Below are 144,179 nucleotides of genomic sequence, written 5' to 3'. Positions count from 1 at the left end.
TCACAAGCAACTGTGTTCTTTTCACCGACGATGTAAAACTATTCAACACCACGGACAACACATCTACTCTCCAAAAAGACCTCGACTTTGTCTCTGATTGGTCCAACACCTGGCAACTTCAAATATCAACCAACAAATGCTCTGCCCTCCACATGGCAAAAAGAATCCAAACCTCATATATAAACTGAATAAACAAAATCTCACAGCTAACTCCCACTCGGTAAAAGACCTTGGAATACTAATAGCAAATGACCTAAGTGCTAAAGCCCACTGCAACAATATCACCAAAAAGGCTTCTAGAGTTGTTAATCTGATCCTACGCAGCTTCTGCTCCGGCAATCTCACACTACTCACCAGAGCCTACAAAACCTTTGCCAGACCAATATACAGTTCATCTGTCTGGAACCCATACCACATCTCGGACATCAACACCCTAGTAAATGTCCAAAGATACTTCACCAGAAGAGCCCTTCACTCCTCCACTCGAAACAGAATGCCCTACGAAAGCAGACTATCAATCCTAGGTCTAGAAAGCTTAGAACTACGACACCTAAAGCACGATCTAAGTATTGCCCACAAAATCATATGCTGCAATGTCCTGCCTGCCAATGACTATGTCAGCTTCAACCGCAACAACACAAGAGCACGCAACAAATTCAAACTTAATATTAATCGCTCCAAGCTTGACTGTAAAAAATATGACTTTAGCAATCGAGTTGTCGAAGCGTGGAACTCATTACCAGACTCCGTAGTGTCAACCCCTAACTCCCAACATTCCTCCCTTAGACTATGCAAGATTGACCTCTCCAGGTTCCTAAGAGGTCAGTAAGGAGCGTACATAAGTGCACTAGCCTGCCTTTTGTCCCCTGTCCAATTGTCTCTCCTTATCTCATATATCATATACCTTTTCTTCCTTTCATATATCTTCTCCTCTACTTTTATATCTTTTCTTTATATATAATACTTCATGTCTGTCCTCTTCAATATGTATTGTGTATTGGAGAAAATAAATAAATAAATCATAAGATTTCAGAGCTAAGTGGTGGCTTAGTGGTGAAGACATGAGGTTGGAAATCCAGCAGCCCAGGTTCAAGACCAGAGGGCCACACGTCCTACCTCCTGCTCATCTAGCAGTGCAAATGTGAGTTGATGAAAGAGGTACCACTTCGGTGGGAAGGTAATAGCACTCCATGGAGTCATGCTGGCTACATGACTATGGAAACGTATTTGGAAAATTGCTAGTTCAGTTGCCTTGAAATGGAAATTCTCAGATTTCAGATGATAAATAATTTCCATGTTTTAAAACCAGTGTAATGAGTGTAATGGTACTCTAAATTGAACAACCAACTTACCAGCGCAACTGAGAAGTATGTTATGGTATTGGAGAATAATTTTCAAGGAAATTTGGATATTAGCTGATGCCTGTTCTGTCGAGCTCTCTGGTAGAATCCTCCTGAAAATTCACAGATACAAATTTCACACACACACGTTTGAAAATTTAAAACAATGTTCTTTATACCGAAAATTCAAATAAACTAAGCACTCGTCTCCAAACAAACTGGTAATTTGTACAAGTCCCTTATCAGTTCTGTGATACTTAGATTGCAGCTGTGAGGCAATTCACAGTCCTTCTTCTTTCACAAAGTGAAACACACTTTGCTCTGGTTTACTTTCAAAGCGGGGAAAAATCAGCACACAAAGATCAAAGTCAGCAAAGCAGTCATGAAACACAACGATCAGATAATCCTCCACAATGGCCAAACCCACAGACTGCTATTTATAGCAGCCTCATTAATTACCACAGCCGCACCCAACCACAGGTGGCCTCATTTTTTTTGATAATAATCTCTCAGTTGTTGCTGCCTATACATCGCTCTCCACATGCGTGGCTGTATCATTAACTCTTGTTCCGAATCCAAGGAGGAGCTAGATAATTGATCTCCTTCTGAGCTGTCTGCCACACTGTCCTCTTCCCTGTCACTCATGTCTTCTTGGTCAGAGGAGCTTTCATCAGCAGATTCCACCAGAAGCAAAACAGGCCTGCGGCATGTGGATGTCTCCCTCATATCCACAGTCCTTGGGGCAGGAGCTGGGCCAGAGCTAACCACAACAATGCCACATACTCTATACAAATGTTATTGAAGAATTGAGAGGCTTTGGAAATGGTGAAATTATCTTATCTTTTGGGAATGCCCCAATATAGCAATAGCACTTAGATTTATATACTGCTTCACAGTGCTTTACAGCCCAATCTAAGCGGTTTACAGAGTCAGCATACTACTCCCAAAAATCTGGGTCCACATCTTAGGAATCTCAGAAGAAGAAGAGCAGGCTGAGTCAATCTTGAGACAGTCAGAATCAAACTTCTGGCAGCGAGCAATGAATTAGCCTGCCATACTTCCTTCTGACTACTGCACCACCATCATTCCATGCATCACCAGCAATTATATTAAAATGGAAACATTATCACAGATTTAATTTACATTACTAGAATCGGTGTCTGTAGACCTCAAATTTTAATTTCTAATGAAAGAAACTATTGTTTTTTTATCTGCTGATCTAGATACCTTAGAACTTCTTTTGACGATATTTTTCAATTTGCTTAATTCCGTGGCATTGTGTAAAATGCCCACAGGTGCATTCACAGTTACAAACATATCCATTTCTTTGTAACCGTCTTGTTGCTCATGGTTCCCGGTATAAAAATATGTCAGAGAACTTTATTATTTATTATATTTATCTATCACATTTTCAGATTGCACATCTCTCTTAAGTGACTCCTTTTTTTCATGGGAATTAAGCCTTTCATGGGATTTCATTAAATTATGGCACATCTGGGAACAGATAAACTGCTGAATGGAGGATGATATGGTAAAAGAAAGGACATTCACACATAAGGTTTGGCCATTTCATTAATAATACAAGAGTTCCATACCTTACCCATGAGTGCTTCATTAAAATATTATTCTCCTTTAGAAGATAACAAACAAAAATCAAAATTAATGGTCAAAATGCAGAATAAATTCAATTTGCCACTGGAAATAACAAGTAATGAACAACTGTCAATGCTTTTTTGTTAAACATCCAGAGCATTGTTTGAGAATTATGCATTTGAAAGGAATGGCAAGAGCTATATAAATGGAGGGAACAAAATCTCCCTTTTGGGAAATTATTGGTTAGTGTTGCAAACTAGATGTGATGCAATTCATGCCATTATGAGCTGTATGTATAGCTTTTTAAAAGTAAGCTGTAGTCATTGAGGGAGAAAAAATATCTGTGGATTGGAGAAATGTGGTCCCCAAACATTATTATATTATATTTATTGGATTTGTATGCCGCCCCTCTCCGCAGACTAGAAAATAAAAGAAAACTTTTATTTATGTACATCTTGCCTCTACATTCTAGGGAATGTGCAAGGTGGCCAACTAAAAAATGTAAAAATTTAAATTACAGTGGTACCTCGACATACGAGTCTAATTCGTTCGAGACCCGAGCTCGTATGTCAATCAACTCGCATCTCGAACGAATGCCGTTAGACTTTGTTTTTCGCGCCGAGATAACAGGAAGCATGGAATTCTTGCGCCACCTAGTGGAAGCTCGGCTTGTATCCCGAATTTGAGCTTGGGTGTCGAACAGAAATTTTGCTCGTGTCTCGACTCATAACTTGGAATACTCGCATGTGGAGCAGCTTGTATCTAGAGGTACTACTGTACTAAGATCCAAGATTGAAATCAACATTAAAATAATAAAAGGTAAAGGTTTCCCCTTCTAGTTATGTCTGACTTTAAGGGGCAGTGCTATTCTCTGTTTTTTAGTTGAGAGAGCCAGCATTGTCTGAAGATGCTTCTGTAGACATGTGGCCAACTTGACCATATATATGGAATGCTGTTATTTTCCCATTAAAGTGATACCTATTTATCCACTTGCATTTGCATGCTTTCGAACTGCTATATTGGCAGAAGCAGGGGCAAGGATTGGAGCTTACCCTGTCATGTGGTACCTGGGACCCAAACTGCTAATCTTCCAGTTGACAAACCCAAGGGGCATGCTGGGGTTAATATTTCTCTCTTACTAGTATCATGTATATAAACATTGTTATATCTGATAGTCTTTTTTTGTTATATCTTTGTATACTACCAATACGTATTTGACAAAAACATTTTTTTAAAGTCTTAATCATTAGGCTATGGTACCAACGGTGTGATTCAGCTGGTTCAGACCGCTTCAGGTGAACTGGATGTTAATTTTTACATCTGGTTTGCTAATTGCCACTCCGCTTGTCCCACCTCATCCCTCCAAGGCATCTCCATGCGGCCCGATTTGGATGAGAGGTAAGTGCAGGGCCTGCGCAGAGGCTCTGGGAGGGCAAAGAATGGGCCTACTGGAAGTCCAGAAACTGACATTTCTAGCCTCTCTCAGGCCTCTGGAGCCTGGGGCAGGGCAAAAAGTTGGTTTACCGGAAATCTGGAAATGAGCCCATTTTCGGCCTCCAGAGGGCCCCTGGAGCCCAGGAGAAGCTATTTTCAGTCTCCAGGAGGCTTGAGGAAAGCCTCCGGAGCCTGGGGAGGGCAAAAATGCCTCCTGCCATGATGCAGGAGGCCGAGTAGGCCATGCCCCATGGCCATGTCCACCCAGCAACCAGACAAATGGTTGCTATAAGAATTTCAATCCCACCCCTGCATGGTACCCCTATTAATGTGCCTTCAAAGTCAGTGCTAACTCTTAGAAGTTATATGGACAGACCTTTTCCAGGATTTTTTCTTCCCAATAAGGTCTTAAAGTTTCCCAGTAGCATATTCATTGCAGCTTTCCTTTTGAAACAGCCAAATCTTTGCACAATTTGTCCAAAATATGATAAGGTCCCACAGAGTTGGCCTTCTCCGGGTCCTGTTGACTAAACAATGTTGTTTGGCATGCCCCAGGGGAAGAGCCTTCTTTGTGGTGGCCCCGGCCCTCTGGAATCAACTCCCCCCGGAGATTAGAAGTGCCCCACCCTCGTCTTTTGTAAACTACTCAAGACCCACCTATACGACCAGGCATGGGGGAGTTGAGACACCTTTCCCCCAGGCTCTTTATATTTTATGTTTGGTATGTATGTGCTCTTTGGTTTTTAAATATGATAGGGTTTTATATGCTTCTTTTTTAATATTAGATTTGTTTTGCTATAATATTGTTTTTTATTATTGTTTTGAACCGCCCCGAGTCTTCGGAGAGGGGCGGCATACAAATCTAATAAATTATTATTATATTATTATTAATTTCTGCCTGACTATTTGTGCCTCAAATGAGACTTCTCAGCTGATATGTTCTGTGATCCATCCATTTGTTTCTGTTCTTGGCTATTTCCAACACCAAAGTTTAAATTCATTAGTACCTTTCCTGTCCATCCTCTTCAAGGTCCAACTTTCACTCTCATAGAGAGTTACAGAGGAAACCAGATGTAAAAGTTATAAGTTTAAACTTATAGCAATGTTATAATTAAATTTATGTTGTTGTTGTTCATTCCTGATATGCACAAGGAAAGTATGGCAACGTGTTCTAACTTAGATACAAATTTGAATTAAAAAGAGTTAGGGAATGAAACTTGTTCTTGACCCAGGAATTGTATATATTCATTCTGTTTTATTGTTGAGGCCTAATGAACTACCAATTTGTATATGTTTAAAAAGAACAATCTATTTTATTTGAATTATAATATTTTGGCCTCCATGTATTTGACAACGACCTTATGATGTAGGCTAGACTGGATCACCTGTCTTGCTTGTGGAAATACAATACTATTCATAAATAGAGATTTACATTTCTGTTTAATCCTTATATTTGTATTCTCTTTGTAAATATGATGATTAAACAGAAACAGGGTATTCTGAGCTCATATTCGCTCTGTAGTAGCCCTTTACAGCTGTGGTTTGAAAATAAATTCAGCAGATTCCCTGAGCAGCAAAAGAAAGAAAAACAAATGTTACAGAATTACTGACATTACCAGTATTGCTTGTGCAAGGATTGGCCTCATAAAAGACAAAAGTAGCATTAAAACCCTGTTCGGAAAAGAAAGTACAGTGGTACCTCTACTTAAGAACTTAATTCGTTCTGTGACCAGGTTCTTAAGTAGAAATGTTTGTAAGTAGAAGCAATTTTTCCCATAGGAACCAATGTAAAAGCAAATAATGTGTGCAAACCCATTAGGAAAGAAATAAAAGTGTCATAAAGCAAGCACTGATTATACTTTTTTTTTTTTTTAGTGGTCACTCAGCAAATTCCAAGGCTGTAAAGTCAACCTTTTGTTCGCTATGGGACATTTTTGCTGAAAAACTGTTGTAAGTTATAGTCATGTGACTGTGAAACATTGTACACAGCCATAAATGCAGGTCAATTGCTGATCACCAAAATGTGGTCATGTGACCATGTGGAGTGGACAGCCATTGAATCTTCGGAACCAGCTTATAAGTTATTTATTTATTTACTTATTTATTTATTAGATTTGTATGCTGCCCTTCTCCGAGGATTTGGGGGGCAGGTTCTGTGTCTTTTGAGAAAACTGTTCAGTTTTCTCAAAAGACACCTTGCAAAATAATACTATAGAGGGATATAGCATTGCTTCCAGCTGTACGGATTCAGCTCCAGTGATCTTAGAAGCCGATGTCTTAGAAGAACTTGAACGATTAAAGATAAATAAGTCAATGGGTCCAGGTGGCATCCACCCCAGAGTTCTTAAAGAACTCAGATCTGTCATTGCTACCCCCCCCTGACTGATTTGTTTAACCAATCCCTGTTAACAGGAGATGTTCCTGAGGATTGGAGAATGGCCAGTGTTGTGCCTATCCACAAGAAGGGCAGTAGAGAAGAAGCTGGTAACTACAGGCCAGTTAGCTTGACATCAGTTGTAGTTAAAATGATGGAAACTCTACTGAAAAAGAGGATAAATCAGCACCTAAAAAACAATAACTTATTGGACCCAAATCAGCATGGCTTTACTGAAGGCAAATCATGTCAGACTAATCTCATTGATTTCTTTGACTATGTCACAAAGGTGTTGGATGAAGGTGGTGCCGTGGATATTGCCTATCTGGACTTCAGCAAAGCCTTTGATACAGTTCCACATAAAGAGCTGATAGATAAATTAGTGAAGATTGGACTTAATCCCTGGATAGTTCAGTGGATTTCAAGCTGGCTGAAGCGTAGACATCAGAGTTATTGTTAATGGCGAGTATTCTGAGCAGAGACAGGTTACAAGCGGTGTGCCACAAGGGTCTGTTCTGGGTCCTATTCTTTTTAATATGTTTGTGAGTGACATAGGGGAAGGTTTGGTAGGGAAGGTTTGCCTATTTGCTGATGACTCTAAAGTGTGCAATAGGGTTGATATTCCTGGAGGGGTCTGTAATATGGTAAATGATTTAACTTTACTAGATAAATGGTCAAAGCAATGGAAACTGCACTTTAATGTTTCCAAATGTAAAATAATGCACTTGGGGAAAAGGAATCCTCAATCTGAGTATTGCATTGGCAGTTCTGTGTTAGTAAAAACTTCAGAAGAGAAGGATTTAGGGGTAGTGATTTCTGACAGTCTCAAAATGGATAAGCAGTGTGGTCGGGCAGTAGGAAAAGCAAGTAGGATGCTTGGCTGCATAGCTAGAGGTATAACAAGCAGGAAGAGGGAGATTGTGATCCCCTTATATAGAGCGCTGGTGAGACCACATTTGGAATACTGTGTTCAGTTCTGGAGACCTCACCTACAAAAAGATATTGACAAAATTGAACGAGTCCAAAGACGGGCTATAAGAATAGTGGAAGGTCTTAAGCATAAAACGTATCAGGAAAGACTTAATGAACTCAATCTGTATAGTCTGGAGGACAGAAGGAAAAGGGGGGACATGATTGAAACATTTAAATATGTTAAAGGGTTAAATAAGGTTCAGGAGGGAAGTGTTTTTAATAGGAAAGTGAACACAAGAACAAGGGGACACAATCTGAAGTTAGTTGGGGGAAAGATCAAAAGCAACGTGAGAAAATATTATTTTACTGAAAGAGTAGTAGATCCTTGGAACAAACTTCCAGCAGACATGGTTGGTAAATCCACAGTAACTGAATTTAAACATGCCTGGAATAAACATATATCCATTGTAAGATAAAATACAGGAAATAGTATAAGGGCAGACTAGATGGACCATGAGGTCTTTTTCTGCCGTCAGTCTTCTATGTTTCTATGTAACTTGGAATGGTGACTAAGTGACCAGTCATAAGTCAAAAACTATCTCTACAATTCTCTCTCCACCTTCACAACTCTTTCAATAGTTGCTCCGTCCCCCCAAAATGGACAAAATGGGGGGAAATCAATTCAAAACTTAAATGGTGGAAGAAACATCCCTCCTAACTACTAGAGGTCTCTATTAAAACAGCGTATTATACCTTGTCCATTTTACAGGAGCAGTGAGTAAAAATCTATTTCTTTTTCCCCACGCGAGTATAAATCCACTTAAAGCCAAGGAATTTACCGAGAAGTAAGCAAGATATAGTACGGTGAATGGTTTAAAGTGACAACTTAAAGGACTGGTAGTTAGACAGCAGCTCTGGTGCTAATTCTCAAACTGTCAACACTTTTTAAAACTCTTATTTTAAAAAGAAAGATTATTTTTTTCCCCATGTGAACCATTAAATTTCATAATCAAGAGAAAGCTGCCATGGCGGCTACACATCCATCCGTGGTGACTGAGTACCTGCCGCTTCTCACCAGTGGGAATAATTAGAGTGAAATGAAACTGCAAACATCAATAACAAGGGAGGGAGAGAGAAATGTGAGGAATTTCAGTAAGACATCCTGAGATTTGTTCTTGCTTCTTATGTGGAATATAGATTTTTAATGCTCTGAAGATTTTAAACCACAGACTCCATTCCGAAGTTCTAAAGTACAAAGGCTTTCAATCACAAGAAAGGAGAAAAAAAATCTAGAATATGCAATGACTCTATTACGCCTTTTATTATTTGGCAAGAATTATGGACAGAGGAAGGGCAACCCCAGAGAATGACAAAGGCTAGAACCTTTCTCTCTCTCTCCCCCCTCCCACCTTCTTCATCCTCATTGTGTTTTGCTTTTTTAACTGAAGCCTATACCCAGCTGAGGTCAAGGACACACTCGGATTCTCCTATCTCCGGAGGCCACTTTGTGTCTTTCGGATCGTTCTTGGAAAGCCAGCTCTGGGGTTTATGTATGTATGTTGAAAGGGACCCTGTAGGTCATCTAGTCCAACCCCTTGCTTAAGCAGCAATCCTACACAACCCCAGTCAGATGACAGCCCAAGTTCCTCTTGAATATGTCGAGTGTTGGGGCACTTAGTTGATCACCCTCAACCTCGGGAAGTTCCTCTTTATTTCCAGGTTGAATCTCTCCTTGGTCAGTTTCCATCCATTGCTCCTGGTCTGGCCCACTGGTCCCTGGAAAATAGTGTGACTCCTTCCTCTCTGTGGCAACCCCTCAAATACCTATAGAGTGGTACCTCATGATACGAACTTAATTGGTTCCAGGAGGAAGTTCGTAAGGTGAAAAGTTTGTAAGATGAAACAATGTTTCCCATAGGAATCAATGTAAAAGCAAATAATGCGTGCAAATCCTTCAGGAAAATCCCAAACTTTAGAAGGGAGGTGAACAGAGGGCAGGTGGAAGAAGCAAGGCTTGGCTAAAGGGTGAGTGGGAAGGAAGAAAGGCAAGGGGGGGCGCCCCTCCCTTTTCTTTCTTCAAAAGACACCCTTTCAGTGCCTGTGCAAGCACGCTGTTCTACTTTTTAAAATGCAAACTCTTTCCCCCTCCAACCCGCCCCTCCCTCTTCTTTCTTCAAAAAAGGGAAAAAAAGGAAACCCCTTCATCCCAGCAGCAGCGGCTTGGGTTCATAAGGTGAAAATAGTTCGGAAGAAGAGGCAAAAAAATCTTAAACACCGGATTTGTATCTCAAAAGGTTCGTTAGAAGAGGCATTCGTAAAATGAGGTACCACTGTATATTGCTATCATGTCCCCCCTGGACCACCTTTTCGCTAGGCCAGTGTTTCCCAACCTTGGCAACTTGAAGATATCTGGACTTCAACTCCCAGAATTCCCCAGTCAGTGAATGCTGGTTGGGGGATTCTGGGAGTTGAAGTCCAGATATCTTCAAGTTGTCAAGGTTGGGAAACACTGTGCTAGACTATCCATGCCCAGTTCCAGTAACCTCTCTTCGTATGTCTTGGTTTCTAGTCCCTTTATCATTTTGATTGCTTTATAATAATGATTAGTACAACATATTACTATGTATAATCCACATTGGTGATTTGCCCCACGCATATAAGCCAGTATCCTATAATAATAGTTACTAAGACATTCCAGTTCAACCAGCACACCTACCTATCTGCCTCATATTCTGGGTCGTTCCATGCACGACACGTCTGGGGACGTGACTAGTTATTCATTGCTAATTATTCATAATTACTCATGAATATCCTGTTCCAAAGTTTCTATGTCCCTTTTGTAGTGAATTGACCAGAGTTGGGTAGCAGGAGTTTGGAACTCCAGGACAAAAAGGGTCATGCTTTTGTAGGATAGAAGTATGAGACAATATTTTTATGCAACAGAATCTGGAAAACTGATAGCACGATCCCCTCCAATATGAAACTGATGCATCGTTGAAAGAAAGGATTAATTAGATTCATTCTCTGTGCTCATGTACCATAGGAATTCAAATTAAAGCATCTCTCAGACAGTTTTCTCAGCTTCTGTCTGAACATAGCTAGGAAAGGAAGCCCACCATTTCTCTAGGTAACTGGAGTGATATAGAATTGTTTGTATTATTAGCAAGGTTTCCCTGGAGGTCAGTTGGATCTGCCACCTAGTAATTTAAAACCATTATTATCGTCCAATACTTTGTGATAATGCAAAATGAGTCAATGACTTTTTATAGCACTCCTTCAATAGTTTAACAGCGCTATCCTACCCAATGTTTGCTTCTTATAGAGTTTTTTGTGTTTATTTATTTATTTATTCATTCATTCATTCATTTATTTATTGGATTTGTATGCCGCCCCTCTCCAGAGACTCGGGGTGGCTAACAGCGACAATAAAACAGTGTACAATAGTAATCTGATGTTAAAAACAATTAAAAGCCCATTAATATAAAAACCAAACATACATACATACATACCATGCATAGAATTGATGGCAGAGGTGGGTTTTAAGTAGCTTATGAAAGGCAAGGAGGGTGGTGGCAATTCTAATCTCTGGGGGGAGTTGGTTCCAGAGGGCCGGGGCCGCCACAGAGAAGGCTTTTCCCCTGGGTCCCACCAAGCGACATTGTTTAGTTGACGGGACCCGGAGAAGCTCCACTCTGTGGGACCTAACTGGTCGCTGGGATTCGTGCAGCAGAAGGCGGTCCCTGAGATAATCTGGTCCAGTGCCATGAAGGGCTTTTTAGGTCATAACCAACACTTTGAATTTAGTTCTCTAAGCGTCATTGTTTGTTTGCAGATGTTTCATTACATCACTAGATAACATCATGTTACCTCATCATTGAGTAATGAAACACCTGTAAATAAATAATCAAACTCAAAAGAACCCCAAGGACTCAACAATTCAACCTTCAGCTACTTATAATCTCTTCTATTAATTCTGCTCTCGTGCTACACTTACCCACTTTTCTCTTATGACTTCCTTTCCAATGCCCTAATCATCCTTGTTGTCTTTTTCTTATTAATGAAAAGCACATTCAGCATTTTTCCCACTGTTTATTATTTTTATATTAAAAAATAAAGAATCTCAGGAGTCAAACTTGACTCCTAGTGAGTACATGAGCCCAACCATGCAGGGATTATTTCTGAAATAATCTTACAGTATGAAATGTATTTCAGACTTCCTTATCTACCCTATACATCTGGGGTTCCTAATGATTCTCTATCCAAATACAGTGATACCTCTACTTACGAAATGAATTCGTTCCATGGCCAGGTTGTTAAGTACAAAAGTTTGTAAAAGAAGCAATTTTTCCCCATAGGAATCAATGTAAAAGTAAATAATGCGTGCGACTGGGAAAACCACAGGGAGGGTAGAGGAAGATTCCTAGAGAGGCCCCACAGAGACTTCTCCCCACCGTTTCCGGCCCTGTTTTCTCCCAGGAGATTCCTAGAGAGGCCCCACGGAGGCTTCCCCCTGCCTTTTCCAGTTACAGTTTCAGAGGCTCAGGTTTGTAAGTAAAAAATAGTTCTTGAGAAGAGGCAAAAAAATCTTGGAATCTTATCTAGAAAAGTTTCTTAAGTAGAGGCGTTCTTAAGTAGAGGTACCACTGGATAACTAAATCCGAGCTTCTGAGTCCAAACAAAATTCACCATCTGGTACTAGAATAGTGAATTGGGAGATCTTTATCTTGGAATTAAGAGCAATGGTTAGAACTAGGTATTGCAGGCTAATTCTGCCAACTGCCAGTAGTTTGATCCTGACCAGCTCAACATTGACTCAGCCTTCCAGCCTTCCAAGCTCCATAAAATTTTTAAATGTACAATTGTTATTTTAGATTCTAATTATTAGATTTGTCATTATATATTGTTTTTATCACTGTTGTGAGCCGCCCCGAGTCTGCGGAGAGGGGCGGCATACAAATCTAATAAATAATAATAATAAAATAAAGATCCAGATTGTTGGGGACAATATGCTGACTATGTAAACCACTTAGAGAGGGCTGTAAGGCACTATGAAACTGTATGTAAGTCTAAATGCTATTTCTATTTTACTTATTCTAAACTAAAAGAGAAAAAACAAGTGGAACAGCTTCTTAATACCTTCTTATTTACTGTACATTCAGAGGAATTTGGGGGAACTTCCTAACTATTGAGATAACTGGGGATTTAATAAAAGAAGGTGTTTAATTTCAAGGTGGGATCAGCAGCTTTAAAGGGGATAATAATGAACTCTTGATTGCTGTTCCCTTTCTTTGAAACAGTTCTCCTGAAAAATTAAGTTGCCCCAATATTATGGAAATTTAAGAAAGCAACAAAAATCTGCATATTACAAGGGTCACCCAGAAAGTAATGCAACACATTTTTTTCTTCAACAATTACTTAATGAACACAATGAAAAGAATGATGTTTCTTCTACACTTCCTATTTTCCACATCATCTCTGTCCCGTTCTATGGCCTTCCTCCAGCGAGACACAAGTATGAATGCCCTGTCGGTACCATTTCTTGTGGTTACGAAGCCATTTCTGCACTGTGCCAATCACCTCTAATGGCCTCTCCAGCAACTAACCGTACTTCTGCTTACTGCAGATTCTCCATAAACTGTACACAAACGTTTGTGAATGTTCCCAATAGTTTCTTTCTCCGCAGTGAGAAATTCAATGACGACACACTGCTTGTAATGTACATCACTTACAGATTCTATTTCAAAACACTGCTGCAGCTACGTTATCTGTCTGAAGAAACGCAAAATTTACACACGCACTCCTGACAATTTAAATAATGTATATCACATTCATATCATTACTGTAGGCTGAGGGAAAAAAATGTGGTGCATTACTTTCTGGGCAATACTCTGGGTTATACTTTCCTTGTATAACAGATTTCTGTCGAGGAGATAAATTGAGAGACAATCTTTCTTTGTATATGAATTTGTTGTATAATCCTGAACCTGAAACTTGTGGGTGGCATATTTATTATTTATTTGATTTTATTTCTTAGTTGTTTAAAACTTGTTTATGCACGGTTGACTTGTAAGCCTCTCAGAGTTGGTTAAGAACTGGAGGACTTCAAGGAAGAAATTGTGATCTGAAGATAGCTCCATGAAAAATGGGGTCAACTCCTTTTCCTTGGCCTTCTTGGCACCCCAAGTAAGACAAGGATTCCAACAACCAATCTAAGTTTGACTGGTGTATGTCTGCTTGGCCGTACTTCTAAAGAGACCGACCACCCTGAAATAATTTCTAGTGGGAAAAGTTATAACTTCATTTGCTGATTGCAGACTTGAAGTCCATTAAGAATTTTATGGCACACTCCTTTAAATTTTTTGCCTACATTTCTTCTGTGCCTTTATAAAATTTAAATAAAACTTTATTTTTTAAAATTTATTCTTTGTCCAATATACAATACATATGGAAGAGAATAGGCATTAAGTAATATATATAATGATAGAAAGTAAAAAGAAGAGTAGATGATAGGGAGAGAATATATATGATATAAGAGATAAAGAGAGAATATATATGATATATGAGTTAAGGAAAGACAATTGGACAGGGGACGATAGGCACATCAGTGCACTTATATACGCCCCTTACTGGCCTCTTAGGAACCTGGAGAGGTCAATCGTGGAGAGTCTAAGGGAGAAGTGTTGGGGATTGGGAGTTGACACTATTGAGTCTGGTAATGAATTCCACGCTTCAACAACTCGATTGTTAAAGTCATATTTTTTACAGTCAAGTTTGGAGCGGTTAATATTAAGTTTGAATCTGTTGTGTGCTCTTGTGTTGTTGCGGTTGAAGTTGAAGTAGTCGTTGACCGGAAGGATGTTGCAGCATATGATCTTGTGGGCAATACTTAAATCGTGTTTTAGGCGCCGCAGTTCTAAGCTTGTTATTGTTTTAAAAAAAAAATAAATTAAAATGGGGTTGACAACCATGGTGGAATGAAGCTATGCTGACTGGAGAATTCTGGGAGTTGAAATCCACAAGTCTTAAAGTTGCCAAGCTTGAAGACCTCTGCATTAGTGAAAGAAGTTTTAACTGCAAATTTAAGGACTGAAAAATATTGTTGAATAAATAGCAAAAGGATGATAAAAACTTTGATTTTAGAAAATTATTAGTGGACTAAGAGTCCAGATAAATTTGAAATAAGATTTTGGAATTAATTATAATAATCCTTCCTCTGGGAAAATGCTTTTATTTTTTTAAATTCTTTTTTTTCTTGCTTTAAAATAGTAAGCCAAGACCTGACTCTATTATCAATCCTGGGACACCTGGTAAACTGGAATCATGTTTAAATGGCTTTATTGTTCAGCTGGCTATTTTTATTCCCTCTTTGCCTAAGGTTTATATCTCCATTCTATAATATTTGCTATTAATGTGATTTTTATATTTTTTGTACCTGTGATTTTTTTAAATATGTGATTTTGTTTGCTGTGTGCCACTCAGAGCCACTTTTGGTAAGATTGGGCAGCTATATAAATGTGATTACTAAATAAATATATAAGAAGTTAAGAATTACTGTATCAACTGATATTATTTATATTAAATACACTATAGGCCTCTATTGTTTTCTTGAAGATAAATTATATATAGTCATATCCTTACTAGAAAGGATATAGTAGAAATATAGCACTTCTGTTAAAGTACTTTTACCAGAAGTGCTATATTTCTAGTTAATTATAAATGTGATAAAATTGCTATTTCTAGCATCTTTTTTAAAAAGAGCAATGAAGGAATACTGGCAGTGGTAGGGCAATATTTTTCTTAATAAAGTAAATTAATATCAAGGGATCTTAATTGAGCTAGACCATTGTTTACCATCAAACTCCCTTTTTTAGGCTAACGATGAGAAGCTACAGGAATCACCAATTTCTTAATTTATTATAAATTAGCTAGTAGATATATTCACAATACGAAAGGAACAAAGAATTCTATGGAGGTTGGCTTTTACTATTTGGCTATTCCAGAGACTGTTCACTGCCTGGTATTTGAGTTTATTTGTTTATTTAACATCTGGAATAATTGCTGCAATCTTACCTCTGCTTCTTTGAGAGAAAGTTAATTGCACACAGTGGAACATATTTTTGAATGAAGTCACATAGAAAAGCAGCACTAAGAAAAATGACAATAAAATGCTATTGTATTTAACTAAAGTCTAAATCATTTAAAATTGCTGGAAAAGCAACACTGACCTCCAGAACCAAGAACTGTCCATGTTTGCAATCCTTCAAAGGATAATGAAATAATGAGAGAGTAAATGCAAGAGTAACACAATTATCCAAGTTATATAACTTTTGCAGAATAATAATAATGCTGCTCTAGTGATATTTAAAGGAGAAAGAAGAAAAGGGTCAGAAGATTTAAAGAAGGGACAAAGAAAGCACTGAGAAAAGTTGGCTAAGTAGATAACTCAGCTGATCTATCTGGAGTACTTGAAGGAAAGTCTTTTTCAGTCTGATCCTTTTGGTACCTTGATCCTGGTACCTTGCTCCATACAATCACTTACGGTAAATATGAGTCAGCATATACTACAGCTGCCAAAAAAGCCAATAAAATTCTAGGCTGCATAAACAGAAGGATAAAATCAAGATCACATCAAGTGTTAATACCACTTTGATAAGGCCACACTTGAAATACTGTACTGCATCCAATCTTGGTCGCCATGATGTAAAAAATATGTTGAGACTCTAGAAAGAGTGCAGAGAAGAGCAACAAAGATGATTAACGGACTGGAAGCTAAAACATATGAAGAACAGTTGCAGGAACTAGGCATGTCTAGTTTAATGAAAAGAAGGAGGTTGCAGGAACTAGGTATATCTAATTTAATGAAAAGAAGAAAATTTGATTATAGAATACTGAGAGACTTCAGTATTTAGTATAGAAAACGTTTAATAAGCATACTAATAATGTAATAAACCAATAAATTAAAGATGGAAATTAAAGTGGTCTTTGATGTTTTACAAAACTCTCCCAGAGTATGTTCTGTCACCACTGGGATGCCTTTGAATAATGTCATATTAGTGTATCACCTAATTAAATACTGTTCTAAAGCTAGAGTCTTTTTTTCTCTACAATTATTCATAAAAATATTGCTCCAAATGGGACCAAACATTCTTTCTTTCTTTCCTTTCTTTCTCTCTCTTTTCTTCCTTCCATCCATCCATCTATTATCTATGTATCTCTGTCTGTATCTATCTATGCATGTATCTATGTATCTATCTATGTATCTATCTATGTATCTATCTATCTATGTATCTATCTATCTATCTATCTATCTATCTATCTATCTATCTATCTATCTATCTATCTATCTATCATCTTGGCTTCTTGAAACTAGACACATTTTGAGATTAATAAAGAAAGTTATGAAGATTTTTTTGTCAGAAAAATACTTGGTACTATTAAAAAAAAAACTTGTTACAGGATTGCAAATAAGAACTGTCTTTCCCCCCTAAGCAATGGCTTCTTTTCAGTGCTAATTTAAACCTTCAAGCATTTACTTTCTGATATTCAAAATTGGAATGGACCAAAACATTTTATTTCTAGGGATTGTAATAATCTTTCTTTTTCCTGTGAAAAGAGTTACAGCACCATCACCTGGACAGATTGGGAAATTGTTGTCAGTAGGCGCTTATCTTTGTCTCCAGCTCTTCTGTTAGCAATCTATCTGGTCTTCAGATTCAAAGGTGAAGGGTAAAGTGTCTGAGCTAGGCAAGGGCCAAGCCTAAGAACACCTTGCAGATTAAGAAAAGAGCGAAGAAAGACAGAAAGAGTGACTCAGGCATTTAGGTCAATAAAAGATACGTCTTTGTGACTGGCTTTCTACAAAGTAACATTTGCCTTTCCTACTCTTGTCTCTGCCTGTCTGCTGCTGTTTGATTACTTGAGGATTAGGGTTAGGTCAGAAAAAAAGGGCAAGCATAAATGGTTCTTTACTGTTGTTGGATAAAATAATAACATTTTGAAAGCTTACCAGAATGACCTCCTGCAGAAGAGAAGAGATGAGAACTGAAGAGAAGAGAATTCTTTATTGGCCAAGTGTAATTGGACGCACAAGAAATTTGTTTCTGGTGCTGATTCTATCATTGTGCATACAAACAACAAAGTAATATAATCATAATAATGTTACCAATAAGAGAAGGTGGGAGAAAAAGATGAAAAGGATAATAATAATAATACTGCATGGGTAGATATTGATAGACATAAGACAGTACCGTGATGGCATTCTTTTGAATTTATTTGTCATATCTTCTTCATCAGGACTGGATTGTTGTTGACTTTTTTATGTCTTCCATCCTTCACTAAACTTAGCTCTAAAATGAAAGGACTGTACTGCTAGTTCAGAATGCCATTCCGAGAGAAATCTGCTATTGTCTGTCTGTCTGTCTGTCTGTCTGTCTCTCTCTATCTATCTATCTCTTATTATTTATCACATTTTAAAATATCACCCTCACAAGGTGACTCTGTTACTGGAAATTGGGCACGGTTGACCTTTGGATTGATTTTTATTTGATTGTGTCTGGTGAAAAGATTGCATTTCTTTCAATTCCATAGAAAAATGAACACCTGCACAATATTTGCAGATATAGGCCAGGGGTGAAATCCAACAAGTTCTGACAGGTTTTGGGGAACCGGTAATTGAAATTTTGAGTAGTTCAGAGAACTGGCCAATACCTCCTTTGGCTGGCCCCAGAGTGGGATGGGAATGGAGATTTTGCAATAGCCATTCTCTGCCACACCTACCAAGTCACACCGTGCCCACCAAGCCATGCCCACAGAACTAGTAGTAAGAAATTTGGATTCCACCACTGGTATAAGTACATCTTGGCATCTTAATATAGAATAGAATAATAGAGTTGGAAGGGACCTTGGAGGTCTTCTAGTCCAACACCTCTGAGGTCTTAATTCCTACTGTAGCAAATTCTAGAGTGATGGTTCTTTACTGTTGATAATTGATCTTTAATGGCAGAAACTGTTATGCCAGGCCCTTCACTAAGAGCCCCCCTAATGAGTTAGGGATATAAATTCAAAAGATGTACTTAACTGTGAAATATCCAAAAAGCCTGTGTAAGTCCTGGAACAGTTCAAACCAAAACAATGGTCTTTCTCCAAATGGATAAGCACCTACATGCGCACTCCGCAACGCCCGTAATTTATTAGCAACCCCACTAACCTAATTGCCTCAGCCACAGGTGTTCCTCCTTATCTTCTATAATACCTGCGCAGTTGGTCCCTTTTAGCTATGAGCCTGCGCATACGGGCGTCTATCAACCGATCCTCCTCTGAGTCTGACAGGGGGGGGGGTCAAATTACCCATTGCAGGAGCTGGCCCGGAGCCAACCACAACAGAAACTATCCATTACTACAATACCTTTTAAATCTAAAGATTTATGTACTTATGTAATTAGTTTGTTTTTTTAATACTTAATCTTATTTTATACTTATCTCCATAACTTTAATTACTTGAGCTTGCAGATCATTTCCAGCTATCAGACAAGTATCGTCAGCACACTGAAAGTTACTAATGCTTCTTTCTCCAGTTTTACATTCATTGTCTTTCTAATCCAGCTTTCCTAGATCTATATCCAGTTTTTAGATTTGTGGGAGGGGTTTTTTTGTTTTGTCAATCAAGCTAACCCTAGACTCAGTGAAGCCCTGTTAAGTACCTAGCACAATAAGGTGTTTTTTTCTTGTTATACATGTTATACACACTGTTATACACAATGTGTGTTATAAAGAACTACAAAGGAGCAACAAAATTACAGACAAAATTACAAACAATAATTAGATTTGTGTAGAAAGTAAGGAAAATGACCTTGATGGAAATACATACTGTTGCCAAGGCAACAAGGACGGAAACATTTTTAAAGTTCAGAACATCAAGATAATGTTCAGAAGTGACTCAACCAGACTCCTTTGAACTACAGTGGAACCCCGACATAAGAGCTGCTCGACTTAAGAGCTACTCGAGATAAGAGCTGGGAGAGGAGAGACATTTTTTTATTTTATTTTATTTATTACTTGGATTTGTATGCCGCCCCTCTCCGCGATACGAGCCGAGAAGAGCCGGGCTGGCTTACTTTCCTTCCTTCCCGCGCTGATGCAGAGCCACTCGAACAAAGCGTCGCGCCCCTCTGATGCTTTCGGCGGCTTCCGAAGCGACGCTGGGCTCTTTTGCTGCCAAAAGCGTCAGGGGGGCGTGACGCTTTGTTCGAGTGGCTCTGCATCAGCGCGGGAAGGAAGGAAAGTAAGCCAGCCCGGCTCTTCTCGGCTCGTATCCCGGCACTTGGTGAGTGGAGAGGCGGTCGCCTCCCCTGCCGCCCCACTCTGGGGGTCCTTGGCTTCTGCTGGGGGTGGGGGGATCCGAACGCTGTTTTGAATTTCACATTCCGAGTGGCCCAAACGCCAAAGGCGAACTTCCGCACCTCAGGAGTTAGCTCGCAAACGGCGCGGCTGTTTTAAAACATCGCTGCCGGCCTGGGGGGGGAGAGGGAAAGGGGGGAGAGGGGGGAGAGAAAGAGGGAGGGATAGAAAGAGAGAGAGAGAGAGAGATGCTCAGTGAGCCTTTCTTTGAAGTTGCCTTTCTTTCTTTCTTTCTCTCTCTCTTTCTTTTTCTCTCTTGCTCTCTTGCTCTTTCATTCTTTTTTCTTTTTCTTTCTTTCTTTCTCTTTCTTTCTTTCTTTCTCTTTCTTTCTTTCTTTCTCTTGCTTTCTCTCCTTCCTTCCCTCCTTCCATTTCTTTCATTCTCCCTCTCTATTTTTATTTCTCTTTCATTTTCTTTCTTTCTCTCTTGCTTGCTTTCTTTCTTGCTCTTTTTCTTTCTCTCTTTTACCTTCCCTTCCTCTATTTCTTGCTTTCCTTTTCCTTCATCCCTTCTTTCCTCCCTCTACAGGATTGGGTGGCAGTGAAGTTACTCTCCCCTTTCATAAGTTTCCTTGCTTCCTTCCTCTGTTCCTGTCCCTTCACCCTTTCTTTCTTCCTTCCTTTCTTTCTTTCCTTCCTTCCTTTCCTCCCTCCATTTCTTGCTTTCCTTTTCCTTCCTCCCTTCTTTCCTCCCTCTACAGGATTGGGTGGCAGTGAAGTTGAATAAATAACTACAGTTTAATGAATAAAAATAAAAGTTTGCCATGTTGATTGTTTTCGGTAAAAAGAGGAAGGGAAGGAAAGCTCTCAGCTTATCATCTTATTAATAAGTAAAGTTACATTTATTCTTGCAATGTCTTTTTGCATAATTTAGACTAACTTTGTGAGTTTTTTGAGGGCTGGAACCAATTAAAATTATTTACATTAATTCCTATGGGGAAAAGTCGTTCGAGATAAGAGCTGCTCAACTTAAGAGCGCAGGTCCAGAACGAATTAAACTCGTATCTCGAGGTACCACTGTATAAGGAAAATGTACAGCACAATTAGACTGTAACTTTCTGTTGTTTCAGCTAATCTCAGAGAAGTTGTTTTAGCCTTCTTAGATTGATTTGTCTGGTCTACCTAATGGGGTAACAGTTTGTATCTCTATCTAACCCAGAGCCTTCTCTGTGGTGGCCCTGGCCCTCTGGAACCAACTCCCCCCAGAGATTAGAATTGCCGCCACCCTCCTTGCCTTTCGTAAGCTACTTAAAACCCACCTCAGCTGCCAGGCATGGGGGAATTGAGATACCCTTTCCCCCTAGGCCTTTACAATTTTATGCATGGTATGTCTGTATGTATGTTTGGTTTTTATATTAATGGGTTTTTAATTGTTTTTATTATTAGATTATTATTGTACGCTGTCTTATTATTGCTGTTAGCCGCCCCGAGTCTCCGGAGAGGGGCGGCATACAAATCCAATCAATCAATCAATCAATCAATAAATAAAATGTTCTATATTTTTATATTGTATATGATATATTTACTTTATTTATTTTGTCAAGTATATATAAAATTACAGAAAAATATAAACATTATTGTTAATACATAAAATGTATAAACATGGTTATGAATACATGGGGACATTAGGACAGGGATGGTAGGCAGACTGGTGTGCTAATGCACACCCCTTATAGACCTCTCAGAAATGGGGTGAGGTCAATGGTAGACAATCCAAGGTTAAAATTAGAATTAGATCATTATAATTGTTTGTGGTTTGACTAGGAAATACCGGCCATGAGTTGTTGCTGTTTACAAGGACTGAACCAAATAATGTGTTAAAGAGGTTGGCTTTAACAGTTTCATCATTACAGTCTTTATTGTTAGGTCCTTTTAGGGGTGGGATGGATCTTGAGTCTTTAAGTTTGTTGTTTAAAAAACTGTAGAAGGCAAAGGTGGATTTTGTGTGCAAGTGGGGGTTTTTTTGGTTTGATATGATAGTTGGTGCATTTGGTGTTTATCTAGTACATAAGATTTGTAGTGGCTTTTAAAGTTGGCTATATAGCCAGTTTTGTTTTTTCATCAGAGATTTTGGGGAGGGGATTGTAGCTTCCTTATTGTTATGGGTAATTTGTTTTTCCTGGTTTGGGGGGGTTATTAATAATACCTACCGTATATAGTTTAATGAGTCTTTTGACTTCAAACAAAAAAATGTTATAATGGCCTTTGGCAGCATTACAGCCAGTGAATAGAATTTGCCAATCAAGAGATGAGAAGTCGGTGTCTATGAAGTCATAGTTGGCTTTTTAAAGTTATAACTTGGGAGTCCATCATTATGATGATTTTTGTAAAGACCTATGTAGAGACAAAAGTAAATCATACTGTGGTCACTGTTGGAAAAGGGTTCTTTTATTTGCAGTCCATAAATTGTGTTTGAACTGTTGCAGAATAATCTATGCTACAATAATAATCCTATGCTACAGTCTTAATCTATTCTACACTGCTCAAAAAAATTTAAAGGGAACACTTAAACAACGCAATATAACTCCAAGTAAATCAAACTTCTGAGAAATCAAATTGTCCTCTTAGGAAGCAACACTGACTGACAATCAATTTCACATGCTGTTGTGCGCATTCAACTTTGTACAGAACAAAGTATTTAATGAGAATATTTCATCATTCAGATCTAGGATGTGTTATTTGAATGTTCCCTTTATTTTTTTTGAGCAGTATATTACTTAGCTCTATATTATGTCACTTTATACTATGCTACTAATATCCTATTGCTGATTTACAGTACTTCCTTTCTACCTTTGGTCTCCCCCCACTCCCTTTCCCATGGAATCTGCTTCATCATATTAGTGGTCTTGCCTGGTTGAATTTTATTAAATTCACTATCATCTCAATAGAGACCAGTAGATGGCGCACCTGGGTCTATTTTAGAATCCTCAGCCTTCTTCTGGTTCCTCAAACAGGAATGTCCTTGAATCATCCTGCTTACTTTTGTTTTTGGAAAAGATTTACCTTTGAGAGGAAAGGATGATGGGAGAAACAACTCAACACACACTTCCCCAGGCTTCTTGCAGAAAGTCCCCAGGAGTTGTCACTTAGCAGAGATTTCAATTTGTTCAGCTTCCTTTGGCTTCTTATTCTGAATTTCCTTAGGAGAAGTCAGCTTTATTTTTGGTAGGTTCTGTTCCTTCGATTCCCGCATTCAGCTGAAAACATTAATACACATAAATCATCCTTCTCCACCTTCCCCCACAGCCAGTCTGTAAAAAAGAAGCTGGGAAAAGATTTAAAGGAAAACGGGGAAAGTAGCATGTGAGTTTGCCAATGCTCAGACACCTTTCTGCAAGGATGGATGGACGGGTGAATGAATGAATGAATGAATGAATGAATGAATGAATGAATGAATGAATGAATAATACAAAGCCCTGTCTTGTTCATTTGCCAATCTGGGGCCAGTCTATTTTGTCATGTTTAGTCCAGGTTGTGACTTACTTACTTACATACTTACTTACCTACCTACCTACCTACCGTATTTTTCGGAGTATAAGACATACCTTAGTTTTTGAGGAGGAAAATAGGGAAAAGAATCTGCTTACCAGATATTCATCTGGCTAGTGTCCTTAGTCTGATCAGCTTCGGCACATTATTTTCTCTCCTGATTAAGGGCTTTAAAAAACCTATTCTGAGACAGTAACAATGAAAGAGCTTCCAAACCAATAAGAGTTGGGAACACGGTTAGCACCTGGTTAGAGCTGGAGCAAGTAAAGCAATGAAAAAAAAAAACCTATCAAGACAGGGTTTGGAAAACATTTTTCTTCTCAGAGGATCAATGAAAGAGCTTGCAAGCTGGTAAAAGCTGGGAACATTATTAGTACCTAGTTAGGGCTAAAAAGAAACTTCTTTGGAGCAAGTTAGAGTAATGGAAAAAACCCTGCAAAGGCTTAGGGCTTGGAAAACATTCTTCACAGAGAGAAACAATGAAAGAGCATGCAAAGTAAGAGCTGGGAAGATTGTTAGCAGCTAGTTAGGGCTGGGAAAAAACTACATTCAGAGTATAAGACGCACCCTAATTATCAGCCTCTTTTAGGGAAGAAAAAGGTGCCTCTTATACACAAAAAATACGGTACTTAATTATGCATTTATTTATTTATTTAGTCAAGTGAATATATGATTACAAAGTATAAACATGCTTGTGAATATATAAGACCTGTAACCATGGTTATGAGTACATGAAATGGTTACGAATACATGGGGAAATTAGAACAGGTATGATAGACACGCTTGTGCGCCTAGACATGCCCCTTACAGACCTCTTCTGAAAAGGGGTGAGTTCAAAGGTAGACAGTCTAAGGTTAAAGTTTTAGGGGGTTGTGGAAGAAACTACAGAGTCAGGTAATGTATTCCAGGCGTTGACTACTCTGTTGCTGAAGTCGAATTTTTTGCAATCAAGTTTGGTGCGATTTATGTTAAATTTGTATCAGAGGTGGGCTGCTTCCGGAACGCCTTATTGCGCGCAGCCCAGCAACTCTGGAACAGTGAGTGCGGGATCAAGCGCAATTATGCTTCCTGCTCCTATACAGGTAGCAAAATCACGCACATGGACGCGTATGCGGGCGCGTTTTGGTGAGGTGGCATTCCAGAGCTGTGGGGCTGCGCACAATTAAGCGTTATGGCAGCAGCCCAGCACTGGTTTGTCTCTATTGTAAGCTCATGTATTGCTGAAGTTGAAGCTGAAGTAGTCATTGACAAGTAGGACACTGTAGCAGATAATTTTGTGTGCTACACTGGCGTCAGATCAAAGGTGGCATAGTTCTAAATTTTCTAGGCCTAAAATTTCAAGTCTGGTGGCATAAGATATTCTGTTGCAAACAGAGGAGTGGAGGACTCTTCTTGTGAAATACCTCTGGACATTCTCAATTGTATTAATATCAGATATGTAGTGTGGGTTCCAGACAAATGAGCTGTATTCAAAAATTAAAAATGTTTTATATGCTCTAGTTAAAAATACAATATTACCAGAGAAGAAGCTATTCAAGATTAGGTTAATCACTCTTAATGCTTTTTTGGGAATGCTGTTGCCATGGCCTCTGGCATTTAGATCATTAGAGATGAGTACTCCAAGGTTCGTCAACAAGGTCATGATCATCTAGTTTGTATTTTGTGTTCTGAATATTTTTGTCAATGTCTAAGACTGAGCATTTGTAGATTAATCTGCCTATAAGTTTCAAATTAGCACATTGAGTTGTTCTTGGATGCTCATTTTTCTAAGCATATCCCACAATTCAACTTTACCAAAGGCCTTTCTGTGGTTAAATTCTTTGGCCTTCTTAATTATCTATTGACCATGAGAAAAGTTTCTTGTTACTCAGCCATTTCTAAAACCAGTTTCTATCTCTCTCTCTCTCTCTCTCTCTCTCTCTCTCTCTCTCTCTCTCTCTCTCTCTCTCTCTCTCCCTATCTATCTATCTATCATCTATCTATCTATCTATCTATCTATCTATCTATCTATCTATCTATCTATCTATCTATCTATCTATCTATCTATCTATCTATCTAGCTACTATATATATATATAGTATTTTTTTTCCATCCAAGGTTCTAATTCTGTGTGTGATAGTTCTAAGTATTATTTCCCTAGCAGGTGAAATGAAGGTTATTGTGCAAGTTTCTACAAGTTATTGAGTCTCTTTTCTTTGGTTTTAATACAGAGACTGAGCTCTTCAATCTGAAGGCTACTGTATCCTTTTGCTTCCCCTTTACCATTAACGAGAGCATAGAGTGGAGTTAACATTATATTGAATTGCTCACTTTGGAATCAAATTGATATTCTATCATTTCTGGATAGTATTTAATTATTCTGACATCCTTTTGTTAATAAGGAGAGCTATCCCATTTTTGCCATTAGTTTCTTGTTCTCAGATCTGATGCTTCTTTGATATTAGGTGATCTGCCCTAGTCATGATTCCCATGATTTCCTCAATATTTAATATTTTTTTTGTTCACACAGCAACACGCCTTGATTCTGATACTCCATGTATCATGGTGCATTTGGCAGCAACTTTCCTTCTGATTCTGGGTACATTAGCAGCTGGACCTCCTTTTGGCTTTAACCTAGCCATCTAATAAGCATCAATGCTATTACGATTTGCACTTGGCTCTTTTCCAGTAGCTCATTCTGACCTGGAGGAAGCTCAACTTCCAGCAACATATTTTGAATGTCTATTTAGCTTTCTTGGAAGAATAAGGGAGCGAGTCACTATTTTGTTCCTCCAGTGTGTTGTATTTAGTATTTAGTGTAATCCAGTGGTTCTCATTTTTTCTAATACAGTTCCTCATGTTGTGGTGACCCCCCAACCATACGTCTAGTGCCAATTCTGCCAACAGAGCTTTAAGCTGATTGGCAGGACGGTCAAAGGGACACCCCCACTGTAAGCGCCTGATTGGTTGGATTGTAAAAATATGTTCCAAGGCGCCAGAATAGAAGCTTTAGTTCCTAACACCATGGGAAATTTGTCTTTTCCCATGGTTAGGCAATCCCTGTGAAATGGCCGTTTAACCCCCAAAAGGGTCCTAACCCCCAGGCTGAGAACCACTGGTCTAATCCCCTTTCTTCGTCCTGCCTGTCATGGGTGCCCCTTTTGGAACTGTACATTCTCAACATGGTATCTTATAATATACAATTCATTTATCACCTCAAGGTAATGAGCTATGGTGACACAGTGGTTAGAATGCAGTATTGCAGGCTAATTATGCTGACAGCCAATTGCAGCAGTTCGATCCTGAGCAGCTGAAGGTTGACTAAGCCTTCCATCCTTTTCAAATGAGGGCCCAGATTGTTGGGGCCAATATGTGACTCTGTAAACCACTTAGAGAGGGCTCTAAAGCGCTGTGAAGTACTATATAAGTCTAAATGCTATTGCTAATGGTTTGCAATATCAGAAGGATAAATCCATACAGTGTGAAACAGTGGACTGTTTTAAGTATTTTTGTCAATATTTAAATGAATTCTTCCTTATTTCTTTAGGAAATGCTTGAAAAAAGTCTTTTTTGAACAATATGGTAAAAGTTTTTTGAATTCCTATTCTTATGATTCTTTTCCAAACTCCTACTGTTTTTCCCCCAAAAAGAATCACACTGTATATGGTTTTTACATGATTAAAAACTTCTCCATTTTTAATAATTAATCAGTATTATATGGTTGTTGTTTCTGCTGGTGGTTGTATAAATTTATTACATTAATGCATATACCACCTAATGAAGATTTGGGGTGGTTTACAATAATAAAAAATATAATAAAATACCAAACATAAAACCATCAGGTAATATCATCCTTTTATAATATACATTAAAAACACTTCTCTCCAAACCCATCCATCCTATAAACCCATAAATCAAAATGAAAACACATAACAGCAGCCCAACATTATTATTAACATTCAAAACCCGATCTAACAACATTGTTTTAATAGCTTTGTGGAGGTTGGTAGCTTGATGTGCAGAAAAACAGAATATAAGGTATTCAAGAAAACATATTCAATAAAAGACGAACATTTCAGTTAAGCAAATTAATCTCCCCTTGAATTGTAGATTACCTATTATTATTAAAGAATATTTTATAGGATGTGCAAGTGATAATGGAGTTACAACTACAAGGAGCTACAGGTTTGCATTTGAAGCAAACGTTACATGATTGGATTTCAGTGTTCCTGTCCAACAGACAACAAGTGGTCAAAATAGGTAATGCCATATCTAATCCTGCTCCAGTTAACAGTGGCATACCACAAGGCAGTGTTTTAGGATCTACTCTTTTTATATTCTACATAAACGATCTCTGTGACAACATCACAAGCAATTGTGTTCCCTTTGCTGATGATGTTAAACTATTTAATACCTCTGACAATACTTCTACCCTTCAAAAGGATCTTGACCATGTAGCTGAATGGTCTAACTGGCAACTTCAAATCTCTACCAACAAATGCTCCATCCTACACATTGGTAAAAAGAATCCGAATACTAAATACATACTTGGTAAAACTGAACTCAGAGGACCCTCACTCAGTCAAAGACCTTGGAGTATTCATTTCCAATTACCTAAGTGTTAGAGCCCACTGTAACAGCATTGCCAAAAAAGCATTAAGAATTGTAAACCTAATCTTACCTAGCTTTTTCTCTAGAAACACTGATTTATTAACCAGAGCATACAAAACATTTAACAGACCTATTCTAGAATACAGCTCCCCTGCATGGAATCCACACTGCATATCAGACATTAATACAATTGAAGGAGTCAAGAAATACTTCACAAGAAGAGTCCTTCACTCCTCCTCAGGTAACAAATTACCCTACTCCTCCAGACTTCAAATAGTAAATCTAGAAAATTTACAACTATGTCGTCTCCGAACTGATTTAACTGTTGTTCATAAAATCATACATCATAATGTACTCCCTGTCAGTGACTACTTCACCTTTAACAGCAACAACACAAGAGCATGTAATAGATACGAAATGAATGTAAATCGCTCCAAACTTGACTACAGAAAAAACGATTTCAGCAAGAGTGGTCACTGCCTGGAACTCATTACCCGACTCTGTTGTTGCTTCACCCAACCCCAAAATCTTCAACCTTACATTATCTACAATCGACCTCTCCCCTTTTCTAAGAGGTCTGTAAGGGGCATGCATAAGTGCACTTTTGTGCCTAATGTCCCTGTCCTACTGTCTTATTATCCTTTCTATTACTATGTTCTACTTATGTTATATTAATATGTACTATAATACTATACTTGTTTGACAAACCAACCAACCAACCAACCAACCAACCAACCAATAAATAAATGGTCATTTTGAAAAATCCTTTCTTAATGAGCATCTAGAAGCCAAGAGGAAGATATGTGGCAATTTTCAAGTTTGTAGGCTTTACAGTTCTGGAGATTTCATGATTAGTGTTTTTTTTGCTTTTATATATATAGATTATATACTGTATAATGAACATCCAGGTTCCAGTACTGAAACCTTTGAGATGGCACAGAATAAACATAGAAGTTTTTGCATTCCAAGTAAACTTCCTCAAAATATTGTTTTACGTAATTTTTTATGTAGGAAAAATAATGAAATACTGATGGTTATTCTACTGTATATGACTATACTGAAGAAAGTTGCATGACATACTCAAATGCAGATTCATGTATATTTGTACAGCCCGTTACAGAAGGCATGAAGAACCTGCGTTCCTCCTAGTATCAGTAGATGGTTATAGCTTAAACGAATGACAAATGAAGTTACACAAAAACTAGAAAGCCCAGTTTAGATGAAGCAATTTTAAAGGAAGGCACTTCTTGACAGACACTTCTTTCTCTAGCTTTAAATGAATTGACATCTCAGAGTATAGCCAGAGGGTGACAACACTCTTGAAGTTGTCTAGATGAGAGATTTACAGGAAACTTCCTACAAAAGAAAAATACTGCATACAATTATACTTACTCCTAAATAAATAAACATAAACTGTAATATCACCTTGTCCGAGCACGAATCATCAAGCCCTATGATGCCACTCATGACTTTGGTGGACTGCTGGAATATACCGTAAGCTCCTGCATTTCAATGCTCTTAATTCACACTGAAGAGCTGAGTCACCAATGTACTTCTAAATTCCAGAAAGGGCAACAATGAACTATATTGGAGTTGAATTGTAAACTTCCTCATTATGCTTCAAAGAGCTTTTCAAATGGCTGAAGTCAGTGGTAATGGAGTTATGATAATCATTCACTGCCATTATTAATAAATAAGGAAGACATTATTTTTGACTGTATTATACCTCTGGTTATTATCAAAACACTCACATGCAGAATAAAATCCAAACAATTTCAAAACAATCACAATATTTCTTGGGCTAGGTTATTTTGAACAGCAACCACTGTTACATAGTTGCCAACTTGTTGTTTGACATTTCTCTATAGCCTCCAATGAAATTGTAGCTGACACATGCAATTGTTTATAGCATCTTAATGCAACATATTCAAGTTTGCCAAAAATAAACCTTTCCAAGGGCTTGTCAGTTGCCATAAAAAATAACTCTAGTCGCAATCATACCCAAGTCTACAGCTATGCACCAACTTTTGAGATGTTTCCTGGATAGGATAATAGTCTGTATGAGCTGCCTAGGAAAGTTTGATTATGTTAAAAGTCATAAAGAACAATTGGAAAAATGGAAACTATGTTAAAGTGACTATAACTCGTAGTTTTCCCACTAAAAATGTGTATGTATGATGGTGTTAGATTCAACATGTTCAAATATCAGTAATCAGAAAAAGATTATGCTATGACTTTTGCACAGCAAAGGATGCTACCTTAAAGGGTATCCTAGCCAGCTATTCTGTTAGAATTGGAAGGAAGCTTATAGGTCTTCTAGTTTTTGGAATGTGGATGGGTGGGCGATGAATGATTCCAGCTGGTGCTGCAGCCTGAGAACATTTTCCTCCCCATTCCAAAAATGGGGCATGAGGAGGCAAAAAAAGAGAATCATGTTTCAGGTGGTAGGTAGTTCTGCAGCCAGAAAACACTTTCCTCCTCAATTCCAAAAATGGGGCATGCAACCTGCGCTGCCTGCCATCCAAATTGCGATGCTCTTTTTTGATCTCTGCATGCTCCGATTTTGGAATGGGGAGGAAAGTGATTCATCTGAGCGCACAGAGCCTGAAATAGTAATCAAGGTATTGAAATAACTTGGATCTTCCGGCCTAAATTGCTCTGAAATTCAGCACACCATCAAAATCAATAAGTAAAAATCTCCAAATTAAGGTCTCAAGAAACCCGATTTGAGGAGTCAGGTGGGAGAATCGTGAATCTCTGTGGTTCTTGTGTCACTTGGGAGTTGGTCTCTGCAAAGGTGAAGGGAGTTTGCCCAGAAGCCTGGCAGTCTGTTTATGAGATGGCAGCGCTCAGGACTGGAATGCTGCCTCTCTATCAGGCCTTGCTGCAGGAAAGCCAGGCTTTCAATGGCTAGGACTTTAAGAAGGAATATGGTGGTGGGGGTGGGGGCGTCTCGGGAGTGGAGCCTAGTGCCAAATCCTGCTTCTGCCCCCATGACAATCATTTCCAACCCCACCCATTCCAATTAAATGCCCAGAATTGGGTTTTTTCTTGTTTTGCTCTCCCAAAATTAAGGTGTGTCCTATATTCCGGTGTGTCTTATAGATTAGATTTAGATTAGATTTATTGGATTTATATGCCGCCCCTCTCCGCAGACTCGGGGTGGCTCACAACAATGGCAAAAACAGTACATAGTGACAAATCTAATATTTACTTATACTGTACTCCAAAAAATATAGTACACATGTGAATAAAACAACCCTTTTATTTTGACTTGAACAGGAAGGTTCAAACCGGCATAACTTACTTGGTAAGTACTTATATTAATACAGTATTCTTACATTCAGATAAGAAACTTTATAAATCTTAATCACAGGATGGAAAAGAGAGTCACTATGAATTGGGAATGTTTTTACAAGTTGACATACAAGTCTTTGAATGTTAAAGATTTCTCTTGTGGTTTTGACACAATGAAAAGAAACTCTCTTTTCAATTGCAGTCTATCTTTACCCAACCTGGGTTACCTAATAATTCCTTTCCCTGCTGAGGTATCCTGTGGTAATATCCAGTGGGTCCATATCCTCTGACCCATTACATTTTATTTAACTTTATTTATATGTATAAACTTTATTTCCCACCTTTATTATTTTTACAAATAATTCAAGGCAGCAACCTTCCTTGTGAAAGAAAAAAGAGAGACAGAGAGAGAGAGAGATACAGGCAGGGTGTGTGAGAGAAAGAGAAAGATAGAGAGAGAGGAGCAGGAAGAGAGGTAGAGAGACAAAGAGAGAAAGAGAAAGATACAGTCAGTGAGACAGAAAGAGAGTGGGGAGAAAGGAGAGGGAAAGATGAAAGAAAGAGACAAAAAGGGAGACAGAAAGAGATACAGACAGAAAGAGAGAGAGAGAGGTTGCGGAGACAGATATTGAGAGACGGAGATGAGAGAAAGGAGAGAGAGAGAGAGAGAGAAAGAAAGAAAGAGATAGATACAGGCAGAGAGAGAGAGAGAAAGAGAGAGAGAGAGGAGAGAGAATTGGGAAGGGGAGATATGAGAGATTCCGGTGTTTTATGTTGTGTGGGAAATAAGTCCAAATGGCTCTTTGCGTGATTAAGGTTGCAGAAACAGGGAGTCAAGCTAAGTGCCTGAAGGACCCCATCCTGTCACTGGAAGTCCAGGCACTTCAGCGAGCGGCATGCTGGATTCATATTAGTGGTCCACGGGATTTAAAATTATGAATTTAATGGCCCCTGAGGTCCAAAAGGGTGGTGACTCTGTGCTAGAGAATCTGGATATCTGCTTACTTACTAAATTGTCAAAAAGACTTTCTAGACATACTGAATACATTTTTTCTTCAGCTGAGGCTGCTATTATCTTGCTCATATTCAACAATCATTCCTCCCAAATAGGGAGGCTGAGAGGTTTGAACAATTTAAACCATGTCCTCTTTGAAAAGATCTTTGTTAGTCCTATTTAATATTTTATTAATGGCTTGGTCAGAGCCAAACACTGTGCCAAATTGGAAGATACATTAGATGGATGGATAAGCCAAACATTTCCACAAAGAATCACTGTTTCATAAATATGACTGGTATGCATTTAATGCATTTTAGATGATACATGCTCTTTTTAAAAACTTTAAAAGTAACTTTAAATTGTTTGTCTTCTTTTAAGATTTTTGGAACAAATTCATGGGTCTAAGTCCAATGCAAATAATAGCTAGGAAAACCAGTGATTTAAAGCAATCACAAAACTGATTCTTTACTTTGAGAAATGATTGCTTTATGAAGCAGCCCTACTCTCAAGTTCATTTTTCTAATTTTTTGACTAGGAATACTAATCATCAGACAGAAAAAAAAGATTTGGACCACTGTATCTGTCCAATGTGTTGGGATTATGACTTCCTGAACTGTTAACTAGCCGCCCCAAGTATACGGAGAGGGGCGGCATACAAATCTAATAAATAAATAAATAAATAGATAGATAGATAGATAAATAAATAGATTCATTAGCTCTAACTTTAGTATCAACAGATTTTAGGAGCAACAAGTTGGAGAAAGCTGGTGGTTGATTTTAATACTAGTATAATAAATTATTAATTTGAATAAATTAAATATAGCATTGAGCTTCACGTTAAAGTACATTGATTTTAATATTTTCTCAGCTTGTAATGAAGATGGCAATGAAGATATTTATTTTTTGGAAAAAGTAATCAAAATATTTGCTGGTATTAGCAAAGCTTCTGGAGCCACGCACATGAATCTTTTAGAACCCTTTTGTCTTCTAACAAGAAATCAAATTAGATCTTTCAGATACATAAAGGCCATTATACATTTTTAAAAACAGGAGAATGATTAACATAGCAAACTTTGTTTGGCTACACTTAAATGGAAAAGCAGAAATGCTAATACTGAAAATACAGTAATATTTGTTAATAATTGAAATTGCTGGAAATTATTTTATATTAAGTTAGGATTTCCCCCCTTGTGCTTTGCACTAAAATAGCACTCAGTTCAATTCACTTGTTTCCTTTGTAAGTTATAGCAATATAACACAGAAGCTATGAAAAATAAAACATTCACAAGCGCACATATAATAAAGACACTCCAATATGCAAGGGATTCTGTGGGGTAGGGTGTTGGGGAAGTGATCTGCAAGCTCTCCGAGGACTCCCATGGCATAGCATAGCATACATATATTGTCACTTTGAATGTATACAAATTGGCATACATTAAAATGAAATTTTGTTGCAGACAGCCCTTAACTTAAAGGATCAGCCTCTCCAATATACACTATATAAACATGATTATATAAATTAATACAAAATTATAGATATACCCACATATATGATACATAGAAATATTACTCTCATCATGGGCAGAGTACTCAGTGAGGTAGTAACCTCTAAAAAGTATTTGAATTTAGATCTCCCCACCACCACTACCACTACATTTATTAAACAATATTTAATAAACATTTATTGCATGTTAACTGGACACCCTCCCTAACCAACATTTCTTGGAAAATGGTCATTTTGAAGTGGGCTTCTAAAGGAAAACTCATGTAGATGGCAGTAACTAAATAACCTTGATTAAATTTGGAAAATTAAAAAGGATTGATTGGTTAGTATTGGATGAAAGACTATTAGGAAACACCATAGCTAGTACATATTGTTTATGACAACAGTAAATCACTTCCGTATCATTAAAAATATGAGATTGTGATTATGAAACTGATTTTTCCCCAGGATTGGTGGGAAACAGCTATGTTTATATAGTATTACAATTGTATTTTATACAATATTATATGTTATAGTATTTGAATAAACCTTATGTGGAGTTCATTTCTTTTAACTATTTTGTAAAATCACCCAATTATTTTTAATTTATATTTAGTATGCCAACTGTAATTACTGTCCAGTTTTGATATATAGATTGCAATATTTCATTATTTAGATAGATAGATTTTTTATTGGCCAAGTGTGATTGGACACACAAGGAATTTGTCTTGGTGCATATGCTCTCAGCATACATAAAATAAAATATATATTTGTCAAGAATCATGTGGTACAACACTTAATGATTGTCATAGGGGTCAAATAAGCAATGAAGAAGCAATATTAATAAAAATCTTAGGATATAAGGAACAAGTTACAGTCATACAGTCAACATGGGAGGAAATGGGTGATAGGAATGATGAGAAAAACTAGAATAGAAGTGCAGATTTAGTAGAAAGTCTGACAGTGTTGAGGAAATTATTTGTTTAGTAGAGTGATGGCATTCGGAAAAAAACTGTTCTTGTGTCTAGTTGTCTTGTGCAGTTGTGTCTAGTGTGCAGTGCTCTGTAGCGACGTTTTGAGGGTAGGAGTTGAAACAATTTGTGTCCAGGATGTGAGGGGTCAGTAAATCTTTTCTCCGCCCTCTTTTTGACTCGTGCAGTATACAGGTCCTCAATGGAAGGCAGGTTGGCAGCGATTGTTTTTTCCGCAGTTCTGATTATCCTCTGAAGTCTGTGTCGGTCTTGTTGGGTTGCAGCACCAAACCAGACGGTTATAGAGGTGCAGGTAACAGACTCAATGATTCCTCTGTAGAACTGTATCAGCAGCTCCTTGGGCAGTTTGAGCTTCCTGAGCTGGCGCAGAAAGAACATTCTTTGTTGTGCTTTTTTGATGATGTTTTTGATGTTAGGTGACCATTTTAGGTCTTGAGATATGATAGAACCTAGAAATTTGAAGGTCTCTACTGTTGATACTGTGTTGTCTAGTATTGTGAGGGGTGGAAGGGTTTCTCTTAAAGTCTACCACCATTTCTATGGTTTTGAGTGTGTTCAGTTCTAGATTGTTCTGGTCACACCACAAGGATAGTTGTTCAACTTCCCGTCTGTATGCGGATTCATCATTGTCTCGAATGAGTCCGATCACTGTTGTATCATCTGCAAACTTCAGTAGTTTAACAGATGGATCGTTTGAGATGCAGTCATTAGTGTATAGAGAGAAGTGGTGAGAGTACACAGCCTTGGGGGGCACCTGTGCTAATTGTACATGTATCTGATGTGATTTTTCCTAGCTTCACCTGCTGTTTCCTTTCTGTTTAAATTGATCATAAGAAGAGAAGCCCAAATACTGACAGTCTTTTTCTTTTCGAGAAAACTTCTTCCAATATATTAAAAAACAAATCAAGAAAACAATTAGTCCATTGCTGGAAGAAAGTGGCAAGAAGGTGACAAGCAACAGGGTGGAAACAGAACTACTTAACTTGTTTTTTGCATCTGTCTTTACACAAAAGGGAAAAAAAATAGTCCAACCTATCAAAAACAGCACCACAAAAAACAGATTAGGAATACAAGTTACAAAGATCCTGGAGCACTGGGGAACTGCCAGACCAATAGCAATATCGGTTTACAGAGAGTAAGCATATTGCCCCCAACAATCTGGGTCTTCATTTTTACCGACCTTGGAAGGATGGAAGGCTGAATCAACCTTGAGCCTACTGAGATTCGATCTGCCAAACTGTTGGCAGCTGGTGATCAGCAGAAGTAGCTTGCCGTATTGCATTGTAACCACTGCCCCACTGAGGACTGGAAAAGAGCTGAGGTAGTTTCCATCTTCAAAAAAGATCCAAAAAACTACAGACCCATCAGCGTGACCTCAATACTGTTCTGTCTGGGTTTTCCCAGACCTCCACACCCACTGAAAAAACAGCCAGACACTCTGGTAAAATCCAAAAGTATTTTATAGCAGGAAAAAATAAGCACAAAGGAAAACCTGTCTTCACAGCAGACAGGTTACAATACGTTACAACAGGGTCCTGATGTCCAGTCAATTTCACAAGCTTCTTGCTGGCACACCCCCCCAAGGTTTCAATAGTCCAAGGCACAAACCAGGATTGTAGCCACCAAAGTTCACAGACAGGTCTCACGAATCTCCAAGATAAAACTCCACAAGCCAGGAAGGGTGGGGCCGCCTTTTATCCTTTCCCAAGCACCACACCCAAACCCAGCTGTGACCTCTAATGCTGGAAATACCTAGCCAATTGAGTTCGTCTCTGATTAGCTCTCCTTTGTCGCATATCTATGATGTCATGAGCATCTTCCCCCAGGGAATCCAGGCTGCTTGCTGGGGAGAGCTCCCCCTGGTGGAACTCTGGCTGTCCTTCTTCTTCAGCCTGGGATTCCGCTTCCTCGTCAGTCTGCACCTCCTGGTCCTCAGCCTCTCCCTCTGAGCTGGAAGTCGACAGCAAATCAGCCATTCCCGGAGGGGTCCCAGGCTGAACCACAACAAATACCAGAAAAGATTTTGGAAAAGATAATCAAGCAACAAATCAGCGAACAACTAGAAGCAAGCAAAGTAATAATCAAATCCAACATGGGTTTGTCAAAATCAGATCATGCCAGACTCATTTTACTGCATTCTTTAACAAAGTGACAAAATTAGTGGACCAGAGGAATGCTGTTGGTATAATATATTTGGACTTCAGTAAGGCATATGATGAAGTAAACCATAACTGACTACTTGATAAAATAGAAAAATGTGGGTTAGACAGCATCACCACTAGAATAGAATTCTTTATTGGCCAAGTGTGATTGGAATTTGTCTTTGGTGCATATACTCTCAGTGTCAGCATTCCAAAAAACATCTGAGAAATAAATCAGAGTCCAATTCTTCAAAGTTCCAATTTATTAACAGAGCCATGTCAGCACAACTGGAGAAACCTGAATCTAAAGTTACAGGTTATCTCCACCTGGATTAGAGTTCATTTTCTTGCATCTCCTCCCACAAAGTCACCACTTGAATCATTCATTTTCTGCTGGTGTAATCTTGCAACACCCAGCAGTTTCCACTCTCTTTTCCAGCAGGACTATAGCATGATTGACTTTTGTCTCAATATACATTCTTTAAAAAATGATCAGAATAAAAATATAACCAATATCAATTTAAAAAAGTTAACTATGATATCATAGATGCTGATCTCTTATCTCTTGATTGGCAAACATTATTCTCTGACTGCAATACTGCTGAAGACTACTACAATATTTGCTCGAAATACAGAGAGTCATTAAATTATATGTACCACTAATTATCACCAAAACCAAGAAAAATTTCCTATAAAAATAAGAAGTTCTAATCCCAAAAAAGATCCCTTTGGCGGAAAACAAAATTGGCTGCATTGCTAACTTTAAAAGCCATTACAAAAATCTATGCCACCAATTAAAGACCAAATGATATATCACATCAATCAAGAAGAAAACCTTCTACGTGTGCCTTCTACAACTTTGTAAACAACAAACTCAAATACTCAAGATCCATATCACCCCTCAAAGGACCAAATGATAAAGAATATATTGATGAAGCTCTTAAAGCCAACCTCTTTAACACATTCTTCGGCTCCATCTTTGAGATAGAGTGGCTCATGCCCAGTATTTCCTACTCGTACCCCAAACAATTGCAACGATCTAACACAAATCAAATTTACAGAAGATAATGTTGGAAAAGCATTACGCAAGCTAAAACCAGCTCTGTCCATTGGACCTGACAGTCTATGTGCATATTTCTTTAAAAAGCTCTCCACAACCATAGCAGAATCTCTAAGCATAATTTTTGAAAAATTCTTCAGGACTAGCCTTTTACCCAACTTATGGTCACTAGCCACAATCATCCCTCTCTTCAAAAAAAGGAGATCTAAGTAACATTGAAATAACAGACCAATCTCTTTATGTTGCATCAACTACAAAGTCATGGAATCAACCATAAACCAATCTATCACTTTTCACCTAGAAATTAACAACCTACTCTCTAACAATTTGGTTTCAGAAAAGAAGTATCCACTAACATGCAACTCCTACACTGCAAAAACATATGGACTTCATAACTTGATTAAGGTAAATTAATAGATGCAATTTACGTAGACTTTTGTAAAGCCTTTGATTCAGTAGTACAAACTACTAACCAGAGCATACAAACATTTGCCGACCAATCTTCAAATACCGCTCAATCGTCTAGAACCCACACTATATATCGGACATTAATACAATTTAGAGTCCATAAATATCTTCTGCTTGCAACAGAATACCTTATTCCACCAGACTTGAAATTTTGGTTTTAGAAAACCTAGTTACGTTGCCTTCGATCTGATCTAAATGTAGTTCATAAAATCATCTATCACAATGTCCTACCGGTCAATGAGTACTTGAACTTCAACTGCAACACACACACACGCACACACTAGATTCAAATTCAATGTAAACTGCTTGAAACTAGACTGCAGAAAATACAACTTCAGCAAGAGTGATCAATGTATGGAATGTACTACCTGACTCTGTAGTTTCTTCTCCAAATCCCAAAAACTTTAACCTCAGAGTGTCTACAGTCGACCTTACCCCATTCCTAAGAGATCTGTAAGGGGCTTGCATAGGCAAACCATCATGCCTACCATCACTGTCCTACTGTCCAAATTTACCTATACCTACTTGCTTTTGTTTATGTTTACAGTAGTCCCTCGATTATCGCGAGGGTTCCGTTCCAGGACCCCTTGCGATAATCGAAATTTCGCGATATAGCGGTGCGGAAGTAAAAACACCATCTGCGCATGCGTGCCACTTTTCCATGGTGTTTTTACTTCCGCACCGCCAGCCCGCTGCCCGCCACTTGTCCGCTGCCCGCCCGCTCACCTCGCCAGCAAGAGGGGAAGACCCATGAAAGATTCCTTGGGCCGCCTAGCAGCTGATCTGCTCGGCAGCGCAGCAGCAGCCTGCGCTGCCGAGCAGATCAGCTGCTAGGCGGCCCAAGGAACCTTCCATGGGTCTTCCCCCTCTTGCTTGTGAGGGCGCTTCAACGTTTCCGGACGGCAAGCTCGGACTCTTTCTTTTTCCCTCAGAGGACGCTTATGACAGGCGGCTGAGGCTTCGAGTGTGTCCCCTTCCACCGCCAAGGTCTCCCAGGAGTCCACACCCCCTTTTAAGGCGCCCGCAGATCAAGCGCTCTAGCCAGGCCCGGGCGCACGCCCCCTCTTCCCGCTTCGGTGGGCCTGCCCGGCGCGGGGGTCTCTTCCCCCTCATGGACACTCTTCGTGCCTGGCTTCCTTCTCTCTCCTCCCTTCCCCCCGCTTTCCTCGGGGCGTGTTGGAGAAGAGGGTCTTCTTCCGCTCTTATTGTCTTGGGTGGGCGGGAGGCAGGAGCTGCAGAAAGGGAAACTTTTTTGTTTTCCTTCGCTCCGCCACCCAAGAGAGCGGAGAGGCAGCGGGGGCGCAAGGAAGAAGAAGCGGTGGTGGCGGCGGCTTCCTTCGGGGGCAACGCCAGCAAGAGGGAAGATGACGCGCAGGCGGCACAGGGGGGGGGAGGCAAAGCTCTGCGGCTCCAGCCACTTTCAGCCAAGCCTCCCCGGCCACGGAGCCAGGGAAGCCGAGCCGGGCGTGGAACATCGGCGCAGGAGGCAGGACACGATCGGGCGACCGGAGCAGCAGCGCCGCCGCCGTCACGCCCGGCTCGGCTTCCCTGGCTGCGTGGCCGGGGAGGCTTGGCTGAAAGTGGCTGGAGCCGCAGAGCTTTGCCTCCCCCCCCCCCTGTGCCGCCCGCGCGTCATCTTCCCTCTTGCTGGCGTTGCCCCCGAAGGAAGCCGCCGCCACCACCGCTTCTTCTTCCTTGCGCCCCCGCTGCCTCTCCGCTCTCTTGGGTGGCGGAGCGAAGGAAAACAAAAAGTTTCCCTTTCTGCAGCTCCTGCCTCCCGCCCACCCAAGACAATAAGAGCGGAAGAAGACCCTCTTCTCCAACACGCCCGGAGGAAAGCGGGGGGAAGGGAGGAGAGGTCTTCCCCCTCTTGCTGGCGTGCGTGGGCGGTGGGGAAGACCCATGGGAGATTCCTTGGGCCGCCTAGCAGCTGAGGGTCTTCCCCACCGCCCACGCACGCCAGCAAGAGGGACACTCTTCGTGCCTGGCTTCCTTCTCTCTCCTCCCTTCCCCCCGCTTTCCTCGGGGCGTGTTGGAGAAGAGGGTCTTCTTCCGCTCTTATTGTCTTGGGTGGGCGGGAGGCAGGAGCTGCAGAAAGGGAAACTTTTTGTTTTCCTTCGCTCCGCCACCCAAGAGAGCGGAGAGGCAGCGGGGGCGCAAGGAAGAAGAAGCGGTGGTGGCGGCGGCTTCCTTCGGGGGCAACGCCAGCAAGAGGGAAGATGACGCGCGGGCGGCACAGGGGGGGGGAGGCAAAGCTCTGCGGCTCCAGCCACTTTCAGCCAAGCCTCCCCGGCCACGGAGCCAGGGAAGCCGAGCCGGGCGTGGAACATCGGCGCAGGAGGCAGGACACGATCGGGCGACCGGAGCAGCAGCGCCGCCGCCGTCACGCCCGGCTCGGCTTCCCTGGCTGCGTGGCCGGGGAGGCTTGGCTGAAAGTGGCTGGAGCCGCAGAGCTTTGCCTCCCCCCCCCCTGTGCCGCCCGCGCGTCATCTTCCCTCTTGCTGGCGTTGCCCCCGAAGGAAGCCGCCGCCACCACCGCTTCTTCTTCCTTGCGCCCCCCGCTGCCTCTCCGCTCTCTTGGGTGGCGGAGCGAAGGAAAACAAAAAGTTTCCCTTTCTGCAGCTCCTGCCTCCCGCCCACCCAAGACAATAAGAGCGGAAGAAGACCCTCTTCTCCAACACGCCCGGAGGAAAGCGGGGGGAAGGGAGGAGAGGTCTTCCCCCTCTTGCTGGCGTGCGTGGGCGGTGGGGAAGACCCATGGGAGATTCCTTGGGCCGCCTAGCAGCTGAGGGTCTTCCCCACCGCCCACGCACGCCAGCAAGAGGGACACTCTTCGTGCCTGGCTTCCTTCTCTCTCCTCCCTTCCCCCCGCTTTCCTCGGGGCGTGTTGGAGAAGAGGGTCTTCTTCCGCTCTTATTGTCTTGGGTGGGCGGGAGGCAGGAGCTGCAGAAAGGGAAACTTTTTGTTTTCCTTCGCTCCGCCACCCAAGAGAGCGGAGAGGCAGCGGGGGCGCAAGGAAGAAGAAGCGGTGGTGGCGGCGGCTTCCTTCGGGGGCAACGCCAGCAAGAGGGAAGATGACGCGCGGGCGGCACAGGGGGGGGGGAGGCAAAGCTCTGCGGCTCCAGCCACTTTCAGCCAAGCCTCCCCGGCCACGGAGCCAGGGAAGCCGAGCCGGGCGTGGAACATCGGCGCAGGAGGCAGGACACGATCGGGCGACCGGAGCAGCAGCGCCGCCGCCGTCACGCCCGGCTCGGCTTCCCTGGCTGCTTGGCGGGGGGGGGGGGAGGGTTGGCCGAAAGGGGCTGTACCCGCAGAGCTTTGCCTCCCACCCCTCGCCCCTGTGCTGCCGGCGCGTCATCTTCCCTCCCAGACTCCCCCGGCAAAGTGACGTGGAGGAATGGAAAGCTGAAACCGGGCGGTTTGAGTTTCCCATTCCTTCAAGTCACTTCGCCGCTGCTCTCCTGGCTAAACTGTGTGGCAGGAGACAGGCTTTGAGTTTTTGGCTGGGGGGGAGAAGTAGAACCTTCCTAACTCCCCCCCCCCCCACCAGCCAGAAGGAGCGGCGAAGTGACGTGGAGGAATGGAAAGCTGAAACTGGGCGGTTTGAGTTTCCCATTCCTCCAAGTCACTTTGCCGCTCCTCTCCTGGCTAAACCGGCGGCAGGAGACAGGGTTGGGGGGGGTACTGGGAAGCCCCCCAGGCCGACTGCCACCTTTTCAAACAGCCGCGCCCTTCCCAGCTGAGTCCTGAAGCCAAGCGCCTTTGGAACTTCTGCGCTTGGCTTCAGGACTCAGCTGGGAAGCGGCACGGGTGTTTTAAAAGGTCTCCCCCGGCATGGGGGGCTTCCTAGCACCCCCCCAAACCCGGGTTGGGGGTTCGGGGGGGTGCTAGGAAGCCTCCCATGCCGGCGGGAAGACCCAGGGAAGGTTCCTTTGGCCGCCTAGCAGCTGATCTGCCCGGCGGTAATGCAAACTCCACCATCTACGCATGCGTGCAGATGGTGGTGTTACTTCCGGGTAGAAAACTCGCGATATAGCGTTTCGCGAAGCTCGAGATCGCGAAACTCGAGGGATCACTGTATACCATACCTATTATCTTGTACATATTTTGGCAAACAAACAAAATAATAAAATAATAAACAATCCTGCTGGCCTTTCAGTAAGCTCTTAAGACTTGGCTATCCTCAAGTTTGAGGGTCAGGAGATCATTGAGCCTGTGAGGTGCTGTTCACTTACTGCTGACAGTTTATCAATTGCCATTGTTTGCTTGGTTTCTTAAAAATTATTGTTTGTTCTTATATTGAATATGAAATATTATTTCATAGCAACTCTCGCCAGCAAGCACAATTAAAACATCAATATAAGAGGGGCCATATAAATAGAATAAAATAAATAAACCACCACTGAAGAAATGAGTATCAACCGTACATTCAGTCTTGCAGTGTATTTTGAATTTCAGCCCTCAAAACTTTTTGTACTTACTTGCATTTTCCCTGTTCCATTTTATACTGTTTTGTCCAATTCTGAATTCAAAAATATACTTAATTATAGTATATACTAACTAAATTGTTTACATATTTAGTTGATGCAATCCAGCTATGAATTTTCAACTGTGATACATAGATGTTCAATTGCTACGTTACACTTTTGCAGTAAACTATGGTATACTTTAGTAAATAGTGGGAATTTAGCCACAAAAGGAATTAGGAGTTACATTCTACTTATTTTAGAATATGGAGTCAGGAAGAATGTTAACTCAGACTAATTTGTGTGTTGTACAAATACAAGGACAATTAGATTGTGAATATAATAAGCAACTTTTTTAAAGTCTCAGAACTTGAGTGTATACAGTACTGGGCCTAAATTTCAAAATTAAGGTTCCACAACACTACAGATTAAAATAATTCTTCCAGGCTTTTGCAAAACCTAAACAGACTATTAAGGGAGATGAAGGTTTAATCAATCCATCTATTTCCTTTCTGAGAGAGTGCCAAATTCATTAAGCATTTGTCCTAATGTTTGCCATTTTCATTTGTGGCCGCATTATAGGAAGCTAAAGTGATATACATTTCTGGATGTTGTAATGCACACCCTGATAATTCTCCCATAGATTTAAATATTTTTAAAAAAATCAATTTTAACCAAAAGGAAAAATAAACTACAAACATTTGTTTTCTGTACAAAGCCCAGAACTAACTCAATACACCAGCTGTATTCTACTGATATCTGGAGGTGATAAAAACGACTCGAGAAAATGTGAGGGATCAGACATCTGAAGCAAACAGAGTTTAAAACTTGTAACAGCAGCTACAGAAGGGGCTCTAGACAAGGTTTAGCTCAGAACTAGTCTCAAAATAAACTATCTTACGTAACTGCTGGAAAGGTAACAGGCTTATGCTATTAAGAAGGCAGGTGGGGTAAGGTTGCAGTATTTTAAATACAGTAAATAGAAGATTTTTTTAATTGGCCAAGTGTGATTGGACAAACAAGGGATTTATCTTGGTAAATATGCTCTCTGTGTAAATAAAAGTTCATTAAGAATCATAAGGTACAACAATAAATGATAGTCCAGGTACAAATAAGCAATCAAATCAAATTAGGAATCAGTCAATGCAAATTGTAGCAAGAAAGTTGCAGTCATACAGTCATTAGAGGGAGGAGATAGCTGATTGTGACAATGAAATTAATAGTAGTATAGACTTAGTAAATAGTTTAACAGTGTTGAGAAAATTATTTGTTTACCAGAGTGATAGTGTGTCTCTGTGTGTAAACTGTTATGTCTAGTTGTCTGGTGCGCAGTGATGGTGAACCTTTTTTTCCTCAGGTGCCGAAGAGCAGGCATGTGCGCTATCACGTATACATGAGTCCCCACACCAATAATTCAATGTCTGGGGAGGGCAAAAACAGCTTCCCCCACCCCAGAGGAAGCCCTCTGGAGGCCTGTTTCCCAACTTCTGCTGGGCCACGTAGGCTCGTGCTTCGCTCTCCCCAGGCTCCAAAGGAATCCCTGGAGCCAGGGGAGGGTAAAAGCGCTCCCCCATCCCTCCAGAGGCTCCCTGGAAGCCAAAAATGTCATCTCGGAGTCTCTGTATGACCCAAAAATCAGCTGGCCAGCACACACATGGACATTTGGAGCTGAGCTAGGCAAGAGCTCCCGTGCCAGCAGATATGGCTTCGCGTGCCACCTATGCCATAGTTTAGCCATCACTGCTCTATGGTATCGTTTTGAGGGTAGACTCATTTGAAACAGTTTGTGTCCAGGATGCACAGCCCTCTTTTTGACTCATGTAGCTCCTCAATGGAAGGCAGGTTGGTAGCAATTTTTTTTTCTGCAGTTCTAATTATCCTCTCAGGTCTGTATCTGTCTTGTTGGGTTGCAGAATCAAACCAGTGAGTTATAGAGGTGCAGATGACACACTCAACAATTCCTCTGTAGAGCTGTATCAGCAGCTCCTTGGGCAGTTTGAGCTAAATAGACCCAACTTGATAGGACCCTTTGGAGGAATGACAAGTAAGAGAGTTGGGATGATTATGCTTTAATGAAGAGGCTCCCCCCACCCAGTCAGGGTATCAAAATCCCACATGAGGTAACAACGGTCAGAACGAGAACTAAACCCGCCTTCCGATCCGGCTCCCCGCCCGTCCGGCTCCCTACTCTCTCGAGGCCTCCTCTGCAAAAATGGGGCGTATACAGTAACCTCAACTCCGCAACCCAAGGAGTCCGCTCGAAGGACCAAGGCCCCAAATGCACCTGGTCGGAGAGATTTTCGCGTAAACCCCAACACGCTTGCCGACGAGGAAAAGAAGCCGGGGGCTGGAGTTCAGGAGGTGGGGAGCAGAGCCCGTCCCCCTCCCGCTCAGCGTCGCCGCCGTAGCCAGCACAGAAAAGCACCGCCAAGGAAGCGCCCGGAAGCCGGCGGGGCGGACGGCGCCGGCGGCGGCCTTCGCCGCGCCCCACGCCAAACTCTGAAAGCCCGCCGCCCGCCTCTGCTCCTCCCACTCCTTCAACCGATCGTGCCGTGACGCCTCCATTGTGTGCGCAGCGGCAGCGATTCCCGGCGACTGTTGTATCCGGCCGGCGCCTTTTTCTCCTCCTCCTTCCTTCCCCCTCCCCTTTTCCCGTTGAAACTGCTGTGGCCGCCGCCGCCTCTTTCACGCTGCCCCTCCCGCTTCTCCTTTTCCTTCAGCCGGGCGGGCGCCCCCCCACCCCAGCCGCCTCGCCGCCTCATCTACGGTGTCTGCCCCCCCTCCCTTTCACTCGATGACGCGATGGCAACGGCCAACTTCGGCAAGATCCAGATAGGGATCTACGTGGAGATCAAGCGTAGCGATGGTGAGCCGGGGAGGAAGGGGGAGGGGAGGCTGAGGGGGAAACAAACCGATGAATGGGTGGAAGCGATGCCGGTATTGGGGGGAACTTGAGGGGAAGGCGCCCGCCCTCCGCCCTCCTCCACCGGGGCGGAAGGTGGGCGCGGGCCCCGGGAAGGAGCTTCGGCGTCAGGGCCTGTGGCGTCGCCGGGCCCGCGGTCGTTAAGGAGATTTTTTTTCTTTTAATGCCGCCTCTTGCGGCGCGGGTGGGGGTGCGTGAGGCGTTCGCGCTGGAGACGGGCGGAGAAAGAGGGAGGTCGCTGCTGCAGTGCCGTGGGGAAGGGAGGGCGCGGAGCCTCGGGGAGCGTTTACAGGGGTGCGGAGTTGTAAAAAGGGGGGAAGCCGCCTCAGGGATGGGGAAGGCTCGGGAAGGGCGTGGCCGGGGAGGCCGCGGCCGGCCGGTTGGAAGGGCTGCGCGCGCGGGAACTTGGGGGGGGTAGCAGCAACAGGAGTATTTTCGGCGGGCGGTGAGGGAAGCGGGACCCAAGGAGAATGCGGGCAAGCCTCACGTGCGGCTCCTCCGAGGTGTAAACCTGCATTCTTGAAGCCCGAGTTAGCGGTCAAGCTTCTGGTAAAAAAAAAAAAAAAGCAAACGGAATGACATCCCACCTATTCAGAGCAATGTCATACAGTGCGTGCAGTGTTTAATTGAAATAAACGGGATTGCAATTGCAAACCCCTCGTTGTGATAGCCGCATATTTTGCATACTACTACCCCTCCCCCCCCCCGGATGAAGTTCCAGGGTCGAACCCGGTTTCTTTCCTCCTTCCTTTTTTTTTCCTTTTCCTATTTCTGCCCTCTGTCTCGTGGCAACAGCGTGTGAAAAGCCTTGTAATGATGCGGATGAAGTTTGTAGGCGTGGGAAGCTTTGGTGAGATTACACTTGCACGGTGTGGATAACAGCGTGCGGGAGGGCTGCGTTGCACAAATGAATCTCTCGGCTCAGCCATGATGAGTGAGATGCCATTGGATGCTCCTGGTTATTTTTTTCGATGACGCTGGGATGAGGTCAGGTTTAAATTCGCTCTGGAAGGGTACCTATATGATGCTGCTTAATATTTGAAAAAAATTGCCACCTGTCTAGAAATCGGGAGGTTTCCAGGATTGTGCTAAAAGGGCAAAGAAATGTATTGCTAATTGTGCTTTCTCTTTCAGCATTTTGATTTGCGCTCCCTACCCTTTTTATTCTGCAGATCTAAACTACAGGTACTCCTATTTTTAGTGTTTACAAGAGATTAAGTTTGTCAGAGGTTAAATCAGTTAAACAGGCTTAAATGAATCAGATTAAGATTCTTGGTTTTGTTATATTTTCAAAGTGATTGAAGGAATTTGTCATTTTTTATCACAGGTGATAAAAATGAATATATAGAACAGAATAGAATTTTTATTGACCAAGTGTGATTGGAAACACAAGGAATTTTGTCTTGGTGCATATGCTCTCAGGGTACATAAAAGAAAAAGATACATTTGTCAAGAATCATGTGGTACAACACTTAATGATTGTCATAGGGGTTAAAAAAGCAATGAAGAAACAGTCAATATTAATCAGAATCTTAGGATACAAGCAACAAGTTACAGTCATACAGTCCTAAGTGGGAGGAAAAGGATGATAGGAATGATGAGAAAAACTAGTAGAAATAGAAGTGCAGATTTAGTAAAAAGTCTGACAGTGTTGAGGGAATTATTTGTTTAGTAGAGTGATTGGTGTTGTTGGTGTTGGGAAAAAACTGTTCTTGTGTTTAGTTGTCTTGGTGTGCAGTTTGTCAGAGGTTAAAGTTTGTCAGAGGTTAAAGCAGTTAAGCAGGCTTAAATGAATCAGATTAAGATGCTCGGTTTTGTTATATTTTCAAAGTGATTGAAGGAATTTGTTCGTTCTTTACCACAGGTGATAAAAATGAGTACCGGTATATGTTGGAAGAAAATTCCTGGTTCCTTTACCGGCTGGGAGAAAAAAACCTCTGCAAATGTTAGAAATAATCTGGAAAGGATTACTACCAGTAAGCAGTTTATTGAAGGAAGGCAAAGAGTGACTGGTTCAGCTCAAGGGTTTCTGGCAAGCAAGCAACTTCTCACTGCAAACTTTACATTTTTATACTCTTGGCTTTTGGGTCTAATTCCCATGGCTTTTGTGTGGTAGTTAATAGTCCTCATCCTGGTTTTTATTTGTTTTTTCCTCCATATTGGGAGTGATCTCAGTGGGAGGGCGAAAAGGTAAATGTTAGCTTGTTTGAAAATGTGGAGAGGTGTGGATGGGTTTTAAGATTATTCTAACTTGATATCCGCTTTTTCCCAAGTTATTTTTTGGAACTAATCTCTTCATGGTGCCATGTCTCATTCCTCTTATGTAATTCAATTATTTCTTCCTGCATATTCTGTATATTGTTTGCATTTTACAATTATTTTGGTATTTTCTTTTACAGTGTGTCTGGCTTTTCTAATTACTTTAGCTTGGTTCTTTTCTTAAGGATATCTGTTTTTATGTTTCTATTTTTTAATTCTAATTTCTTTGGCAGTTTCTAGTTTTCCCATTCTTGATTACTTTAGCAGCTTCTAGTTTCCCTATGGCTTTGGTCTGGCTTTATTTGGTGACATAGGGTAGTTTTTGGAGCTTTCTGGTCTTGCTTTTCTGGTGACTTACACTGTCTCAGCGTAGTACCCTTTCCACAGCTTCTAACAAAATGTTTTTGCTTGGGAATCATTGTAATTTTTAAAAATATTTTTGTATTCTACTATTTTCTACTAATAAGAAATATGATAGAATTATAAAGTTGCTTACCACCAGTTGGGACGAGTGAAAATTCCTGTGTATTTTTGCTTGGACAGGTTTTTACTGGTTTTAAATAGTTTAATATCTGTTATCAAATTGTTTCAAATAGATTGTTTTATTTTTGTAAGGAGTCCTAGATTTAGATGTTTCTTGTTTTGTGGAGGATCATTGTCAGTCATCTCTGCTACCTATCTTTTGAATTTTTTAAAAAAGTAGTTGACTTGTTAGCTGTTTGGAAGAATGTGTAAATGTTACTTTACAAATATAATGTTTGGTAGATTTTATTCCTTTTAATTCTGTAATGAAGTAGGAATTGAAAAAAAAAATTAATTTTAATCAAGGAAGTTGAAAAAGCATTCTGAAAGAATGTAGAAGAAACCACTTCCTTCCTATTGCAAAGAAAACATAGATGAACCCACCATCAGTCTAGCTGTGGATGCATTGCTAATATGACTCGCTGTGATTAAAGTCACTTAGGGAATTAAGAAAAGTAGAATATATATGCTGCTGAGATTCCGAACTTTGATATAACTTTATAATAAAAGACAGCACACACTCATGTTATTTAAAAAATATTAACATAATGACAGATTACAGGTAGTCCTTGCTTGCTGTCCACTTATTCAGCAATTATTTGAAGGTAATATACAACGGCACGGAAAAGCAAGCTTATGACTGGTGTTTGAAGTTGTGGCTGTCTTATCCCTGTAGTAACACGACTTATTTGGGCCCTTGGCAACCAGTTCACATTTATGACAGTTGCAGTATCCCATGACTACATGATTTTTATTGTAACATTCTCAGCTGACATTTGGCAAGTAAAATTAACTGAAAGCTTAAAGGAAGTTGCTCCTCATAGTTGTAGTGTCACACTTAACAACTTGTGATGATTTGCTTAATGACCACACCTGAAACTGATCCTTTGAGTTGACTTCACATGGTGTCAATCTTAACTAACATACCATTTAGTACCTGAGTTGCCAATTGGTCTTGTGGTTGGTAAGTGAGGACTACCTGTATAAATGTTGATTAAAGATTGGTAAAGAATTGAATAATAGTTTTATGGTTTAAGCTTATTGCAATCTGTTAAGATACTTCTAGATATAAATTGGCTAAAGTTTGCAATACAGCCAAGTTACAATTTATATAAGAAATTGATGTTTAAACCAATTTTTAGGAACATGCCTGAAGGTCTAAATCAGTGATGGTGAACTTATGGAACAGGTGCCACAGGTGGCACGCAGAGCCATACCTGCTGGCACATGAGCTGTTGCCTAGCTCATTTCCAACCTGCATGTCTGTGCCGGCCAGCTGATTTTTGACTGGCACAGAGGTTCTGAGAGGGCATTTTTGGCTTCCAGAGAGTCCTCGGGAGGATGGGGCAGGCTGTTTTTACCTCTCCTGGATCCAGGAAAGCCTTTGGAGCCTAGGAAGGGTGAAACACAAGCCAACTGGGCCAACCAGAAGTTGGGAAACAAGCAGTTTCCGGCCTCCAGGGGGCCTCCAGAGAGTGGGGGAAGCTTTTTTCACCCTCCCCAGACCTTGAATTATGGGTGTGGACACTTGCGCGTGTGCAATGGCACACACACACGCTCTTTCAGCACCTGAGAGAAAAGAAAAAAAATAAAATAATAATAATAATAATAATTTATTAGATTTGTATGCCACCCCTCTCCGAGGACTCGGAGCAGCTTACAACAATAAAACATCATATACAAATCCAATGTTAAAACAGTGTTTAAAAAACCCTTATTAAAAACAGTCATACAGCCCAAACACACTATCCATAAAATCAAAAGCAGCTAAGGATATATCAATTCCTCAATGCTTGGCGACATAGATGAGTTTTCAAAAGTTTGCGAAAGGCAAGGAGGGTGGGGGCAGTCCTAATCTCTGGGGGGGATCTGATTCCAGAGGGCCGGGGCCGTCACAGAGAAGGCTCTTCCCCTGGGTCCCGCCAGACAGCATTGTTTCATCGACGGGACCCGGAGAAGGCCAACTCTGTGGGACCTAATCGGTCGCTGGGATTCGTGCGGCAGCAGGCGGTCCCGGAGGTATTCTGGTTCGCTAGAGGTTCGCTATCACTGGTCTAAATCATTAAAAAGATACTTGCTAATAAGATAATTAAGTTTTGTACCACACATCTGATAGGTCAGTGCCACATGAAAGTGCCATCCATCAAATGTGTAAGAATGACGAGATTCTGAGAAAGCAACTAGGTATTTATGATTAGTTTATATTTGAAGGCATGGTAAAGTTTAACTCATCTGCATGTAGTCATAGCTCTAATCAGTTTGTCAATGGTTTGTATTTCCATAGACCAGGGGTCGACAACCTTAAACAATCAAAAAGCCACAAACATCCTAACGGGAAGCCCCCTGTTCAATTTTGAAGCTGACCGGAAGTCTGGTTCCCCCACCATAGAGTCTCCTTCTAGTGCAATGTCCTTTTTTCTCTGCCGACCAGAAGTCCTGTTCGCCTACCATAGAATTTTCCAGTGTGGCATCATTTTTCCTCTATCTGTCCTAACCGAAAGTCCTATCAATTCTGGAACCGACAGGCAACAGGAAGCTTCAGCAGAGGGATGAAAAAGCCACATGCAGCTCCACAGCCTCTGGTTTATTTATTTATTTATTATTTGGATTTATATGCCACCCCTCTCAGAAGACTCAGGGTGGCTGGTTGCCGACCCCTGCCATAGACTGTCTATTATAGTACAAGAATGTTATTGGTCTTTCTCCTGAAGTGTAATCAACTTCTCTGTCTACTCCAGTACTCCAGGTGTACTATTGCTTACATTTAGAATTCAGGTAGTTTAAGGTTTGTTTATAGCAAAGAACTGGCAAGCAGAGAAAAGATTAAATATTCATTTCCCTTCCTAATTCTCTGCCTTTGATCCTTTTCTTGTGATTTTTCCTGTTTAAAAAGGAATTATGGTATCAGCTCTCATCTACAATATGAGGAGGATAGAGGAGAATGCCACTATAGTAATATCTACATCTTTTTGCACAGAATATCTGACTCGATAGGCTTTGGGCCTAATTTGTTTCCATTTTTAAAAACATATTCTAGTGAATGGGACCACATACAGTCAATGTTCCCTCTAATTTTTTTCCGGTGTGGGCGGAAAAGTATAGTGTCTGAGCGACAGTCCCTTTGGGACTGGGCGGCATAGAAAAACAAACAAACAAACAAACAAATAAATAAATAAAATTCCCTTCTTTTTTATTAAAAGAAATTAATAATAAAACAAAACCAAAATCTATTACTATTATTATCTTCTCTTTTTCCATCCCTGTCTCCTCCCCCCTTGTGTGTGTGTGTGTGTGTGTGAACTCTTGAACCATTTTCAATTAGAGGTGAGCTATTGGAAATGGTTCAAGAGTTCAATCACACAAACACACACACACACACACACACACACACACAAACGGCTGGGTTTTTTTTCTTTGTTATTATTTGGGTGCTTTTTACCATATGCTTTAAATCAAGAGTCATTTCTCTCTCCCCCTCTTGCTCTCTCTCTCTTTCTCTCTATTGCTTTCTCTCTCTCTCACTCTTTCTTTCTATCTCTCTTGCTTTCTTTCTCTTCTCTTGCTAGCTCTCTCTCCCCCCTTTCATCTCTCTCTCACTTGTTTTCTTTCTCTCTCTCTATTGCTTTCCTCCTCTTCTCTCTCTTGCTATCTCTCTCTCCTCCCCTTTCTCTCTCTCTCTCAGCAGCGGCATTGGGCAGTAGCCGTGGGCAGCAGCAGGGTGATCAGCTGTGAGGCGGAGCTCCGGAACTGAGGCACCGACGGCGAGGGGGCTGCCAGAGCACTTTCTCCGAGCGCTTCAGGAACACCTGCCCTGCCTCTACTGCAGCCCCCTTGCTGGAAGTCCGGGACGAAAGCTCTCCCAGCGAAAGGGCTGCAAGAGGGGCGGGGCGGGCATTCCCGAAGCCTGCGGAGAAAGCCCTCTCTCGCAGCCCCCTGGCTGGCAGCGCTTTCATCCCAAGGAGAAGCCGCAGCCGCCACCGCCGCAAGAGGGGGAGAGAGAAAGAGAGAGAAGTCGCGCCCCAAGGCAGGAGGCGGTGGAGGAGGAGAGGGGGCTGATCGGGCGGGCGGGGGGCAGGGCCGAGAAGCCAGGGGCGCGTTTGGCCGGAGGCACCGTGGGGAGACAGGGGCGGCCGCGACTCCCTTTCCTCCTACTGCCGCACCTGTGCATACAGTGCTACTGTTATTCTACTGAATATTGTATCATAACACCTAGTGAAGAGCCAATGTAGATACATGAGCTCAGGACCAGAATATAGCTTTGTTTCCCTAGTGACATTTGGGTTTAAGCTCTTTTAATTTCACAAGAAGTTGTAGATATATATAGTTCAAAATTATGTGGAAACTAATCCTATTAAAACTATTAAAATTGTGTGCATTTCTGTATAAAATTATAAGTACAGTAGTATCTCTACCTTAGAACGGCTCTAGTTACGAACTTTTCTAGATAAGAACCCGGTGTTCCAAGATTTTTTTGCCTCTTCTCAAGAACCATTTTCCACTTACAAACCCGAGCCTCCGAAACTGTAACTGGAAAAGGCAGGGAGAAGCCTCCATGGGGCCTGTCTAGGAATCTTCAGGGAGGAAACAAGGTCTCCACCCTTCCTGTGGTTTCCCCAATCGTACACATTATTTGCTTTTACATTGATTGCTATGGGAAAAATTGCTGCTTCTTACAAACTTTTCTACTTAAGAACCTGGTCATGGAACTAATTAAGTTTGTAAGTAGAGTTACCACTGTAATAAAGCTGCTAAGATCATTCTGAGGTGTGCTTTGTAGCAACAATTTCACTGAATTTTAGCAGAATTTTTGCTAATTCATTGCAGTACCAAACCCAATTGAATTGCTTTCTGTGCATGTACCTGTGGTATGGGAAGGCCCTTAAAGCAATCAGCGGTTATGACTCAGTTACACTTAATTTGCTCACCCTTAACTGAGTTGGATAAACATATTATACTCTCAAAATGTTAATTTCAAGTATATTCATGTATTTACCACCCAAGTTTTGAATGCAAAAATGGAAGAAATATGCATTCTAAAGAATAATGGTATTTCATTACACATTTAGCAAGAAGTGTAAATTAGATTAACAAAGATGTGAACCAAATAAGAATTCTCACCTCTCTTTAATGGATAGAAACATCTTTAAAGTATTGTATTTCTACTGATAAATACAAATTACCTTCTTTGCATGTTTTTTTTTCTTTCCAGAGTGCAGGTTTCTCATTTTTCACCAGTTTCCTTCAGAAAAATTAATATTTTCATATTTAGTAAATTATTTAGTCCATGATTGTATCTCTGAGGTGAAATTTAATGTACAGATAATCCATTTACTTACAACAGTTCATTTAGTGAACATTCAAAGTTACAGTGGCGCTGAAAAAAGTGACGACTATTTTTCACACGACTATTGCAGCATCCTCATGGTCATGCAACTGACTTATATTTATGATGTCTGCATTGTCCAGGGGTTATGTAATCACCTTTTGCCATCTCTGACAAGCAAAGTCAATGGGGAAGCTAGTTTCAGTTCGCAATTGTGTTACAACCTCTCAATTGCAGTGATTCACTTAACTGTGTCAAGAAAGCTCATAAAATGGGGCCAAATTCACTTAAAAGTCTCACTTAGCAACATAAATGTTGGGCTCAATTGTGGTTGTAAATCAAGGATTACCTGTACCTGTCAATATAAAATGGCAAAAAAGTTTATTAGGCAATCAAGGTGATGTAGGCCAGTCTGCTATTGCTCTGCTGATTGCTAGAAAAGCTGATTTTTTTTGTGGCTAGCCATACCAGGATCGTTCTATTTTTCATAAGTCTTATTTCCAATTTTCCTTATTCAACATCATTCTTGCTCTTCTCTAATAGTGTTCTGAATCCTTAAAACATAGTGTCCATAATTAGGTAGATCATCCTCAAATCCTAATACCCAGAATTTATGAGTGGTTCTAGTTATCAATATTAGTATGATGGCTTCCAGCTCCCATTCATTGTCCTAGGAAAACACACTACACCGCCTTTTAATAGTTACTTCCATTTGCTGGATTGTTTAGTTACAGTTATAGGAAAATCAAAATCAAACCTGATTTTCCTGTTTAGGTGCCTCTACTGAATAATTGCTAAAATAACAGCCTATGGAATGATGTGCCCAGATGTAGATGTAGGTATAACTGATGGCCAGTCACGTTTTCATCCATTAAAATGAAAATTGATTAGAAAATGCTGTAAACTAGACTATATTGCTGGAAGAAAAAGTTGAAGTCAGAGAAACACAGCAGTATTGTTGTTCAAATTACTGGCAGGTTTTCATCATACTTTATTTCCTTAAAATTTGGGTTGCTTTCCACAGGTTCCTCTTTGTCAGACTGTTGATTCTTGTACTCCATTTGCTTGCTATGGATTTTCATTTGGGATTGGATTAGCTGTCTTTGGACCATCAGGTATAGTTTAAAACTGCCCCTTTATTATATGACAGTGACATTTTGGAGAACAGAGGCAATTTGTTGCATCATTTTCTTCTATGATTTGGGGACTCTCCAGATCCCTAGCATTCTCTCTATTCCTTTATTCCCACAAAGCACGTATTAAGGCAGCAATGGCAAATCTATGGCATGCGTGCCACAGGTGGCACATGGAGCCATATCTGCCGGCACATGAACCGTTAGCCTAGCTCAGCTCCAGCGCGCATGTGCGCGCTGGACAGTTGATTTTTAGCTCACACATAGGTTCTGGGAGGGCATTTTCAGTTTCCAGAGGGCCTCCGGGTGAGGTGGAATAGCCTCTGGAGCCTGGGGAGGGTGAAAAACAGGCCTTCCAGGCCCAACGGAAGTCATCAAACACAGGGCCTCTACAGAAACTGGGGAGGTTGTTTTTGTCCTCCCCAGGCATCGAATTATGGATGTGGGCATTCACATGTCTATGATAGAGCACGCACATGTTTTTGGTACCAGAGGAAAAAAAGGTTCACCATCACTGTGTTCAGGTTTTTGACACAGGAAGTAAAAAGTTCAGAAATAATAAACCCTCTCAGCAAATGCAGTATAAAACTGCAAAGCCTGACTGCAATATATGGTATTATTTCAGGTTTGTGGCTTTCCAACTTTTTGCAAATTGTCATGCCCTAGAACCATTTCAATATTTAGCTTAGAAGCAGTGGTGAGCATTCTGTTTAAACATTAATGTCTATAGCTGGTTTGATCTTTAAGCATCTTTTCATAGGCACTATTGCAACAGCTACAGCATTCATTTTTGAAAATATTCTTTGGGGAATATTTCATTCATTATTACTACAAAAGTCTTATGCTTGCCAAAAGGAAACTAAATATCGTAATTTTTCCTAAAGATGTGACTAGAATAACAAGAGGTCCATGCTTGGAGTTAAATGTAGAATTGATCACATTGTAAGAGATATTCCTTAGATAAAAGTGTTTGTGTGAAAGTATAATTAGAAACCCCATTATTGGGGGAAAAATGAAATAGGCTTGCTAGGTATTCAAGATTCATATTTTTCTCAGAAACAATTTAGTGACTAGCATACTTAATCAATTGCATATATATAGCTTTCTGTGATCTGCAAATTGTTCATATGCAAACACCCAGAATCTTTTCCAATTCACATTTAACAGAATGCTTTGCTCAGTGTAAGAATCAGCCAAATCATTCTCCACAAATAACTATTCAGCCTTTATCTGAAAATTTCCAATTAAGCTTTGTGAGCTGATTGTTGCACTATTTAACAGTTATTGCCCTTAAGAAATTCCTCCTAGTATTTAGCCTGATTTTTTTCTTTTAATTTCAGTTTCTTGGTTCTAGTCTTACACTCACCTTCAATAGACAGCTGATTCTTCACCGGTTTTTGTGACAACCTTTTAGATATTTGTAGACAGCTACTGTATTGTTCTTTAGTCTTCTCTTTGGCAGGTTAGGCATGTCTAGCCACCCATCACTTGTCTTACAAACATTGCCAGCTTTTCCATGTCCATGTATATTTTTACAATTTTGATACATTTATATGTTTAAATGTTTTTTAAAAACCTCAAAGTAATTTTAAAAATTCAGTCAAAATACTTTTAAATATGTACTACTTTAGTGTTTTATTTTACTCAATTCTTCAAGCATAAAGCATACTAGCTGGAGAATTCTGGGAGTTGAAATCTTACATTTTAATGTTGCTAATGTTTAGAATATAGGTCTAACCTGTACAATGTATAGGAATAATTATTACTTCCTTTGATCTGGATGCAGTGATTTGCTTAATGTGCACCATGCTTATATTGGCAACCTGTTAGTGGTCCACTAATACATCAGGGCTTTCTTTTATACAGTCAACAAACTATAACTTCCCAAATTAACTTTGCAAATGTAATAAGCAACCTTTCCATCTCTAGGTCAGGGTTGTCTTTTTGTGTAGGATTTAAAAAAATAGTTGTAATATGCAGAAAACCTGCCCTATTAAAGAAAGCTTTATATATTCATACACACCTACACAGTATATCTGTTCCAGTTTTTTTCTTGCTGAAGTTTTGAGCTATCAGACTTGTAGTTACTTTTTTCCCAGACTTGAGGGTTAGAGACATCTGTTCAGTGTTTCCATAATTATTCTGTCTGGCCTGAAAATTGGTTGCTGCCTTGCCAACTTCAGCCTTTACATGGATTATAAAGGAATCCATGGACTAAATTGTGAAGATGAAAAAAAATTGATCCTATAAGGAAGATAGTGGCAAGCCACTTCCGTATTACTTCCAAGAAATCTAAATGAGTCTATCCATGTTATCAGAAATCAAGGTAGACTTGATGGAGTTTTTTTCCTTTTATCACATACTTTTTATACACGAGATAGTCTCAATGAAAAGTTACTTGCTACTGTGATAATTTCTTAAAAATTATTCTGTCTACCAAAGAGCAACACAAAAGCATGATTATCAACATTTATATTGTAATAAATCTCTGATTTAAAAGAAGTTTGTCTTGGCATCCAAAGGTACCAGTACAGTAGTACCTCGTGATACGAACCCCCCGTCTTACGAACCCAGGATTTGAAAAAAAAATTGCCTCTTCTTACAAACTTTTTTCGCTTTATGAACCTGCTACTGCAAACACCGAACCTGGAAGTTCGGCAAAAGTTCGGATTCTGGGGGACTGCTGAGAAGCGCCGCCGCCCGGGTGTCACCTTTTGAAACAGCCGGGGGGCTTCTCGGTGTTCTCCTGAACGCCGAACCCGGAAGTTCGGCAAAGGTTCAGGTTCGGGACAACGCTGAGAAGCGCCGCCGCCCGGTTGTCACCTTGCCAGAAGAGCCGTGGAACTGTTGGCCGGTTGGGAGGCTCAAACGGAGGTGGGAAATCCCAATAGAGAATTCCAGGGGCGGAGCTTTGACGTCACAGAGAAATGTGGACTCCAGGAAGGACCTCTGTGTGACGTCAAAGCTCCACTCCTGGAATTTCCTATTGGGATTCCCCATCTCCGTTTGAGCCTCCCGACCGTCCGAAAGCTCCATGGCTCTTCTGGCAAGGTGACAGCCGGGCGGCGGGGCTTATTGGCATTCACCCGAACGCCGAACTCGAACTTTTGCCGAACTTCTGGGTTCGGCGTTTGGGAGAATGCTGAGAAGTCCCCTGGCTGTTTCAGAAGGTGACAGCCGGACGGTGGCGCTTCTCGGCGGCCTCCCGAACCCGAACTTTTGTCGAACCTTTCGGGGTTTGGCGTTCGGGAGAACACTGAGAAGCGCCCAGCTGTTTCAAAAGGTGACAGCCGGGCGGCGGCACCCAGCGGAGCGCTGTTTTTGCGAATTTTTTTTTGCTTGCACGCATTAATTGGTTTTACATTGTTTCCTATGGGAAACATTGTTTCGTTTTACAAATTTTTTGCCTTATGAACCTCCTCCTGGAACCAATTAAGTTTGTAAGACGAGGTATCACTGTATATACAAATGGTAAATCTACATTGGTGTTGTGCTGCTTGTCTGGTTTTGTTTTGACTATCTTGATGTTTATGAAATTCATGTCCATTTTTGTTAGTGGCTTTTATGAATACAGTGATACCTCTACTTAAGAACGCCTTAAGAACTTTTCTAGATAAGAACCACGTATTCAAGATTTTTTTGCCTCTTCTTAAGAACCATTTTCTACTTAAGAACCCGAGCCTGGAAAACTTTCCCAGGAAATTTGAAAACAATACGAAGGCCTGGCCAGTTTCCTGCCATTCTCCCTTTAATCTTGGCCATAATTTCTGGGGTGCCAGAGGAGCCTTTTGGTGGCGCTTAAGGAGGCTTTGGCAGTCCAGAGCAAATGAAGCATTTTCCTTTCTCTGGGTGCTTGGAGAGGGAATAAATCTCTGCCATTGCCCAGAGAAAAGAAATGCTCCCTTCACTCTGGGCAGCCGAGGAGTCACCACAGCGAAGGAAAGGCGCTGGCTACAAAGCAAGCGAGCGAGAGGAGAAGGGAGCCCTTCAACCTGGGAAGGAAGAGGAAGCAGGTAGCAGCAGCAGCAGGCAGTGTATGGGAGGCAGCCTCGCACCGGGTGTATTGGAGGCGCGTGCTGCTCCTCGCCGCTTCAGAGTCCCTCTTTTTTTAAAAAAAGCCTTAAAGTTTTGGATTTTTTTGATTCCCCTCACCTCACTTTCTTCCTTTGGCAGTGACTCTCCTCCTCCTCTTCTTCCTCCTTCTTCTCCCACCCAAATTCCAAGCTTTTGTTTCTTTCCTAATGGGTTTGCACGCATTACAGTGGAACCCCGACATAAGAGCTGCTCTACTTAAGAGCAACTCGAGATAAGAGCTGGGAGGGGAGAGATATTTTTGTTCTACTTACAAGCCCAAATTCGAGATACAAGCGCCAAGGAGCTGTCTCCTGAAGCCAAACGCTAACTTCCGCGTTCGGCTTCAGGAGACAGCTGCGAAGCGGCGCGCGTGTTTTAAAAGGTTGCAGCCGGCCTGGGGGGCTCGGGGGGGTGCTTGCAGCTTTCTTTCTTGCTCTTTTTCTTTCTCTCTTTTACCTTCCCTTCCTCTATTCTTTTCTTTCTCCTTCCCACCTTCTTCCCTCCCTCCCTCCCTTCACTCATTCCTCTCTTACTCTCCCCTTTCATAAGTTTCCTTGCTTCCTTCCTCTGTTCCTGTCCCTTCCCCCTTTCTTTCTTTCTTTCTTTCTTTCTTTCTTTCTTTCTTTCTTTCTTTCTTTCTTTCTTTCTTTTTTGCTCTTTTTCTTTCTCTCTTTTACCTTCCCTTCCTCTATTTCTTCTTTTCTTTCTCCTTCCCACCTTCTTCCCTCCCTCCCTCCCTTCACTCATTCCTCTCTTACTCTCCCCTTTCATAAGTTTCCTTGCTTCCTTCCTCTGTTCCTGTCCCTTCCCTCTTTCCTTCCTTCCTTCCCACCCTCCGTCCATTCATTCACCCATTCCTCTCTTGATCGCTTAAAGCCGGTCCCTGGTGCAAAAAGGGTTGGGGACCTCTGTCCTACAGGATTGGGTGGCAGAGAAGTTGAACATATGTAAATTTAAAAGTTTAAGAAAGTTTACAAGTTAAGTGAAAGAAACTTCATTATTCATTTATATGTACATGTACATTTCTTCATTAAAAACATGTCTTTCTGCATAATTTAGACTAACTTTGTGAGTTTTTTGAGGGCTGGAACCAATTAAAATTATTTACATTAATTCCTATGGGGAAAAGTCGTTCGAGATAAGAGCTGCTCGACTTAAGAGCCCAGGTCCAGAACGAATTAAACTCGTATCTCGAGGTACCACTGTATTAGCTTTTACATTGATTCCTGTGGGAAAAACTGCTTCTACATAAGAACGTTTCTACTTAAGAACTTGGTCACGGAACGAATTAAGTTCTTAAGTAGAGGTACCACTGTGGTTATTTTTTTTATATTTATATACAAAAAATAATTTTTCATAAAAGACACTAAATAACAATTTCCAGAATTTTCTGTCAGGCTGTAACCTGCAATAAAATAATATTCTATTACAACAGAGCTCCCCTACCTTTTTGGCTTTGTACTTACCTGCTGTTTGCACAGGTGGGGATGCTCTCCCACCACTTTCACGGCACCATTCCAAATGACTCAGTGCCTGGAGGTGGGCTGTGGCTCAGGAGTAGAGGACTCCTAAAGTCAGATAGGGTACTTAGCTTTCCAGAGAACAGAACATATTATTTAATTCTTATGGGGAAAATACCAGTTATTCTAAAATAATATACTTTATGGTTTTATTAATATTTGTCTTTTCTTATATATATGCTTTGAATCTCAGAGTAGGTCATTTCACCCAGTTTTAACATAGTCTTCTTGCTTCTGTAGTTATGTTATTGGCAGGAAATAACTTAAATCTCTGGCTAGACTTTATCTAGCAACTGAATTAAGTTCATTCACCAAGAAGAAAATTATGTTTTGTCTTCAGCAGCTATTTTGAATGAGTTCAACAGAGAAACAAAGAAATGGATTCAAACCGAGGAAATGAGCCTGGATTCCTTACACTTCTCCAGATGAATCTGTAAACATGTACAAATGGGCAAAAATTCCCAAAAGAAAAACAGCTGTTTATCTGATAAATGAGAGAGCAGATTTTCCTTTGATTTTGTATATTGTGTCATTTAGAAAAGGATTAGGTGTGATTGATTGGTATCTGAAATAAAAGAAAATACAAACACTAGAGGGTGTTTTTTGAGAGGAATCAAGGTTCTTAATAGTGTTTTCTTTTGCTGAGTGTAAATCCTATAGAGCAGGAGTGTTAAACACGTGGCCAGATGCATCAAAGGCTGGCCATGCTCACCCCTAGTTTAACAAAGGGAAAATTAGTGTTACGTGATGTAATGACACCCCGGCTATAGTGGTAAATATCGAGTGCTTCTTGTTATTCATTCCATGGGGTAAAATAATTTAATTGTATTCATGTTCATAAAAAAAAGTCTGCAGTTGGTAAAATCATTGGAGAACCCATTTTATTGTTTGACCAAATGTTCCAAATACTGTATACGTATGTAAATACACAATTCTACGTTTTTAGTAGTTTTTAAAGAAAAATACTTTTATTTTCCAATATCAGTTTCTTTTATATACTTTAAAAGATTTGTAAATGTTCATTATTAATTACTCATGGAAAGCAATTCTTGCCTTTCAAGAAATAGGCAAGCAACTTTTTGTAAATTGAATGGTGGTGGAAATTGTTATTTTCCCATATTTTTTTCAAGCAATTAGTATTTGGATTGTTTGAAAATAATTCAGAGGTCTTTCTGAATGTGTGTACATAGCATCTCTTTACATAGCTGCAGTTTTAAAGCATCAATGTGATTCAGGAAAAAAAATCTGTCTGCTTTAATGAGTTGACTCACTAAAGCTGCCATGTCTGAAAATAAAATTTTGGATGCTTTAAAGAGATGGCGTTACCATTTTCCCATTGATTCTGAAGTACCTTTTTTGAATTTTTTGAAGCATGTTCAACCTCATTCTCTCTTATAGTTAGCACAATATATGAAGAATAGTTTATAAGCTTTATTAGATGATTTGCAAAGATTTTCATATAGATTATAACCACAAAAATTATTGAAAAGAGAAAGGAATTGCATTCTTGGCCATTGTTTAGTTTGTAACTTAAAAATGCTAGTTCCTGAAGATAGCTGCAATTTGTGTTGAAATGAAAAACCAAGCTGTGATTCCCTGACAATTAAACAGTATTATTCTCTTTTCCTTTATATTATTGACAGGCCCTTGTTGTTCATGTTGTTATAAAAGCTCATTATTTAATATCATGGATTAGTCATTAACAAATGCCAGTGCACCATATGTAACTTCAAGGAATAACTGAAATCATGTGAACTAAAACCATGACCCAAACCCACAAAAATGCTGACAACCACCACCAACCAAATATATCTTCATTACATACATCACCCATTTTTGTAAACTCCTGTCTAAATCTGTAACTTGCCTTGTTAATCAACAAAAATCCAATAAGTTATCAAAAATACCTAACATAAATATCTAGCCCCATTTTCTATTTAAAATCAAATCCAAATACCTCTAATAATAAAAATCTGATTTTAATTAACAATTAAACTACAGAAATTCAAAACCGTTAAGCATTACCCAACTTATTTATATAGCAAGAGTAATAATATATTGCAAACCAATCTATCACACTCAATTAAACATTTCCAAAAAAGTATCCAATCTAAATGACTATTAAACAACACCATAGATAGCAATCTATTTAACCATAACCCAATGAACCAATTTTGCTTTTTTTTTTGCTTTTTCCTTCCAGAAGTTTTAAACATAAAGCACATATTGAAGCTCTTATATTTTGATTTAAAATAAGTAGTCTACATGTCTCTTTTGTTATCTTATTTGTCTATGCATCTCTCTTGATTTTTAAATAGTACACCAGCTCCATTTGTAAGTCCAATAATATCCTCCTTTAGGTTATTGGAATCCATGATATCCTTTTCATTTTGATTCAAATAAACTTTATTCTCTTCACTAGTTTTGCTTGCAGTATAGGGTTAAGTAGATCAACAATTCTTGAGTCTAGAAGACCTTGAGTCTAGAAGGCTGACAAATTTTCTTAACATAAGCATCATCCAGTGATCAACCTTCTTATCAGTAGCTTATTAACACATTCTTTCCTGTAGAAGATAGTTTTACTTAATTTCCATGTCTTTCAATAAATTTCATCCAAATTCTTAATGTTTTAAGAACTTTCCAGAAACACCATTATAACCATCCTTTTGTTATATAATAAAAGAAATCCTTACCAAGTTGGAAAAAACATATTTTTTCTTTCTTTTTAAGCAGATTAAAGAGGGACTCACTCAGCAAATGTGTAACTAGCAGTTTTGAAAGCTTTTAAATCTTGAAGAAGTCATAAAAAAATTAAGACCCAAGGTGTTTCACTCCTGCACTCTCCGGTGACCCTTCTCTTCCTCCTCTCCCTCTTGTGATGTCCTGGCTGGCTGTGGCTGAGCTGGGAGCATGCACACGTGCGGGAGGTCTTCCTTAAGCAAGCCGCTCCTGCCCTGTGCACACCTTTCCTGAGCTTTGGCACTCACTTGAGGGTCTCCTAATGCATGTGCCCGCTTCCGGCTCAGCCATAGCTGGCCACGGCATGACAAGAAGGGGAGAAGAGACAACAGGGAGTGGAGGAGCGATGCAGCCCTGTACTTGCCTTTACTGCACATAAGGCAGCCTTCGCTTCCTGCCGCTTCGGGGTGGAGTTTGCGCCCTCTGCACTTGGCTCAGCCAAAGAGCTGCTGGGGCTGGGGAGTGACATGGCAAGGCGATAGCCAGGGCATTAGTGCAGCAGAGATGCTGTGTTCTGTTAAGACCTTCGTTAAGGAAGCAGCCTTTGTTGTACTTTGGAGCTTGCTTGAGGAAGGTCTCCCTGTGTGAGCCCACACTCCGGCTCAGCGACAGCCAGCCAGAGGGTCACGATATGAGGGGGGGAGGAGGACGGTCACTTGAAGGGGAGGGGGAGACACATACACAAACAGAGTGGGACAGAGCAAGAGACAGACAGACACACACACACACAGTGATACAGAGGAGCGGGTGAGAGATACATAGAGACATATAGTGATACATAGAAGGGGAGATAGGTGGAGATAGGGAGGGGAGAGAGACATAGAGAATGGTTTTGTGACTGGGTAGGCGTGACTAGGGGTGTCATGTGGCTGGGTGGGAGTGAGTGACATTGAGTTGGCCATGCCCACCCAGGTTTTGTGGCTCTCTGAGTGTTCTTTTTCCTGTGGGAAATTGGTCCAAGTGGCTTGTTGAGTGTTTAAGCTTGCTGATCCCTGCCATAGACACGTAGAGATAAATACACTGCTCAAAAAAATAAAGGGAACACTCGCACAACACAATATAACTCCAAGTAAATCAAATTTCTGTGAAATTAAACTGTCCACTTAGGAAGCCACACTGATTGACAATCAATTTCAAATGTTGTGCACATACAACTTGAATGAGAATATTTCATTCATTCAGATCTAGGATGTGATATTTGAGTGTTCCCTTTATTTTTTTGAGCAGTATACATCTATACACTATTCAATGAGGACTCTTAAGAATTTAAAAAGGTCCAAAAAACTCCAGAACATATGTTTTCTAGCAGCCTACAGCCAAAAGAGCACATAAACTATTCAAATAGAAAACTACCCTAGTCAAGAAACTACCAAGGAGAAAACTATAGCCACTGTTATTGGCAGAGCAAGCAACTGTGTGTAAACAAGGTACAAACCCCACACTCACTAGCAATGAAGATGTTATGGTACTAATGAAATGCCTGCGTGCAAACAGCCAAGCTCAGAAAGGATCAAGGATTCAAAAGAACATATTTCCAGAGAAACTATATGGAAGGAGGAGGACTTCTGAGAATGGTTTTTATGCTGTATGATACTTTAGTTTCTGCTATTAGCTTTGGAAGAAAATGTCTCCCAGATAGAGCATAATGACAAATAGAGGTCAGTTTGGTTTCTTCAGTTGAATGAAGAAGGAATAGTTCATGAATCTTTCCCAACCTTCTATTGTTAGTTGGAGAAAATAACGTGGATATTAAGAACCATTGTACTCTTTTTAAGAATCTTTGATGATATTTTAAAACTTAATATAATTTCCTTACAGGTCGAATACATGAAGCTATGGTAACATCTCTAAATGAGGATAATGAAAGTGTTACTGTAGAATGGATTGAAAATGGTGATACTAAAGGAAAAGAGGTAAGGTTTTTTTTAACCATCTAAATGTTATGAAAAATGAAATTCTTCAAACAGCAAATATAGTATTAGTTTATAAAAATATTAAAATACAATTCTATAATATGAATTGCATTCAATGAAAGCTAACTACAGTGATCCCTCGAGTTTCGCGATCTCGAGCTTCGCGAAACGCTATATCGCGAGTTTTCTACCCGGAAGTAACACCACCATCTGCACGCATGCGTAGATGGTGGAGTTTGCATTACCGCCGGGCAGATCAGCTGCTAGGCGGCCAAAGGAACCTTCCCTGGGTCTTCCCGCCGGCATGGGAGGCTTCCTAGCACCCCCCCGAACCCCCAACCCGGGTTTGGGGGGGTGCTAGGAAGCCCCCCATGCCGGGGGAGACCTTTTAAAACACCCGTGCCGCTTCCCAGCTGAGTCCTGAAGCCAAGCGCAGAAGTTCCAAAGGCGCTTGGCTTCAGGACTCAGCTGGGAAGGGCGCGGCTGTTTGAAAAGGTGGCAGTCGGCCTGGGGGGCTTCCCAGTACCCCCCCCCCAACCCTGTCTCCTGCCGCCGGTTTAGCCAGGAGAGGAGCGGCAAAGTGACTTGGAGGAATGGGAAACTCAAACCGCCCAGTTTCAGCTTTCCATTCCTCCACGTCACTTCGCCGCTCCTTCTGGCTGGTGGGGGGGGGGAGTTAGGAAGGTTCTACTTCTCCCCCCCAGCCAAAAACTCAAAGCCTGTCTCCTGCCACACAGTTTAGCCAGGAGAGCAGCGGCGAAGTGACTTGAAGGAATGGGAAACTCAAACCGCCCGGTTTCAGCTTTCCATTCCTCCACGTCACTTTGCCGGGGGAGTCTGGGAGGGAAGATGACGCGCCGGCAGCACAGGGGCGAGGGGTGGGAGGCAAAGCTCTGCGGGTACAGCCCCTTTCGGCCAAGCCTCCCCCCCCCCCCGCCAAGCAGCCAGGGAAGCCGAGCCGGGCGTGACGGCGGCGGCGCTGCTGCTCCGGTCGCCCGATCGTGTCCTGCCTCCTGCGCCGATGTTCCACGCCCGGCTCGGCTTCCCTGGCTCCGTGGCCGGGGAGGCTTGGCTGAAAGTGGCTGGAGCCGCAGAGCTTTGCCTCCCCCCCCCCCCCGTGTGCCGCCCGCGCGTCATCTTCCCTCCCAGACAAAAAGGCCACCCTTCGGCTCTGCAGTTCCAGCCCCTTTCGGCCGAGCCCACCCGGCCAAGGAGCCAGGGAAGCCGAGCCGGGCGTGGCGGCGGCGGCTTCCTTCGGGGGCAACGCCAGCAAGAGGGTCTTCGCCCTCTTGCTGGCGTGCGTGGGCGGTGGGGAAGACCCTCAGCTGCTAGGCGGCCCAAGGAATCTCCCATGGGTCTTCCCCACCGCCCACGCACGCCAGCAAGAGGGGGAAGACCCTCTTGCTGGCGTTGCCCCCAAGGAAGCCGCCGCCACCACCGCTTCTTCTTCCTTGCGCCCCCGCTGCCTCTCCGCTCTCTTGGGTGGCGGAGCGAAGGAAAACAAAAAGTTTCCCTTTCTGCAGCTCCTGCCTCCCGCCCACCCAAGACAATAAGAGCGGAAGAAGACCCTCTTCTCCAACACGCCCCGAGGAAAGCGGGGGGAAGGGAGGAGAGAGAAGGAAGCCAGGCACGAAGAGTGTCCCTCTTGCTGGCGTGCGTGGGCGGTGGGGAAGACCCTCAGCTGCTAGGCGGCCCAAGGAATCTCCCATGGGTCTTCCCCACCGCCCACGCACGCCAGCAAGAGGGGGAAGACCTCTCCTCCCTTCCCCCCGCTTTCCTCCGGGCGTGTTGGAGAAGAGGGTCTTCTTCCGCTCTTATTGTCTTGGGTGGGCGGGAGGCAGGAGCTGCAGAAAGGGAAACTTTTTGTTTTCCTTCGCTCCGCCACCCAAGAGAGCGGAGAGGCAGCGGGGGCGCAAGGAAGAAGAAGCGGTGGTGGCGGCGGCTTCCTTCGGGGGCAACGCCAGCAAGAGGGAAGATGACGCGCGGGCGGCACAGGGGGGGGGGAGGCAAAGCTCTGCGGCTCCAGCCACTTTCAGCCAAGCCTCCCCGGCCACGCAGCCAGGGAAGCCGAGCCGGGCGTGACGGCGGCGGCGCTGCTGCTCCGGTCGCCCGATCGTGTCCTGCCTCCTGCGCCGATGTTCCACGCCCGGCTCGGCTTCCCTGGCTCCGTGGCCGGGGAGGCTTGGCTGAAAGTGGCTGGAGCCGCAGAGCTTTGCCTCCCCCCCCCCTGTGCCGCCCGCGCGTCATCTTCCCTCTTGCTGGCGTTGCCCCCGAAGGAAGCCGCCGCCACCACCGCTTCTTCTTCCTTGCGCCCCCGCTGCCTCTCCGCTCTCTTGGGTGGCGGAGCGAAGGAAAACAAAAAGTTTCCCTTTCTGCAGCTCCTGCCTCCCGCCCACCCAAGACAATAAGAGCGGAAGAAGACCCTCTTCTCCAACACGCCCCGAGGAAAGCGGGGGGAAGGGAGGAGAGAGAAGGAAGCCAGGCACGAAGAGTGTCCCTCTTGCTGGCGTGCGTGGGCGGTGGGGAAGACCCTCAGCTGCTAGGCGGCCCAAGGAATCTCCCATGGGTCTTCCCCACCGCCCACGCACGCCAGCAAGAGGGGGGAAGACCTCTCCTCCCTTCCCCCCGCTTTCCTCCGGGCGTGTTGGAGAAGAGGGTCTTCTTCCGCTCTTATTGTCTTGGGTGGGCGGGAGGCAGGAGCTGCAGAAAGGGAAACTTTTTGTTTTCCTTCGCTCCGCCACCCAAGAGAGCGGAGAGGCAGCGGGGGCGCAAGGAAGAAGAAGCGGTGGTGGCGGCGGCTTCCTTCGGGGGCAACGCCAGCAAGAGGGAAGATGACGCGCGGGCGGCACAGGGGGGGGGAGGCAAAGCTCTGCGGCTCCAGCCACTTTCAGCCAAGCCTCCCCGGCCACGCAGCCAGGGAAGCCGAGCCGGGCGTGACGGCGGCGGCGCTGCTGCTCCGGTCGCCCGATCGTGTCCTGCCTCCTGCGCCGATGTTCCACGCCCGGCTCGGCTTCCCTGGCTCCGTGGCCGGGGAGGCTTGGCTGAAAGTGGCTGGAGCCGCAGAGCTTTGCCTCCCCCCCCCTGTGCCGCCCGCGCGTCATCTTCCCTCTTGCTGGCGTTGCCCCCCGAAGGAAGCCGCCGCCACCACCGCTTCTTCTTCCTTGCGCCCCCCGCTGCCTCTCCGCTCTCTTGGGTGGCGGAGCGAAGGAAAACAAAAAGTTTCCCTTTCTGCAGCTCCTGCCTCCCGCCCACCCAAGACAATAAGAGCGGAAGAAGACCCTCTTCTCCAACACGCCCGGAGGAAAGCGGGGGGAAGGGAGGAGAGAGAAGGAAGCCAGGCACGAAGAGTGTCCATGAGGGGGAAGAGACCCCCGCGCCGGGCAGGCCCACCGAAGCGGGAAGAGGGGGCGTGCGCCCGGGCCTGGCTAGAGCGCTTGATCTGCGGGCGCCTTAAAAGGGGGTGTGGACTCCTGGGAGACCTTGGCGGTGGAAGGGGGACACACTCGAAGCCTCAGCCGCCTGTCATAAGCGTCCTCTGAGGGAAAAAGAAAGAGTCCGAGCTTGCCGTCCGGAAACGTTTGAAGCGCCCTCACAAGCAAGAGGGGGAAGACCCATGGAAGGTTCCTTGGGCCGCCTAGCAGCTGATCTGCTCGGCAGCGCAGGCTGCTGCTGCGCTGCCGAGCAGATCAGCTGCTAGGCGGCCCAAGGAATCTTTCATGGGTCTTCCCCTCTTGCTGGCGAGGTGAGCGGGCGGGCAGCGGACAAGTGGCGGGCAGCGGGCTGGCGGTGCGGAAGTAAAAACACCATGGAAAAGTGGCACGCATGCGCAGATGGTGTTTTTACTTCCGCACCGCTATATCGCGAAATTTCGATTATCGCAAGGGGTCCTGGAACGGAACCCTCGCGATAATCGAGGGACTACTGTATAGGATTCAATACTATTTTGTATGCTTTTAAAAAATCAGTCTAATGGACGAAATAATTAAAATGTTATCATTAGCTGAATTTGTTAGAAATAGCTTGACCCAATACAGGTAGTCCTAAATTTCTGTTGCTAAGCAACTTGGCCTTTATTTGCCAGAAAGTCGCAAAAAGTGATCATATGACCTTGGGACATTGCAATAATCATAAATATAAGTCATTTGCCAAGTGCCTGAATTTTGATCACATGACCATGGAGATGTTGCAACGGTCAAAAGTTTTGAAATGGTCATAAGGCACTCTTTTCTATGCTTTAGAACGGCCACTAAATGAATTGTAAGTTGAGGACCACTTATCACTTATTAGCATGCTTCCTTGAGATGTATCTTTTTGACTTACCTGAAATGTAGTTTCCTTTATTCAAGGAAAAGGACTTGGAACACAATTGGGAAGAAATATTGTCCTCTATATTAGAAATATCCTCTATATTGTTTGAGTAGAAAGATAGTATGAACTAAATAAAAAAGGAAATACAGCAGTTAGACTATATCAAGCAATCATATCTCTCTGATGAGACTGCTGATCAAGAATGTGGCAGAAGACACAGCTGTATTCTCTAAAATTTCAGAACTGATCAAAAGAAGCACTTCCTTTTCTGTGTCAGTAGAGAATGTCAGTTACACATTGTGCCCTAATTTATCAGGTTCTGCTGGGGGTTTTTTGGAAAAAATGTAGACCTTTATGCCTCATGATTAAGCCTTTATTTTTGGTAACAATTTTATATAGGGACTGTTTGTTAAGAAAAGACAAATACTGTAGATACTTCAATGTATTTACTTTAAACTATTTTTTCTTTTAAAAGATTGACTTGGAGAGTATATTTTCGCTTAACCCTGACCTAGCTCCTGAAGAAGATGACCCTAGCCCAGAGACTCCTCCACCTCCCACACCTTCAGCAAAAGTAAACAAAATTGTGAAGGTTGGTAATGTACATAATATGTGTTTAATTAAAGTTGTACTTCATTGTGCTTCTTGGTTTATAATTATCTTTATTTTATATTTGAAATTTTAATAATGTTCCGATTTTTTAAAATAAATGTTAAAAACAATGAAATGAGATTTCTTTAATTTTGTTCTCTGTTTAGCAAATGTTCTTGAGATGCATAGATTAAAGACAGCTTGTGTGTGTCTGTTTGCATCTGGGTGGATGAAGTGTTCTGCAGAATAAAATGATACAAATTTTAAGTTAAAAATAAAAAACCCAGAAAACTTAATAGAAAAGTGAAAATGAAGTAAGGAAAAAATAAAAAGGAAATAGAAAACAAAAAAAATAAAGGAGTTGATTCCAATCTTTTTTACAGCAGTTATAAATATTTTACACTATTTTCTCTAAGATTATGTCAAAGTATTTTTATTTCCATATATTTACTCTTTCTAAAAATGAAATACTGTACATAGTCTGTTTGTTAAATTTTCTTTTTTTTCCCTCTGGTATTTCAGAATTTTTCCATTTTTGTGCATATACTTTCTCTCACAATAGTGATTATATATAAAAATAAATTTCCAGGACTTTTTTCCCTAGTTGTATGCCTGTGAATCTCAATAAAAAAGTAGTTTCACTTTAAACTTCAAAAAGTTTTATTTCAATATATGTATTTGAATTCAATTTTTATGTCCATCATGAATGATAAAATGTCCCTTCATGCTATTCATATTACCAACATAAATTTTAAGAATCTTTTTGTATTTCAAATAATTTTTCTGAAAGTCACATAGTGACAGTCCATTATTTTATCAAAATTTTCTTTTATATTATAAAATGTGATTTTCAGTCATTACAAACAGCTGTTTTCCCTCTATTTCAACAATATGTTATCCCCCAAATCATAATTTCTTCTGTGGATTCTTTTAAGATTTATTGTAATGACCTCTTTCATCTTTATTCTTCTATTCTTATTCATTTTTAATATTTTTGTAATATTTCTGGGATATTACCCTTTTTCTTAAGTTGTTGTAACAATCTTTTCCTTTCCTCACCATAATTTTGTAACTTTTCTGGAGGCTGCCATTCTCTTATTTATAATAAAAAACTAAAAGTAAGTCAGTTGCAAAAATGAAGGGGGATTTCTTTCTTTTTTCTTGTTTAGACTTCTCTTAAACTTTAATCTGTCTTTCTCTAGTTTTAATAACATTGCCTATCTCATGTTATAGCTATCTCCTTGTTTTATAAATTCCACCAGTTATCTTTTCCCTTTCATGTTAAAAAAAATCAGCATTCACATGAAAATCTGGCCTGTTTATTTAAGTAATTCTGAATAGTACTAAATTACCATAATCAAAATATTACAATTTATATAGTCCTGTTTATCTGTCTGTAACTTTCTTAGTGAAAATCTTATTAAGCTCTGCTGCTGTTTTGACGTCTTTTAAAAGTATTTCCTCTTTGTTTTACTTTTTGTAATTTGGAAGGAAGGCTGACTCTCTGAGAGACTGTTCTCTTTGTCCAGCTGTTTTCAAAGACCTGTTTTCTACTATAAGTTGATTGTATCCAAAAGTGTTTAAGAAAGTGAGGCTTTGGTAGAACTTAATGTCTTTAAAATGCTAACGCTGCAAGCACAATGTGTGTGAATGTTTACTGTTTTTCCTTCGTCCTCCCAGCCATTTTACCCATGAGAAGACTGTTAGACTTCCATCCCACAATTTCACAAGAAATTGCAATTTGAGATGCAGGTGGATCCATCCAGTCAGAAAAAAAACATTTTTAGCCATGGCTGCTGCTCACTTTCGCAGTGCTGTCTTTGCTATTTTAGAAACATCTAGTCCACTATAGCAGTGAATTTCAACCTTTTTTGAGCCGCGACACATTTTTTACATTTACAAAATCCCGGGGCACACCACCAACCAAAATGACACTCTAAGACACTCTCCTCTCTTTTTCCATCTGTCTTCTCCCCCCCTTGTGTATGTGTGTATATATACACTCTTAAACCATTTTGAACCATTTCCAAAAACAGGTGAAGACTGAGGCTTTTTCTCTCTTATTCTTTGGGTGCTTTTTATCATATGCTTTAAATCAAGAGTCACTTCTCTCTCTCTTTTGTTTCTCTCTTTTTCCTCTAATTCTCTGCCTCAATCATTTTCTCATTTCTCTTTTTTCTCCCCCTTTTTCTCTCATTTCTCTCTCTCTCCCTCTCCTTTTCTCTCTCTCTCTTGCTTTCTCTCTTTCTCTTCCTTTCTTTTTCTCTATTTCTCTATCTTTCTTTCTCTCTTTCTTTCTCTCATACACACACTCTTTCTCTTTCTCTCACCCTTGCTTTCTCTCTCTCTTTCTCTCTCTCTTGCTTTCCTTCTCTCTTTCTCTTGCTTTCTTTCTCTTTCTCTCTCTCTTTCTCTCTCCCCTCCTTTTTCTCTCTCGTTCTCTCTCGTACACGACGCCGGCAACAGAGAGAGACTTGCTGGTTTGTGGCCCCCTGGATGAGCGGCCCCGCATGGCCCCAGCGCCGGACTCCGCCGTCACCTCCGCCCCCGTCTGGCTCTGCAGCTAAGAGGCAGCAGCCACATCCACCCCTTCGCCCTCCCAGGCATCCACGGCGCCCAGCGCCCCGCACCGCCTCCGCCTCCCGGTAGTGCACCTGACTTCTACCTGCAGGAACGGGTGGTTCCATTATTGTTACTGTGGCCCAAAGCCATGCAGTCCCGGATCGCTCGCTTCTCCGGCCAGCAAAGCCGACTGCCCGGGAAAGTGGTGCACTTTTTAAACGCATGCTTTTCAAACGCGGCGCTTTCCTGGGCAGCCGGTTTTGCTGGCCGGTGCAGGAAAGTGGCGCATTTGAGAAGCGTGGGTTTTAAAAGCGCACTGCTTTGCCGGGCAGCCGGCTTTGTTGGTCAGAGAAGGAAGCGATCCGAGACTGCGTTGCTTTGCACCACTTCAAAAGTTTCTGCACGGGGGGTCCTAATGGCTGCGTGCTTGCCGTCACCGCCAGGGAAGCTCCAGCCGGGCGGGGCACTGCAGCTGCCAGTGCCTCAGCCCTGGAGCTCCCGTTCGCAGCCGCCGCACTGCGGCTACTTCTCAGTGCCGCTGCTGCCGGCGCCCTCCCTCTCCCGCTGCTGGTGCCCTCCCGCCGGGCTCCACAGCTCACCTGCCATGAAGAAGGAAGGCAAAGAAGGAAGGCGCGAAGAAGGAAGCTCAGCTTCAGGTGTTGCAACTTTTTTCTCTTCACTTCGTGGCACACCTGACCATGTCCCGTGGCACACTAGTGTGCTGCGGCACACTGGTTGAAAAACACTGCACTATAGAACCTCATGTGAAAGCCCAACAGCTATGCTTTATAACAAATTATTACGTGAAATTAAGCTGTTGGGGATATTTTACATCAAGAGTTCTTCACCTATATTGATTCAATATGTTCATTCCAGTCTTAGAAGATAGTAACAGTACCCTTTAGGTAAAAAGTTGAACAACAGGAAGTTACTTTGATATGGATTATAGCAGTGGTCCCTAAATTATGGCCTGCGGGCCACATGTGGCCCGCTGAGGCCATTTATCCGGCTTGTGGGTGAGTGTCAGCGTACCAGATTTTACACCACCTTCCAGCGCTGCTAACAGTCCGTTGTTGGGGGGGGGGGCAAGGACCATGGCGGTCGGGAGATTGCTGTCGGGGCAGCAGGGGCTTGCTGACATAAAGCCTTGTGCCAGCTAGCAAAGCCGGCTGCACAAGGAAGCAGCGCGCTTTTCAAACGCGCTGCTTCCTTGGGCAGTCAGTTTTGCTCGCCGCCGCCAGGCTTGACATCAGTGGGGTCCTGCTGCCCCGACAGCAACCCCCTGACTGCCGTGCTCGCCTTGTGCTGCAGGGGCGGGGGGGCGGCTGCTTGCAAGTCCCTCGCCTCCACCGCCTCCTCTTCCACTGCCTCGCTGCCTGAGCCTGTGCTGTTGCTGTTGGTGTCGCTTTTGCTAAAGGTAGGCAAAAAAAGAAGAGGGGGGGGGGGAAGGAAGGAAGAGGGAGAAAGAAAGAGGGCGAGGGAGAAAGAGAGGGAGAGAGAAAGGAAGGGAGGCTGGCTGTGGGTGGGTTGGCTTTGTGGGAAGTGGTGGCAGGAATGGCCGGAAGTGGCGGCGTTGGGGGCCCCGAGGAAGGTGCAGCAGGTTGAGGGGAGGGCTGCGGCAGCGGTTGTTTCTACATGGCACTGGCAGTGGCGAAGGGGGGGGGGGGAGGGCTGGGCACCCTTGCTCTGTCCTCGCTGCAAGGCCTTCAACAAAAAATATGGTGAAAAAAATATAGAGAAAAAAGGGGAAGGCCGAGTGGAGGAGAGAGGGAAGGGACAGCCGAGACTGGTGCCGACGTGGGGAGGGCGATGCGCGGCGTTGGGGCCACTTCTAAACTGGTCCCTCCGGTTAAATAAAACAAAACAAGCCGGCAGCGACTCATGAGAGAAGAGAAAAAAGGGAGGAGAAGTCTTCTCTCGTTGAGTGCCCGCAGGCAACGTGAGGGGAATGGCAACCTTCGCAGAAGGATGAGGATGGAAGGGAGGAATAAGATAGAAGAGACCAAGGCCGCAACAAATGCACACAGAGAAAGAAAAAAAAAAGAGGGAAGGTGGTTGGTTGTGGTGTTGGTGTGCTCAGGGCTGCGGCGCGTTGCGGTCTTCAAACCCCTTCCTGCCGAAAGTTGCGGTCTTCAAACCCCTTTCTGCTGTGTCGAGAAAGGGAGGGAGGAAGAGAGAGAGAAAGAGGTGGGGGAAGAAAGAGGGAGAGAGAAACGGAGGAGAGGGAAGGAAGTAGGGAAAGGGAGAGAATGAAGGGGGAAGGGAGAGAGAGAAAGAAAAGAGAGAGGGAAGTGACTCTTGATTTAAGCATATGGTAAAAAGCACCCAAATAATAACAGAGAAAAAAACCCCCAGCCCTCACCTGTTTTTGGAAATGGTTCAAGAGTTCACACGCACACACACAAACACACACACACACACAAGGGGGGAGGAGACAGGGATGGAAAAAGAGAGGAGAAGTGAGAGAGGGAAGGAATGAGAGAAAAAGGGAGGAAGAGGGAGAAATGAGATACAAATGAGAGAGAAAAGAGGGAGAGACAGGAGAGGTACCAGAAATGAGAACAGTAGTAGAAATTTGAGGAGGCATGATTGATTATTAAATATGGATTGACTATGGAATATTGGTAAAAGATATATTTAGGTGTTGTTTAATATTAGGATGTATTAATTCATAAAATTGGATTAGAATTTTAGAACTATATTACATATGTAAAATTAATGGAAGATACATATGATAAACAAGGGGTTTATGATATGTACTGTATGATTTTATGAGTTTGCATTATGAATTTAAAATATACTTGTAAATGTAGAAGATTGATGAAAGTTAATAGTAAATGCTAAGTGTCTGAAAATTAATTGAGCTTGGAAACATTGAATGAAATTATAGAAATGTATAATTTATGGAAATATGTGCAGTGTGCATAGGGATTTTTTCATAGTTTTTTTTTAATAGTCCGGCCCTCCAACAGTCTGAGAGACAGTGAACTGGCCTCCTGTGTAAAAAGTTTGGGGACCCCTGGATTATAATGTCAGTGTGTTCATAGCAAATTGTAAGGCTAAACTAAATATTCTATTATTAAATAAAAATAACCTTATCAATTAAACAATTCATTGGCATGGAGAGTAGACTTTTCAACTTCTCTTTGGTAGGAAAGAGAGAGATTTCCCTGGTCAAGTGCAGGACAAGAATTAAACTCTCCTATTTATTTATTGAATTTTATTTGCCACCCATTTATAATGAAACAGCAGCTTCCAGCGTTAAAACATTAAAAGCCTAACAAATAAATACCCTTAAAATAATATTGCTATAATGTTGAACTGCTTTGTAACTGCTATTTAAGTTCTTAAATGATTGATACTCATTCATATCTTGTCCTATTTGCATTTTGATCTTTCATTTTAATTCCGTATTGGCCTCGGTATTGTTCCAGTATTCCAGATGCAGCTGCAAGAATACACATTTTCCCTTTTAATTTTTAATAACTTTTCCATGGAATTTCACTTCTACAGTTTTTCATTATTGTGTTGATAATTTGGTTGCATCCCCAATTAGCTATATGATACATAACATTTGGTGCGGGTGGGAGTAGTAGTATAATTTTGTTTTCACAATTCTAAACTGCCAATCTCCCTCAAAAGAGATTAGTTAATTAGAAAATAGTTACCTCATTTTGTATTTACTGACATTCAACCTCTGAAGTTCTGTTTTGCATTTGTCAGAAGGGTAGAGCTTCTTTTGTAGATGATTTGAGAATAACTTAGGGACTTCCCAAATTTATAAATTTTGCTGACTTGCTGTTCCTGAAAGGCTTCAAATCTCTCAACAAGTTTGTTTTGATGTGGATAACAAATGATAGAATGTCTGTCTTTTCTCTAGAATCGAAGGACTGTAGCTCCTTCTAAAGTTGAAACTCCAGCTAGAGACAACAGAGGTAAGTTAGTTTGTATACTTTTTATTTAATTCTAGTTTAATTGTTCAGCTATTTAAAAAAAACACGGTCTGCCTTACTCTTCTGTAAAACTTTGAATGGCAGTTTCATCCACATTCCAGGCAGACTTCCATCTGTCTGGAGACTGAGTTTTAACAATTTTCTGGTCATGCCCTATCTGTTTGGCTGAATCCTTCGGTTTTTTTACAACTCAATTGTGCCAAAGATCAGTATTTTTCACTCCGCTCTGGCAGATTGAAGTATTAGACATCTTGACTGAATTCATTGATTATTTCTTGTTTAATATTGGGGAATAAATTGGAGCAAATGATTCCAGCAGCTCAACAAACCTGCAGCTGTCGGTGAATCAGCGGGACCCTCCCGACTTCCCGGAGTGACTGCTTTCACCTAGGAGATCTTATGGGAGCACAGCTTTCCAGGGTCAACTTATTTAGGAGATTCCCCTGATGAGATGGATGCCTGATTCCTTAGATAACACTACCAGTGTGTGTGCTGGTCTTTCCCCAGTCTGCCAGGATGATCGCCCATAAGGCGGCTCTGAAGTTCCTGCTTTATTTATAGTGTCATACTTCAAAAAGGGTTGCCCCATGCCCTAATTACAGTTTCTTCACTGGGAATTATTAGTTTGATTGAGCTGCTTCCCTCCCTAACTAGCAGAGCCGCCATTTTGTGCCGACCTTTAGTTGTGAGCAGCCATTGCTAAATCCAAACGGCACTGCTCTTTTGTATTTGACATTTGCAGGGTTGACTCCCACCTTTAGTGCCTGTTTCAAGACACTAAGTGAAAAGTGGCTCTCAATGAGACCAGTCCTCAGGAAGCCTTCAAATCAGTGTCATGGAAAAGGCATTGGTGAAAAGCACCAGATTCAAAATAGCAGACTGTATCTCCTCAGGCAATTCCAGTGAGACCAAGGGGACTGGGAAGAAGGGCCCCAAGGATTCTAGATCATCCTCTAGGGGCAAGGCCAGCCATAGGAGGCCTAAGATCCCCACATCAGCCAAGGGGTCTTCAGCTTCTGTCAAGAATGTGAAGGGGCATCAGAAAGCTTTGGAATGCCAATTTGCAAAGGCTTCCAAGTTGGACGAAGCAGCAAGGCCTCAACCTGAGGTGGTGTTCCCTGAGATGGCTCTATGTTCTCCGCTCCCTGAACTTTCTTCCCTGACCTTTGGGAAATGTCATCTGGGATGGTCATCAGAGAGTCCAGAAGAACAGGAGCCCCTTGCTTCCTCACCACCACCACAAGGAGCATTTTTTGCCCCTGGCACGTAATTTGGGTGTGGCTCTCCAACCGGTAGCCTCTGAGGTGACATTTACCCCAACATCATTAGGGCTCCAGGCTGGGGAAGGCCAAGGGCTTGTTTTGTCTTAAGATTTAAGAGTGATTTAAGAGGCCATCTCCCAAGGGATTGCATGGGGCCTTAACCAGCAAGCCCTCACCCAATTCTAGTCATCTCAACTGAACCCTCGGCTCCTATGCACCAGCCATTTCTCAGGGGTTTCTCCTCCCCTTTTTCTTTGGTACATAGTGAGGAATCCATCCTGGGGAATGAGGAGGAAGGTGACCAGGAGCTATCTGATGACGAAGGGCTCATTCTGGACAAACCCACCTTCACGGGAGTGTTCCACCTCCCCTTATTCAAATCGTTATTATACAAGCCCAAGGCCTTGGCCAACATGGGGGTACCACCCATAGATACTCAATCACAACAGATACTCCTCATGAAGGATTGTTTTCAGAACCTTCAATTGATGAGATCATCCTTCCTTCTCTTCAACTATTCATGGATGTTGTCCAATGTTAGTGGACTAATGCCAGTTCCCTGGCTTTGCCTAATGGTGTTGACAAAAGGCTCTATAGCGCTGGAGCTCCATACAATATGCAGGAGCTTTTTGTACAACTTCTGCCTGGGCAATCAGGGCTTCTACAGCTGCTTCATTTTTTAATTAATCTACTTTAATATGGCTTAGCCATTGCAGGCCAGATTGCCTTCTGAAGTCACCCGGCTTCACCATGACCTTAATAAGATTTTAGCAGCGACTGAATATTCTTTTGGCACCACATTGAACGTGGCAAAGTTCGTCTCCAGAGGGCTAGTCTCGAATATAACATGCCTCCTCCTCCTGTGGTTCTGCCAATGGCAGGCTGACTTGTACCCTAAATGGCAGTTAGCCTCAGCACTCTAATAAGGAGGTGAATATTTTGGGGGAGACACTTGAGCCAATTCTTACTGAAACCAAAGATACGAGAAAGGTCGTGCCATCCCAGCGTATTTCCAAGGACAGTTTTTTCATTCTCCAGAGCCTAACTTCTATGCATCGCAGTACCAACAACCTCATGTGCAGGGCTCGGAGCATTCACAAGACAGGCTGGTCTCCCAAGACGGGCAGATGCAATTTGCCAGGTAAACAGCCCTTTCGAGGAACCTGCAACAAATTCATCCAGAGGGGCAAGTGACTACCAGGCCTGTCTTCCCATTGACGGACAGTTACAACTGTTTGCAGACCAGTGGTAAAAGACTACCTCCAATGCTTGGCTTCTTCAAACCAAAAGACTTGGCTTCAGGCTAGAATTCCTATCCCTCCCCCTGAATTGCTTCCTTCAATGCCCTGTGCCCAGGGATTCTTAAAATAAATTCCTGATGGAACTGGAGATCCAATATCTTTTGCAGATCCCATCCATAGAACAATTTTCCAAGGGTCAGGAAGGAACTGGATTATATTCCATCATTTTCCTTGTTCCCAAAAATTCAGGGAGTTGGAGGGGCATACTAGGTCTGAAAAGACTCAGCCGCCATGTGATGTACCGGCGTACCAAGATGTAGTCCCTACAATCCGTCTTGGACTTCATCTGGGAAAGGGACTTCTTGAGAGTGGACCTCAAGGAGGCCTACCTCCATGTCCCTATTTTTTCCGATCATGGAAGGTATCTGAAGTTTTCTGTTCACCAGGCATCATTATCAATATACGCCAAGCGCTATGGACCATCTTCGACCCTGAATTTTTTTTACCAAACTCCTGGTTGTGCTGCATATATCAGAACACTGCCTATCAAATGCAGTGCCACCTATATAATATTTTAATCTTCCCCTCTCCAGTGGACCTGCAAACTGTTATCCGAACCCTTCAGATCCAAAGGTTTTTGGTCAATATGGAAAAAAGTCATCTTATTTCTACCATGCGCCTGGTGGTGCTAATAGATTCTGAATCATGCCGGATTCATCTTTCTGAAGACCAACAGGATAGCATTCCATTTCTAGTGGGCTAGGTTAGGATACTTTGACTTGTGCCCCGTCCACACTGACTTGTCTGTTGGGATGCTCTCCTGCATCACCATTGTGCCTTGAGCGTGCCTCCATGCCAGGACTTTCCAGTGGTTCTTGCTGCAACATCAGAGAGCTGGCAGAGGCAACTCCAAACATCTGGTGCACTTTCCATTGCGGATCCTATGTTCCCTGGCCTGGTAAATGTCAGACACCATAAAGATTGGGTACGTCTTCAAGAACCTTAATGTGTGATGATCACCACAGACGCCAGTCTGTTTGGCTGAGGTGCACACCTTTGGGAGGAGATGGTCCAGGGCAGGTGACCCCCAGCGGACCTATTGAACAGTATAAACTGGCTGGACTTACAAACCATCCACCTGACGCTGCGGAAATTTCAGACGGAGGTCAAGAACGCCATATGCTGATTTTGACAGACAATGTGGCCGCGAAGGCCCACATAAATTGAGAAAGGAGCACGCACTCCCGATTCCTTATGGCCAAGGAGAAGAAACTGGGCAGAGAACAACATGCTCTCCATAAGAGCAGAACACATTTCTGGAATGTCAAATCTGCAGGCAAATTGGTTGAGCAGGACAACAATGGACCAGTCCGAATGGTGCTTGCACCTGGATCTCTTCAGGTAGCTGTGCCAGAGATTCAACCGACCGATCATCCATCCAACACCCAGCTCCCGAGATTAATCAGGAAGGTGCTAGAGGAAAGCTGAGTCCTTCAGTTTTTGTGACGAAGGTGTAGACTTCCAATATAACTAGCTGTAATAGAGATAACCATTCCAGACACTGGACCAGACTAAATAATAGGGAGGGAGCGGATGCTCCTGTAGCACATAGTGAAAGAACAGTTAAGAACCAATGTTCCTTCTCTGATGCGCTGTTAGGAACATCCACATGTGGGACATACCCATACTAGGCCCCCTGGGGTTGGGGAACATTCAGGCCCCTAGTGGAAGGGGGGACACACACCACTCTTTGGAGAACCTTCTGTCTGAAGGACACCTCAGCTGAGGCATACATTTTGTTGAAGGATGACCAAGTAGCTGCCCTACAAATATCAACGATAGAGGCTTGGTAGACCAAGCAGCTGAAGTGGCAACACTCCTAGTGGAGTGAGCTGTAACACACTCTGGTAAGGGAGTGGCCTTTAGTTGGTAAGCAGTTGCAATGCATGCTTTTAGCCAAAGCTCATTAGATGAGGGGGTCACTTTTTAATCCATGGAGGGCTCAGAAGAAAAAAAAAATAGGGCTTCCATTCGTTTGAATGACGCTGTCTGATGTATTGTGAGTCGTTTGTTACTTGCAGATTTTTATGCTTTTTATTTTAAAAAATCACTATTTTGTAGAATAGGCTAAGTAAGCTGGACAGAATCAATTATAATTGAAATAGAATATAAGTTCAGCAATGAATATTTATTTATTTTTAGAAATCTCTTGAACAGTTTCAGAAGCACAAGTTGAGTGAAGGATGATCTGTAGGTCTGGAATGAAAACTTTCATGTAGTACATTTCAGCTCATGACTCTTGCATTTTTCCCCATCTCTACCAGAGGATTAATACTCCTCTGCTTCATTGTTTGGCTGATCACCTCCCATTACTGGTATGAATATTTTTATTGGAATAAGGTGTGGAACTCCCATAATATGTAATGCATGAGCTAATAAGTAGACAATGGGGACTAACTAGTTTTTATGGAACATATGACTAACCACTTACCATTACATCTTATCTATAACTTTTTAAAGTTATAATTGTGTAATTTGTTTTGGTTGATTATATTGTTACAAGGGAAGATCCACCAGAGTAGGTCTTCTGGCCCTGAAACCTGAGAGTATTTATATGGTTCTGCCAGAGTGACAAAGGAATTTTACTTCTTAAATAAAGATTGACAATCATTTGTGAAAGATTAATTTGACTATTTGTTATGTAACCTATTCTTATGTTTTGATTTGTCTCCAAGACATATGCTGATTTTTCCCAACTATAATTTGCTTCATTAAACAGTTATCTGATTTAATAAAGAGTATAATTATCATTAACAAGTCACTGAATTGTGAAATAATTACACTTATTTCTTTTCCATTTTGCCTCATTTTCTTAGTAATTTTTTAAAATAAACTTTTTATTTTGATCTTTTCAGTGGTTGGTTCTGCACGTGCACGACCTACTCAGCTTCCTGAACAGTCATCATCTACACAACAGAATGGTAGTGTTTCAGATATATCTCCAGTTCAAGCTGCAAAAAAGGAATTTGGACTCCCTTGTATGTAAACCATGTATCAAGGATTTATTTTAGGCATTACATGTAGACTCTCTTGGATGATTTCATAATGCTTAAATAGAGATTTAATTATACCATTATTATATCTTGTTGTAATACATCAGTGTGATGATTTTTTTCAATAGTCCTATAAGAATAGACTAAGAATTCTGCTCTAACTAACAAGCTGAGTTTAAAATCAGCCAGATATTATATTAGGACAAACCAAGAGAGTAACATGTATTAATCAGTGGCTGTTTCTGTGTTGTCACTTATTTTTCCCCGTATCCTGCTGGCCTAGATAAGACAGGTAGACACACTAGCTTCAAGTTGAACTAGCCATTTAGGTGAGACCTCTAAGTTACATAGTCTTAATAGAAGACAATTCAAATAATCTTCTTTGTGGAAAGTGGTGGGACTATGCTCTCCTTGTTAAGCAGTCGTGCTATCCTCTCTTGTTCTCCAGGCCCAGTTAGAATGATCATGACAAAAACAGTATAAAACAAATGTTGAAAACCTTTCCCTGGGGAGTCCCCTATTACTTAGCTAGGCCAACAGATTTGCAAATAAAAAAATACATGCTGTATTTGTTAACTGTAACACGCCCATGATAAAATAATTGCTTAACATTACAAAATAAGAGAAGGAAGAGGGTGGAATGATGAAAAAAACCACTGGTTGAAGGATTATCTTCAGCCCAGATTTGTTAAGAAAAAAAATTCTCTCTCTGGCCTATATTAAAATTTTGTCCTTGGGAGAGCAGCCAGCAGAATTTGTTAGTTTGCAGGTGGCGTACAAATTATGGTGCAGTTGAGTAACAACCAGATTATATTACAGGCTGACATTATCAAGCTCTGGCAATTTCTTCATACCATCTCCCACAGTTCAAAATGGTTATTCAGAAGATGGTTATATATTAGGAGTTTTTAAATCCATTTATATTATATTAAATTAACATGGACAGTTCTAAATCTTTCTAATTAAAAAGACTGAAAACTTGAAATACATTGTATAACAAAAGTTGTCTTTTTTCTTTAAGCACGTAGAAAATCAAATTGTGTGAAAGAAGTTGAAAAATTGCAAGAAAAGCGTGAAAAACGAAGATTACAGCAACAGGAAATTAGAGAGAAACGAGCACAGGTTTTAATTTTTTCATTCATAGTGTTTCTGTGTATGGTTCATACTTTTCTAGCCACTTAAAAGGATGCATTGAATTGAATCCTCTTCAAAATCTTTTTATTCTGTTCCAAGTAACTTCCATGTCCTCTTTTTCACATCATTTTCCATTTCCCCCTATTGGAGGTTAATCTTTTTTTTACAATGCATCTTAATGCAAGAGTTGTAGTTTTACTTCTTGCACTAATTCTATTTTCATAGCGATGTCTTAGCTTTCTTCTATGTCCATATTTTATTAGATCAGTTTTGACTACCATAAAACAGTCTCTCTCTTATTCTTATAAGCTTATTAATTTCTCAGTCTTTATGATAGTAATCTTGCTACTCTTAAATTACTTAATAAGTCCTCTTTTATGTTATTCCCACCCATCTCTAATCTTCCTTAGCAGAATAATGTGGATCTTATTCATTCAAAATATTAGACACTCAGAATATTAGACTGCACATTAGAGTATAACGTGCAACTATTAGCAGCCTAAGGGTTCCTAGTTTAATATGTATTCATACCATCCTAGATTACATCAATTCATACTGATAGGTACCAATCCTTAATTTTCAGGCACATGGTAGTTAAACCACTCGCAAACAATGTCAAGTGGAAGTTTCATTATTTGTCAGCCATTATATGAGAATCTCACCAAACTGAAGGAATTCCTTTGATATTTGTCAGATAAGACTTTAGGGATTGTGGGGGAGTCCTCGGAGAGGGGCGGCATACAAATCTAATAAATAATAATAATAATAATAACAACAACAACAACAACTTCCTGCAGTGCAAGCACTCTAAGCCAGGCCCCCCATTAACACCTCCCTGCAGTGTACAGTAGCTGGAAGTTCCACCACAATAATTAAGTCTACATTTTCCAGCATAAATTTTTCAGCTCAAAATCAGGTTACCTTCAGTTTTCAGTCTAAGTAGAGAAGGGAACAAAGGGATCAGCCATATTAGATTTAATTGTCACTAACAGAGATGAAATGGTAAAGGTGTTGAAGCTATAGGAATCTTGGGGGCAGGCAATCATGCAGTATTGGAATTCAACATATTATGCAAGCACAAGTAGTAGAAGAAAGTCTTGGACTTTAAGAGAGCTAATTTCAATAAACTTTTTTTTAAAATATAATTTTTTATTGATTTTTAAAGAATTTTACAAAAAACAAAACAGAAAACATAAGTGTACCATCACCATACAGGAAAAAAAACCCTTCACCAGGGAAAAATCGATTTTGTGTCCTTCATTTGCTTTCTTAGATAACTTAGATATTGGGAAGGATTCCATGGATGAGAATCCTCAAGGTGAAAACAACCCAAGAAGCTTAGGAAATTTTGAAAAGTGAGATTACAAAAGCTCAGTCTAGCACAATACTAGTGAAGAAGAAAAATAACAGTTCTCAAAAGAAACCAACATGGCTGCATAAAAAAACCTCTGTGACAAATTGAAAGACAAAAAGGATAGGTCTTTCTATCTCATCCTGTGATGATGAGCATGTAACTTTCCATGACTCTTTGTGCCAATTGTAGCTTTTGTATCGATTGTGAAATTAGTTTCCATGTTTCACTGGCATATGTTAGAACATGTAGCACACATGAAGTGGGGTAGATGATGTAAAAATTCTTGATAGCTATAAATAAAAAATAAAGCCTGAGCAATAAATGTTATTACAAAAAGGAAAAATTCATTTTCTTTCTTACTCTTTCCAGAGTAATCATAGGCAACCATGTGCATGACATGGAACTATCCACTTTCATCATTACCCCACCTACTGCCAAAAATGTTGATTGCAACAGCCACCAAAAGTTTGTTCATTTTGCATTACACTTAAACATATATTTGACTTGTGAATTGGTCTAATTTATCATACATGAATTTTAGTAGAAAAACGGACACTTGCAAACCTGTTATCTCCATTCAGAATTTTCTATAATATTTACAATAATTATGTGTTACAGTAGCATGTGCAATATGCTTTTAGTAATGATTTTTTTTCTCTTAGGATGTAGATGCCACAAATCCAAATTATGAAATAATGTGCATGATCAAGGATTTCCGAGGAAGTTTGGATTATAGACCACTAACAAATGCAGATCCAGTAAGTTTTGTTAATATATAATCATTAAAAGAAGTTTTACTGACATTTTGAATGATAACTTATGGTCAGCAGAGAATAAGTTGTGAAATTAGAGTACAGTGGTCCCTCGATCATCGCGAGGGTTCCGTTCCAGGACCCCTCGCGATGATCGATTTGTCGCGAAGTAGCGGTGCGGAAGTAAAAACACCATCTGCGCATGCGCAGATGGTATTTTTATTTCCACCGCAGCAGCGAGGAGCCGAAGATTGGGTTTCCCCGCCGCCTCGCTGCTGCTGCTTGTCCGCGCGCGTGCCGCCCCGCCCCCCCCCCGCGCTGTTGCTGGGGCCGCTTCTCAGCTGAGAAGCGGCCCTGGGGTTTCCCCGCGCGCGCGCGTGCCGCCCGCCCCCCCCGCGCTGTTGCTGGGGCCGCTTCTCAGCTGAGAAGCGGCCCTGGGGTTTCCGCGCGCGTGCCGCCCGCCCCCCCGCGCTGTTGCTGGGGCCGCTTCTCAGCTGAGAAGCGGCCCTGGGGTTTCCCCGCGCGCGCGCGTGCCGCCCGCCCCCCCCGCGCTGTTGCTGGGGCCGCTTCTCAGCTGAGAAGCGGCCCTGGGGTTTCCCCGCGCGCGCGCGCGCCGCCCGCCCCCCCGCGCTGTTGCTGGGGCCGCTTCTCAGCTGAGAAGCGGCCCTGGGGTTTCCCCGCGCGCTGCGCGTGCCGCCCGCCCCCCCGCGCTGTTGCTGGGGCCGCTTCTCAGCTGAGAAGCGGCCCTGGGGTTTCCCCCGCGCGCGCGCGTGCCGCCCCCCCCCCCGCGCTGTTGCTGGGGCCGCTTCTCAGCTGAGAAGCGGCCCTGGGGTTTCCCCGCGCGCGCGCGCGCCGCCCGCCCCCCCCGCGCTGTTGCTGGGGCCGCTTCTCAGCTGAGAAGCGGCCCTGGGGTTTCCCGCGCGCGCGCCGCCCGCCCCCCCCGCGCTGTTGCTGGGGCCGCTTCTCAGCTGAGAAGCGGCCCTGGGGTTTCCCCGCGCGCGCGCGCGCGCCGCCCCGCCCCCCCACGCTGTTGCTGGGGCCGCTTCTCAGCTGAGAAGCGGCCCTGGGGTTTCCCCGCGCGCGCGCGCGCCGCCCACCCCCCCCACGCTGTTGCTGGGGCCGCTTCTCAGCTGAGAAGCGGCCCTGGGGTTTCCCCGCGCGTGTGCCGCCCACCCGCCCACGCCGTTGCTCGCGCCTTACCGGGGCAAGAGGGGGAAGACCCAGGGAAGCCTCTGCCCGGCGGGGAAACTCCACCATCTACGCATGCGTGGAAGGGCACGCATGCGCAGATGGTGGAGTTTACTTCCGGGTTGAAAACTCGCGATATAGCGTTTAGCGAAGATCGAGATCGCGAAACTCGAGGGACCACTGTAGTTGCATTTAAACAAATGTTCACTTTTAGTGTTTCTTTCCCAGCAAAACTATCTGAGAACTGAATCTTAAGTAATAATCTTTAACACTTCATTTCAAAGAGATGATCCATGTTCATTTATTTTTTACTATTTGATGGTTTTCTTGAATTGATTTAATTAAGAAAAATTTGCAGTAATGTTTTGCCCTTAACTCTGAAATTAACCTTACGCTTAGGTTATTAGAAGGTTTTGCATTCATTCAATTCACATCTAGGTTTAGGAACCAGTTCAGATATAACTTTAGGATGTTTTTGTGTCTAATTGGTGTTACCTGCTTTGAGGGGGGAATTGGCAAATCTCAGCCATGAGAACCTGTGCTCATAAAAGAGTTTAAATCAGAGATGGGTCCCGGTTTGGACTAATTTGTCCAAATTGGTAGCAACCTGTTGGTGTCTTCATGATGATGTCACGGAACTGGTTCTGTTGGTGCCGGATACTAAAAGATGTCTCTTAAAAAATATTTTTGTGATAGAGATAAAAGTAACTTGCCACATCTTGGTTTTGGAGCTGTACTTTTTACAGCAATATGAATAATAAAATATATCACTCATCCACCATTGTTGATGAGCTATTTAAGTTGGCCAAATGAATTAGCCTAAACCACATGGAGTGGCTTATCTTGAAAGCCTATGGGAACCTGTAACTAATTGAAACATATTTCACTGGAATGTTGAACTCCAAGTGTACATAACAATGAATTTTAGTTCATTGGTATTTTTAAAAATAGACAGTTATTACTTGAATACATGTCTCTTTGAGTTTTAATTTCAAGTACAATTTTGACTTACGCATTCCATTTCCATTTTGTTTCTTTTTTTGTAAAAGATTGATGAACACAGGATATGTGTATGTGTTCGAAAACGACCACTCAATAAAAAAGGTATGGCTCATTCTAACATACATAAGTGGGATCAAAGATAATTTTCAAATGGGTATACAGTGTTCCCTCGATTTTCGTGGGGGTTGCGTTCCGAGACCGCCCGCAAAAGTGAATTTCGCAAAGTAGAGATGCGGAAGTAAATACATTATTTTTGGCTATGAACAGTATCACAAGCCTTCCCTTAACACTTTATACCCCTAAATTTACAATTTCCCATTGCCTTAGCAACCATTTAGATTATTACTCACCATGTTTATTTATTAAAGTTTATTTTAAAAAATTCTTAAAGGCGGACGAAAGTTTGGCAATGACATCTGATGTCATTGGGCGGGAAAAACCGTGGTATATGGAAAAAAACATGAAGTATTGTCATAAAGAGGGGAGGAGAAATTTGAAGCTGGGAGGGAAAATACATTTGTTAATAGCCTTGTAAGAAAACATGCTTTTGCTAACTTGAAAAATTATCATCAAAGTAGATGACAAACTGAAATTATATTTAAGAGCCAGGGGTGGCACAGTGGTTACAGTGCAGTACTGCAAGTTACTTCAGCTAACTGCTGGCTGTAGTTCAGCAGTTCAAATCTCACCACCTGCTCAAGGTTGACTCAGCCTTCTGAGCTGGGTAAAATGAGGACAAAGATTGTTGGGGGCAATATGCTGATTGTGTAAACTGCTTAGAGAGGGCTGTAAAAGCATTATGAAGCGGTATATAAGTCTAAATGCTATTGCTATTGCTATATTTACTGTAACTTTTCAATTTAAGCTATTAATAGCCGAGAACACTTTTTATTTCTTTTATCGGTTCTGGACTCTGTATGTATGAACAAATTAACAGGCTGTGCTTTTGAAGATATTTGGACTGGGTTTAGCAAACTTTTATTGGGTAAATATAGAAATGCTTATTTTGTAACAAGTTGTACTGAGCTCAGTGGCTATTTTCGCAAGGAAATTTATTTTGGACTTTTGATCTGTCCATTGGGCAGAATAATATAGGAAGATGCTAGAGGTAAATGATCAATACAGTGAAAATAGCAAGAGCCATCATTTCATACTGTGTGGGAGAAGGCATTGGTAAACCATAGTTATATTTTACCCAGTAAAAGATACATTGCTTTTGAGCACTCCAGCTGAGCTCCAAAGCTAGGGCCTAGGCAGGAATCTCACCAGGATATGCTTTTTACCGTAGCTTATGGTCCTTAGCCTGCTTTGATAGCTCCCTTGCCTACCGCTAATTATTGTCAATCTCCAAAGGTTGCCTCCTGCTTCCCTATTTGCTTGTTATTTTTTAAATTCTCTTTTTGTTCTACACGTCCACACACACTCTGTCTTTTGTAAGCTTAAGGGCCTGGATGGAGTGAGGCTGCCTCTGGAAGTTGGCACATCCTTGAAAATGGTGTAGCTCATTTAGCCAGGCAGCTGGAACACCAGCACAGATGCTTGTAAGTAAACCTATAAATGAATGAATGAATTAATATATGAGCCCATTTCTCAGGTTTTGGGAAAAAGCATGAGTTGTGCTGACCCTTAGAAAAGTAGGTGGGAACTGTTTTTGCGTGGCTGCAGCTGCTTTTCTTTCAATAGCAGAAAACAATCCCAGTTTCACTTAAAAAAATATATATTTTATTTTATTTATTTATTGGATTTATATGCCACCCCTCCCCAAGGACATTTCCTCAATCTATCAACAAGTAAAGAGTAAAAGAACTAGTAGTCAAGGAGTACAGTGGTTCCTCAGTTCTCGACCACAATTCGTTCCAGAAGTGTGGTCGAGAACCAAATTAATGTATCCCATAGGAAATAATGGAAATGGATTTAATTGGTTCCCAGCCCATTGACTTGCTGGGAACCAATTAAATCTATTTCCTCTATTTCCTATGGGATAAAGATCTGAGGAGACGGGGTGAGAGGGAATGGGAGTTGGGATCTGAAACGCCCCTCCTGGCTGCCCTCTTAACAGCCTCCCAGTCTCTACCATCTAACTGCTCCAAGCTGCAGGAAGGGTAGGGCTGGCTGCAATACCGGCAGCTTCGGGGGGGGGGGGGGGGGGGGGGCGTGTCAGATCCCGACTCCCATTCCGTCTCACCCCGTCCCCTCAGATCTTGTGGCAGCTGCTTTGCAAAGCTGCCCTGGTTGCACATTTCGGATAGTAAACAAAATTTTCTGTTCAGTATCCGAATTTTTGTTCAGATACCGAAGCAAATGTTTGCAGAAAATTTTGTTCGGTATCCGAAATGTACGAAAACCAAGGCGTTCGAGAACCGAGGTACCACTGTATAATGTAGCATTGAATTCTTGGAAAAGATACTTGTATGCCATAACCTGACTTTACCAACAAGATCGGAATTGTGCAAGTGATGGTTTTCCCTGTGATACTCTATGAAAGTGAATGTTAGACTTTGAAGAAATAGTATACAAAAGGTATTGATATTTTTGAATATTTACTTAGAGAAGTCTTGAAGAATACCGTGAATACCAGGAAAACACAAATAGATCATTGAATAAATTAACACTCGAGGCATAAATGACTAGAATCCAATTATCCTATTTTAATACATTATATACAAACAGCTTTCTTGAGAAGTCCATAATTTTGAGAAACGTGGAAGGGAAAAAAAAAGGGAAGACAGCCAGGAGCAAGGTGGATGGGCATGATTACAGCAATGATGGCTACATAGTTGGAAGACTGTAAAAGCTGTTTTGGGGACAGGTCATTCAGGAGAAGCCTATGTGGCTTTTAACAATGACTTGATAACACAATTTTTCTTGTGTTTATGCTCAGGCAGTCAGTGGGATATGAATATCTGCTTAAGTCTTTTGCTTACGTGAGATCAGATCAGTTTCCCATTCATTCATTTTCTCTATATTTGCATGTGATATATATATATATGATCGATCTGCCCCTTTCTTCAACTCCGGCGAGCGCTCGGAGAAAACCTTCTCACAGCGGAGGTCGGAGAAGATTCTTTGGAACGTCGGGGGTGCGTGCGCGCGCGCGCCCTATCCCCCAGCCAGCCTACCCGGAAAAGCTTTGCCGGCCTCCGCAGAGAAGGAAGAGAGAGAACAAGAGAGAGAAAGAAAGGAAGAGAGAGAAAGAGATAGCAAGAGAGACAGAATGAGAGAGAGAGAGAAAGAGAAAGAAAGAAAGAGACAGCAAGAGGGGGGAAGGAGGGAGAGAGAAAGAGAGCCAAAGAGAGAGGAAGGAAGGAAGAGAGAAAGAAAGAGATAGCAAGAGAGACAGAATGAGAGAGAGAGAGAAAGAGAAAGAAAGAAAGAGACAGCAAGAGGGGGGAAGGAGGGAGAGAGAAAGAGCAAAAGAGAGAGGAAGGAAGAGAGAAAGAAAGAGATAGCAAGAGAGACAGAATGAGAGAAAGAAAGGAAAGAAAGAAAGAAAGACAGCAAGAGGGGGGAAGGAGGGAGAGAGAAAGAGCAAAAGAGAGAGGAAGGAAGGGAGAAAGAAAGGGATGGAGAGAGAGAGAGAAAGAGGGAGGGAGAGAAAGAGGGAGGGAGAGAGAAATAGAGCGAAAGGGAGAAAGAGAGATTTTTTTTGTCCAAACTTTTTTGCGCCCCCCCCCCCTCAATGTTCCCCAGGATTTTGAAAATGTGAATAATGTGCCGCGGCTCAAAAAAGGTTGGGAAACACTGCTGTAGAGGGACAGACTGACTGAGCCCTCATTTCCTGGCATTTATTTATTTTTATTTATTTATTTATTATTTGGATTTGTATGCCGCCCCTCTCCGAAGACTCGGGGCGGCTCACAACAAGTGAAAAAACAATCCAATACATAATCCAATTAATTAAAATATTTCAAAAATTAAAAAAAAACCCTATACTAACATACACACACACAAGCATACCATGTATAAATTCAACGTGCCCAAGGGGAGATGTTTAGTTTCCCCATGCCTGACGGCAAAGGTGGGTTTTGAGGAGTTTACGGAAGGCAGGAAGAGTAGGGGCAGTTCTGATCTCCGGGGGGAGTTGGTTCCAGAGAGTCGGTGCCGCCACAGAGAAGGCTCTCCCCCTGGGGCCCGCCAACCGACATTGTTTAGTTGACGGGACCCGGAGGAGGCACACTCTGTGGGACCTAATCGGTCGCTGGGATTCGTGCGGCAGAAGGCGGTCTCGGAGATATTCTGGTCCGATGCCATGAAGGGCTTTAAAGGTCATAACCAACACTTTGACTTGTGACCGGAAACTGATTGGCAGCCAGTGCAGACTGCGGAGTGATGGTGAAACATGGGCATACCTGGGTAAGCCCATGACTGCTCTCGCAGCTGCATTCTGCACGATCTGAAGTTTCCGAACACTTTTCAAAGGTAGCCCCATGTAGAGAGCATTACAGTAGTCGAACCTCGAGGTGATGAGGGCATGAGTGACTGTGAGCAATGAGTCCCGGTCCAGATAGGGCCGCAACTGGTGCACCAGGCGAACCTGGGCAAACGCCCCCCTCGCCACAGCTGAAAGATGGTTCTCTAATGTGAGCTGTGGATCGAGGAGGACGCCCAAGTTGCGGACCCTCTCTGAGGGGGTCAATAATTCCCCCCCCATGGTAATGGACAGACAGATGGGATTGTCCTTGGGAGGCAAAACCCACAGCCACTCCGTCTTATCCGGGTTGAGCTTGAGTCTGTTGACACCCATCCAAGCCCCAACAGCCTCCAGGCACCGGCACATCACTTCCGCCGCTTCGTTGACTGGGCATGGGGTGGAGATGTAAAGCTGGGTATCATCGGCATATTGATGATACCTCACCCCATGTCCTTGGATGATCTCACCCAGCGGTTTCATGTAGATGTTAAATAGCAAGGGGGAGAGGACCGATCCCTGAGGCACCCCACAAGGGAGAGACCTCGGAGTCGACCTCTGACCCCCCACTAACACCGACTGCGACCGGCCAGAGAGGTAGGAGGAGAACCACTGAAGCACAGTGCCTCCCACCCCCAACCCCTCCAACCGGTGCAGAAGGATACCATGGTCGATGGTATCGAAAGCCGCTGAGAGATCGAGGAGCACCAGGACAGAGGATAAACCCCTGTCCCGGGCCCGCCAGAGATCATCCATCAACGCGACCAAAGCGGTTTCCGTGCTGTAACCGGGCCTGAAGCCCGACTGCTGGGGACCTAGATAATCGGCTTCTTCCAAGGACCGCTGGAGCTGGAGTGCCACCACCTTCTCGACAACCTTCCCCATAAAGGGAAGGTTGGAGACTGGACGATAGTTGTTGAGTACGGCTGGGTCCAGGGAAGGCTTCTTGAGGAGGGGGCGCACGAGCGCTTCTTTATAGAGTGTTGGAAAAACTCCCCTCCCCAAGGAAGCGTTGGTAATCTCCTGGGCCCAGCTCCGTGTCACCTCCCTGCCGGCCGAGACCAACCAGGAGGGACACGGATCCAGTAAACAGGCATTCCCCTAAGATGACCCAGTTTGCAATCAAACTGCAATGCTGGGCAGGAGGCAAGAAGAAGGGAAGACAAAATCGCTGCCTGTAAGGAAAAAAAAACTGAGCCAAAGCCCAGGAGATTAATAAAGAAGCAGATTGAAAGATAGATGCCCTAATAAGAAAAGACATCAGTGAAACAGCAACTGGAAACTGAGAGGTGTTTATTTTGTCACTTGAAACTGGTATGAGCTAAAAATTGTTCAAGCTATGGAGTAAATGTTTGAAAGAAAATTAGAATTCAGAAGTCCAGTGAGGAACAAACAAAATGAAAAGATAAAGACTTTGACAGAATAAAAAGGCAGCACTAGCTCCCAGGGGGTTCTGGGTTCAATTTAAGGTGTTTATTATTACCTATAAAACTACATGGTACAGGCCCAGGTTATCCGTAGGGCTATCTATTTCCAATCATCATATTTTTCTTGAGTGGATAGTAGCTGTTTAAATATGTGAAATAAAACTACAGTGTTAATTGAGTGGCTATATAAATAGCTTAATAAGTGGTTCTTTTAGAAAGTAAGTATTAAAATATGCTTTACATTGTTGGCCTGCAACATTTAATGAATCTATTTTAAATATAAGTGAATGCTGCCATAGATAAATAGGACAAGCTGTAGATTTTATAACAATTTTATTTACAATTTTATAAAGCAAGGTTTTACTTAAGAGCCATATCTTTAGCTATTTATTGCTGTGATATTCAGTTAAAAAACTGAACAAATATACATAATTTAAACTAAACTTCAGTTGCTTTAATTTCATATAATATCAAAAGAGCATAGATGGAATATTTATTGTAAAATAATGCATTTGTATGAATGAACCTTCAGTGTATTTAGTTTTATGCTGAGAGGAATATCTTCCCACAGAAAAAGGAAATATATATGTATTTGATGGTACAACACTTCTTTTGTTTGTGTATCCTTTAGTACACTGGGCCTTTTCTGTTTTTGCTCTGATAGATGTTTCACACAGTTAACAATTAGTATTAAGAATTGTACAGCACTAGATTTCATTTCCTGAAATATGTTCCTGATTCATACAATGTTAAATGGATTAAATTGAATTATGACTGATAATATTTTAAAGATTACACTACTCAAAAGGGGTAAAGGCCATTTTGATGAAATGGTTAAGACATTGAGTTACAAACTATTGAGAGAGTGTGGGGAATGACTTGAGTTCTAGCACACAGAGCTAGTTGGGTGACATTGGGCAGTCATTCTCTTTCGGTCCCAGGAAAAAGGCAGTGGCAAGCCAGTTATGGAATCTTACTAAGGAAACTTCAGAGCATTCCAGGTAGTCACCTGAAATTGCTCTGAAGTTTCTTTAGTAAGGGGTTCATAGGCTGGTAGTCACCTGGAATTAACAAAAACTTAAAGACACATGCACATGCTATACACAGGCCTACAATATTAAAATATACATGAATTTGAGGATGAAAAGTGAAGGTTTGGTCTCTGAGCTTGAGGGTTGGTTCTCCACTGCATCTGGAAGGAGAGTCCAACATGGGTATTACTCCAATCTTATTGGTAGAGACTGAGTTAGAAATTTAAATATTAATTGAGCACCACCCCCTCTGCTCTTCCCATGAGCCAGTTTTAAAAACTCAGTCTAAGAGTAGAGACATGCTGAGTTTGTTCTGAGGAACTTTGAATAGTTTAATATATAATAAAATGAATGTATAACCTGTTTAATCTGTTTCTTTGTTTTTCAGATAGCAGAAACGAAGTGGAACAGACGGCTGGGGTCTCTGCCCTCCGCGGGCAGCACCCCCAACGATCCTCCTCAGGGGTCTTGTATTCCCCCCGAGGGAACACCCCGCAGAGGAGCAGCCAGCCTGGGGTCCCTGACCTTCGAGGTCATACCAGGGCTGCGAGCCGAAGGTGGAGGGGAATGCCCCTCCACTGGGAGGCTCGGAGGCGATCCGGCTTTGCCGGCAGGGAAGCGCCTCTCAGCTGTTCGGCGCGGCGGCCGCTGCAGATGCCGCCGAAACCGCCGGAATCGCCGCTGAGAGCTGTGGCCAGCGGAGCGCCTGGAGAGACAGCTGCCTCGCCCCCGGAGCCTTGGGAAAGGCCGGCGAGAAGGGGGCCAGAGCCCCAGAGGCTGCAGGACCCTGGGGACTTGCTCGGACGCCGGGAGGCGCGGGCGCCGCCATTTTTGGGCGCGGAGTTTGGGCGTCGCGTCATTAGGCGCAAAAACGCCCCCCCCAGGCAGCAAAAGAGCGCGAAGAGGCCAAGCAGCCCAACGCGCAGGCGCGGGCCCAGCAGGGACCCGGACGCCATTTTTGCTTGACGCAGTGAGGCTGCAATTACCGGAGGTCAAGCTAAGTGATTTGGAGGCATAATTGGACACTGTGAGTACCATGGATGACCGGCAAGGCCCCGATAAGCCCGAATCCCCTCGGCCAACAAAGGATAAGGCCAAAGGGAAAGGAAAAGAGAAGGCAAAACCCTCTCATTCCCCTGCCTCCATCTCTTCCATTAAAGAGGCTGAAAAGCGCATCAAAGCGCTCGAAAAGAAGCTGGAGGCCGCATTGCAAGCATCTCCAGCGGGCCTGCCGCCAGCCCAGAGACAGGGGCCTGACCCCATGTCGCCCCCAGCCACCTTTGGGCCTATGGGAGCTCCACCTGCCGGGGATTGGTCCCCAGATAGACAGTTTTTGCCCATGCCTCAGGCCATGCCATCCCCCAGCACTTCTTGGGCCAGACCTGGATCAGCGGGGCCCTTGGGGAGAAGCTCCCAGGAACCATCAGCCACCTTTACCCCCACTGCAGCTGGATTGAGATCACAGCCGGGTGCGTGGCAAAATTTGCCCCCAGATCTGCAAGACATCATAGCCAGTGCCTATTCGCAAAACATGGCTATGGGGGCACAGCAGTATGGCAGGCAGCATCTTCACTCAAAGGAATCGTGGTCAGCTCCACCCCCCTCGGGTTTGGGGTCTTTGTTGGAAGAGCCAGCTCAATTTGAGGACAGCGAACCGGAGTATGGCTTCTCAGAGGATGAGGCGGCGCCAGAGCAGACACCTACGGTGGGTCTATTCAAACCTACGCTGTTTAAGACTCTGTTATTCAAGGCCAAGCACGTAATGAACCTCCCTGGTTCAGAGAAGGCCACAGAGACCACTGAGACTGGCAACACTTCGACCACACTTCTACAAGAACCTCAGCCCGAGTCTGACCACTTTCCTGCTTCGGACATCTTTATAAAAGGAATCAAAAGGCCCTGGCAGTATCCTGCAGCAGCCCAGGGACCTACCAACTTGGAGAGGAAATTCTATACCTTCGACGAGGAGGTAGAGAAACTATTGGAATTTCCCCCAATCGACCAACCGGTCGTGACGCTAGTTTCTAGCGCATTAGTACCTTCAGAGACAGGTGACAGCCTGAGACCTGAAGAGAGAAAAACGGAAACGTTGCTGCGCAAGACACATCAGATGTCTGGCTGGAGTTTCAGAGCGGCTGCAGCTGCATCATTCATCAACCGGGCATCGATGTTGTGGATCCAGGAGATGCAGTCCCGCCTTGGTCCAGAGGACGGACGTCTTCGTCAGGATCTGAGTAAGCTGCGGGCGGCGACGGAATTCTCCGCAGACGCCACCTTGCATGCGGCCAAGTTTTCCACCAGGAGCATGGCCGCAACGCTGTCTTCCCGCCGTCTGCTGTGGCTACGAAACTGGCAGGCCGACCTCAAGTTGAAATGGCGGCTGGCATCCGGTCCTTTCCAGGGCTCAACCCTGTTCGGTGACCTGTTGGAGAAGGTCCTCGTGGAGGACAAGGACAAGAGAAAAGTCCTCCCCAGGTCCAACCGACGACAGGACCGTAGATCCATGCCATACTCAAGGCGCCAGTCCTTTCGTTGGGACACATCAACCAACTCCGGCCAGAACCAGCGCTCCTTTGCTCAGGGCCAGTACAATCCACAGTCCTACAGGAGCGACCGAGGTGCCTTTCAGGACAGGCCAAGAGGATATCAGCAGTCCAGAAGGCCATTCCGTGGTGGCAACCAACGAGGATTTAAACGTAATTCGAAATGACTCGGACACCTCACAGCCCTTAGGAGGCAGGCTCCAGGGATTCAACTCCACCTGGCAAACGACCTCCTCCGACAAATGGGCTGTGGCCACCATCACACACGGTCTCAAGTTGGAGTTCGTTCAGTCTCCTCCCAGTCGCTTTTTGCACTGCCCGAGACTAAAGGACTTTCAGAAAAAGTTACAGCTGCGCAAGGAGATCACACACCTGTTAGACATACAAGCCATAGAACAGGTCCCACGGCAGGAGGAAGGCCAGGGGTTTTACTCAATGATATTCATCGTACCCAAGGCCTCCGGGGGCTGCAGGTTGATATTAAACCTGAAGCAACTGAACCTCTTCATAAGGTACCGGAGGTTCAGAATGCATTCCTTACACACTATCTTGGCTTCCGTCCGAGCACAGGACCTTTTAACGTCCATAGACCTCAAGGAAGCTTACCTGCACGTTCCCATACATCCAGAACATCGCAGGTTCCTTCGCTTCTGCTCCGAAGGGAGGCATTATCAATACAGGGCAATGCCGTTCGGCCTTTCATCGGCCCCACGCACCTTTACCAAACTGCTGGACGTGTTGACAGCCAACTTGCGAGCACGATCCATCAGGTTGATGGCCTACCTGGACGACATCATCATCTTGTCCAGGTCCCAAGCAGCGGCGAAGAGAGACCTCACCGAGACCATACATACACTACAAAGTCACGGCTTTACCATCAACGTAAAAAAGAGCCAGCTCACGCCCACCACCAGTTTACTTCACCTTGGTGCGGTCATAGACACTCAGATGGGCACCGTAGCGCTGTCGCCAGAACGGCAGAACAACATACGACGCTTGGTGTCCAGCATCCACCGGGGACCAGTGCCCCTATCTCTACTGTCAAAGATACTAGGCACTATGGTGTCAGCGATTGGCATCGTTCCTTGGGCCAGATATCACATCAGGACATTACAATGGTTCCTGCTCCCAGCCCAGAGAACCAAGGTGAGCCATTCCCACAGACTGGTACATTTGCCACAACAGGTCAAGGATTCCTTCAGATGGTGGACATCTGCCGCAATAGCCATCGGATCTCCATTCTAGAGGCGGAACCAAGTCATCTTGACCACAGACGCCAGTCTTACAGGATGGGGTGCCCACATCGGGACACAGATGGCTCAAGGGCTGTGGAGGGCGGAGGATTTATCGCCCGTCAACATAAACTTCTTGGAATTAAGAGCAGTATTCCTAGCTCTACAGACATTTACGACCTTGGTCCAGGGAAGACACGTGTTGGTGCTCACGGACAATGTCGCGACCAGGGCCCACTTGAATCACCAAGGGGGCACACGGTCGCAACGACTCATGAGAGAGACAGAAAATCTCTTCATCTGGGCCGAAAGTCATTTGCTCTCTCTGTCAGCGGAACACATTGCGGGAGTCAGCAACATGCAGGCGGATTGGCTAAGCCGGTCTACCCTGGATCCGTCGGAATGGAGACTAGATCCGAGCATCTTCCGACAGATGGTCGCCAGATTTGGAGCCCCATCAATAGATCTGTTTGCGAGCTCCCAGAATGCTCAACTGCCAAGATTCTACACACGGTTTCCAGAGCCCGGGGCGGAGAAAGTCAATGCCCTGCTGACACCCTGGCCGCCAGGCCTACTGTACGCATTTCCACCAACGAACCTGATTCAGCGAGTGGTGGACAAGATTCTACGGGAGAAGGCAGAGGTACTACTGATAGCGCCTCATTGGCCCCGGCGCCCGTGGTTCTCCGATCTGGTGGCATTGTCAGTGTCACCCCCATGGAGGATCCCAGACCGGATGATATCGCTGAGCCAGGGGAGTCTACAGCATCCAGACCCACAGTGGCTCCAACTAACCGTCTGGCACTTGAGCGGCTCAGACTACGACAATTAAAATTACCTGACAAGGTCATTGATACCATACAGGCCGCAAGGCGTCCTTCAACGTCTCGCATTTACCAGACGACATGGGCAGCCTTTTGCGGTTTTTGCGACAAACAGCGGGTTAACCCTAGGACGGCGTCGGTGATCACTGTTCTTGAATTTTTACAAGCAGGACTTGAGCGTGGGTTAGCACCGAACACACTAAGACGTCATGTGGCGGCCCTTTCCACCATGATACCAGTGGAGGACGTAAGATCCTTGGCTTACCACCCTTGGGTGAAGGATTTCCTGCGAGGAGCATCGAACCAACATGCCCCGCCAGTTCGGAGATTTCCATCGTGGGATCTCACACTAGTCCTCAGGGCCTTGTCTAAACCACCGTTTGAACCTTTGAGGTCCATATCACTACGACTATTGTCTCTTAAAACAGCCTTCCTAGTTGCGATTACGTCTGCACGAAGGGTGTCGGAACTATCTGCCTTGTCGGTAAGGCCGGACCTTTGCATTTTCCACCCGGACAGGGTGGTGCTGAGACTAGACCCGTCCTTCATACCGAAAGTTAATTCAGACTTTCACCGGAAACAGGAACTGATACTACCGGATTTTTGCACGCACGGTAGTCACCCATCGGAGTTAAGATGGCAAAAAATAGACGTGCGCCGTGCGGTCAAGATTTATGTGAGGCGAACGGAATCGTTTCGGCAAACAGAGAGATTGTTCGTTGCGTTTGCACAGGGGAAGAAGGGACTTGGAATTTCATCCACATCAATTAGCCGTTGGATCAGAGACTGTATCGCGGAGGCGTACAGGGCTCGGGGACAACCCGTACCAGCGGGAGTGACAGCTCACTCCACGAGGAGTGCGGCCACTTCAGCAGCCTGGGTCACACAGGCGTCCATAGATGACATCTGCAGAGCTGCCACGTGGGCTGCCCCTTCAACATTCATACGGCACTACAAGTTGGACTCCTTTGCTTCGGCCGAAGCAGCCTTTGGGAGACGTGTTTTACAACGAGTTTGTGTTTCTCCAACGTCCCTGACAAGACCTTCTCCCTCCCATGGGCCGTAAATCTCTGGTATATCCCATGTTGGACTCTCCTTCCAGATGCAGTGGAGAAGAACCGTTGTACCTACCTGAACGGTCTTCTCAATGCACTGGAAGGAGAGTCCAAACCCACCCAGTATGTTTAGGGGTGCAGGGACGCCGGAGTAGGCAGTTAGTCAGTTGTTTATTGTTATAATAAAATTTGGTTATCCTCTTATATGTTTCGTTTTTAAAACTGGCTCATGGGAAGAGCAGAGGGGGTGGTGCTCAATTAATATTTAAATTTCTAACTCAGTCTCTACCAATAAGATTGGAGTAATACCCATGTTGGACTCTCCTTCCAGTGCATTGAGAAGACCGTTCAGGTAGGTACAACGGTTCTTTCCAAACATTTTGTTACCAGGCTAGACAACATCTTCAGCAGCGTTTAGGGAGTGTCAAGTGTTCTTCTGATTATAAAGGCTTTGTGTGGTCAGTAGGTCTTGTGATAGTGAGGTTATGTCAGGTGAGTTCCATCAGGTCAGGGTCTTGTCATGGGTCAGGTGTGGGTGTGTCAAGTGAGGGTCTTGTCATGGGTCACATGTGAATCATTATTGAGAGCCTTGTGATGGGGAGGTTATGTCAGATGAGGGTCACTTGGAGATGGAATGCTGCTTGCGGTTGGTTGAGAGTTGGTGTTGTCTCTGGTTGGCTGTATAGTTGATTTGGATTCTGAGGGGTTCATAGGCTGGTTGTAAGTCGATGTGTCTTTTGAGACATTTGCCACTATTGCAATACATGGATTTTACCAATGAAAAATAATAAATGTCATTTACCAAAATGTAAGTTTACAAATCAGTAAGAATAGGGACCAAAGCATTTGAAAATGAATCCCACCATATGATTAGTGTGCAATTTTGAAGTTTTAAAATAGAGAAGATGGTTATTTTAGACAGGGATATATTCATCCTGATGTAGTAATTATGCAGTTCGGAATGATCTCTAGAGATGTGTATTGAGTGGCATGAGTGCAGAAAGACTAGGGAATGAGGGTGCTGGTGGGTTTGTGCAAGCACAGAGAGGCAAGGGAAAGAGGGTTTGATATGGATGCAAGGTTGACTCAGCCTTCCATCCTTCTAAGGTGGGTAAAACGAGGACCCGGATCGTGGGGGCAATATGCTGGCTCTGTTAAAAAGTACTATTGCTCAAATGTTGTAAGCCACCCTGAGTCTAAGGAGAAGGGCGGCATAAAAATCGAATAAGTAAGTAAGTAAGTAAGTGCAGGGAGGACCACGAAGGAGAGCAGTGGTGGCTCCATATATGTGTTTGAGTGCAGGACAGCTGGGGAAAAAGGACCTGGGGTGGGTGACCCAAAGGAGACTTGGGAAGGAGGGCATTGGGGGGTACATATATATGTGATAAACTACAGTAACACAACTGCAGGTTCCCAGGAAGGAGGGAGCTCATTCCAAGAAGAGGGGCAAGGCAAAAAAACATCAGAGCCCAGAGCTGGATTTTTTGGGAAGGGGAAGAGTTTAGTTTAGTTTGTTTAGTTTAATCAGATTTGTATGCCGCCCCTCTCCGCAGACTCGGGGCGGCTCACAGCAATAACAATACAATGTAAAACAAATCTAATATTTAAGTTAATTTAAAAAACACCACAAATTAAAACCAATCATACATACTAGCAATTTAGAATAGCTACTCCCTAAAATCTCCCAGGCTATATCCATTATATCCATGGTAGTATAAATTTAGCCAGGCGAGATACAGTATTTATGGTATGAGCAGATAGAAAACTGGACCATATTGCTTCAACCTTGGGCTAGGCCTTACAGCCTATGAACAAATGGAGGAAGGTGCAATAATGTGGACAAAGAAAGACTGAAGGAGCTGGGGAGACTTACCCAGTTGACTCAAAACCTTCCCTGCCAGCTTATCTATTGACTTTGCTAGTGGGAAGCCAGTAAGGAAAGCTGCACATAGTGACCACATGATTGCAGAAGGCTGCAATAAGTTATACGTTCAATCTGATTGCCAAATATTTGAATTTTGTTCACATGAGCATGGAGGTGCTGCAGTGGTCACAACTTTGAGAACTGGTTGTAAGCCCCTTTGTTCAGTGCCACCATAACTTCAAATGACTGCTGAACAAATGATCGTATCTTGAGGACTACCTCTATGAAACCTTTCTGAATGGTTTGTGCTTAGTGCTATTCATTTTTAAATTTAATTTAAGGTACTGAATTGACTTTGTTTCATTTGGAGACCACAAGGTTGGCAAATTTTTTCACTAAAGGATCAGATCCACTTTTACCTCTGCAGGTATAGCCATTGGATGGGCCTGGCCTGCTATCATGAGGGATGCTAGTACTATCCAGAAAAGTCGGCCTCTTGCCCAATCTGCTGCCTGCCTGGACGTTTATAGATTTGATCTTTGGGCCATAGTTTGCAGGCCTCTGGATTAGAGTGTTGAAATATTAAACAAAAAAATTAAGAGTTGATACCTAGGTGGTAACTACTTTGGGTTTGGAAAGAAGCCAGGCATATTTTAGGTTCAATTTTGTAAATTCCTTCAATTCATGTTTTCATTCAAACCTTGTGGTTTTTAATTATTTATATTTGTGAACAGTGTGTTCATTAAATATAATAAAACTATAATTTGTAGATGTGTTTGCATAAAAGGGAAACAAATGGCAAAATAGCAGCATGGTATAAATTGTACAAATTTTCTGCATAGTTTAATTTCTAAGGTAATTTTTATTTGGAATGAGGACCGGCAAGCATACATAATTTTTATTAAAAATTCACAGAATGAACTTTATATAAAAAGATATTGTAGCCTACTTCCATATAGGCTACAGTATCTTTTTCATGCCAAATTATTTAATCATGAATTGATTCAGTTAATTTAACTGTCTTCGTCATATGAAAGTTTCATTTGTTAAACTCAGATATTCTGAAAATTAACATAGTGTTTCATTTCCTCTCTAGAAACTGTAATGAAAGACCTTGATGTCATAACAATTCCAAGCAAAGATGTTGTGATGGTACATGAACCTAAGCAAAAAGTAGATTTAACAAGGTACTTAGAAAACCAAACATTCCGATTTGATTATGCCTTTGATGACAGCGCTCCTAATGAAATGGTTTATAGGTATGTATTGTTTGCATGCAATATAAAATTTGATGGTTTCATTTTCTGCAATTTCATGTAACTCTCCAATTTGGATATCTGAGTCAATGTATTCTCATTGATATTGATATGTCTTTTCAACATTATCTGTTAAGCTATCACAAACTAACATAGAGTTTGTTTGTTTGGTTGTTTGTGAGTCTGCAAAAAACTCCAGGCATGTCACAATGAATTTTTTTAAATGTTTATAATGGATGTTTAATTTCATGTAAGCTTCCTTGAGTTTTGGATCTGCAGCTGTTAAAATGAAAACTAAAAATGTAAGAAAATGTCAGTGATATTGATTCCAAACTAGCCAGGAAAGTTTTAAAACAGTGGTATCTTGATACTCAACTGCTTTGAAAGTCATCAAATTTTGACATTAAAACTTTGTATTGGTCCTTATGGTTTGTTTTGTACAAGCTAAAACTTGTCATTATCGGCTTCTTCGTGACTAACTGCAAAAATGTAAATTTATTCAGTGACCAAACAATTTTACACTTTTGACGACTTCTGAAAAGACAAGCAGTTCTCATTGGATATGTTTTTAGTGAAGATGACAGAGTGTGTTAGAGCCTGTGCTGCAAGTTGAAAAAAGGCAGAAAAGGGAAAGAACATCTGAAGTGCAAATGCCTGATTTTCTGTTAAAGGCGGATTTTTCTTCCAGACAACATTCCATATAACCTCTTCTCCATTGCACTTGGAAGGAGAGTCCAACATGGGTAAATTCACCAATCCTATTGGTAGAGACTGAGTTCAAATTAACATATTAACCAAGCACCGCCCCCTGGCAGCCCCCATTAGCTCAGTTTTAAAAACTCAGTCCAAGTGTAGAGACTGTTGAGTTCCTTCTTAAATAAAGATTGTAAATTTCTAATAATGTACCTTTTTAATGGATTTCGTCTTTATTTTTCAGATTACTGAAGATGTTCCAAAAGGGGTCTCTGCCCTCCGCGGGCACCACACCCACCGTTTTCTCCTCAGGGGCCTCTTCCATCAGAGGGAACTGCCCTGAAGAGGCGCAACCCAGCCTGTGGTCCCTGGCCTCCGAGGCCAAACCCGGATGCAAGCCGAAGGTGGGGGGGTCGCTCCCCCCCCACTGGGAGGCTTAAGGGAATCATCGGGATTCCCCGAAGAGGATAAAAAGCTGAGGAGGCTGTTAGCGCCTCTCAGCTGTTAGGCGGCAGGCGCTTTGCCGCTGCCCGCACCCAAAGAAAGCAGGACGGTGGTGGATTTAATCAGGAACCGATATCGGCTCTGAAGACAGGAGAGCGGCAGGGGATGCTTCGCACCGTTTAACACGCTGGGATATCTTCGAAGACCGCGGTACGCCGCGATCCTTCAAAGGGCCGCCATTTTAACCGCCCTTTTCACTTGTGCCCACCATTTTAAAGCAGAGGGCGGGAAATGCCTCCCTAGCCAGCTGGATGACACAAGGAGAGTGAGGGGTGTGGTCATGCCAGCGCATGCCATAGCAAGGCCAAAGCACCATTTTGAGTCCACCTTTGGTACCGAAAGGCATTAACAGCTCCAGCCTGTAGCCTCACTTAAGATTCTCCAGAGTCCTGAGACTTCTGCTAAGCATGAGTAAGATGAAAGTGCATCCAGTTGGGGATAAGGCGGCCTCCCCTTCTACTGCCCCCAAAGCCAAAGATAAGGGCAAGGCCAAAAAGGCCTCACAGGCCTTATCTTTGTCCTCTCTCAAAGAGGCAGAGAGGCACATAATGGCCCTAGAGCAAAAGTTGTAGGCGGATCTTACACACCCCTTTAACAGTGCCACTGCTGCCCAAACGACAGCTGCCTCAGGACTGGGACCCTTCAACCCCTCAGTCCACCTTTGGGCCCACAGAGATACCTGCAGAAAGGGATTGGTCCCCAGAGAGGCAATTGCCATACCTGCTACAAGTCATGCCTTCTCCTGAACCTGCTTCAGCCAGAACAGCATCTAGTCATTCCATAAGGGGCAGGCAAGTTCCTTCAGCTACCTTTACTCCTACAGCTGCAGGACTTCGAGCACAGCCTGAGACGTGGCAGAACATGTCTCCTGCTCTACAAGACATGATCACAAATGCATATTTTCAGGGAATGGCGCCGGGGGTACAACAATATACTCAACACCAATGTTCCCTCTAAATTTTTTTCGGTGTGGGCGGAAAAGTATAGTGTCTGAGCGGCAGTCCCTTCAGGACTGGGCGGCATAGAAGAATGAATGAATGAATGAATGAATGAATGAATGAATGAACAAATTAAATAAATAAATAAATAATCTCTTGCTCTCGTCCTTCCTTTCTTCTCTCTCTCTCTCTTGCTTTCTTTCTCTTTTTCTTTCTCTCTCCCCCTCTTGCTCTCTTTTTTCTCACTTCCTCTCTCTCTCCCTCTCTCTATCTCGCTCTGTCTGTTGCTCTCTCGTTTCTCTCTCTCTTTCTCTTGTTTTCTCTCTCTTGCTTTCTCTCTCTCTTTCTCTCTTGTTTTCTTTCTATCTCTCTTGCTTTCTTTCTCTCTTGTTCTATCTCTCTCTCTCCCCCTTTCTCTCTCTCTTTTTCTCACTTACTTTCTCTCTCCCTCTCTCTTTCTATCTCTCTGTTGCTCTCTCTCTCTCTCTATCAGCGAGGGGGTGTGAGAGAGCTTTCTCCGAGCGCTTCGGGGACGCCTGCCCCACCTCTACTGCAGCCCCTTTGCTGACAGCCTGGGATGAAAGCGCTCCCAGCAAAGGGGCTGTGAGAGGGGCGGGACGGGCATTCCCGAAGTGTGCGGACAAATCCCTCTCGCAGCCCCCTGGCTGGGAGCGCAGATGAGGAAGAGGAAAAGCCGCAGCCACCACCGCCGCTGCAGCCACCGCCGTGGGAGAAGCCGCGCCCCAAGGCAGGAGGCGGAAGAGGAGAAAAGCCGGAGAGGGGGTGGATCGGGCGGGCGGAAAGCAGCGGCGAGAGGTCAGGGGTGCGAGGGGGTCGGAGGCACCGTGTGGAGGCGGTGGTGGTCGCGGCTCCCTTCCAACTATGTCTACTGCCGGTGCCTCCCCGCCCCTGCCCCCCCGCAGGCTGGCAGGGGGATGGGAAGCGCGTGCAGCGCCTTCGCACTTTCATCGTTTCTCGTCCCCAATATCAACTTCCTCAAACTCAAGGCAGTTTTTCTTGCCCTACAGACTTTCACCTCACTAGTTCGGGGCAAACATGTATTGGTACTAACAGACAATGTTGCGACCAGGGCCCACCTAAACCATCAAGGGGGCACGAGGTTGCACCGACTTATGACGGAAACTACGACCCTTTTCAACTGGGCCGAGACTTGCTTAGCGTCATTTACGGCAGAGCACATGGCCGGAACCATCAATATTCAAGCAGATTGGTCAAGCAGGACCACCCTGGATCCCTCGGAATGGCAACTAGCTCCAGCACTTTTTCAACAGTTCATCGCTTTGGGAGCCCGTTGGTGGATTTCTTTGCGACCCACCAAAATACTCAGCTCCTGAGATTTTACACCCAATTTCCAACACCAGGTGCAGAAAGGGTCAATGCTCTATTATCTCCTTGGCCTCAAGGTCTGTTATATGCCTTTCCCCCAAGGAGTCTCATTCAGAGAGTGGTGGACAAGATAATAGAGGAGCGGGCGGAAGTTTTAATGGTAGCACCTCATTGGCCACGCCGCCCGTGGTTTTCAGACTTAGTTGCACTGTCGGCATCCCCCCCCCCCCGTGGAGGATTCCGGATCAGGACGTCTCTCTCAACCAGGGAATCATAAGTCATCCAGACCCCCAGTGGCTCCAGCTAGCTGTTTGTAACTTGAGAGGGACAGACTAAGAAATCAACAATTGCCGGAAAAAGTCATCGCCACCACACAAGCTGCCCGTCGCCCGTCTACTTCCAGAATATACCAGGCAACTTGGGCGGCCTTCTGTTTAAGCACCAGATCAACCCTAGAGAGGCGTCGGTGACTCTAGTTTTAGAGTTTTTACAGATGGGGATTGAACAAGGTCTGGCCCCCAATACCCTAAGGAGGCAGGTGGCGGCCCTCTTAACTATTATACGAGTGGCAGAGGTTCGTTCGCTGGCACACCATCCATGGGTGAAGGATTTCTTTTGGGGAGCCTCTAACAAACGTATCCCGCCGATCCATAGGTTCCCTACGTGGGACCTTTCACTCGATTTACGGGCACTCATGGGACCCCCGTTTGAGCCCCTGAGATCAATTTCACTACAGTTACTATCCATTAAGATGACTTTCCTTGTGGCTATAACAGCTCATCGAGTGTCCGAGCTATCGGCACTGTCTATTCGTCCAGATCTTTGTATCTTTCATCCTGATAGAGTAATCTTGAGATTGGACCCCTCCTTCGTATCGAAGGTGAATACTGCCTTTCATATGAAACAAGAACTTGGGACTTCTGGGTTGCAGCAGCGCTGCAACGGGTGGTAGGGGATAGAGCTCTATCCCCGAACTTCTGATTTTCTTTTCGGAGGCCACTATCTGCGGTCCAATCAGACTTGGAAGGTCCAATTCTGGAACAGGGGGGTCTCTTGGATCCCGAGGGGCTGATCACCACAGTCCCAAAGGAGAGGGATTACCCCGCAGCTCCTGTAAAGAAAAACCGAGACCCAGCCATGGCAGGCTGTCGGCCAGAGCAGCGCGCACATGCAGAAAGAAGGAGAAGCGTTTTAAAAAGAAGTCAACCAGAGAAGATCAACAGAGAAGAAGATAAGGTAAAAGGAAAAGGGAAAAGCTTAGAATCTGGATTTCACAAGATTAATCTTATAAGGAAAGATTTTGACATAAGGTGAACATAGAGAAGTTTATAAGAGTCTAAAGCCACCATGAGTGGAAAATTACTAACCGGAACTTGATTCCTCGTGATCACACTAAGAACAAAGGAGCAAAGGAGTTGTGTAAACTGCATTAATATTTTTTTTCCTTTTTCTATCTTTCTTGATAATCCTAACCCTGGAAAGAACTAAGAACTAAGAAATATACTTCAGTTAAGACTCCGGGGGTTTAGGATTTGTACTTGTATGATTTTTTATAAACTAAAGCAAAAGAAACTGTATTGGCTATTCATTTGCTCTCTCGGGACATATGCAATTAATTCCGTGATCTTAAAGAGACCGTGTGAAAGAAATTACAACGTGAAAATATAAAGACAAAAAGGGCTAAAACAATAAATGTGAAATAATAGATCTGAAATTTAACAACTGACTACATGATGCTATAAAGTTTTGATTGTAATTGAATCAATGCTATTGGAATAAAAAGAAAATTACAAATTGGTGGATTAAATTAAGAGAGACTTAAACTGTATCTGGAATATTTTGATTCTATGGTGGAATAATTTGGACATTGCAATTGGACTTTTGATTGGGAATAACCATGAAGACAGAAGATTCATTTGAAAGTGATTGAACTAAAATTTAGACAGAACTTTTACCTTATTGGATTACAATTTACAACTGAAGATTATTGCTTTCACCTGTGCGAGACTTTCTGACTCTTTATTTATTTACAGAAACAAATTTGAGATTTAAGGACTAAATAAAAGAAGAAAGAAAGAAGAATCGACATTGATATAATTGTGAATTTTTAAAATATATATTACGGGGTTTTTTTCCCCTGGTAGGCTGTTAAGGTATGAAATGAAGCGCTAATTTTTTTTCATTTTCTCCCTCGTGGTCTAGTACACCCCCAACTCCTAATAACCTAATTGTTTTGGATATTGTTTTGGATATTGTGATCTTATACTACATACAACATATTTTTTTCCTCTTTTTATATTAACTGACTAATAACAAATATATTGATAGATATTAGATGTTTATTTAGAACTGTTCATTTAGAACTGTTTTTAAGCTGCAATAATTAATTATATAACGCGATATATAAACTTTATAATTAAGATTTCTTTTTCTCTTTATTTGTTATTTAATTGCTTTGTATTTTTCAATTTTTTGTACTTTGTACTTTTTAATTTTTTTCCATTATTGTGATTTCACATATTTGAATAGATGATACTTAATTAATTGCAAAATAGTTAGATAAATTAGGTTGTATAACAATATTTTGAATAACTATGTATATATTTGAAGAATTTTTCTTTTTCCCTTTTTCTTTTAACATTTAATATTTTACATTTTATATATCCACTTCACTTATATTGATAAATGAATTGTGGTTTTCTATCCCATTTATATCTTACCTAAAAATTTGTATTAAGCTTATTGTATAGTTATATTTAGTTGATTAATTGATGTTTTAATAATTAATTTAGCTAAAAATATCTGGTAAAAGACATGATAAACTACCTAGAAATACTTTAAAGTTATTAAGTACATGCCATTTTGGAAGCATATTAATTTTAGAGGTTTGAGAAATTCTTTCAGGATGTCAAGTATGACAACTATAATTAAAACTTCAAAAAACCAGACCTTGACTCCATCTTCAACTCCACAAGGATCTCCATCGCCATCCCCACTACAACAAAGAACGATAACAACTATGTTGGCCAAGGGAAAAGTTCGGTTCAGCCAACTCTCCAGACCATTCAAGATTCCTTGGCAGTTATTCAAGACTTCATGCAGAAAACAGTGGAAGAAAAGATGGAGAAAGCAGAACAGAAAATTGATGAATTTGAAGAACATAGTAGCATAATCTGCTGTGAGCCGCCCCGAGTCTGCAGAGAGGGGCGGCATACAAATCTAATAAGTAAATAAATAATCAATAGAGGATTTGACGAAGCAATAACTCATTTAGAGCTACAATGCGCCTCACACAGATTGAGATTTCAAAACGTAACTGAAGAAAAAGATGAAGATTTAAGTTCAAAAATGGCAGAAATAATAGGAGAGATCTTACAAATAGATCCTCAAGAACTGATAAAAGAAATTGATGACATTTACAGAGTTCAGACTAGCTATGCCAGAAAGCATAACTTACCACGGGAGGTTCATATTAAGTTCATCAGGAAGACAATCAGAGATGACATTTTAAAATAGACAAGAAATGAAAGCTTGAACTATAAAGGAAAAGATATAATATTAAAACAAGTCCCAAAAAGAGTGAGGGAAAGCAGGAGGGGATATTATTTCTTTACCAGAATATTAATAAAAGAAAACATACCTTTCCGATGGCTTATCCCTGAAGGCCTCTCCCTGTATTTGCAAGCTCCAGAATTTTTTTTATTAGTTATCACAAATAATAAATATAAAAAAGAATATATATTATGTAACAATTCATATTTTAGTAGCTGCAAGGATTATTTTCGCACAAAGATGGAAAGAAATGGAAATCCCCAAGGATGAAGAGGTTTTTAGCAAGATTACGGAATGCGCAGAATTAGATATGATGAGGCGGTTGAATAACCGAGTAGAAACAGAATTTTATAAAACTTGGCAGAAGGTCTATAGTTGGTGGAAAAAAAGAAATGTGTAAAGATGTTAAAATAAAGAGTTTAATAGTTAAATTTACTAGACAGAATATATCATATAAAGATATTTTATAGAAATGTTTACTTTTCTGAATTGATCTAAATTATAATTAGTTTTTCCTTTTTGTATTAAGAAGACTTCAATGCTGAGCGGAGCAACTGTAGCTCCTTTTTATGTTATGTGTTATGTTTTGTCTATTTTATGTTTGTTCGACATGTTATGTCTTTTATTCTGAAAATAATAAAAATATTTTTTAAAAAAAGGAAACAAGAACTTGTACTCCCTGACTTTTGCACCCAAGGCAACCACCCTGCAGAGCTCAGATGGCACAAGATAGATGTCAGACAAGCATTAAAGATCTACATTAGGAGGACTGAACTGTTCAGAAAGTCTGAAACATTGTTCATTTCCTTTGCACGTTGGAAAATGGGGCTTGGAGTGTCGTCACAATCCATCAGTCGTTGGCTTTGGTACTGCATTAACGAGGCCTACAAGGCAATCTTGGCCCCCTCCGCCGGGAGTGACAGCCCATTCGACTCGGAGTGTGTCTACATCTGCAGCATGGACAACATCAAGGACATTTGCTGAGCAGTGACCTGGTCGGCCCCGTCATTATAAACTAGATTCTTTCACCTCGGCAGAAGCATCATTCAGAAGGCGTGTCTTACAATGGGTGTGCTCTTCTCCAGCGACCCTGGCACAGCCTTCTCCCGTCCATGGGACTTGATCTTTGGTATATCCCATGTTGGACTCTCCTTCCAAGTGCAGTGGAGAAGAACCGTTGAACCTACCTGAACGGTCTTCTCGATGCACTGGAAGGAGAGTACAAACCCACCCGGCATTGGTCTAGTCCAGGGACGCCGGAGTATTTGGGTTATCTTAAAGTTATATGTTCTTTCATGCTGTTGAAAATAAATTTCAGTTATCCTTATACTGTCTTCGTTTTTAAAACTGAGCTAATGGGAGCTGCCAGGGGGCGGTGTTTGGTTAATATGTTAATTTGAACTCAGTCTCTACCAATAGGATTGGTGAATTTACCCATGGTGGACTCTCCTTCCAGTGCTTTTCATTTAGTTCAGTTTGCTACCCTAAATAATTTACATCGTTTTTCTGAATATCAAACTCTTATATTTGCATACCTTAACAAATGTTGTATTTTTTGTATTTTAAGCTAATTTTAAAAATAGAATAGGAGATTGTTGTATAAAATAATTTCTGATCATAGTAATTCTACTGATTCTCTTAAACTCAGCTGCTGAAATTTTGGATAAGAATGGAACAAGAATTGATTGATGTATTGTTGTATGGAACGTCACTAGTTTTTACTTAAATACTAAATATAGTTGAATGTTATTTTCTTTTTTGCTGAAGGTTTACTGCAAGACCACTAGTGGAAACCATATTTGAAAGAGGAATGGCTACATGTTTTGCATATGGACAAACAGGCAGTGGAAAAACCCATGTATGTTTTCCTGTTAATTTCAACATTCTCTGGGTTACCCTTATAGTATCTGCCAATAGGTTCCCCAGCTGTGAAATAATACCTTCTTTAGATTGATCAGATGCCTGGAAATTCTCTTGGAATTCCATTCATATTATTCTGTATTTTTTGAAGTGTAAGACACACCTTCCCCCTTAAAAGAGGGAGGAAATGTCGGTATCTCTTATACATGGAATACAGCCATTTTTGGTCTCCTGAAGCCCCGCCCCATGTACATTTTATGCAAAAAATGGGCCCATTTTTGCAAAAATAAGGTGCACAGAAGGTTTGGGAGGCTTACAGAGTGCTCCTAGGGCTGGAGGAAGACAAAAACACTCCAGTTTTTGTTTTAAAAAGGCCCATTTTTTGCAACCCTTTTGAAAAAATGGGTGGAAAATTGGCCATTTTTTTTGCCTGTCCCCAGCCCCCAAGAGCTCTCTGCAGGCTTCCTAAACTCTGCGTGTTCCATTTTTCACAAAACATGTGAAAAATGGGTCAATTTTTGGGAGAAATGGGGTGTGCAGAGGGTTTGGGAGGCTTGCAAAATGCTCCTGGGGGCCGGGGAGGACAAAACCTTTGTTTCCTTACTTGCCTCTTTGAAATGTTGGTGCATCCTGTGCACCGGTGTGTCTTATAGTCTGAAAATATGGTAATTCTTCTCTAGGATTGTTGACCTGAATTCTGATATGGAGAGTCTTCCTTCTGCTTTTGAACTTTAAATTTCCTTGTTTTCCTTGGAGCTTCAGTGAGAAATTCTCTGGGTTAATCCTTCCCCCCTCATGGTGGGTATAGCAACCAGGCTTGGGATATTTCTATCTGCTCTCTGATTGGACTGAGTCTATCAAAGCTGGCAACAAGGATGTGACCTGATTTACCATCCAGGGTAATTGACACAATCCAAGCATGCCATAGAAAGTCAACAGCACACATTTATGATGCCATTTGGTGCAGAAAGGCTAACATACAATCACAAGCTTCAACGACTCACTTGCTTATGTTTTTACAAGCCAGTTTAGACAGAGGACTCAGACCAAATACTTTGCACCGTCAGGTGGCAGCGTTATCTGTATTATCTTGTGTTCTGCCTGGTCCCGGGCCACCCAGGAATGAAGAAATTAAATCAAACACACACACACAAACTTATAAAAAGAAAACAAGGGTTGTTCTTTATATTCAGAAAACTGCAAACTTGTTTATTTATTTATTCAATTTTTATGCCACCCTTCTCCTTAGACTCAGGACGGCTTACAACATGTTAGCAATGGCACTTTTTAACAGAGCCAGCATATTGCCCCCACAATCCGGGTCCTCATTTTACCCACCTCAGAAGGATGGAAGGCTGAGTCAACCTTGAGCCGGTGATGAGATTTGAACCGCTGACCTACAGATCTACAGTTAGCTTCAGTGGCCTGCAGTACAGCACCTGCTGCACCACCCCGGCTCTACCTGCTGCACAAACCACGGCATTTCAGAGCAAAGTTAGTTTAAGAGTTCAATAGGTCAGAGTTAATTACTCCAGTCAATGCAGAAGCCTTCCAGGCTTACGTCAGCCAGAAATAACTCACACTTAAATGTCAGAATGTCCAGAAATCCACAGCAAACACGAAACCACAATTCAACAAATTTTCTTCAAAACTGAGCGATAGACTCCCACACAAACCCCTCCAACCCTCCCCTTTTTCAAGGTTGCAGCAGCGTCGTTAATTCTTATCACCTGTGACCTATAATCTGTTTCTCAGTTTGCCCAGCTGCTCTTGTCTTCCCAGCATTCTCCTGACCCAAACATTCAGAATAGGATTGTTCATTAACTCTTCCCCTTCTGATTCAGATGAAACTGGCTGGAGATCTGACTGACTACATTCCCCTCTCCGCCTTTCCAGTCCCTTCCTGCTCCATTTGTCTCTCCGCCTCTCCTGGTTCACTGTCTGATTCTTCCTCCAACCAGCTGGGTCTTCTGTAATCAGATGACTCCCACTCCTCTGCGTCAAAATCAGCAGCCAAAGGAGCTGGCCTGAAGCCAACCATAACATCTTGCAGACATAATGACTCTTTGACAACTCAACCCAATATAGGCCCTCCCAGAGTCCTTTGGGAATTGGGCGGCATAGAAATAAATACAAGAGAAACAAACAAACAAACAAAATTCTTGTGGGCAGCTTCTAACAGCGCCTTCCGTTATCCAATGCTACCCAATATGGGATCTTCCTCAAGTCTTAAAATATCTCATGGACAGTCTTTATGAATCACTGAGGAAGGCTACTTTGAGTCACTTTACATGTAAGGTGGCATTTTTGGTTACCTTCATATCAGCACGGAGAATGTCTGAATTAGCGGCGTTATCGGACAGGTCAGGCTTGTGTTTCTTCCATTCTGATAGATTAAACCTTACATTGGATCCCACTTTTCTCCATTCTGAGGTGGAACCAGCCTTCAGAAATGGGAATTCCTTGACCTATCATCTTGAGCAGGAGTGGGCAATTAATTTTGCCATGGGGCCGCATGAGAAATTGGGATGGTTTTAGAGGGCCGGATTAATATAATTAACTCAGTTCTACCCAATACTGTATATTATTGGGTAAGAACTGAGTTAATTATAATTATATATTATATATATTATATTATAATTATAATTATAAATTAATTGCCCACCCCTTCCTTCTTTGTTCCCTCCATTTCTCCTTTCTTCCTTCCTTCCTTCTCCAGATGGAGAGAAGCTTCTGTCTCTCTGATTTTCTCTGCCTTTTACAGTGATACCTCGTCTTACGAACTTAATTGGTTCTGGGACGAGGTTTGTAAGGTGAAAAGTTTGTAAGACGAAACAATGTTTCCCATAGGAATCAATGGAAAAGCGATTAATACGTGCAAGCCCAAAACTCACCCCTTTTGCCAGCCGAAGCGCCCGTTTTTGCGCTGCTGGGATTACCCTGAGGCTTCCCTCCATGGAAAACCTCATAAAAGATCCATGCAGACAGAGAGGTCTACTCAAACTCTTAAGCATTGAGAGACGGGTTGCTATTAAAAGTAAAAATATCCATAGTTACCTTGTTTTATTTCATTGGGGGGGGGGTAATTACTTTATTGGCACTATAAAAAGAATTTTAGCATCTTGAAGGAACAAATCATCTTACTTTACATTGGTCTGCTCAGTGAAAATGATAATACAGTGATCCCTCGATTTTCACGGGGGTTGCGTTCCCAGACTTCCCGCGAAAGTTGAATTTCCGTGAAGTAGAGATGCGGAAGTAAAAACACCATTTTTGGCTATGGACAGCCAAAAACTACCCCCGCGCACCCTTTTCCAAGGCCGCGCAAGGAGCCGGGCTTGAAGTTGGGGGCGGGGAGCGACGAAAGTGCGGAGGCCGGCAAAGATTGTTTTGAATGTCGGCCGCCCCTCCAGCGCCTCTGGCCCCCTCGCCGCTACCCCCCGCCCGCCCGAACCGCCCCTCTCACTGGCTTTCTTGGGGCACGAGTCCTCCTGCAGCAGCGCTGGTGGCTACGGCTTCTTGGCCTCCTCATTCAGCCGCTAGCCGCTCTGAGCACTTTGAGAATGCCCGCCCCACCCCTCTCGCAGTCTCTTAGCTGAGAGTGCTTTTGTCCCAGCTGTCAGCGAGGGGGCTGCAGGAGAGGCGGGGCAGGTGTTCTCACAGAGAGAGAGCAACAGACAGAGCGAGATAGAAAGGAGAGTGAGAGAAAGAGAGAGAGAGAGCAAGAGGGGGGAGAGTGGAAGGTAGAGAGAGAGAAATGATAGAAAAAAGGGGAGAAAAAAAGAAATGAGAAAATGATTGAAGCTGAGAATGACAGGAAAGAGAGAAGTGACTCTTGGTGATGACGTATGACGTCATCGGGTGGGAAAAACCGTGGAATATTTTTTAATTAATATTTTTTGAAAAACCATGGTATAGCCGTTTCGTGAAATTTGAACCCACGAAAATCGAGGGATCACTGTATAGTCATGCTTCTTTATAAATAAGGCTATGAATTTATATAATTGCCCTTCTAATATTGCTTGTTTTATTTTTGCCTTAGACTATGGGTGGTGACTTTTCAGGAAAGAACCAAGACTGTTCAAAAGGAATTTATGCACTTGCTGGTAAGAAATTTTAATACTACTGTGATTATAGTTAAAATTGCTGAAAACATGCCATCAAAGTTGAAAACAAACACTAGTTGTGTAATGTGGATCACTTTGAGATGGAGCTTGAAAAATGTAATAAAATGAACCTTTGGAAAAAGTCTATAGAGATTCTCAGTCATCCAGGTCATTCTAAAGATGCTTTTTTCAGGAGGCAACTGGACTTTCTTGTTTTTCTATGAAGACAGTTTGCTTCTCATCCAAGAAGCTTCTTCAGTTCTGACAGGATAGTGGAGAATGGAAGGATTTATATTCCTTGCAGACAGCTGGATAAGAAGCAAAATGCTAATTGCAACATATTTAATTTGGTTTTAGAATCCATGCACAGGTGGTGGGGAATGGGATGTATGAATATGTACAGAGTCCTTGTTTATTTTATGTTGTATGTTTGTATGAAAAGTTTCCCCTTTCATTTTATTCTTCTGGAAGGGAAACAGATCATCTGATTCCCTAGCTTATGATATGTGAATCAAGAAAATTAAACCTCAGTTAATAGCTCAGCAACTCAGAACTTGTATTTAGATTTTTTAAAACAACTAAGTTATGATTCCTGGTTTAAATTATAATTTCAGATACACATACAATGCAAGTTGGGAATTGGGTCGGATGTCATTGATGTTACAGGCATTCTTCAAGCAATTCTGAAGGAAGAGGGATGGGAGTTGGAATAGCGCAAGCCTGTTTATATTCCATTCTGTTTCTGTCTTTTGCATCAAAATACAGTTCCATACTACATGTGAACTCTGTATTTATAGATAAAGCATAATGAACACAGAAAGCATTTTATAAATTCCAGCATTTTTTAGCTGATCGCTCAGAATAGTTAATAAATATATCCATATGTGAACTGTTGTGCGTTTCTGAAGTTTTCCCATTTCCTGTAATTGTAATCTATTTGCAGCTAGAGATGTCTTTTTAATGTTGAAGAAGCCAAATTATAAAAAACTGGATCTTCAAGTATATGCAACGTTTTTCGAGATTTATAGTGGAAAGGTACGTGATTTATTCCTAAAATATATAATTTCTGAATCTTTATCCTCTATCTATTCTTGTCCTCTGTTTTATATAAACAACTGTTTCAACAAAACTAAATTAATACTCCATAAATTCCTTAGCTAACACATACATCTCTTCTCTCTCCCTCCTTCCCACTCCCCCCATAAGGTTTTCGACTTACTAAACAGGAAGACAAAATTAAGAGTGTTAGAAGATGGTAAACAGCAAGTCCAGGTGGTTGGATTACAGGAGCGAGAGGTTAAATGTGTTGAAGATGTTCTAAAACTTATTGAGATAGGCAACAGTTGCAGGTATTCTTATCCTCCCCTCTTTTCACATTATGAAATTATAGTAGATAGATAAAATTTGAAAAATTAAATACTGTAGTTTGATTTTTTTTAAAAAAAAATATGTAATTTCTTGGAGTACAACCTAAATGAAGTTTCTGAATTGCATATGTTTTAAAGAAGAGTTTTTGTTTCATACAATTTCTAAATAGATTTTCCTGATTTAATAAGGAAGCAGTTTTAATGTAATTAAATTACTGTTTTCAAATGTATTAATTATTTTAAGCATTGTCCCATTTTATGTTCACATGTAAATATATTTTAAATATTTTTAAGGAATCTAGAAATATTGTAAAATTATATGTACCTTTCAAATGTTTCTTACTTTGATTATTGTTAGAATATGCCTTAATTTTTAACAGAAATTATAGACTTATCAGTGTTGAATGCACCAATCTTGTGTTAATAACATTCAGTGACATTTCATTCTGTCTTCCCCCCTATCTCTTTGTTAAAGAACATCTGGCCAAACATCAGCCAATGCACACTCATCTCGAAGTCATGCAGTATTTCAGATCATTATCCGGAGGAAAGGGAAGCTACATGGTAAATTTTCCCTAATTGACTTGGCTGGAAATGAAAGAGGAGCTGATACTTCCAGTGCAGATAGGCAAACTCGGCTAGAAGGTGCTGAAATTAACAAGAGCCTTTTAGCACTCAAGGTAAAATAAATACTTGTCACAGAATTCAAGCTACTCATTGGCTTTCCACATTATATCAAATGCAAAACTTTTCAAAAACATTTGTTTACTACATTAATGGTTTATATAGATGATGGTCATTCCATTTTAAATGCTTACATATAATGGCCACTATATATGGTACACGTGAACATAAGTACAAAATGATAAGTAATGTGAATTGATTATATTTGTCATTTCAAGTTGTTTACTTAATTGCTAAGAATAGATATAAAGTTGATGCTGGAGCATCTCAAACAAGTTTGATTAGTTATGAAACTAATTTGGTCCTTTAGTTTATAGGAAATAGAACTTATGCATTGCTTGAAAAAAAGCTGTAAGCAAGAAAATGATGGACTACTAACCACTTGAGCTTTTATACCAGTTGCTAGCTGCTTAAACCTGAATGTTTAGTCCCTACAGGATTTTATTTTTTGCCAGTCCAGTATTCTTGATAAAAACTTTTTATTTAATATAATTGGTACTTCACTTCTTCAATTTGAATATGTAATTGTAGTTGTATTATTTTCTGCATATTGTAAATGTTATTACCGTGTTTCCCCGATAGTAAGACACCCCCGATTGTAAGACATATGGGGGGTTTCAGGGGGGTCGGCTAATATAAGCCCTACCCCGAAAGTAAGACATATGTCTTACTTTCGGGGAAACACGGTACTAAAAGCGAGGGAGCTGCGCGCCCAGGAGAGTCTCCCTTACGCAGCCTGGTGCCAGCTGGCTCTCCTCGCGCAGACCTGCTCCCAGATCGGCAACCCGGACCCGTCGCCTTCTTCCAAGCTCTCCAGCGGCGCCGACAAAGAGACGTCCAAAGGCGGACCCTTGAAGCTCAGCGACATCGGCGCCGAGGACAAGTCCAGCTTCAAGCCTTACTCCAAACCCGGCGCGGATAAGAAGGACTCCTCGGCCGGCGGAGGAAGCGCGGCGGCGGCGGCAGGCTCCGGAGGGAGCTCGGGCGGTGGTGAGAAGACGGGATTCCGGGTGCCGAGCGCCACCTGCCCGCCGTTCACGACAAGGACAGGCAGCCCCAGTTCCAGCGGCTCGGCCTGCTCGCCCGGCCTCTTGCCCGGCGGGGAGAGCAAAGGCGGCGGCGGGAGTAGCGGAGGCGAGGCGGAGAAGAAAGAAGCGGCGGATAGCTGCGGCAAGGGCGCATCCGACGGCGCGTCCCGCTTGGCTTCTTCCAGCGGCCTCTCCGCCGAGCTGAGCCAAAGCCACAAGGGCTCCAAGGCGGGGCTCTGCCGGCTTGGTGGCGCCCGTCTCCCCTTACAAGCCGGGCCAGACCGTTTTCCCGCTGCCGCCGCCGGCCAGCATGAGCTACCCGGGCTCGTTAGCTGGAGCGTATGCCGGCTACCCCCGCAGTTCCTGCCGCCGGGCGTGGCGCTTGACCCCAGCAAAGCCGGCGGTGGGAGCGGCGGCAAAGCGGCGGGGTCCAGCCCTCTAACCGGCGCCTCGCCAGCTATCCGCCGCTTCTTTCTTCTCCGCCTCGCCTCCGCTACTCCCACCGCCACCTTTGCTCTCCCCGCCAGGCAAGAGGCCGGGCGAGCAGGCCGAGCTGCTGGAACTGGGGCTGCCTGTCCTTGGCGTGAACGGCGGGCAGGTGGCGCTCGGCACCCGGAATCCCATCTTCTCGCCACCGCCCGAGCTCCATCCGGAGCCTGCCGCCACCGCGGCGCTTCCTCCGCCGGCCGAGGAGTCCTTCTTATCCGCGCCGGGTTTGGAGTAAGGCTTGAAGCTGGACTTGTCCTCGGCGCCGATGTCGCTGAGCTTCAAGGGTCCGCCTTTGGACGTCTTTGTCGGCGCCTCTGGACGCGACGCTGGAGAGCTTGGAAGAAGGCGACGGGTCCGGGTTGCCGATCTGGGAGCAGGTCTGCGCGAGGAGAGCCAGCGGGCTCTTCTTGGCGTCCAGCTGCACGGGGCCGTAAGGGGAGAGGAGAGGAAAGAGAAAGCTGGCACCAGGCTGCGTAAGGGAGACTCTCCTGGGCGCGAAGCTCCCTCTCCAGCGCCGCGAACTGCTCCGACGCCTCCGACACGTTGGGCTTGCGCAGGAAGCGCAGTCGGAGCTTAGACGACACCAGCCGGTAGCGCGTCAGGAAGTCGCCGCCGGCTCCGGCGCCCGAAGAGGCCTCTCCCGGGCCAAAGCCCGAAGACGAGCCGGCCCCGGTGCCCGGGACAATATAAGACATACCCCGAAAGTAAGACATAGTGGGGCTTTGGGGGATAAAAAGAAAGTAAGACACTGCCTTACTTTCGGGGAAACACGGTAGGACCAAATAAGAAAAAAACATGACAAAAATGAAAAAAATATAGCAGAAATTTTATTTTACATGCTCATACTCATATACCCTCCCTCTCTTTCTCACTGCGTTCTTTTAATGGTGATTAATATGGAAGGGTAAATAAGCCTTAGAATAATTGTACATAGACAATTGTACTTTGGGGGAGTACAGGTAGTTCTCAATTTACAGCAGTCTGCTTAGTGACCATACAAATTTACAACTGCACTGAAAAATTTTAATGGTCCACTAAGCGGACTGCTGTAAATTGAGGTCTACCTGTACTCACCCAAAGTACAGTTGTCTATGTACAATTATTCTAAGGCTTATTTACCCTTCCATATTAATCACCATTAATATTTTCCAAATTTAAGACCATTCTCATGGTCATGAGATTTATATTCAGATGCTTGGCACCTGGTTCATATTTACAACAGTTGCACTATCCTGGGGTCACGTAATCCCTTGTTTGCAACCTTCTGACAAGCAAAATCAATAGGGAAGCCAGATTCACTTAACCACTGTGTTACTAATTTAACAACTGTAGTGATTCATGTGGCAAGAAAAGTTGTAAAATGGGGCAAAACTTGTATTTGTTATGTTTACAATATAGATCTTTTACAGGTAATCCTAGACTTACATTTCACTTAGTGACTATTCCAAACTTACAATGGCATTGAAAAAAGTGACTTATAATGGTTTTTTACATTACAACTAGTGCAGTATCCCTATGGTGACATCATTAAAATCTCTAACAATAATTTCTTTTTAAACTGCTCATTAATTTCCAAGTTTTGTCAGTTTATCAAGCCCCATCACATAGTTTCGTAGCGAAACGTCACTAGTTTAAAATAAATATTGTAATTGATTAAATTCAAGGATGAGCAAGCCCATCATCTTTTCTATTGCCATTGAAGTTGGCTCAGATTTGGCTGTCAGATTTAATTCATATTTTACTTATGAGCTTATGAGTCTGGAGGACAGAAGGAAAAGGGGGGACATGATCGAAACATTTAAATATGTTAAAGGGTTAAATAAGGTTCAGGAGGGAAGTGTTTTTAATAGGAAAGTGAACACAAGAACAAGGGGACACAATCTGAAGTTAGTTGGGGAAAAGATCAAAAGCAACATGAGAAAATATTATTTTACTGAAAGAGTAGTAGATCCTTGGAACAAACTTCCAGCAGACGTGGTTGGTAAATCCACAGTAACTGAATTTAAACATGCGTGGGATAAACATATATCCATTGTAAGATAAAATACAGGAAATAGTATAAGGGCAGACTAGATGGACCATGAGGTCTTTTTCTGCCGTCAGTCTTCTATGTTTCTATGTTTCTATGAGCTTGTATATGAGGTTGTTGGCATTTTTGCAAAGTGGATGCAAGGGTGAAATCCAGCAGGTTCTGACAGTTTCTGGAGAACTGGTAGTGGAAATTTGAGTAGTTCAGAGAATCGGCAAATACCATCTCTGAGTAGCCCGAGAGTGGGGTGGGAATGGAGATTTTGCAATATCCTTCCTTTAGGAAATATCCTTCCCTTAGGGAGGGAATGGGGATTTTGTAGTATCTTTCCCCTGGAGTGGGATTGGAATGGAGATTTTGCAGTATCCTTCCCCTGCCACACCCACCAAGCCACACCACGCCCACAGAACTGGTGGTGAAAAATTGGATTTCACCACTGTGTGGATGGATAAAGAGGAAAGAAATGGAAAAAACCCAATGGCAGACATTTCCTTAATTTCTAATTTCACTTGGTAAACATTTCATATAACAAGAGATTAATCTTGAGGAAGTGTCAGCTTTCTTTAAAAAGATCCTGTTTGCAGAACTGTGCAACAGCAAATGTGTTAAATCTTCCTTAAGCCACTTTCTTGTTCAAATGATTTTAATACTGTAGGGTGGATGCTCTATTGGTCACGAGGGGCAGTAGCAAATATGTTCATGACTCTGTGTTCAACCAGATTCAAATGGAATTTCAATGTCAACTGTACACAATCTTAATTCTATCTTTAATGTATAATATTTTCTTAATTGGAAATATACTGTAATATTTAAAGAAGAACCTGGGGGAACTTACTCAACTTGTCATCCATTATTTGTTGTACAAATTTGCAGTTGTTTTAAAATAAAGTTTGCATTGGTTCTGAGGAGAAAACATAAACATCTTAATTCTTACAGGAGTGCATCAGAGCCTTAGGCCGAAATAAACCTCATACTCCATTTAGAGCAAGTAAACTTACTCAGGTCTTAAGAGATTCATTCATTGGAGAAAACTCTCGCACCTGTATGGTAAGTGTTGCAGAGTGTTTTCACTGCGTGAAAAATAATGCTTGGGGATTGTATAAAAATAAGTGATATATACCTGCTGGAACTCAATAAGTTCCTGAATTTCTGCTCCTTAAACTAAAACATTGTTATTGTGTGATTTATGAAGATGTTACTGGAATATCCTGGCAATTTTTCTGGTGTCCTATACTTGTAGTATATTAATTTTTAAAAAAATCCTCACTTAAGTTGCAAGATAATACAACTTTCTCACATAAATTTTGAGAAAATGTAGCTTTCAGTTCTCACATCTTAAGAGCTGGGGTGGCGCAGCAGGTAGAGTGCTGTACTGCAGGCGACTAAAGCTGACTGCTAGATCTGCAGGTTGGCAGTTCAAATCTCATCACCGGCTCAAGGTTGACTCAGCCTTCCATCCTTCCGAGGTGGGTAAAATGAGGACCCGGATTGTGGGGGCAATAAGCTGGCTCTGTTAAAAAGTACTATTGCTAATATGTTGTAAGCTGCCCTGAGTCTAAGGAGAAGGGTGGCATAAAAATCAAATAAATAAATACCGTATTTTCCGGCGTATAAGACGACTTTTGAACCCCTGAAAATCTTTCCCAAAGTGGGGGGTCGTCTTATACGCCGGGTACTGATTCCACAGCACTGTTCCCCGTAGGCTGCGCCTGCGCAGACCAAAATACCGCCCCGCCCGCCCTTTTCCATGGGCGCGCAGTCCCCATCCCCCTGCCAGCCCATGGGGGGGCGGGGGCGGGTAGGCGCCGACAGTAGAAGGCGCTGCCCCCGCCCGATCCGCTCCCTCGCCTCCTCTTCTGCCGAAAGAAACGCGCCGAAGCTGCCTGCTTAAGCCTCGCATTGCTCCACCCTGCTTCGTCCTGCCTGTAATCCTCCGTTGTGTTTTCGGGGGGGGGGGGGGGGGCGGCGGGAAAACCCTATGCTGGCCAGGAAAGCCGGGTTTGCTTTCCGTGAAAGCAGCGTGCCTTTTAAACACGCTGCTTTCCTGGACCTCTTTCCTGGGGGGGGGGGAGTGGCCTCCTCCCCCACCCACCCAGGAAAATGTTGCAAGAAAGCAGCGTGTTTAAAAGGCGCGCTGCTTTCACGGAAAGCAAACCCGGCTTTCCTGGCCAGCACAAGGCTTTCCCGCCGCTTCCCCCCCCCCCCCCGAAAACACAACGGAGGTCCAGGATGACAGGCGAAGCGGGGTGGAGCAACGCGAGGCTCAAGCTGGTACCGGAAGACCTCCGTTGTGTTTTCTGCTGGGGGTGGGGGGCAGGAGGACCTTCATGGCTTTTCCGGGCAGCTGGCTTGAGCCTTGTGCATGTCAGCAAAGCCGGAGACGTGGAGAGAAAGGAAAGAGAGGGAGGGATAGAAGAGAGGAAAGAAGGAGGGAGGGAGGGAAGGGAGAGAAAAATGAACGAGGGGGAGAGAGAAAGGGAGGAAGAGAGGAAGGAATGAAGAGATAAATATAAAGGGAGAGAGGGAGGGGAAGGAAGGAAAAGAGAAAGAGAAAAAAGTGGAAGGAAGAGAGAAGGAAAGAAAGGGAGAGAGAAAGAGAGAAGACAGGAAGGAAGAGAGAGTGAGAGAGGGAAAGAAAGAGTGAGAGAGGAGAGAGGAAGAGAGAGTGAGAGAGAGGAAGAAAGCAAGAAAGAGAAAGGAGTGGAAGGAAGAGAGAGGGAGAGAGAAATGATAGAAAAAAGGGGGGAAGAGAAATGAGAAAATGATTGAGGCAGAGAATGACAGGAAAGAGAGAGAAATAGAGAGAGAAGTGACTCTTGATTTAAAGCATATGGTAAAAGCACTTAAATAATAACAGAGAAAAAACCCCCCAGCCCTCACCTGTTTTTATTAATAGTTATGTTTTTGGATTTGCTGGTTGTTTTAGTTTTAATAGTAATAGAGTTTGGTTTTGTTTTATTATTATTAATTTATTTTAATAAAAAAGTAGAGATTTTATTTATTTATTTATTTATTTATTTATTTATTTATTTATTTATTTATTTATTTATTTATTTATTTATTTATACTCCTATGCCGCCCAGTCCCAAGGGGACTGCTGCTCAGACACTATACTTTTCCGCCGCTTCTTTCTTCTCCGCCTCGCCTCCGCTACTCCTGCTGCCACCTTTGCTCTCCCCGCCGGGGGTAGTCTTATACGGCGAGTATATCTCAGATTCTATATTTTAACTGGAAAAGTTAGGGGGTCGTCTTATACACCCAGTCGTCTTATACGCCGGAAAATACGGTAAATCTCCCATTGCTGCTTCTATATGTTATAACAAAATTCTTAGCCCATTTTATCATGCATTCTTTAACTTTTTCTTCTGTTGCAAATTTCAGTAAAGCTTATACTATACATTTTAGCCAGAGGTGGGCTTCTGCAGGTTCAGGTGAGCCGATAGTTGCGACCTGCGGGTGGGCCTGCTCACCTGCTTGGGTACAATCCCATCCTATATCGCTGTGTTGTTTGATGGTGCACAGATGTGTGGATGAGAGAGCCGGGGTGGTACAGCAGGTAGAGTGCAGTACTGCAGGCCACTGAAACTGACTGTAGATCTGTAGGTCAGCGGTTCAAATCTCATCACCGGCTCAAGGTTGACTCAGCCTCCCATCCTTCCGAGGTGGGTAAAATGAGGACCAGGATTGTGGGGGCAATAGGCTGGCTCTGTTAAAAAGTGCTATTGCTAACATTGTTGTAAGCCTCCCTGAGTTTAAGGAGAAGGGCGGCATAAAAATAAAATAAAATAAATAAATAAATGAGGCGCGTGAGCAAATTACCGTATCTTGTGATGCTACATATATGTGCAGATAGTGCCTGTGAGCGAATTCCCATATTTTATGACGCCGTACGCATGTGCATATGGCACGCGGGCGAGTGAAGCAAATGTGTGTGCTTGCTCGCATTTCTGGTGCTGGGCGAACTGGTTGGTACAGTATGTGACGTCCATCTCTGATTTTAGCCATCACACGTTCCTCAAAATCAACTATTCTTTTTAAAAAAAAAATAATTTCCAAATAATTGAAGTGTATACATTTGTTATTCTTCAAGAAAATAATTCTGGCATTTCCCCCCCTCTCAGATTGCTACTATTTCTCCAGGGATGGCATCTTGTGAAAACACTCTAAATACACTAAGATATGCAAATAGGTAAGAGGAGTATTTGTTTAAAATATTTATGTAAAACTTTAATTTTAATGCTTTGCTAGCAGTATTATATTGTTAGACACACACACATATCTATATAATTAGAAAATTCAAATTTAACATGGAAGTTAAAAGAAATAAAAGTACAGATAAACTATGAAAAATGTTTGCTTCCATTTAACAACATTTTGAAAAGAGAAGTTTAAGACTCAATCACTTTAGTACCTTACTAAGTTGCTCAGTATATGCTGGACTATTGGCCTCTTTAAAATTGAGGTTTGATGTTTTAATGTTCTTGGGTTTTCAGATGGCAACTGGTTAGGGCTCAGAAATTAAGCAGGGAGTATCTAGTTGGAAAAGAGCTGCCAGGGAATATCAGTCCTATGGACAGGTTAGGAAGGTTCAGGAAGAAGGTGATGCAAGAAAACTACATGGACATATCTGTGAGGTCACCAGGACTGAAGTCGACTGGAAAGAGACTTGACTTATATTTAATATATAAGTTCCAGTTTTTAATGAAGCACATTCCAAGCATGTGTAGTTAGATAATACTACAAATTGCATTGAATTCATACTCTGTAATGTGTCATTAAGTCCATGTTACTTAAATCAGCAATATAGGCAATGAAACCTGCTACTTTCAATTGATGAAGTTATACAAATTAATCTGTATTCAGAGGTGTACTTCATAGACCATTAGTGGGGAGATAGGATCTTAATTTGGTTCCAGCCATTGACCTTTAAGATGTTCAAGTTTCCACCCATTTACTTCAATACATTGTTGTTAATTTTCTCCAAGAGGTTTAACAGACTTAAGTCTAGATAGATTGTGAAGCATTTTGTGCAGTTGCAAACATGATTGTCATTGTTTTTTACAAGAACACTTTCTTTTAATTTCTCTGCTGTATCTTGCTGCTGCAGAGTAAAGGAATTTGGAATTAGTCCTTCGGACATTCCCTTCTCACAGGGTAGTGGCAGTCGCTCTGATCTCTCTCCTTCCTATGAGTATGACGACTTTTCTCCTTCAATCACCAGGTCTACTTCATTCTTTACATGGAATGCTAATTTTAGTGGTTTATTTTTATATTCTGGTGTGTAATTTTAAAGACATACTTCTATTTATTTTCTCCCCTAAATCATCTTTATTTTTCCATTCAGTTTGACAGATGGTAAAACTGCATGGCCTGCAAATCATCTTCCGAATTAGCATTCACCTATTCCAAACATTTCATGCCAAGTTTTTTTGTTTACCTCAAAGTATAAGAGGTGGTGATGTCACTTTTTTGTACTAGTAGATCCTCATCTGAGTAATAGATGCACAGTACTGATTCATTTTATATGTGGATTATTTGTGCATACAACTTTGTGGGAGAGAGATGCGAAACAACTATATAATTCAATATTGTGTTTGCGATTTTCTAATTTTGTAATTAATATATTTTGATTGACTCCTACTATTACAAACACACATGCTCATGAAGTTGACATCACCACCATTTATGTAAATTGCCTGTGAATTCATGAAATGATTTCCCCCCTGCTTAAATTCAAAATATATTAATTTTTAAATAAACATCTGTCTTAAAAATGTAGAGTCAAGGAACTAACAGTTGATCCCACTGCTGCTGGTGATGTCCGTCCAATCATGCATCACGCTCCAAATCAGATTGATGACTTGGATGCACAGTGGGGTGTTGGGAGTTCACCTCAGAGAGATGATCTTAAACTTCTTTGTGAACAAAATGTGAGTAACTCAGGTATCACAGTTCTGGAAATGCAAATTTTAGTTAATCAGTTAAAATTATTTAAACATCAAATCGTCTTATTTTGTATACATTCTTCCTAATCAAGCTTAGAGATTTTTGAGTTCATGGGGCTAGCAAAAGGTTTTTATATTCTCATTTGAGTTTTTTGAGAGTGTATACATGTAAAATACATCCAAAGTTTGTCCAGTTGTCATGATTCAACCTTCCGACACCTTTGCCTGGATGACTTGAGAATCTTCATTGACATTCAAAATCCCAAGTGTCTTTGATTAGACTATTTGGGGTTTAAAAACATGAATATCACTAACACTGGGAACAGCAATTTTGTTGTTTTAAATCTGTGACTTGTTTTCAACTACCTTTTGGTCTCTGGATCCAAAAATAACTACAGTTTTTTGTCTAATGGAAATTGCAGTTTAATGTTTCCAAATGTAAAATAATGCACTTGGGGAAAAGGAATCCTCAATCTGAGTATTGTATCGGCAGTTCTGTGTTAGCAAATACTTCAGAAGAAAAGGATTTAGGGGTAGTGATTTCTGACAGTCTCAAAATGGGTGAACAGTGCAGTCAGGCAGTAGGGAAAGCAAGTAGGATGCTTGGCTGCATAGCTAGAGGTATAACAAGCAGGAAGAGGGAGATTATGATCCCGCTATATAGAGCGCTGGTGAGACCACATTTGGAATACTGTGTTCAGTTCTGGAGACCTCACCTACAAAAAAATATTGACAAAATTGAACGGGTCCAAAGACGGGCTACAAGAATGGTGGAAGGTCTTAAGCATAAAACGTATCAGGAAAGACTTAATGAACTCAATCTGTATAGTCTGGAGGACAGAAGGAAAAGGGGGGACATGATCGAAACATTTAAATATATTAAAGGGTTAAATAAGGTCCAGGAGGGAAGTGTTTTTAATAGGAAAGTGAACACAAGGACAAGGGGACACAATCTGAAGTTAGTTGGGGGAAAGATCAAAAGCAACATGAGAAAATATTATTTTACTGAAAGAGTAGTAGATCCTTGGAACAAACTTCCAGCAGATGTGGTTGGTAAATCCACAGTAACTGAATTTAAACATGCCTGGGATAAACATATATCCATCCTAAGATAAAATACAGAAAATAGTATAAGGGCAGACTAGATTGACCATGAGGTCTTTTTCTGCCGTCAGACTTCTATGTTTCTATCACGTCAACTATAGGATACCATCAACAGTCATACAAATAGTAACAAATTATTACAGGGTAAATTTATCATTGTGTAACTTCAGGTTGATGAAAAGGTTGTAATCTTTGAGGAGTTGGGCAGCATATAAATTAGATAAGTAAGTAAGTAAGTAAATGAATGAATGAATGAATAAACAAATAAACAGTATGTTTCAAAGTATACTCCGTCATTTCTTTCTTCAAAATGTTATTTTCTTTGATCTCTATTTTGAAACTCATTACAATGAGGTTTACTGTTTCTTAAAGGAGGAAGAAGTTTCACCACAGTTATTCACTTTTCATGAAGCAGTGTCACAGATGGTCGAAATGGAAGAGCAGGTAGTAGAAGACCACAGAGCTGTCTTCCAGGTAAATGTTATACGGGAGATTGCACGTTATAAAATAAGACTCATACATCAACTTTGTGCAAAATGAGGTATGATAGTGGAACTGAATTGCCTTATGGTTGGTGTAGTACAGCATATGCCCCTGTCAATTTGGTGAGAGGGAGGTGGTTGGAATGGGATGTACCGTATTTTTCAGTATATAAGATGCACTTTTTTACCTCAAAAAGGTGCGTCAAAAACTGGGTGCTTCTTATGATGTTGGGGGGGGGGGTCAGCAGCCATGGGAACTATCCTCAAGGCCTCCTGGCAGTCGTTGGCTGGAGGCCGGCGGCTTGGCCCCGGGGATGAGTGGGGTGTGTGGCAGCAGCTTCGAAGAAGCAGGCGGGCGTCCCTTTAATGAATTCAACCTGTGGAGGAGCCTGAGAGGCTGCTTCGATCATCCAGCGGGACGGGGCTCAGTTCCATCAGGCTCCACCCCAATCTCCTGCCTTCGGAGGCAGCTTTGGGGATGGCACAGAGGCATCTTTAAGACTTGTGGACTTCAACTCCCAAAGTTCATCAGCTAGCATCTGGCAGTTGTAGTCCACAACTCTTAAAAGTTGCCATGGTTGGACACTCTTGCTCTAGAAACACTCCTTTTAAGGAGTATTTCAGGTTTATCAACATCACCATATATTTCCATGCACTTCATTTGTGAAAATTGGAGTAGTCAAGAAAGGGGTCTTTGAGAACCTTGTGGTATAGTAGTAATATTAAGGCAACCTCAGCAGGGAACTGTAATTGTAAATGATTCTATCCCTAGCCATTTCTGTGACTAAAGGAACAACTTACAAAATGAATTGTCCTCATTGGTTTGTTTTGTTTATTTGTTTGAGTTAGGGGTTAGGAGTGCAACAGTCTTCAAATTTAGCAAACTTAAGGCTTGTGGACTTCAATTCCCATTTCTGAGCTAGCATGACTGGTGGAGGAATTCTGGGAATTGAAGTCCACAAGTCTTGAAGCTGTCAAGTTTGAAGTTTGTAAAAAGTTTACATGGTTTTAAAAAGTATACATGGTTGTAAAAAGTATTCTGCTACACTGGTATTTTATTGAACAATATAATACCACACCATTTGGTTCAGAATACTAAATACTAAACACACTGAGATCATCAGTGTGACCAAAGCAGTTTCAGTACTGTAACCGGGCCTGAATCCCAACCGATAAGGGTCCAGATAATCTGCTTCATCCAATGATCACAAGAGCTGGAGCGCCACCATCTTCTCAACAACCTTCGCTATAAAGGGAAGGTTCAAGACTGGACAATATATATTGGATTACCTCACTCAAGGACACGTTGATCAATGCCTGGATCCAGCCTCGTGTCACCTCCTTGCTGGCCAAAATCAGCCAGGAGGGGCACGGGTCCAACAAACATGCAGAGAAGCTCATTACTTCCATGGCCTTGTCCACTTCATCAGGGTAACCCATTCAAACTTGTCCTACACAATAAGACTAAGACTTGCCCCTGTCATGTCTGCTGATATTGCCCATATATTTAAGAATATATGTTTTTAAAAATACAAGAACTTTAAAAACCATTTTTGAGATGATTTAGTTTGATATTATCATTTAAACTGATTTAAAATTCTATGAGAATTTTAATTACCTACTTCAAAATAATCTGGTTATTTAACAGAGGTGACAATCCATTTCAGTTTATATCTGATAATTCTTTTCCTTGATCTAATTATTTTGTTTCTCCCTCTTTGATGCTTTTAGGAATCAATTAGATGGTTAGAAGATGAAAAAGCGCTCCTGGAAATGACAGAAGAAGTAGACTATGATGTAGATTCATATGCTACACAACTTGAAGCAATTCTAGAACAAAAAATTTACATTTTGACGGAACTTCGAGGTAGAGGTTTTTATCTTTTTTGGAATGCTTTTTGTGTATATGAAAATTTTACTAAATTAAGAGCTACATTGTTCTAGAATTTAGGTAGTAATTGTAAAATGACTCCTTCCTCTTCCTCAGCACAATTTAAAAAAAAAATCTTATTAGAATCAGTAGATCAATAAACATACTGTATATGTAAATGGAGTTCTAGATGGTGCACTAGGTTTTTCAATTGAAATATTGTAGTATATCTCATTTTGGTTATGATTGAACATTAGAGGATAACATACAGTCATGTACCATGTAGCGGTACATAGTAACTATTATTTTCTGGGTCTCAATATAGGCCAAATTTATTATTCAGTGAATACATATTTGTTCCTGTTTAATTTCTTTTTCAAACAGTAGTTATTTATTTATTTATTAGATTTATAGGCCTCTCTTCTCGCAGACTCAGGGCAGCTTACAAGAATAAAATATATGCTAAGATAAAAATAATACAATACAATTAAAAAGTTAAGAGAAATAAAAGTAAAACCCAGTATAAAACAATCAATCATCTCTCATTCATTCTACTGGCTGGAGCAGAACAGTCCCAGGCCTGCTGACATTAATGCCTTTCGGAAGAGTAGGGGCAGTTAGAATCTCTGGGGGGAGTTGGTTCAAGAGGAATGTGGCCGCAACAGAGTAGGCTCTTCCCCACGGACCCACCCGTCGGCATTGTTTGGCTGACGGGACCTAGAAAAGGCCGACTCTTTTACTTCCCATTGAAAGTAATGCAAACTTTCTCAAGAAATTCTTCAAGGAAAATGTAAAATGCCAGTCAAGCTACAGACACTTGAATGATATTATTCTGAAAAGTCTTCTGCAAATTTCTGTACTTGGCAGGCATACAGTGGCAAATAGGCTAGGGCTAAAGCCGACATTATGAGCTTAGAAATAATCAAAATGTTAGATGACTTTGTAACAGAGTGACTGAACTTGAAAGATAGAAGGTTGGGAGTCTCACATGCCCCCACCTTCAGTGCCCCTTATCTTCAAGCACTTCACCTAGCATCCTCAACCCTAGTTTGTGAGACATCTTTCAGACAATTAAAAGATTAAAAATATTTTCTACAATGCAATTTCCTGATTATAACTTAGAATAGAATAGAATAGAATAGAATTTTTATTGGCCAAGTGTGATTGGACACACAAGGAATTTGTCTTGGTGCATATGCTCTCAACGTACATAAAATAAAATATACATTTGTCAAGAATCATGTGGTACAACACTTAATGATTGTCATACGGGTCAAACAAGCAATGAAGAAGCAATGTTAATAAATAAGTATATGATTAATGGTTCAGCCCTTCCTTCCCAGGTCAATCTTTACTAGAGATAAGCAAAAGCAAACTTTGGGGGAAAAATATGTCTGAAATAAGGCAGACTGCAGTAGGACACTGGAAACAGACCTGTCCCACTTTAAAGTGTTAGAGTTATGCTTTATAATTCTGCTAAAATTGTATAACTTGATGAATACCCTTCTCTAATTTGTTCAGAGAAAAGAAAAATGGAAGACTTTTATGCAATGCAACAATACAAATATTAATATTGCCAAACATTCCTTGTTAAATGTTTTTACCTACTGCCCCAATTCCTGGACTTTTAAACTTCCTGGATATTATATAAAAGATTAATTCTGAGGTTGCTGGGGAGAGTCAAAAGAACCCCAGTACTCATCCTTGCTTCAATGTTCAGCTTCTCCCTCCTTTTACTCCAGTTGCATCTTTGAAGTTTCCCTTTTGCTTTAAAACAGACTCAAACTTTCTGTCTCAAAAGGGGAGAAGTTGCGCCCTGTAACTTGTAGCCTACCACATGCATAAACAACACACGAGGGTAGTAACCCTAATAAATCTAACAATTGTGGGAAAATGATTCACTAGTTTATAGCATGCCATGGGTTCCTATAGTACTCGTTCATCTTGTGTTTAACGTAGAGGACTTTGCTTTCATTTACATTACATACATGAAGGGATGTTGTTAGTGATGGTCAATTGCATGTAAGCTATAGTTTGATTTATTTAGAATGGAAGCAGAAGCGTCCAGTTTTCTCTTTGTAGCCATCCTGGTAGAAGAATAGAGGGAGGTGGTGAGTAGGGATCCTGGTAGCCTTCAGGTTCTCCTTTAAGCTATACAATTTTAAAATTATATCCAAATGAAGCAGTTGGCTCGTGAATGGGGCATCGGAGGTCCACTGAAATTATTTGAGCGCTTTCCCTTTTTGGTTACTTTTTAGATAAAGTGAAATCCTTTCGCACAGCACTACAAGAAGAAGAACAGGCTAGTAAACAAATCAATCCGAAGAGACCACGTGCCCTTTGAGGCGAACCTCTGCTGCTAAAAGATGCCTGAATCTTCATTGCTAAACCATGCAGCTGGTTGGAAATGAAGTAGTAAGAAGTCTCATCTACTTGAAAGATCTAAAACTTTTGAAGTGTCTGTAGAAATGTTCCATTTCTTCCTCTCCCAGCCAACATTTCAGTTGTGTGGAACGCTCCTGAATGTCTGGAACATGCATCTAGACCAGATGGCACAACCAGGCAGGTTTGGGAGCTGGGAAGCACTTTTGTTTCAAATGTTTTAACGTACTCAAAATTGTGAATCTTTTGTTTTGGAAATCTTTGCCAATTTTTTTAAAAAAATAATGAAGTACAATGGTGGACTTGTAAAAACTTCACAGAATTTTGTTTCATTTAGTCAAATTGTTGCAAAAAAACAGCTGTGCAGTTTTGTACTTGTAAGCATGCCCACCTCATCAGTGATTGTATATACCTCTTCTTCTAAACAGCTGTGCTTACCTCTACGTGTTTTGTGCCTTGATCAAGGCAACCTGATCTTAAATGTCCTCTCTAAAGCACAGCCTTAATAAATGCCACTCTTTATTTGTCAATGTAAATTACTTTTACTATTTGTACATTTTAATGTGTGTTGTTTTTTTTGTGACTAGTTCTTCATTTCATAGTTATGTGCCATATCATTGATCTGGAATTAAAAGCTGTCAGTGTGAATTGACAGTGAGCCATTTCATTTTTTTCTCTGTATAAATCGGGAATCATGGTTTCTTTCAATGCCATAAAGAGTGACTCTAACATCATCTTTGTAAAGAACAAAGCTATAAATTAGTGAATATGTAATAAAATGGTTCTGGATTATGAAGGAGAGTTATATCTAGAGTAGTGCAGATTTACAATATGTGTCCTAGAGGGTTGTCCAAGTAAAAATGCAACCTGATCTCTACATAAGAAGAGATATCCAAAAATAGGATATCAAAATAACCCTTTTCTCTTCCTATTAAAATTGGCTTTTCGATGCATGACAGTTTACATGTGCATTAATTGTAGTTTGCAAGTAGTTAGTACTGTTGCTTTAAAAGAAAGTAGCTAATATGTATCTTCCAGTTGTATAGTGCCATCGCTGGAAAAGTGGAGTGAATTAGTATCATTTGAGGATTGGCACAATATATACTCCACGTGCTAAAAAATAATCCATGAAGCCTAAAGCCTTCATAAATGGCACTGTGTCCAGCATTTTTAAGGTGGTGGCACTTTAATATTTTTTCCAAATTGCTGTCCAAAAGAATTACCCTTTTTATGTCTTTTCTTTAAAGTCAGATTTATTCAGGACTCTCTAAGAGTTAACTCTGTTCCCAAGATATATTCCAGGCACTCCACTTCAGCAACAAACATTACTTGAAACTGTTTCCTGTTTTGTTTCTGGAACATAATCCATCTGTGCTGTGGCTAAGGGAAATACAGGGAAAGCAATGACAAGAGAGTGTAAATAAGACAATGTTTTCAGTATTTGACATAATTCCCATAAGAAGGTAGGCTGTGAAAATCCCTTGCCATTATCTTGATGACAAAGCACCTGTAAACATGAACCTGAAATAGCAATGTAGATTTTACACAATTGTGTTTAATAAATTTAATTATGAAATATAAATTAGAAATGAGAATTTTGCTTCTATAAAAGAACTACAAGTCTCAGACTGAGAATTGGTACACTTTTTTCTAAGAATTGACCTTTGTTTGTTGTTACTTTTTCTTGACAAAGCTATCATTAACATTGGTGGAAATATAAATATTTGTAGACGAATTAATTAACAGCCCATATTTTATTTTTGGCACAGAATTTATTCTGTGGCAGAGAATAAGGAATATTTGAATTAATTTTGGCTGAAGTATATACATCAACCAGAATGGAAAAACTGATAAACATAAAATTGTGTCGCTGTTCACTAGATTCTTTACTAAGCTTTTGATTTTGTTGGTTATGTCATTTGCCTAGAAACGGGGAATCTTCTGTATATTTTTTCTTTCTAGAGGGCACATCATATAAGGCAGCAGTGTCAAACTGGTAGCCCATGAGCCAGATACATTACACGCAGGCCATACCCACCCGTTCTGTAAATGGGGAAAACGTTATGAAATATCATGTGATGATGACATGTCAAGTTTGGCACCCATGAGAAGCCATCTTTTCTTTTTAATCCTACATAAGGGCATAGTTTTCTTTTGTATGCTAAGTAATGTCTATTTGATTCACCTGAAAAGAAAGTGACACATTCTCATCCCAAGATTAGATGGAGAGAAAATCTCAATTGCTGTAACATATTCACATTTAAGTTAATCTCCCAATTTTAAAGGTATTTTGCAGAAAAATCTGGTCTTTCAGGGAAAAATAGTATAATCACAATAGAAGTGATGTCTTTATGGAAGCTATTTCAGACACCTAACTTTATAGAAGTTATGCTGATAAAAAAAAAGTAGTTCAGGTTGTAGACATGGGAACTAGTAAAATAAGGCTGCATTACTATTATCTGCATGGTCAATTATTTCAGGACAGATTCCACCCCTCAAATATTACGATAGGTATATAACACGGTGATATTTTTTGTAGATGATTGACAACAGTGAAAGCATTTCAATCTTTTTTTTCCGCAAGGAACACCAGTTACACCTAAACTATACACAATAAAGGCCAGAATCATTACCAGATTAATGGATATAAGCTTGAGCAGGTGGCTAAATTTTACAATGGCTAATAGTCCATTCATCTGAGAATTGGAAAGCCTATCTTTTACATGTAGCCCAAATGGCTACATGTAAAAGAAAGCATTTCAGGTTTTTAAATTTTTTTCCATATGACGTGAGCATATTAAGTACCAGTTTGTCAATGTTTATTTATTTATTGGATTTGTATGCCGTCCCTCTCTGAGCACTCGGGCTGACAGCATATCCAAGAATGGAATTGTGAGTCCAGCGTGTTCCATTTATTAATGGGCCTAATAAGGTTGAAATTGGAGTGTGGATGACTGCTTTTAATGTTTCACTAAAGGCGAATCCAGCACCCCTGAACCAATTAACAGATTCTTTCTTTGCTCCTTGGAAATGAAAGAGCAAAATCTGCAGCCGTGTATATTTCTTCCCAGTTGATGAAAGAATGTGATACGACAACTGGAAAAATGTCAAATCAGTCTTAGGCATGTGAGCATGCAAGGAGACAGGTGTATTGTTTGCTAGCATGGTAGCTAGAAATCGGTTACATAATCTCCACTTGGCTCAACATCATAATTTTACCTTAAAACATCATGGTATCAATCTTTGTGTATGTTAATACTCTCCTTCAATAATTCTTTAAGATATAAAAGATATAAAAGCACACTGTTCCATGGAAGCTTTCGGCCATGAGAAGCTGATGAATTTGGAAGCCCAGGCCTTTATTCTATTGCACTGCTTCCTTTATAGAGGAACTTACACCAAGAATATAAGAAAACAAAATGGTTCAAACTGTAGCAACCTGCTTATTGTTTGGCACTTGTTGCTGCAATCCTCTTCAAGTAAAGGGCCCTGTGTTGGTTACCAATAGTTTCCAGATTAAATTTTGTGCTTTGATGGCTAAAGCTATATGATTTGTCGACAAGGTACAATGATAGGCTGGAAAAGATCCTAGAGGTCTTTTAGTTCAAACCCCTGCCCAAACTATGTTGATATTTATGAATTGCTCAGAGAGGGTTTTTGTTTTATTTGAAGGTTAAGGAAAAGTTGTTGGCATAATTAATACAAAATGGGGAAAAAAAGAAAATGTTAAATTTCTTTTCCAAGGGACTGAATTTAGATAAACGAAGTGACCATCAACAATATCTACAGTTGTTGTCAATTATCCTGATTATCCTGTTGTATTGTGATTAGCGTATTTTGTAATTTAAGTTACAAAAAGATTAGCTACATAGGATCTTAATGGGGTAAGAGTGTTGAGTGTAATTTAAGAATTAAAAACTGCTCTTTTAATAAGGGAACTCTGATTTTATAATGAGCAGAACAAAGTATAGTTCACTATTCACTCATTTGAAGAATTTTGATGTAGCAGTTACAGCCTCAGGTTAGAAACTACCAGGTGAGCATGGATCGTAGTCCCAGATGGATAACCTTGGGCTTATCACTGTGTCTCAGCCCTAGGAACAGCAATAGCAAACCACTTGCCAACAACTTTGCCAAGAAAAATCCATGGACTAGCCAGGGAATTTCCAGGAGTAAAAAACTGACAGGAAGACACACACGCGCATCCTCAAAGAACCATGACATGAAATGGAGAAAACTAATAATGTACAATATTAAAGACGACATTGCAGTCTTGTAAGTACATATATTACTAGAAACAATCATTTTGCTAGAAAATTATTGCAATGCACAATATAAAGAACATTTGCCCACTGAAAAAGACAAAATGTCAAGTTTGGCATTAGAGAAATTCCTAACTTCCCTATGAGTTACACATTTTTTTAATGAGTAACAATATCAATATTTAGCTTGGAATATCAAGCACATATTAGGAGGAGCTAGATGCTGTGGGATGCTTTTCCAGGTGCTTTTAATATTTATAAATGGATACATTCTTCAAATAAAATCAAAAGACTTAAAAACTGGTAACAACCAGTTGATGGTTGGTTTACATTCATTGTGAATATATTTTTTAACATTTATTTATCTAAATTAGTTCAATCTTCGCAGCAGCTTTCCTGTAATTCCTTCAGGAAAAGTGAATCCCTTTTGCATTGAAGCCATGAAGAACACTGAAAAATGAAAATATTCTAGTCTTAGTAAGCTTTAGGTGGTATAATGGATGTTACTTCCAAATGGTCTGAACATTTAATTTCCCACACAAGAAGAACAATGTTTTCTCTATACATGTGGGAGATAACCAAGCTGAGCCAGACGAAAGGGTTAAATGTGTCATCAGTCTCTAGAGATTGTTAGCATACAATAAAAACCTGTATTCATTTGAACCGCCTTGTCTCCTGATTTCCTGCGCTTGACATTACACTTCATCTTGAAGACAATTCTATTACATTGACTAGTTTCTTCCGCTCAGGTAATGTTTTCACCTCTGTTCCTACCATGGCGCATTCTTTTCATACAGTTTTGTTCGGGACAAAGTCACTAGATAGAACCATTAGTGCCGCTATATAAAAAGTGGCAGTGTTTAGTAATAGCTGTTAATTAATATAGTGGCAAAAAAGATTAAGGTGTACAACTTGTGCTTTGCTGGTGAACTTAATTTTAAGAGGAAATTGTATACATCAAACAAATTTTAATAAAAATCTAAATAATTATAGTTTTAAATGTAAATCAAATCTAAGATTTGTTCACATTCCACCCACAATTTAAAAATGCTGGTCCTGCTCTGTGTAGTCATGGCTTCCCTCCACGGTCATACACAGGTTTAGGCTGAAAAGGGTGGCAATATCCCCTGGATTGTTTCTTTAATTTAAGGGAGGGTCATCATTCTTCTGTCAAAGGCAACAATTCAGCAGGAGCAATGCATGGGAGGCCCCATCTTATATGCCAGTGATGGTGAACTTATGGCAAGGGTGCCACAGGTGGCACGTGGAGCTATATCTGCTGGCACGTGAGCCGTTGTCCTAGCTCAGCTCCAGCGTGCATGTGCGTGCTGGCCAGTTGGGTTTTGGCTCACAGAGGCTCTGGGAGGATGTTTTTGGCTTCCAGAGAACCTCCAGGGGAATGTGGGAGTGTTTTTACTCTCCCCCAGCTCAAGGGAAGCCTTTGGAGCCTGGGAAGGGTGAAAAAAAGAGCCTATTGGGCCCACCAGAAGTTGGGAAATAGGTAGTTTCCAGCCTCTAGAGGGCCTACAGGAGGGGGGGGGGGCTCCCCAGGCATTGAATTATGAATATGGGCACTCGTGCATGCGTGATAGCGTGCAGCACACTGTTTTGGTACCCAAGGAAAAAAAGGTTTGCCATTGTTATATGCTAATGGCCAGAGGGCAGAAATAGGTTCCTCCCAGTTCACACTGGTTCTATAGAACCGGTAGCAAACCACTGGTGACGTCGTAATGACATCACGGAGCCAGTTCTGTTGGTGGAAGCCACCATCTTTTGGGGAGGGGGCCTCATTTTTTTTTCTTCTGCACATGCACAGAAGCCAAGTTTCTGGCATTGTGCATGCATCACCATCTTAGTTTTGGCTTTTTAAAAAAAAATGTTTGAGAATGTTCAATACTGCACATGCAGGCGCACCCACACAGCACAGGAGGAAGCAAACCAGCGGCAAAGTAAGTTAGAACCCACCCCTGCCAGAGGGCTGCATTAATAATAATAATAATAATAATAATAATAATAATAATAAATAATTAATAATAATAATAATTTATTAGATTTGTATGCCGCCCCTCTCCGAGGACTCGGAGCGGCATTAAGATGTCCGAAACAATATTTAATAGATGTAATTATTATTATTATTTTATTATTTATTAGATTTGTATGCCGCCCCTCCGTAGATTCGGAGTAGTAATAGTAATGCTATCCTACACTATTCCAAGTACAACATAGCACAACATAATCAGAGATCATTACTATGCAGGCATAATTTTGCTGACAATAAATAGCATAAATCACTACTCTTCCTGATGCAACAAAAAAGAAAAACATTAAGTTGGACACTTATTTTTGCTCTCATTCCAGTAAAATATCTTTAAACTATGAAGTTAAGAGTAATCTTGAAGTAAATAAATCTGTTTTTACCTTATAAAATCATCAATATCCATTACTCGGGCACGTTTTTCTGAATAACCGGTATCTTTTAGGATTTCCTGTATAAGTTCTGCAATATTGAAATTTTCAGGAATTTGCTGTTGGCAAAATAAATAATTATGTGACATGGCTCAAGACAAAGATACATTATAAAAGATTGTAAATAGATCAGAAAGATTTACCAAATTATTTTGTGAACAGTGAATTCTGTAATTTTGTTCCAGCAGCTGTTTCACAGCATTTGAACTGCAATAAGGAAAAAGGGAAAGCCAGTTATAGAAATTATGTTTTGAAGAGTTTGAATTCTAAATTGTTATTTTGCAAATGTCTTTTTCAACTAATTATGTCTTTAATGTTGAATTAGTTTGCACCAACATGCACTGCATCTCTTAAGATTTAATATTCTTACAAACTGACCTTGTCTATACTATGCGCAAGAATAGCTTCATATTTTTTGTGTATTTTTAAATACTCACTTCACACTAACTGCTCACATTATTCTATGTAGGTGAGATCTCTAAATCTTAAAGACTGTTGAATATAACATATTGTCTGCATCCCACCAATGGGAATATATATTAAATGAAATGACACTTAGAAGGCTCTGACTAATAGAAAGCAGAAAAAGGACATTTGGACAGACTGATCAACTACTGTCATACTTTTCCCCCTGTCCCCTCAGTTTCTTTCATTCACCAATGTATCTTAGATAGGGCCAAAATTATCAATTTATTGATTTTTACAAATTGCTCTGGGAGACTTTTTTTTTTAACTAAAGGTTAGGAAAAAAATCTTTATGTAATTAATACAGAATGAAAAGGAGTTATGTTAAAACTATCCTGGACACATGCAGGATTCAAAATTAATAGAAAGGAATACTTGCTATTTTTATATTACCAATTCTTTATCATATTATTCTGCAGTATAATAGGCAAACAGAAATAGACTATACAAGCATAGTTTAGAACAGTGATGGTGAACCTTTTTTTCCTTGGGTGCCAAAAGGGTTTGTGCACGTACTATCACGCATGCATGACAGTGCACACTCATAATTCAAGACTGGGGAGGGTGAAGACACCTTCCCTCACAGACACAGCTCCCGGAGGACTTCTGGAGGCCAGAAACAGCCTGTTTCCCAACTTCTCGTGGGCCCAGTAGGCTTGTGTTTCGCACTCCCCAGGCTCCAAAGGCTTCCCTGGAAGCCAAAAACGCCCTCCCAGAACCTCTGTGCAAGCCAAAAATCACCTGTCCAGCATACACATGCACTTTGGAGCTGAGCTAGGGCAATGGTTCATGTGTCAGCAGATATGGCTCCACTCGCCATAACTAGTTTTAGAACTTTTAACTGCTAAAAGGTAAACGGAAATTTTAACTGTGTTATTCATATCCTGAAAGTTTATATTCTGTTAACAAGAATATCAATCTAAAAAAATCTGCAAGAATAACCAAAAGAGAAGAGGGAACAAATACACAAGATCATCTCTAGGCTCCTACATGGTGCTGTTCCTCATTTCCTTTCTCGATCAACAGCAATTATAAACAATCTGATGTTATACTTCTGGAGCTTAGTTTAGTGGTGGATGGGAGCCCTGGTGATTGCTTTACCGTTTGTCTTGGCGGTTCCTGAATAAGGGCTTAGTTCTCTTTCTCAAGAATGACTAGACAAAACTGTGTATACAGTGATCCCCCGATCATTGCGAGGGTTCCGTTCCAGGACCCCTAGCAATGATCGGGTTTTCGCGAAGTAGCGCTGCGGAAGTAAAAACACCATCTGCGCATGCGCAGATGGTGTTTTTACTTCCGCAGCGCTAGCGAGGAGCCGAAGATTGGGGTTCCTGGGAAGGGGACTCAGCTGGGAAGCGGCGCTGGGGTTTCCCCACCGCCCACGCAAACTCCTCGCTGCCGGTCGCCCGCCCTTCGCCCGCCCACGCCGCTCGCTCGCGCCGCTTCCCAGCTGAGTCCTGAAGCGAATTCGCTTCAGGACTCAGCTGGGAAGCGGCGAGAATGAACGGCGTGGGCGGGTGAAGGGCGGGCGGGCGGCGGACAAGCCGTTCGCTCGCGCTCGCTCTGCTTCCCAGCTGAGTCCTGAAGCAAATTCGCTTCAGGACTCAGCTGGGAAGCGGCGAGTATGAACGGCGTGGGCGGGCGAAGGGCGGGCGGGCGGCGGACAAGCCGCTCGCTCGCGCTCGCTCTGCTTCCCAGCTGAGTCCTGAAGCGAATTCGCTTCAGGACTCAGCTGGGAAGCGGCGAGAATGAACGGCGTGGGCGGGCGGGCGGCAGCGAGGAGTTTGCGTGGGCGGTGGGGAAACTCCTCGCTGATGCCCGCCGCTTGCCCTCCCGCCAGCAAGAGGGGGAAGACCTAGGGAAGCCGCCCAGCAGCTGATCTGCCCGGCGCCATCTACGCATGCGTGCCCATACAAAAAAGGGCGCGCATGCGCAGATGGTGTTTTTACTTCCGGGTTGCAAAATCGCCATATAGCCATTTCGCAATGATCGGGGTCGCAATACCCGGGGGATCACTGTACATCAAATCAATCACATTCTTCTATTGTTTGCTCTTAGTTAATGGCCAACACAAAATCTAAGCAATATACACCTTTGCCTTGTATTCATAAATACATACTCTAAGATTTCTGGGCCCAGAAAACAATAATTCATCAATTGCTATTTTTTAGCAACAATAAATTACAAGGAGCAAAACAATGAAAAAGAAAACAACAATCTAGGAAGAGGAAAGTTAAATGACAAAGCTGCAAGCAATTCAAGATTTTAAAAAAGTGTAACTTACTTGAAAATGGCAGCAAGTGTCTTATTTTTCCTGACAAATACTATCCTCAGTAGACCATCCCACTCCTAAACAAATATGTTACAGATTAAACAGAAATAGTTTCTTTTATCATACATGAACTCTTACTTTGGTCACTCTGAAGTAACCTCTCACATTTTCATCATCTTCCCTCTTTTTTCATTTGTGCTTTAATCTTAGCTGAAAATATGTTGTGATTCTATGAACAATTCCATGGAAAGTATGATAAGGATAATTGGATAAATTTTGCATTACAGTGATCTCTCGGTTAGCGCGGGGGTTACGTTCCAAGACCTCCCGCGCTAACCGATTTCCGCGTTATATTGGATGCGGAAGTAAAACCACCATCTACACATGCGTGCCATTTTTTTTCATGGCCGCACATGCGCAGATGGTGGAGTTTGCGTGTGGGCGGCGGGGAAGACCAAGGGAAGATTCCTTCAGCCGCCCAACAGCTGATCTGCTCCGCAGCGCGGAAGCAGCGAGGAGCCGAAGATGGGGTAAAGGCAAAGGGGAAACCCCATCTTCGGCTCCTCGCTGCTGCCGCGCTGCGGAGCGGATCAGGTGTTGGGCAGCTGAAGGAACCTTCCCTTGGTCTTCCCGCCAGATCACTTGCCGCTTGCCGCTTGCCAGTCCACACACGCCCCCCTGGATGAGCGGCCCCGCATGGCCCCAGCGCCGGACTCCGTTGCCGAACGCCGAAACCGGAAGGGGCGAGGTGGGGGAGAACGGGAGGCTCAGCATTCCGTCAGTCGCAGCGCTGGCTGTCAACTTTTCTTTTTAGCACTGGGGAGGCAAGTCAGCTCCTGCCCAGTTTTAAAAAGAA

General features: G+C 42.1%; 2 protein-coding genes across 9 annotated transcripts in view; one reads left to right on the top strand and one right to left on the bottom strand.

The window, feature by feature from the left end:
• Positions 1 to 45,154: 45,154 nt before the first annotated feature.
• On the top strand, positions 45,155 to 134,506 carry KIF2A (kinesin family member 2A). 7 transcript variants are annotated; one of them, XM_070743298.1, is made up of 21 exons: positions 45,255 to 45,898; positions 65,344 to 65,438; positions 70,222 to 70,338; positions 76,780 to 76,834; positions 82,271 to 82,393; positions 83,430 to 83,530; positions 85,559 to 85,654; positions 87,886 to 87,940; positions 103,319 to 103,481; positions 112,280 to 112,370; positions 116,415 to 116,478; positions 117,422 to 117,513; positions 117,685 to 117,827; positions 118,321 to 118,525; positions 123,012 to 123,122; positions 126,197 to 126,264; positions 127,183 to 127,296; positions 127,855 to 128,005; positions 129,497 to 129,598; positions 131,338 to 131,473; positions 133,735 to 134,506. In XM_070743298.1, the coding sequence occupies exons 1-21, from the start codon at positions 45,835 to 45,837 to the stop codon at positions 133,818 to 133,820; spliced, it is 2,232 nt and encodes a 743-aa protein (XP_070599399.1). In that variant the 5' UTR covers positions 45,255 to 45,834; the 3' UTR covers positions 133,821 to 134,506. The 7 variants fall into 7 exon arrangements, with proteins under 7 accessions (XP_070599395.1, XP_070599399.1, XP_070599392.1 ...); XM_070743291.1 differs by lacking the exon at positions 127,183 to 127,296 and adding an exon at positions 55,084 to 55,174 and having other exon boundaries at positions 45,264 to 45,898; XM_070743294.1 differs by lacking the exon at positions 127,183 to 127,296 and having other exon boundaries at positions 45,155 to 45,898; positions 82,271 to 82,336.
• A 3,840-nt stretch (positions 134,507 to 138,346) lies between these two features.
• Positions 138,347 to 144,179, bottom strand: part of DIMT1 (DIM1 rRNA methyltransferase and ribosome maturation factor) — a 14,705-nt gene continuing 8,872 nt past the window's right edge. For both annotated transcript variants that reach the window (XM_070743301.1, XM_070743300.1), the window contains exons 9-12: positions 143,336 to 143,400; positions 140,730 to 140,793; positions 140,539 to 140,645; positions 138,347 to 138,570 (exon numbers count right to left, since the gene is read on the bottom strand). In XM_070743301.1, coding sequence (XP_070599402.1) covers positions 138,528 to 138,570; positions 140,539 to 140,645; positions 140,730 to 140,793; positions 143,336 to 143,400 — 279 coding nt within the window. In that variant the 3' untranslated portion in view covers positions 138,347 to 138,527. The remainder of the gene's footprint in view (positions 138,571 to 140,538; positions 140,646 to 140,729; positions 140,794 to 143,335; positions 143,401 to 144,179) is intronic.

This window comes from Erythrolamprus reginae, chromosome 2 (assembly GCF_031021105.1).
Source record: "Erythrolamprus reginae isolate rEryReg1 chromosome 2, rEryReg1.hap1, whole genome shotgun sequence".
In the NCBI taxonomy this organism is placed as follows: Eukaryota; Metazoa; Chordata; class Lepidosauria; order Squamata; family Dipsadidae; genus Erythrolamprus; species Erythrolamprus reginae.
The sequence above is the reverse complement of the archived record's forward strand: the minus strand, read 5'-3'. Positions and strand labels throughout refer to the sequence as shown.

Bases quoted from the DNA above. Each gene is read 5' to 3' on its own strand.
- KIF2A (XM_070743298.1), top strand. From the start codon at position 45,835: ATGGCAACGGCCAACTTCGGCAAGATCCAGATAGGGATCTACGTGGAG. The intron at 65,439-70,221 runs GTAAGGTTTTTT...TTCTTTTAAAAG, and splicing joins GTGATACTAAAGGAAAAGAG to ATTGACTTGGAGAGTATATT. The intron at 82,394-83,429 runs GTATGTAAACCA...TTTTTCTTTAAG, and splicing joins AAAGGAATTTGGACTCCCTT to CACGTAGAAAATCAAATTGT.